Source organism: Dipodomys merriami, unplaced genomic scaffold (assembly GCF_024711535.1).
Source record: "Dipodomys merriami isolate MVZ:Mamm:240054 unplaced genomic scaffold, mDipMer1.0.p SCAF_93, whole genome shotgun sequence".
NCBI lineage: Eukaryota > Metazoa > Chordata > Mammalia > Rodentia > Heteromyidae > Dipodomys > Dipodomys merriami.
The window spans coordinates 1,203,940-1,348,118 of NW_027206546.1; the positions used below are offsets into that span (position 1 = coordinate 1,203,940).

At 38.6% G+C, this 144,179-nt stretch overlaps 1 long non-coding RNA gene, 1 other non-coding gene and 1 pseudogene across 2 annotated transcripts; 2 read left to right on the forward strand and 1 right to left on the reverse strand.

The window, feature by feature from the left end:
* Nucleotides 1-53,391: 53,391 nt before the first annotated feature.
* Nucleotides 53,392-91,633, forward strand: LOC138821684 (uncharacterized). Its single transcript, XR_011370189.1, has 3 exons — nucleotides 53,392-53,673; nucleotides 88,621-88,772; nucleotides 91,467-91,633. It is a non-coding gene; the product is annotated as an uncharacterized lncRNA (long non-coding RNA).
* LOC138821706 (U6 spliceosomal RNA) lies at nucleotides 70,898-70,999 on the reverse strand. The gene has a single exon (XR_011370193.1). It is a non-coding gene; the product is annotated as a U6 spliceosomal RNA (small nuclear RNA).
* Nucleotides 91,634-128,068: 36,435 nt separating the features above from the next.
* Nucleotides 128,069-128,168, forward strand: LOC138821703 (U6 spliceosomal RNA; annotated as a pseudogene).
* Nucleotides 128,169-144,179: the final 16,011 nt, after the last annotated feature.

Sequence of the window (144,179 nt, forward strand, 5' to 3'; positions counted from 1 at the left end):
TACCAAGCAAGAGTAATTTTAAATAATCATTAGAGTTATCATTTTATCACTATCATAAAACAGAATAAAAGATAAGTCCCAATTATTACCTACCTATCATTATACTTAATTCCTAATCATTACCTAAATATCGTAAACAATCTAAATAGTCATGTCTTTAACATAGACATAAATATTCTACACTTTTTACTTAAAAATTTCCAAGGACATATATTCATGTTTCTAAGAAATGATCACAGCAGTTAAAAAATGCTTTTGTGAAATTAATGTGAGACATGTTGTTGCTGTTGTTGTTTACAAGTCCTGGGCATTGTCCCTAAGCTTTTTTTGTGCTCAAGGCCAGCACTGCACAACTTGAAGCACAGGGCTAATTTCTGTTTTTGAATGGTTAATTGGAGAATAAGAATCTAACATGTACTTTTCTGTTTGGGCTAGATGTGAAAACAATTGTTAGATCTCAGCCACCAGAGGAGCTAGAATTATAGGCGTGAGTTACCGGTAATTGGTTTGATGATTTTTTTAAATTTTAATTACGTTTTAAGATGTTTGTTTCACTATAATGCACAGAATTCTATATATAAATTTATATATATATATATATGACGACAAATTCCTTCTAAAAATGTATGACTTTCTACATATAAAATTTATACACACACGTATATATTTCTGAATATATGCACTCCCTCTAAAACTTTTATGCTACTATTTTTACCCTTTTCATTTCAAAGATATAGACTATTTTTCCAAATGTTTCCTAGAGTAAAATGACTAATATTTCAATAGAAAGTAGAATATATTATTTTCAAAGTAATTTTAGATATACACATGATGTAGTAGTAATATTTATAGTATATTACTTGAAAAAATTCTGTTCAAACACTTAAATATTTGTGTGTAATGACAGGGAGAGGGGAAGTTAATTCATACTGGTTAGAAATGGGCAATGCTTCAAAAATCTGTTCAATAATTTGTTATAATCACATAATCAAGCTACCTTTTATGGTTTAGGTTTTTTTCTTTATTCAAAAATTTAACACGGATGCATGCACAGTCGTAATATTAAATTATTAAAATACAAATAATACAAAATCATAGACCAGACTTTCAATAATTAGCACTTATGATGCTAATAATATTTTGTTGAAGATGATGATGACCAGAGTGACCTTGATAATGGCAATGTTATGATTGAAAAAGAAAAATTTTTAGACATCTTTGAATTTAGATTTCCCACATTGAATAGATAATAATAAACAGTGTTGGATTACATACAATAAGAATAACAAGAGGAGAGTTTCAATATCAAGAAATAATAATCAGATAATCAGGTGAGACAGTAAATCCCTAATGTTGTTCTTGCAGTCTCTCTAATGTATACTCACTTTTCTTGGTGGTATTGTTTTCTTATAAATAAAATCATTTATTTTCACATGTTTATTATCCCACATAGATAAAATATAATAAGATGTGTGCTTTGTTATCAAATGATCTTGTTTGTTCTAGTCTTGGGAACTTAGGAGAAAACCTTTCACCACCCACATAGCCTGTAGCTTAGTTATATATCCCTAGAAGGTAACAACACAAGCATCAAGCATGCTTCACTCATTAGGCAGAAATCCTTAGTCAGTTTTAGTTTCTATCCAGTTCACTGAAGAAAATCTATGTATAAATTTATGAAGAACACTTGGCAGCACATAAAGCAATAGGAAAATTTTGATGGACTAAGATTAGTTTTCAACTTAGTGTCATTAGTTCAAGTAACATTCTCATATAGATACTATTCAATAACCAATGTTTTCCAATGATATTTTGAGTATGTTCTTCAATACAAATGTGGACACATGACCCAATTTACATAATAGCACTTACATATCTGTAGTTGCCTTAAAAGGACACAACCCTTAGAGCCAGGAGGTAAACTTTATTTTTATTTCTGCATGAAGCAATTTGTGATTTTATACCAACAAACTGAATTTGACTCTTTCCTTATTTGTAAGCTAATGTGCAAAATGTAAAGACTCCACTTTTCTTTTTAATTGCTCTAGGAGAAAGCAAAGTATTCTTCAATATTTCTGGTAGATTACATCCATTTATAGATGAGAAATATAAGGCCAAAAGTCAATGTAGTGAGTAAATAATGATACTAGAATTTCTGTCTGAGCTCTTCCCTCTGCACACTTACAAGGAACAGTAATTTGTTGATGGAGAGGACCAATATGAAAACACTATGGGGAAAAAACATACTTTGTAAAAAGTTGTTTAAGACTATGTGACCAGTGATGAGTACATGAAACAGACTTGTGTCAGGCGCATAAAAAGGAGTACATAGAAATTATATTAGTGCTGGGAGCCAGTGGCTCATGCCTGTAATCCTATCTACTCGGGAGGCTGAGATCTGAGGATCACGGTTCAAAGCCAGCCCGGGCAGGGCTCGATCTCAGGTCCCAAGATGGACCTAACCCTCTTTTGGCTCACAGGCTGGAGTAATCACCATGACCCATTCATCACTTGGGTTTGCTAGGCCTTGAGTTCAAATCCCAGCACTGTCAAAAGATGAATACTGATGTGAGAAGCCAAGTGATCCTCCTCTTTTCCTGTACTGTGAAAGTCCTGCTTCTCAGCTAGGAATGGTACATGCTATATAGGCAACTCTATAGCCATGGGAACAGGTTGACATCCATGTCAGCACAGTAATACCTGTCACCATATTCAGTAAAATACACAATATCTCCATGAATTAGACACAAATTAAGGAGAAGTGCACCGAATGCAAGATGCTGTCCACACATGTATATCAATACAGATCCTATGTTTAAATTATGAATTTATGCCCATCCTGGCCCTCCCTGGTGCACAATGTCAGGTCCTGGAAACGGTCTAGCTCCTCAGTTGCTCACAGGCCAGTGTCCTCACCTTGGCCTTTTCACCAATTGGGCATGCTAGGTTCTGAGTTCAAATCACAACACTGTCAAAACATGAATCCTGATGTGAGCAGTACATCAGTTCACATGCTTTCCAGTCCTGTGAAAGTCCTGGGTCTCATCTAAGATGGACAAGGCATAGGCAACTCTATAGACATAGGAATAGGTTGTCATGCATGTCAGCACATTTATATCTATCATCATACTCAATAAACTACAAAATGCATCTCTGACTAAGACACAATAAAATAAATAACTAAACTGAAAGCATGATGAATTCAACATATGTATGTAAATAGAGATCCTATGTGTAAAATAGGTGGGCATATGATTTTTGCCAGTGTTAGGCTTCAATTCAGGCACTCGGAGCAGGCCTGAACATGTAGTCTTCAAGGATGATGATCTTCCCCTTCTCCCACAGTGCAACAGAGTTACCAAGACCTGAGTTCTAATCCCAGCTCTGGCAGTAAAATGGGGTGTATTCGGAGTTAGGCTAATTCCTTCATAATTTTTTTTCAACAAAGTCAGAGGTCATGGAATTTCTTACTTTTTTAATTTTTTAATTGAAGCTCATGAATGTCTTGGTGCACAGAAGAGACAAATCTAAAGATCATCCGGAAAATGACTGGAAATATAAGAATAAGAATTGGGAGAATTCATATGACAATGGCAATTATAATTATTACATGAATCCAATCCAGAGGACTGAGGGCCTCCAAGTTATGCTTAAATAATGCTGCCAAAGATTGTAATTTTTTTACATCTAAATGAGCTTTACTAACTTTTGTCTTGTAAAGCCTCCATAACATGAGAGATATCTTTATCTCTCCAAACTCCTCACAAATGATTTTTGGTGGCATTCCAATTAAAAGAAAAGTTATATTTTAGAGCAGTAACAGATATATTTAAAACTAGCATGACATTTAACTGAGAGTAATTTTTTTTTAATTTTGAACTTCCTGACCTAGAGACAGAACCACTTCCTCCAGAGCATTTATTTTCATTTCTAACATTTTATCTATAATTTATTTTTTTGCTAGGGCTAATGAAACATTTTTGCTTAAATCAGTAACAAAATGAACAGTGTTTACTTCATTTACTAAGGCTGCTGTAGAAATCGCTAAAGAGCTAATTATTGTTATTTAAGCACTTATTCCTAAAATCAAGGCCGCAACAAAGCGTTTTGGCTGCAACATAAAATTCAGACTTTTCAGCGTATGTAAAGTGGAATTTTTAAACCAAGGGTCATTTCATAGATCTACACATAACATTACATATGAAGGTCATTTTAAAATTAAAATTACAGAAAAGTTTTATCCAGAGAAGAAGTAAGACAATGAGTAAAAATACAATCCTTACAGCTAATATAATAAGATTTTCCTGGATTAATAATGATTAAATGTAGGGAGCCGAGGCGAGACTCCGCTCACTCCCTTGCAGCTTTGAGGTAACCACCCCAGACGGTGCTTGGTAGGACGCCTGGGCTGTGCGCGTGCGTGAGCCAGGTAGAGTCCCCAGCCAATCCCATGACACCTGGTGACGGTGAAAGGCAGGCGACCAACAATAGAAAGACCCGTGTTCCAATTCCCTATATAAGTGGCCATGTTTCGGGTGCACGCTCTCTCGCGCCCAAGCTCTCCTACAACTAAAAGGCTCTCCAATAAAGCGTGATCTGAGAAGACTCCTGGTGTGGTGGTCGTTCTTTCTCGCTGGTCGAGTAGACGGTCGCTACAAGTGGTGCCGAAACCCGGGAACGAACCAGGGACGGGACCCGCGCGAGAGGCTGAAAACCGGAGCCAGAACTCAACACGCGGAGAGGGGACGTCGGTAAATATCCCCCGGTATGCTGTTCACTGTAGATTTAGATATTTATTGGTTGCTTGCATTGCTTCTTCCTTTGTGGCTTGTCTTTTTGATGGTGCGCACTTGCCTCGAGGAGGGAGGGTTTGATTTAATCCAGGAAGGATGCAAAGTACTAACACGGCATCAGGATAGTCTATCAGAGTCAGCATACAGTAAGGGGGAGGAAAATAGGCCTAAAAGAAAAAGGGAAAAAAGACAAAAGGATCCTAAAGAATTAAAGCAAGAGGGACTGCAGCCCTCACAAAAGGAGAATGGTTTTAGGGAGGAGGGGGTCTCAAGGAGACCCCCATGCCCTTCTTTAAAAGCAACCCGGTTCTCAGCCCTACATGTGGAAGGGCGGGACCAAGAATATAGTAATCTTGTGAGTGACTCAGAGGAAGAAATGTTAGAGGAGGAGGGAGAGCAGCTCGATCCAGCTGATAGTGAAGAGTTAGAAGAGGCTGCGGCGGAGCACGAGGCAGACAGATATGGGGGGTGGCGCCCCCTAGGGGTGGGAGTACCGCAGCAGCCAGGAAGAGGAAACGGAGCTGGCCCTCATCCATCGGCCCCCCCGCCATGCCCGCCAGCAGGAAAGAGTCACTTTATAAAAGGCAGCACCTGGTCGCCGTTAGCGGCCGCTTTTCCAGTTTTTGAAAATCCAGTTACTAATGAAAGAGATTTTGAGCCGGTTTCCTACTCCCAGTTAAAAGATTTAGTTGAGGCAGTCAGGACTTATGGAGTGATGGCCAATTATACCAATGCCTTGCTTCAAAGGCTAACTATTAATGCTATGATTCTGTGGGAGCAAAAACTGTTCAATATTTTCCTGAATTAGTGGCTAAACAGGCAATTTTGGTCTGAAAAAAAAAAAGAGAAAAAAAAGAAAAAAAAAGGCAATTTTGGGTATAAAGTATTGCTTGATGCACTTTGCAAAAATTCCAGATAAATTAATTATTCCATACACCCGTGAACAAGTTGAAATTTTAGCAGCCACAGTGGATATGTGGGCAATTCTTGTTTGCTCATTTCCAAATGTAATTGATAATCATTATCCTAAGCATCCTCTGCTTGCCATAGTTAACAAAAATTTAGTGTATTTTCCTGTTGTCACTTCAAAGGAGCCCTTGGTTGATGCTCTGACCATCTTTACGGATGGATCAAAATCTGGACAATGTGCCTTTTTTGTTCAAGGACACAAACAGCCGGTAGTCTTTAATTTTCGGCCGAATGCCCCACAGGCTGTTGAATGTTTAATTGTGCTTGAAGTTTTTAAAAGATTTGATCAACCTTTTAATTTATTTTCTGATTCATTATATGTTGTAAATGCTGTTGCTTCTCTTGAAGTTGCTGCTTCAGTTAAGCAGGCCAGTACAATTTCTAATGTTTTGTTACAGATTCAATCCCTTATCTTAAACAGAAAACACTCTTTTTATATTGGACATATTTGTTCCCACTCTATGTTGCCGGGCCCGATGGCAAAGTGTAATGCCCTGGTGGACCAGGCAACTTGGGCTGTGGCTCTGGTTGCTGCTGATCCTGTAGAATTGGCAAAAGACTTTCATAGATTGTATCATGTACCTGCTAATACCCTCAGGAAAAGATATAATTTGTCCAGGCATGTGGCAAGAGATATTGTTAAAGCCTGTAAATCTTGTGTTACCTTTCTTCATCCTCCCCATGTGGGGGTAAACCCCAGGGGGTTGAGACCAAACACCCTTTGGCAAATGGATGTTACTCATCTGACGTAATTTGGTAAGTTGAAATATTTACATGTGTCTGTGGACACCTTTTCTGGTGTCATTCATGCCACACCTTTGGCAGGAGAAAAGGTGTCTCACGTCAGAATACACTGCTTAGAAGCTTGGGCAGCTTGGGGAAAGCCCCTTAGACTTAAGACAGATAATGGCCCTGCTTATACTTCCCATGGTTTTTGCGCCTTTTGCGCACAAATGCAGGTTGCCCACACCACCGGATTGCCCTACAATCCTCAAGGACAAGGTATAGTGGAAAGAGCTAATCGAAGCATAAAAGAAATGCTTCAAAAGCAAAAAGGGGGAATTGCTGAGTCCGCGTCCCCCAGGGAAAGACTTTCTCTTGCGCTCTTTACCCTTAATTTTTTAATTCTAAATGACAACGATCAGTCTGCCGCAGATCGGCATATGACAAGAGACTCCATGGATACTAAAGACATGGTTATGTGGAAAGATGTTATTAATAATAAATGGTATGGACCGGATCCGGTAATAACGAGATCCAGGGGAGCTGTTTGTGTTTTTCCACAGAGTCAAGAAGTACCTCACTGGGTGCCAACGAGACTGACCAGGCCGGTGGAGACTGCAGCAGAACCCCCTCTTGAAGATGCAGCTGATCTTCCTGCTGTTAGCAACAGTGCTAAGAGCAATCCCTGTGATAGCTAAACCAATGATGCTGTGGGCTGTTACAATTTACTGACTGGATTGCCTCTGCGGTGTCCTTTTCCAAAGAGTGGGTGGGAGTCGGAATGTTTTTAGCCTGCTGCTTAGGAGGATGCGTGGTCTGCCTATGGTTGGTCTGTCGCCTTCGAGCCCAAACCAGAAGGGACAAGGTTGTTATCTTGCAAGCATTAGCCGCTTTGGAGAGTGGATCCTCACCCCAGATTTGGCTGTCGGCCCTAAGAGGCAGTTAAGCCTTACCGTTCTGCATAGCCTTAGCACCCCGAGGGATCAGGGGATCCCATTGCACCAGGACAGGTATGCAATTTGCAATTTGGGACAGGGTGCAAGGCAAGTGCACTGCACTTGAGGAGATGGTTCTCATCTACTCAAGAAGAGCATGCTGGGTTGCAAGTGGGTTGATGCCCAAGATCCCACCTCTGCAAAAAAGGCATCGGACGGGCCTGGTCATCACTGGGGAAGGCGCCCCTCAGGCGAAGGCCAGTGCAAGGTCCTCTCATTAATGTCTTAGACAGAGGCCCAACCTCTACTCTTACCTGTCACCATAAAACAAAGAAGGGGGAACTGTAGGGAGCCGAGGCGAGACTCTGCCCACTCCCTTGCAGCTTTGAGGTAACCACCCCAGACAGTGCTTGGCGGGACACCTGGGCTGTGCGCGTGCGCGAGCCAGGTAGAGTCCCCAGCCAATCCCATGACACCTGGTGACAGTGAAAGGCAGGCGACCAACAATAGAAAGACTCGTGTTCCAATTCCCTATATAAGTGGCCATGTTTCGGGTGCACGCTCTCTCGCGCCCAAGCTCTCCTACAACTAAAAGGCTCTCCAATAAAGCGTGATCTGAGAAGACTCCTGGTGTGGTGGTCGTTCTTTCTCGCTGGTCGAGTAGACGGTCGCTACAATTAAATTATCTAGTTTTCCAGCTAAAATTCCCATAGGATAACTCACATGCTCTTACCCCAATTGCATTACTCTTAGTTTTTTGGGCTTTTTCAGTAAAATCATGTTTGTTGCTGCAAAAAGTCTGAACAAATCCAGCTGAATGCCAGTTTTATTGTGAAAGGGAGAGTGACTCACCAAAATGGAAGCCACCCACCCTGGAGTGAGCCATCTTTTCAGGGGTTCCCCATGCGTATCAGGAGCATGGCCATTAAACTTTCATGAATTATGTTTTAAGTAGGGGCATAATCATAATCAGGGTCAGCAATGGAAAAAATCAAAAATACTATCTGGTGCCCCATAGGGTTGTAAAAAAGAGGTCTTTTGAAATCCACATTCCCACCATTTTGGTGAGGTAATTAATGCATCCCCAAACTGATTCTTTTCATGATATTTTTGTAGGCAGTTATCTAAATGTATATTCCTCTTGGGAATGAAAAAAGGATTCATTATAAGTATAAAAGCCTAATGTCATCATGCCAATTTCCCACATCAATCTTTTTTTTTTGAACTTTTTATCATTGGATTGACCAAGGGCATCAGTCAATAAAGTTCTATAGTTTATAGGCAAACACCCTGGGAGATTTTCTACTGATATAGTTATGCATATTGGAGTGGTATCTGTCATTCATTAATAATTAATTGTTTGAGAAGTCATATGAGAATTAGAATAGTCCTCCAAACCCCCTAGCAGGTCACTATTGTTTGACATTACTTGTATTATATCTTCATCCCCCCATCACATGGGATGTAGAAGAGAAGTCTTAGGAACATATGCCCAGTATTGTTCTCCTGAAACAGACACTGCCTGCACAGCAATAATTGCAAGCATAGCAAGAAACATATTTTCAACAGTGATAGTGTTTCCTGTAGAAACCACAACCTCCTATGCAGAATGGGTGAGCTTCTTAATTTGTTCCCACGTTGGTGGTAGGGCTTCTTTTGTTGTCTTCGCCTGTTGAGGAGAAAGGTGAAGACTTTTGTGCTTTTGCATCACTTTCTTCATTTGCATCTTCTGTTTTTTTTCCCCCTGGGTTTCTCTTATTTTTGTAGGGGCACACAAGTCGGTTGAGATTCCAGATGGGTGACTCGGCATCCTGTGGAAACACACATGTATACCCTCTTCCCGAGGTGATAAAATTCATCAGGCCCTTTCCAAGTGCCTGTGAGCAAATCTTTCCTTTTAACTTTTGGCTGAACTTTAAATCCAATTTCGCTCCAATGTTTTTGCATAAGTGCAAGATTTTGTTCATTAGTATTAAGGTGATTAATTACAAATAAAGCATGATGGTTTCTCCTAGTTAATAAGTCAGCCATCATATTTCCAAATGAAAGAGGTGGGAAACCACCATCTATTCCCTATAATGTAAGCTGGACCAAACTTAGTCATAACCGTTGTGGGAATCTTTCTGTTCCTTTTATTATCAGAGATCCATTTTTCTAGAACTCTCTATACTTTTGGGATAACTCCTTCTGGTTTAGTTTAATTCATTAATTCTGCCTATTGTAACATATCTGGAAATTTTAAATTTCTATATTTACTATGAGGGAGCAGCAAAACTGCTTTTGAAGTTGCAGGAGTTTCTGGAGGCAACGTCTCATCAGATGATATATTGATTGGGGAATTGTCCACATCTAAACTTTGGTCTTAGTCTTTATTATTTAGAGAAGCCGTCTCTATTGGACTGGAAAGAAACAACATGCTCTGTTCGTGGATCAATAGAAAAATAGCCAAAACAAGAATAAAGGCAACAAATGTACAGCCAAGAAGAATATAGTAAGAATAAAGGTAGAGGCAATAAAGGTGCAGCCAAGTGTATAGGAAGCCTTGAACCAACACCCCCTTCCTGCAGGCATGCTTCCATGAAACTTATGCTTTGCCTGGCATGATCTCTCAGGGAGACTCAGCAGGAGGTGATGTGGCAGATGGGGTCTGCTCTTAATCATGCAATAGGTGTGGGATAATGAAACAAAACATGGTTCTTTTTCATCATTACCCTATCTCCATGATGAAGGGTATCCTTCACTCTATTCAGTTTTGCAGCTGGGGAAAATGAGGCATGGAGAAGCCGAGTGATCTACTCGTGACCCCCAGCACACAGGAAGCTCGGCCTGACTTCTCTGCCATGCTCCCTAGGACAGTGGGTGCTATGCAGTCCACTTCTTATGGTGGGAAGTCCACTGCTTGTCACTCATGGGGTTTGAACTCTGGGTCAGGGCACTGTACCCAAGCTCCTCAGATCAAGGATAGCACTCTACCACATGAGCCAAAGCATCACTTCTGGTTATCTGGTGGTTCTATGAGGATAAGAGTCTCACAGACATTCCTGCCTGGGCCAGCTATGAACCATGATCTTCATATCTCAGCCTCCTGTGTAGTTAGGATTATAGGCCTGAGCCACCGGCACCTGGCATAAGTGTAATTTTGGCCTTCTTTCTCTCTCTGTCTTTCTCTCACACAGGAACTGGTTGAATGGGTGCTGGAGGAGGTGGCCCAGCATCCCTATCTGGCTGGAACCCAAGCTGGCCCTCTTATTCTGGATGTGAGCTGTGGGTCAGGAGGTGTGTCGGTTAGCCTGTTGAACCAGATTCATGAGGTAAGCCCCTCTGTGCCCTGGCTAGACCATGATGGTTGTTCATTATCCATCCCATGAGTCCTTCCCCAAGTCCCTCTGATAGACCATTGAAGGAAATTGGATGAGGAGGCTTTGTCCCCCTGCCCAGCACGATCCAGGGCCTCTAACCCTCACCCTCACCTACCTGGCCAGACCCTGGTATAAAACAATGAAAACATTCAGTGTCTGCTATTCTTTGCTAGGGTGTGTCATTTCGGTTAGGGAAATGGAGTGCAGAGAAATGACCCTAGACCTGAAACCTCCCAGGGGACGTTTGTTCTTGTGACAGAGCCAAGTCATTGCTGTGGATAAGGAGGAAGCCGCCATCAGACTGACCCGGAACAATGCTCAAAGATAGGTAGGCTGTTAAAGTGTTAAACCCACTCATGTCTGCTTCCCACTCCCAACAATGGGGTGTAGTGTGGGTGGCTCAGCCCTGGGCCTAAGGGAATATAAATGGATGGGGGTGGTCAGGGGCTGGTGGATCCTGACCATCATCCTGGCTATTGGGAAGCTGAGGTCTGATGGTTGTGACTCAGAGCCAGCCCGGGCAGGAGAGTCCGTGAGATACTTATCTCCCATGAACCACCTCCCCCTCAAAATCCACACACAGAAAAGCCAGATTTGGTGCTGTGGCTCAAGTGGTAGAGCCTCAGTCTTGAACAAAAGAAGCTCAGAGATAACCTGAATCCAAGCCCTAGGACTAACAAAATAATAATAAAATAAATGAACAGTGTACACCTTTTATCTGACGACCAAGACAGATGGATTCAGTCTTCTCGCTGGTACTTGTAGCCAAAGGTAAGGGGCTTCCCTTGATGTTTCTCAAAACTTCTCTTTCTCTCCTTAATCTGTGCATGTTCCGTTAGAGGACATAATTGGGATCATCTCCCTGGATGTGACCTTAGGTACCCTGCCCCATTCGCCTTCCTTGGGGTGACTATCCTGTATGCACTCCCTGCTGGAAAGATGAGGTACCAGAGAGATGGGGGTAGGTATACCCAACACACTCCCACACACCCACACCCACACACCCACACACGACTAGGCCTATTCAGACTAGCCTTTTCCAAAGACACTTTATCTCCTTGGATTAACTGACCTAGGAGAGGATCTTGATGCCCTGTAACCGATTATTTTAACTTGGGCTTGCTAGTTGAAACAGGAGCAAAAAAAAAAAAAAGCCTTTGGTGCCCGTCACCCGGGGCTAAGGCTCACACCTGTCAGCCTAGCTACTCGGGAGGCTGAGATCTGAGGATCACAGTTTGAAGCCAGCCATAAGCTGGAAAGCCTGTGAGACTCTCCTCTCCATGGAACCAAAAAGCCTGAAATGTAGCTGTGACTCAAGTGATAGAGCACCAGCCTTGAGCCCGAAAAGTCAGAGACAGCTCCCAGATTCTGAGCTCAACTCCACACAAAGAAATGGATCCGTCTTGTTGCCCACAGACTGCCCAAGCTTCGAGGGCCCTATCTCGGAGTGTGGTACAACACCTGTCCCTGGGTGGTGTATCAGTGCCTTCAGAAATCCGGTGGTGGAAGCCAGGCCTTCCCCTTTGTGCATTCTCAACCCACACTGGACGGAAGGCAGGGCGTGATAAGGCCAGAAGCCTGCAGAGCAGAGAGGTTCCAGCTCTGCCAAGGTGATCAGAACGGGATTCTTAGAGGCATCACTTGAAAAGGGGGACTTGCTTAACAAGGAGGAGCTGACAGGAAACACAGAGAGCAAAGTTGCCGCAGATGATGGACTACATAGCAGAGCGTGTTCATTTCCAGCCAGGACTGTTGGTGAGAAACTCGGTAGAGATGTGCAAGACTGTAGAGATGTGCAAGACTGTCTGGAGACAGGCCTGATGGGTCACAGAAGAACAGCTATGTAGGGCTTGGATTGTGTTTTAGAGGTAGACGGCTTGCCTAGCATTCAGGAAACCCCGGGTTCAATTCCTAGGTCCTGCATACACAGAAAATGTCAGAAGTGGCACCGTGGCTCATGTGGAAGTGCTTACGTGGAGCCAAAGAAACTCGGGGATACCACCCAGGCCCCAAGGCCAAGCCCAAGTGCTGTCAACATAAAACAGCTCTCCAAGGGACCTTGGTGACCGGTGGATGGCTATTCCCTGTAGTTCTTAATAGATCATCCATGCTTTGTGTTTCCTCCTTTGACAGAAGGGAGATGGTCACTCCTTCTGCCCTGGACACCCCTGGACCCTTTATCAGCAACCCTCCCAAAGTCTTCCACTGGGACATGGAACAGCTGCCCCCAGAAATTGTCAGGTACTGGTTGGGTAGGGTAGGGGGATACAGGGAAGGCCCCAGAACTCCTAGTGGGTCTGATCTTCCCTGGACGACCAGGCCATCCATAGGAGGCAAATGGGAGCTTAGAGAATGTTAGTGATGTGGAGGGGGCCCTTTAATGCCCATGGTCCCACCCAGATTCTGAGCCTCCCTTTGTTGTCCCTGAGGGAGGTAGAGGGGTGTTTAGGTGGTAGCGTGTAGAGGAAGACTAGCTGGAAATTCTGAAGGATGAGACACCTTAAGCCGTGTGCAGGTGGCTCACACCTGTCATCCCACGCCTGTCATCCTGGCCACTCGGGAGGCTGAGATCCAGAGGACTTCATTTCCCAGACCTGAAAGGAAAGTCCCAGGAAAGCCTCATCTCCAATCTGCAACTGGCAGTGGTACTGTTGTTCAAGTTGTAGACTGGCCTTAAGGAAAATTAGAATTCAAGGACAGTACCCAAGCCCTGAGTTCATGCCCCTCAACCAAAAATCAAAGAAAGGAGGAAGAAAGAAAGACACCCCTTCCTTGCTTGAAAGAGATGTTGAAGTAGTGGGGTTGCTGTGGTTGGGAGACCAGGTGCTGGCCTCACTGTACAGATATTTCTAAGAAATCCCCAGATTTGCCCTAGTGTGAAACCACAGTAGTGTGGGTGGTGTCTTACCAAGAACTCCATAGGTCGTGGCCTGTGGCAGGCAGGGAGTCGGTGAATGGGAGAAGGGGTGGGATGTTAGTGTCAATTATATGCTCTCCATCCATGGAAGAATGGTTTTGGATGCTGGTATCAAAGTCTGAAGTGAAGGGCTGCATGTGGTTTGTGGCCTGATGAGTTGGGTTTCCCCTGGGTCTAAGAAGGTGGCTGAATCCAGGCGAAACTGGTGGCTCACACTGTGTCATCCTAGATACTCAGGAGGCTGAGATCTGATGATCATGGTTCAAAGCCAGCTTGTGAAGGAAAACCTGTGAGACTTTATCTCCAGTGAACCACCAGAAAGCCAGAAGTGGCACTGTGGCTCCAGTGGTGGGGTGCCTACCTTCAGCTGAAGAGCTGAAGGTTTGTGCACAGGCACAGAGTTCAAACTCCATGACAGACAACCAAAAATAAGGTAGATGAGTTTTCTGCATAGTGGTGTGTACTTTTAGGAAATTCAAACCTCTGTTATGAGCCATTCCAGATATGTGATAGGCCATGAGTTTTGACTACAGTTGTTCTGAGGATAGTAGTGCCATCTTCTGGGGGTGGGATGTTCAGAGTCCTCAGGGACTGCTGAGGCATTGGGCTATTTATGTGTGTGTGTATGTGTATGTGTGTGTGTGTGTGTGTTTTCCCTCTTCTTTCTTTGTGCACTTCCTGGGTACCTGTTTGACTCTTTCTGCCTCGGATAGTGCTCCTCCTCCATGCCTAACTTGTCCTTTAGCTCCAATCAAGGTCAACAATGAGTCCTAAATTGGCAGAAGCCTGCATTTCAGCTTTACTTTGGGACTAAAGTCTGGCCTGTCCAAATCTTTGGGCACCTCCAGGGGATTCTGGGCCAGCAGGGCCCACTGGCATAGGGTCTCCCCTGCCTCTGGGGGTCCTTAGTCATGCGATATCCTGATTTTTTCTCAGTTGGGCCTCTGGCTGCACGTCCCTCCCTTCAAGCTGGCAGTGGAGTGGAGGAAAGGGGGTTTCTGGTGGCTCTGGCCAACTTGAACTTGATAGCTGACTGAAGGCTTCCCAAGCAAGGAGGGTCCGGGGCTACATGGGAGATGAGGCCAAAGTGGTTTGGAGTATCCATTGGTGTCTAGGAAATGTCAACGTAACTTGTCGCAGGAAAGTCTATCTTCCTGCCCCAGCTTGGCCTCTCAGGTCCTTCTAGACAATTCTGGATGTTCAGAATACAGAGGCACAGACTTTAGATTCTAAGTCCAGGGAACTGGGGCATGAGAGACTGGTATGGCCAATACCTCAATGTTCTGGGGCATTAGCCTTGACCTGGCTATGCCCCTCTTGTTGAAAGTTCTCTTAATCCAGTGTGGCCACAGGCTGGTCACTTGTGGCAGTGCAATGAAAGTGGCCGGAGTGGAAGTGAACAAAATCTGGATTTATGGCCTGACTGGGGGTGGGGTGGAAGCAAAGGGTGTCTAAAAAAAATCTTAGAGCTGGAACTCAGGGCCTAGGCACTGTCCCTGAGCTTCCTTTGCTCAAAGCTAACACTCTATCACTTGAACCACAGCTCAGCTTTCATCTTTTTTAGTAGTTCACTGGAGAGAAGAGTCTTATATACTTTCCTGCCTGGGCTGGTTTTAAGCTGCCATCCCATGAGCTCAGCATCTTAAGTAGCTAAGATTGCTGGTATGAGCCATTGGGAATTGCTAAAAATGTTGTGTGTGCTTTTTTGTGCATGAGTGTGTTTATGTGTGTGCATGTGTGTGTGTGTGTGTGTGTGTGTGTGTGTGTGTGTATTTGCTTGTGTGTTTGCATGTGTGTGTGTTTGTTGTTTACCGAGGCTTGAACTCAGAGCCTATGTAGTATCATTTAGCTTGTTTGCACAAAGTTTGTGCTCTACCACTTGAACTACAGTACACATCAACTCCGAGCAGCCCCTGACTGTGTCTGGGCCATGGCAGTAAGTTCCATGGAACCTGCTCCTCCATCCGGGCACAGGGCCACAGGACCAAGGGAAAGGACACTATTGATGCTCTTTTGTAGTCGGCCCATGATTGAAGGCCTTCATTGGACCCCAAGCACTGGTGAGCCCTGGAACTCCAGGGATAGTGAATGCTACAAGCACCAGTCAGCCAGCTGTGGATTCCTGAACCCACAAGACTTTCATGAGCCCAACTCAACACCCACCCGAGGAGTGCCGACAGATTTTCACTCTTGTGATACCTATGTGAGTAGGCTTTACCTGCCATGCCATCTTCTGCCCCTCCTGGCCCAGAGACATTGATTTACTGCTCAGACCCACACTGTACCCATGACATTCCATTCTGATGAGCCAGACGATGACCTCCATGTCCCAAGGCTGTACACATCTCTGATAATGTGGCTCGATCTGTAGGCAAAGGCCTCCAAATGGGCTGCTTTTAAGACTTGTAGGATACCAAGACATTGGGAGAAACTCAGGGGCCCACTGGAAAATACTCTGCTTAGAGCCACAAAGTGAGATCCAAGGAGGCCAGTTGTTGGTCATCGGGCTTAAATTGTGGGCCAGGGCGTTGTCACCTAGCTTCAGCTTACCACTTGAGCTAGAGGGCCACTTCCAGTTTTCTGGAGTTTCAGAATCCCCCAGACTATCCTCCTGGGCTGGATTTGAATGGTGATCATCACATGTCAGCCTCCTGAGTAGCTAGGAGGACAAGCATGAGCCACCAGTGCCTGATGATCTGGCCTTTCACAACAGTGGACAAGGAGCTCCTGAAAGCTTTTCTTTATTTTTTTCTGTGCCAGTACTGGCCTTGAACTCAGGGCTGGGCTCTGGTCTCCTAACCTTTTCCCTCAAGGTTGGCACTCTACCACTTGTGTCATAGCACAATTTCTGGCTTTGGGTAGTTCACTGGCAAGGAGAGTTTCTTCCTCTGAGCTGGTTTTGACCCATGATCTCTGAACCCCGTCTCCTGAGTAGCTAGGATTTACAGGGGTTGAGCCACTGTTGGCATTGGGCCAGAAGCTTTTCTTAAGCAAGAGTTCTTCCCTGTGTTTGCCCTTACTCCTCAATGCAAAGATGCCTGAATGTCAGGAGCTGTGAAAAATAGGCTTCTAGCCACAAGAAATGGCTGGAGTCCATGGTGAAAAGTCAGGCTAATCTTCCCGCTGGGCCTCATTCTGGGACCCCATCCTCTTCCCTACCTGTGACTCAAATACAAACCTTGACCCAGACTCAAATGTCCTGCCAGATTTGTCTGAAGCCACAGAACATCCATTCCACCCACACCACCTGCTCGACACCACACCTCAGGACCTTTACCCATGTTGTACCTTCTGCCTGAGGCTCTCTATCCTGTTCCACGCCTTAGAACTCCTGTGGAATTTTGGCACTGGTTATATCACCTCCTGGAGCAAGTCTTTCCTTCCTTTTTTCCCTATAGAGATGGAAATTGTGCAGGCTAACAAATGATCTATCTTGGTGTGTGTGTGTGTGTGTGTGTGTGTGTGTGTGTGTGTGTGTGTGTGTGTGTGTGTGTGTGTGTGTGTCTTTGTCTGTGTCTGTGTCTGTGTTTGTGTCTGTGTGTCTGTGCCAGTCCTGGGGTTTGAATTCATGGCCTGGACACAATCCCTGAGCTTTTGTGCTCAAGGCTAGCACTCTACTCCTTGAATCCCAACTCAATTTGGCTTTTTGGGTGTTTAATTAGACAAAAGTGTTTCATATAGACTTTCCTGCTTGTAATTGTGATCAGAACGCAGAACTCAGCCTCCTGAGTAGCTGAAATTACTGGGGTGAGGCACAATCACCTGCCCTCTACCTCTTTCCTCTTACCTTGCCCGCCTGTGTTCCAGAAGAATATGTCTCACCAGGATCCCTTTTATTTTTTGCCAGTGTTGGGGCATGAACTCAGGCTCTAGGTATTTTCCTTAGCTTCTTTTGCTTAAGGCTAGTCACAGTGCCACTTTTGTTTTTTTCTATTTCTGTGGTACTGAGGAATTGATCCCAGGGCTTCGTGCATAGTAGGTAAGCACTCTACCGCTAAGCCACATTCACAGCCCAAGGCTGACTTGTAACAGGAGTTATGAGGGTGGGATTTATTGGCTTACCATTTGGCATAGAAATCGCTGACTATTTCATAACTTTGCCAAGATTTGGGACCAGTCTATGACTTGGCAATGAGGAATGATGAATATGTGAGAGCTACGAGGCCCCAGAGGCCTAGGCTCACATCCTACAGAGGGATAGAGAATATAGATCCAGAATCTTCGACCACTCCTGGAGGCAGTGGCTGGATGCTAGGTGTCAAAATGGGACACCTCAGCTAGAACATAATGCATCCGTTGCACATACCAGCCCAGGCAAAGCCTTCGGGGCTTCAGTTATTAAATGGCAGAGGGATGCTTTGTTCAAGCTGCCGGCTCAGACTTAGTACACTCTGAGGATTTTTCCCAGCTGGCCCAGTTTGGGGTGGCTGGGCATGGGCAACCTGCTGAATGTCCATCATCTATACATCATCCATCCATACACAGAGACATGGAGTTACTGCTCCCTATTTTTTTTGGGGGGGGGTGCAAATGTGGGGTTTAACTATGAGCCTAGGCCTTGTCCCTTAGCTCCTTTGGTCAAGGGATGCACTCTGCAACTTGAGCTAAAGCGACATTCATTGTGTGTTGTTTTTTTCCTGTGATCTCTTAGAAATAAGAGTGTTGCCGACTTTCCTGCCGTGGCTGAATTCAAATTGGCATTCTCTACATCTCAGCCTCCTGAGGTAGGATTATAGGCAGGAGCCGCTGACACCTGGATTTCTTTTCTTCTTGTTGGTCTTTTTATTTTTTTGGGTCCGGTCGTGGGGCCTGAACTCTGGGCCTGGGCGCTGTCCCTCAGCTCTTCAGCTCAAGGCTAGTGCTCTACCACTTGAGCCACAGCGCCACGTCCGGCTATTTTCTTTTTGCTTATGTGGTGCTGAGGTATTGAACCCAGGGCCTTGAGCATGCAAGGCAAGCGCTCTACCACTGAGCCACCTTCCCAGCCCTTGTTGTTCTTTTTTAAATCGTGACAATCTGAAATCTTCAAGGTGTCATTTCAATGATTTGAATTCGAAGTAAACTACCCAGTCCTGGAGTTCAAATGCTAAGTCTGCTACCCACAAATGGAGGGAGATCCTGACAAACTCATTCCTATTTTTGTGAATGCAAATGGAATGTTATAAAATAAATAATTAAATTTGCAGTTAATTCATGATTCTATTTTAGAATGCCACACAAATATTATTAGATTTATGTCTTCCATTCTAGCACCATGGTATGATTCCCGTAATGAAAAGATATTGACTAATTTTTAATTAATGCTCTTATAAGTATTCTACCATGATACTTCATTAAATAGTGGCATAATGTAATAACTAATTATTGGTAATAATATAAATAATTGAATATCCTCACATTCCCTCTTTTTCTGTATATATATATATATATATATATATATGTATATATACACACATATACATATCTATCAATGTGTATATTGGGCACTACTGTGTCTTGATCAAAGGTCCTCAGAATTTCCTCGCAGCTCAGTTTGCTGGAGGCTGGTGTGCTAAGACTCAGACCCCATTTATGAATTTGGCATTCTAAGCTGTGAGTTAAAATCCCAGTAAGACCATAAATTTATTCATGAAGTAAGAAGCCAATTTGATAGATTTTTTTTCTTTTCTCTAAAAGTCCTGGGTCTCAGTACAATGTATAATTCATATGCAAATATTATCTAGGTGATATGATGTAATAAATGAAGTGTTACATGTATAATGCTAAATAAATAAGGGTAATAAACCTTATATGCATTAAACCCATGTATGTAAATAGATCTCATATATGAATAGTACGCTGAGGCTTTAATTCAGACCCTGGTAACTGGTCTGAATTTCTTGTCTTTAAGGTCAGTGAGCTTCCCCTTCACCCACAATGCTACAGAGTTACCCAGACCCTGAGTTCAAATCCCAGGCCTGCCAGAACAGTGATGCAAATTCCAAGCCAGGGCCTTATTTATTCATTTATTTATTTACTTATTTGCTAAGCATGGAGCTTGAGCTTAAGGTCTTGGCACCTCTGCCACACCAACCCTGGTTTCCTAGGACCCGAGTTCATATCTTGGGGCTGGCAAAAATAATAAGGAAAAGGATAAAACTGAGAAGTTCAAGAAGGTAGTTTTACTTTTTAGACCATCTTGGGTCTAAATGACAAGGCCCAGAAAGTTCACATGACCCTGCATTGCTGATGCTTGGTAGGCTATTAGGTAAGCTATAGCCGAAACCGGCAACTTGGGCCTGGAGGTTGGATCCTGGGACTGCCACTAATGAATGGTGGGATGGTCTAAGAAAGGCATTCTGAAATTACATTCGTACAAACGGAATGCTATAAAAGTAACAATTAAATTAGTAGTTAGTGTATGATTTTCATATTATAAAATTATACACAATTATACTTCATTGACCAATTTCAATTAATACTTTATTATTTATTCAGTCATGATACTTAAAAAAGAAGGAATAATTTAGTTGCTAATAATTGGTAATAATATCATATATGCAATTTCATAAATATACAGACATCTCTCTTGTTTTATACATATACATTTATTTATCTATCGATCTACCAAACTACGCATGTATCTGTTTATACACTTGTCACTCCTGGGGCTCAGTGGTAGAGTGCTCCCCTAGTATGTTCAAAGCCCTAGGTTCGATTCCTCACTACCACATGCACAGAAAAATCTGGAAGTTGAGCAGTCCCTTATATAATCGAGCCCCAACCTTTCAGTGCAATCCCCGTGGCTAACTCTCCCACACACAAAAAAAAAAACATTCCTCTAAACAATTAGATGTGAACTTTATGCAGTTTGTGACATGTTTCTGAAAGAATGGTGATACTGTTGAAAACATCCTAATTCTAATGATAGCTTGTGGGATACAGCTATGTGATGAGTCGTTCATGAGGTGTTGTGTGCTGCGTCCTTCACAAGGTGCATTCTTTTATCTGGTCCTTGTAAGAGCCCCACAACAAAGATGATTGTGCAGATGAGAAAGTTAAGACTCAGATATGTCCCCATGTTAAGGCTAAAATTATGTATGTACTGAACTCTAATGAGTTGTTTCCTGCAGAAAATTGTTTTGGTTTATTTTTCTCTGTTGTAAATGTTGAACTCAGGGCCTAGGCACAGATACTTCCCTGTTAGGCTCATGGCTAGTGCCCTATGAGGTGTAGCCAAGGACCCTAGGCATCTGTAGCTGAGGTCTGTCATCCGGCCTACTCAGGAAGCTCAGATCAGACAATCTTGGTTCAAAACTATCCCAGACACAAAAGGTCCTGAGACTCTTATATCCTTCACACCATTTAGCAACTTGAAGTGGAAGCAGGGCGTCACTGACTCGGGCCTGTCATCCTAGCTACTCAGGAGCCTGAGAGCTGGGGATAATGGTCCAAAGCTAGCCTGGGCAGGAAATTCCTTGAGATGGTTATCTCCAGTGAACCACCAGATAGCCTGAAGGGGCGCTGTAGCTCAAGTGGTAGAGCTTGAGCTCAAGAACTCAGAGACAGCAACCAGGCTCAGACTTCAACTCCTCCAACTTACAAGAAAAGAAAGCAAGAAACCTGAAGTAGAATGCAGGGAATGGGTCTTAGGGGAAGAGTGCTTTGCATATAAGAAACCATGGGTTTGAATCCACAGTATCACATCACTAGAAAAAAAGCCTGAAGTGGCTCTGTGGCTCAAGTGGTAGAGTGTTATCCTTGTACAGGTGAAACTCTGGAACAGTGCTCAGGTCCTGAGTTCAAGCTCCAGGACTGGTGCATGAGCGCATGCATGAGTGTGCACATGTGCACGCACAAATACACACACACACACACACACACACACACACACACACACACACACAGACCAGAAGTGAAGCTGTGACACCAAATGGTAAAGCAAAGACCTTCTGCTCTTAGCTCAGGGTCAGCACTCTGGTCCTGTTTTCAGTCACGAAACCTAGCCACCCAGGGCCTAACTAGGAGAGGTCAAAGGTTTCAAAACCTGATGAGCTTCACCAACCCTACATGACAGGAAGCACTCTGATATTACACATAAGCTTAGATTTAGCAAGCTTCCGGAAACCTAGGGAAATACCATTGCCAATAATGAATCATTTCATTAGGTTCAGCTCTCAGTTGTCTGCCAGAAGGACTCTTGAATATATTGCAGCAGTTTGTTTCAACACTAGGACATAGTCTAACAAAGACAGGATAAGTACAGGGAACTTGGCCTGACCTGAGAGGCAGCACAAATGAGGGCTTCTTGTCAAAAAAGAGCACTGAGGAAAGAGCTTGGGGTACAAAGTGGCCTTTTTTTCCTGGCCTTCAGAGTCTGCCCACACTAATTGCCCCAGATGAATTGTTTCTTACACAGTTTTACAGGAGTGAGGCTTTTTGTCTGCCTGTTCCAACAATGAGGCAGACTTCCTCCAGCAGCCTGGGGTGTGGGGAAATGCTCAGGCTACACTGGGAACAGTGAGGGGGAGCCCCAGAACCAGCACTGACTTGAATGAATTCTCTGTGCACTGTAATAATTCTATTCAAAGCAAATTTCCTATCTGGGTGGCTTTCAACATAGCAACTCTGGATGTTCACCGGTAGAAACACATGCATACATACACAGACACATGTAGTTACTGGCTTTTTTTTGTGGCAGGTCCTGAGGCTTGAACTGTTAGCCTAGACATTTTCCCTGAGCTCTTTTTGCTCAAGGAAGCATTTTATTATGTCTTAAACCATGATTACCCTAGGCTGGGGTGCAGCTTTTACACCCACAGATGATCCAGGGATCCTAGGACCGAATTCAACTCCTGACACTGGCGGCAAAACAAAACAAAACAAAACACATCAAACCAACACAAATGGAGGAGGGAAAAAAAAAAACAGCAAGTTTTACACAACCGTTTTACCTTTGTTTCCTTTCCAATTGACCATCCTGGGTCTCAATGACTCCTCTTGAAAATTGAATGTGACCTAGCATGGCTGAAGGCTGGTGGGCTGTCAGTGAAGACTGAGCCTAACCCACACACCTAGGCCCTGAGTTGGATACTGGGACTGGCACCTAAACACTGCTGAAGATCCTATGTTTCTATGTATAGGAACACTAATAGAATGTTTGAAATGTACTAATTACTAATTAGCTAGTCATTCTAGTATAAGATTGTATGCAATAAATTCAAGTCACTAATTAATTTAGTACTTTATTAAGTCTTCTACTGTGATCAATTAATGAAGGGATAATTTTAGATCAAATAATTGGTAGTAATAGAATATATGAAAATCAGATATAGATATCACTTTATATAGTTATGTACTAGGATCTGCATAAATGTCTATCTGTCTCTGTATACATTTATAGCTGCATATACATATGTAAATACACACACACACACTGCATCTACACATCTATGTGTTTATATTTTGGCCAATCCTAGGGCTTGATCTCAGGTCCTCAAATTTGTCCAACAACTTCACTTGCATCAGACTGGTGTGCTAACATTGACTCATTCATGAAGTGGGCCTTCTAGGCCTGGAGTTCAAATCACAGAACTGCCAAAAACTTAATTTTGGTGGAAGAAGCCAATTGTCCCACTTGTTTTCCGAACTGGTGAAAATCCGGGGTCTCAGGAATGATGTCTAATACACAGGCAAATCTATGTCCTATGTAATAGGATGTAAAAAACGTTATATGCATAATCATACTCACTAATATACACAATAAATAAAACACAAAATGAATATCTACACTAACTACAATATGCAGTAAACATATGAGATGATTATGCAGACAAGAATATTGAGGCTCAGATAACCTGAAATGGCTCTGTGGCTAAAGTGTTAGGGCACAAGACTTGAGCTAAAGAACTCAGGGACAGCACCCAGGGCTCAGACTTCAACTCCTACAACTGACAACAACAAAAACAAAAAGACAGAAACATACTAACAAACCTGAAATAAATGGATGTGAATGTGCCTTAGGTGTAGAGTGCTTTGCATATATGTAATCTTGGGACTGATTACTCAGTACAACATTACAAGAATAAAGCCTGAATTGGCTCTGTGGCTCAAGTGGGAATGGGCTATATTTTTACAAGAGAAATTAAGTACAATGCTCATGTTCTGAGTTCAAGCTCCAGGACTAGTGTATGCGCACACACACACACACACACACACACACACACACACACACACAGACACACACACACATACACAAACACACACACACACACACCAGAGAAAGAGAGAGAGAGAGAGAGAGAGAGAGAGAGAGAGAGAGAGAGAGAGAGAGAGAGAGAGAGAGAGAGAGAGAGCAGAAGTGAAGCTGTAATACAAAATGGTCAAGCAATAGAGTTCTGTTCTGAGCTCATGGCCAGAACCCAGGCCTTGTGTTCACAATCAAAATCTAGCCACTAAGGATCCAACTAGGAGCGGTCAAAGATTTCAAAACCTGATGATCTTCACCAGCCCCATATGACAGGAAGTATTGTGATATCCGACATATGCTTGGATTTCCTAAGCTTCAGGAAACCAAGGAGAGGAATCATAGCCCCATCATCGTCTGCAATGAAACATTTCATTAGGTTCAGCGCCATAATTGTGTTCCAGGAGGACTCCTGATTTACATTTAGTACTGTATCGAACACGGGAACATAGTCTCCCTAAGGCAGAGTAAGTGCAGGAAACTTGGCTTGTCAAGGGAGGTGGCACACATAAAGGCTTCCTGTCAAAACAGATCATTGAGGACAGAGATAGCTTGAGGTACAAAGAAGCCTTTTTCTACTGGCCTTCAGAGCATGCCCACACTCATCCTCACTAATTGGCCTTGATGGAGTTACACAGCTGTACAGGACTGAGGCCTTTGGTCTGCCTGTCCAGACAATGAGAGAGACTTCTTCCAGCAGGCCAGGGGTACAGAGAATCACTTAGGCTACACTAGGACCACTCATGGGATCCCCAGAACATGCACTGTCATGAAAGCTGTCTCTGTGCTATGAAATCACTGAATTGAGAACAAATTTCCTAGCTTGGTGCCATTCATAATAGCTACTCTGGTGTTTCACCAATGGGAATGCATCCATACATACACAAAGACATGGAGGTAAAGGCTCCTTTTGGGGGGCAGGTCCTGGAGTTCAACTATGAGTCTAGGGGTTGTCCCTGATCTCCTTTTGCTCAAGGGTAAGTGCATTAGCCTTGAATCACAGTCCCACTTCTGGGTTTTTCTGTTGTCTCTTAGAAAAAGCATTTCAAGGACTCTCCTAACTGGGCTGGATTCAAACTGAGAATCTCTACATCTCATCCACCTGAGGAGCTGGGATTATAGTCAGCAGACACTGGCACCTGCCTTTCTTTGCTTCTTCATTTTTTAATCTGGACAACCTAATTTCTTCACCGGGTCATTCCAATAGTTTGAATTTATAAGTAAACTACCCAATGTTGTTTATAGCTGCTTTCTCTGAGAAAGATTTTCTCTCCTCATTTTCCCCTCTGGTCACAGTTTAGAAGCCAAAAGTGGGAAATGATTGTCATAGGATTTGGGAGCTAATGCCCACAGTTCATGCTAGCTCTGTCACTTAGCTTTGAGCTGCAGGGAATTTACTGTCTCAGGATGAGAGGACTGAAAGCTGGAGTGATCCTAGTACTGTCTGCATTGCTCCTTTCGCCTATAAAATAATCTAATAGTTATGAGTGTTATGTGTCTCTAACCTTAAGTATCTAGAACACACTAGAAGCATCTTCATGTTTCTGATTTGCTAGTACCTCCCAAGATTTAGACTAAGGTTTTGTGTGGAACGGCTTCTCATCGAATCCGTGAGGAAAGCCGCGTGAAGCTTCCTCAGGAGATCGCCATACAGAGCCAGCCCAAGCAGGAAAGTCTGTGAGACTCTTATATCCAATAAACTACCAGAAAAACAGAAGAGGAGCAGTGGTCCAGAGGGCAGAACTCCAGCTTTGAGAGAGCTGAGCAGGAGATACAGGACAGACCAGGCATGCCTGGGTTGACTTTATATCCAATTAATGACCAGATGGCTGGAAGTGGATCTGTGGCGGAGGTAGAGCCTCAGCCTTGAGAAAAACAACTGAGGAATCCATGGGGCCCTGAGGTTAAGCCCTGGGATGGCCACACAAATTCAAAAAGAGAAGGCCAAGTTATGTACCAGTACCCTACCTACTTATGTGTGTATATTACCTCCCTGAGTGCACACAGATCATATGTATTGCTTTTGTTTTATTTACTGATTTATTTTTCAGATATGCTTGTTGCACATACCACATCATTTTCTTCATTTCTGGTCATGGCTTTTCTGTTCCATGGATCCAGGCCTGTGTCCTTATATGATGCACACTTAAACTCTCAGCAGCCCTTATTTAAATTTTATTATGAGGCCAAGATAGAAACAGTCACAAATCAGGCAGGAGAAGAGAAGATCACGGTTCATAGAAATAACCAGAATTCAGAAAATTAAACTTGGGGACATAAGTTGGTAGCATACTTACATAAAAACTACCATTAAGAAAAAGATGAGGAGGCTGGGAATATGGATTAGTGAGAGAGTGCTTGCCTAGCATGCAAGAAGCCCTGGGTTTGATTCTTCAGTAGCACATACACAGAAAAATCCAGAATTGGTGCTATGGCTCAAGTAGTAGAGTGCTAGAAACAGTGCCCAGGCCTTGGGTTCAACCCATGGACTGACAAAGAGATAGCTAGCTCACTCGGTAGGTAAGTAGGTAGGTAGGTAGGTAGGTAGGTAGGTAGGTAGGTAGGTAGGTAGATAGATGATAGATAGATAGATAGATAGATAGATAGATAGATAGATAGATAGATAGATAGATAGGTAGGTAGGTAGGTAGGTAGATAGACAGAAAGATGATAGGTGAATCTTGTCTTAGACTTCAGGAGGAAAGAAGGGAAAAATTCCCAATCATGAGGCTTCCTGCAGTGCTCTAGGCCACCAGCTTCGCCATCACACACCACAGAACAGGAAGACTGTCTCTCTCCCACTTCTCAGGCAGCAGAAGAGCCAAGAGGGCAGAGCCAGGTTCTAATTCAGGTGCTTGGAGATAGTAGAGAAAGGGCTCTGCCTCTCCTTTGGCTGGGGATTTGCATTAATGATGTGGAGAATGAAGGAAGGAAAATGGACTGGCAGAGGTAGAAGAAGGGCCTTCAAATCTGACTGAGTCAAAAACTTACTCCCTAAGACCAGAGAGTAGGGTTTTTCTACTCTGTTCCTCCCTTCTCCCCATTAAACCGACTCTCCATTATTAACGTAAAGACAGCCTAAGGATCCCTTCACCTGAGGGAAGATTAATTAGTCATTGTTTGAAGAGGCTGAGAAAAGCCTGACCCTGTTGTAACTCTAACAAATGTTTGAAGTTGCCCCCCCCATTGCTGGTTGTGCCTGAATGAATGAACTGGTTTTGCAGCTCACTTTCCTGTTGAGTGTGTACATTCTGCCTGCTAATCCTACAGGACTTGGTCTCTTCACATAGCCCGGTTTTTGCAACTATGTTCTGTCCTTCAAATACAGTGTTACAATGGAGTACTTCCTGATAACATGGCTAGGGCTTGGATCCTGAGAACTTCATTTGAACCCAGCATGGGTCAATAATGTTTCTTTCCTGCTTCTATAGCTTGAGAACTCTAAGAACATTTAGAGTGCAAGTAACCTCTCATCACCCAGGGAAACCCAGGAAGCTCTTGAATATCTGACCTTTCAGAAGTGAAAGTTACAGTGTCATAGATTTTCCTGCCCTGGCTGGCTTCACCCTGTGATCCTGAGACCTCAGTCTCCTGAGCTAGGGTGACGGGCCTGAGCTACTTGTGCAGTGCTGGGTTCAGAACTGCAATGACATTGATAATAGAAGTCAAGTGCTTATCACAAAGGGCTGGGGGAGCAAATTATGCCTTTCAATATTGGACCTTTCAGAACTCTGTAGAACACAAGGTTATAATGTTAGAGTCTGAGAGGCTGGGCATATGGATCTGCTATACTTGAACCTTGAGCCCTGACTCCAACTCTGGTGTACATCAATGTTCATTTTCCCGAAAATATTCTCATAATTAGCAAATGGGAAAAGTACTTTGATTATTGCTCACTCAGGAAAAGTACTTTGATTATCCCTCACTCTTTTTCCAGATGTTTTTCTCAGACTGAAGCCTGGGTGCTGTCCCTACACCCTTCAGCTCAAGGCGAACACTCTACCACTTGAGCCACAGCACAATGTGAGGTCCTTTAGTGATTCATTGGAGATTAGAGTCTAACAGGCTTTCCTTGTGTAGGCTGTCTTTGAACTGTGTCTTCAGATCTCAGTCTCCTGAGAAGCTAGGGTTCCAAGAGTGAGGTAACAGCATCTGGCCCATTGTTTTTGCCAGTCCTGGGGCTTGATCTAAGGGCCTCGGTAGTGTCTCTGAGCTTCTTTTTCTCAATTCTAGCGCTCTACCACTTGAGCCACTCCACAGCTTCTGGGTTTTTCTAAGTATGTGGCACTGAGGATTCAAACCCTGGCATTCATGTATGCTGAGCAAGCTCTATACCACTAAGCCACATTCCCACCCCACTCTTACAATTTTATCCCACATCTTGCTTATCCTCAAAAAAAGGCTTCTGAGTATAAATCATCTAAATAAATTCCTATAGTAAGTTGTCAAAAGATAACTAAGACAAAGCTCATACTTGGGAGAGACTCTAAACATGTGATGACTGTGACTAATGCCTCCATTTAATTATATATCATGTTTCAACACTTAATAAAGTATTGATGAAAAACAAGTCAATAATCTGATTTATTGTGTATAATTTTATAATAGATGCACAAAACACAATAAATATTATGTGTATAATAATACTAAATACAATAAACTATGAAATGAATAAAATAAATACAAAATCAATAATTATAATAATCAATATATAATAAACATGCATGTGTACATATATATCATATGTTACACATGTATAGAAATATTTTTTACATTGCAGGGCCTCAATGCAGGCCCTGGGAACTCTAGCTTGAATTTCTTTTCCTCTAGGATAGTGAGCTTCCCCTTCACCAATGGTGTAACAGAGTTAACCGGACAATGAGCTCAAATCCCTTCAATGGCAGAAATACTGGCCCCAGTTCCAAGACAGTGACTTAATATTTTTAATGGAAGCACTTATGTTTATTCAGTTCCATATTGAACATTTTAAAAAAAAGCAATGTAGAATTTTGTACAGCTATTTAGATATCCTTCCCTTACCCCCAAAGTGCTTCTTTGAGCACTACATTATTTTTTTATGTTTTTATTGTAAAAATGTTGTACAGAGGGGTTACAGTTACATGAACAAAGTAATGAGTACATTTTCTATTGAGCATTGTTGCTTCCTCCTTTGTTCTCCCCCTACCTGTTGGATCTTCATCTGTCCCGCAGAAGATGGACGGGGTCCGAGGAAAGGTAAGTGTGCTGCTAGCTCATTCGCCAGCCTCCCGTAGCCCCAGAGACAGTCAGATGCACCAGGGAGTCAAGTCAAGCAGGAACTCGTTTATCCCCACGCAGCTAGCAATTTTTAAAGCAAAACATCGAGTGGCATGGAAGGGGAGGAAAAGGAACCAACCAATCACTGTAGAGGTCATCCTATCATTCACCTAAACTTTCTATACTTTCCCTTCTGTCTTTGAGCTATTCAAGTACAGATGTCACTTTGCCTGGTTGTGTTACAGTCATATTTTAACATAAACAACTCGGACTCTGCCAACTAAACTGCCTCTCAGCGCCACCTTTGCTGTCCATGTGCCCTACAGAGTCTCCCTTTTTATTTTAATGGCAGACCCACCTCTTTGCTGAGGTTCAGGTCAGGGCACCTCTTATGAGGTTCGCCCAATTGGCACCTCCTCTTTCCGTGGTTCACCTTAAGTATGGAGTAATCTTCAGCACTGAGCTTATCATAATAGACACGGAGAGCCATGCATTGGATCTCTTGGGCTCTATCCTTTTCGATATAACCGCAACCCCCACATCCTGCCCATCTCCCAGTTAATTATCCTTTTTCCCTCCTCAGTAAAGTTAATAAACGTTAGTCTCACCACAGTTAGAAATGTCCAAAGCAGTTCGATTACTACTGGGACATATATAATAGTCAGTATCTTATAAGGTTGACCACTTTAAAGCATGGGAGCAGCCTGGCTATTGGGGGTACCATACATGAGGCACAGTGCATCCTCGTGGGCCCTCACACTCAGGCTGTCCTTGGTAAAGGAGGTCTCAATCTCCAACATCCCAGGATCCTCTAGCCAGGTCAAAGGGACACCAGGTGGAAGGGACAGCTTCTCTTTTGGTGCTGTTGATGATTTCTCCATTGCCAGTGCTGATCACTGCCCAGGTCACGCATTGAGGTTGATGTGGATTCCGTAGGGCCATTGCCAGGACTGGGAGGGTCAGGACAGCTAACAGCTGGAATATCACCATCTGCAATTGTTAGAGAATGCAAGAGCTTCTCAAGGGCTGATTGCCCTTGGGGATGGTTAGTAATTATCCTTTCAGCTATCCCTCTTTTAAACACAAGCATGGACCAGCATAGCTGTTTTACTTTCCTTGTTGGTTAGTTGATCCTTGGGCTTCTTCCTCTATAGAGGAAATGGGTAAAAACTTAAAGTTCCTGGCCAGGATCCAAATGAGGGCTGTCTCCCCTATGTGAAAAACGTATCTGAATCCCCTGCCCATGATAACTAGGGGGTCAGGTCCGCTCCATTGTTGTGTCAGGGGGTCCTTCCACCTGACTTTCACTTGGGGCTTAGGATTTAGTTGTCCCCAGTGCTTCTGAAATCTGGATTCAATTGTCCCTTTGAAAAATTTAAAATGTTAATGGTAAACAAAGCTATCTGTAACTATATATGGGGGTTATCTCCACCTTTTTGTTTTACTAATTGCTCATTAAGACATTGTTGATTTCTTTCTATGATTGCTTGGCCTTGGGGATTATAGGGATTTCCTGTAGTATGAGTAATATGCCATCTGTCAAAGAACTCTGACATTGCTTTATTAACAAAACAAGGTCCATTATCGGTTTTAACTTGTGTTAGTAGACCCAAGGTGCCAACACATTGAAGAAAATGTGCTTCTGAATGTTTAGTTCTTTCTCCTGTATGTGCTGTGGCCCAACATGCTCCTGAATAGGTATCTATAGAAACAAAAATATATTGAAGCTTACCAAAGTCTGGGAAATGAGTCACATCAGTTTGCCAAAGGACATTGGGTTTGAGGCCTCTGGTTGTAGCAGGGGTACTTTTAAGAAGGGCTGGCATGAGCATTATTTACCATAGCTAAGATATGGAACCAGATCAGATGCCCCTCAGTAGATGAAGGAATCAAGAAAATATGGTATATATACACAATGCAATTCTATGCCTCCATCAGAAAGAATGACATTGCCCCATTTGTTAGGAAATGGAAAAACTTGGAAAAAATTATATTAAGTGAAGTAAGCCAAGCCCAAAGAAACATAGGTCCCAAGGTTTCCCTTATTTGCAATATCTAGTATATGTATGCGTCAAGTGGAAAAGGTCAGATAATGTGATGTTAGGAAAATGAATCCTTAGATATGTATTTTAATGTTTTTTTTCTTTCATGCATGTGTTTCTAACGCATTTATAAGATTATCGCTTTGTAGCTTTGTATGTCCCTCCCCCACAGTATAACCCCTGCTTTCACTATATTTTATGTCAGTATAACTTGTAGAGAAGATGGGGATAAACAATTCGTTTAAGGATACAGGTGGACCTGTTTCAAAAATGAGAATTACAAGTTGTCATTCGAAAATGAGCTTTACAAAGTTGGTGGAAGTGGGGAAAGCAGGGAGGATTTGGTGGGGGGAGGGTGGGGTGGAGGCTGGGAAGGGATGTGAAGGGTAAACAAAGGAGGAGGCTGCAATGCTTGATAAGAAATGTACGCATTATCCTGCCCATGTAATTGTAACCCCTCTGTACAGTGTGTTCACAAAAAATAAAAATTAAAAAAATTAAAAAAATTAAAAAAAGAAGGGCTGGCATGTTTTACAGGTATGTCTATCCTTTTGAAGTCCTTTACAGGAATCTGAGGAAATCTATGTTGAAAACCTCTCCAATTATTGTGGGTTAAATCATGTAAACGGGTGGCCTCTTGTAACATTAAACTTGTGGGCCAGTAGCTAACTGGTCAGCCCAATCATTGCCCATGGATAAAAACCCAGGAAGTTTTGAATGCCCTCTCAAATGTTGAATATGAATAGGGGCTCTCCATACATCTAATAGGCCGTTACGGGTGTCCATAAGGGGAAAAATAGGGTTTCCATCCAGTTTAATATGTGCCTGGGGAATATGAGGGAGCAAGTTAATCATATATAAACTATCAGAATACAAATTAAAGGGTTTTTGAATGTCTTGAAGGGCCATAATTACTGCAAACATTTCTTTTTATTCTGCTGACCCTTGACAAGGTTGAAATCTTTGTTGGCTTGGGATCTTTTGTTGCTCCTCAAAGGCTGCATATGCAGAGCCTGTTTTACCTCCATCAGTAAAATCATGTAGGGCGCCAGGAATAGGTGTAGAGAAAATAGAGAAGGCATTATGAGGGGAAGTCGCCATAACATGACTGTCCATTTAGATGACACATAATGGCAGTCAATTTGACCTAGAAATCCTTCCAGGGAGAGAGCAGGTTGAGCATTGGCTCAAGTGAGTACTCAACGTCTGCCATCCGAAAAGAAAAAACAATGGAGTGAGGATCAAGGCCATAATGCCTTTGGGCTTGGGTCTTTCCCTTGACAATAGCATCGTCAAGTTGTTCTGCCTTAGAGTATACCGAGGTGTTCCCCCCAGGGGAGTGTGAAACCACTCTAATGGCTCCCCCCCCCTTTGACTTAAAACTGCAGAAATCAATGTAACACCTGCAAACAACGAGAGTGAAATGGGCTTAAGAATAGAATACCTCTTCAGGGAAAGTTCATCCAAGGCTCTTTAGAACTGTAAAAATATTGCTCGATGGTTGTTTGTAATTGTAATAACTTCTTGGGGTGTCCTGTCTTTTAGTCGGTTGAATAAAGGCACAAGACTATCTTTAGGGATGAGAACCCATGGCAACAGCCAATTGATTTCTCCTAAAAGGCTTTGAAGTTGGGTTAGGGGCAGAGATCTGGAATATCCAGCCAAGGCTTAAGGGGGCTGGCCTGAGTCAAGTAAGTTGGGATCTGAGCTCCTTAACAGGAGATACTTTTTGAAATTTTTTTAGGGTTATTGGAAAACCCTCCTTTTTTAATATGGTGAGAACATGGGCTAGAAGGCCCTCCAGGCGGCCCAGGTCTTGGTGCCTCAGAATTATGTCATTCATGTAGGCATAGGCAAGAGAGGTGTCTGAACACAGCACAGGCCCTAAAAGTGTGGCCAAGTATTGTTAGCAAAAGGCCATGCTGTTGGCCATTCCCTGTGGCAGCACCCTCTATTCAAACTACCGATCAGGATGGGAAAATATTAAGAGAAGGGATGGAGAAGGCAAATTTCTTGCAGTAATCCAGATGCAAGGGTATCAAAAAAAACTATTTTTAATATCAATTACAACCAAGGTATATTCTGAAGCAGGAGTCCAGGGCATACCTCTTAGGGCATTCCTACAAGGTCCATCCTTTCAGTTACCTTACATAGATCTTGGAGCATGAACCAAGCCCCAGATGCCTTTTGGATAACAAATACAAGGACTCACAGAAGGGAGTATGTGCCCAAGTTTTATCTGTTCCTCCACCAAAAGGTGGAGTGCTACAAGTTTAGGTTTGGTCAATGGCCACTGCTCCACCCAAATAGGGCTTCTCGGTTTCCACCTAATGGGAGATATTTGTGGGACAATTGCCTTTAGGATTGGGGGTGCACCCAAGTGGGTCCCTTATGTTCTTCTCTGTACTTATGAAAGTTAAAAAATCCTTTTTCTTAACTCCCTCTAGATCATGTTTAAGCCATTGTGCTTCTTCGCCATCCAGGATATCATCATAGGATGCTCGATGGTCTGTAGTGACCACAGCATCCATGTGTCTTGCCCTAGTAAATTGGCGATGAGGTTTTGTGCCACTAAAGCGCATATCTTTCCCTGCTTTCCATCTAGGCTAGTCCATTTCATAAGGGCAATTGACTCTTTGTTCAATCTGTCCTCAAGTCAATTAGGCAGTAAAACTGCTTTACACCTAGGAAAATACTCATTTTAGGGCGGAGTCGTTCCCCGGGGGATGGTCCAATGGGCCTGTGTCATCCTGACATGAGGCTGCCTGGACCTTACAGCAGAGGGGGTTCCACCTTGAGCTACTCGTGCTGGAGGATGCCCCTCCCCTAGTTTAAAGGCTTCCCATCTAAATCAAATTTGGATTGACAATCCTTTTTCCAATGGTACCTCTTCCTGCACCTGGGGCAGGGTGTAGGGGGTGGTTTGCCCCCCCCCCCCCGGGCCAGTTGGTTGAGGGGCAGGGTGGATTGGTGTGAACAGTCCCGCTTAAAAGGGCCCTCCTGTCTGCATTTAAAACATGTCCCTCTCCCTGATGGCCTTGTGGTTCCTTGGCCCTGGGCTGCCACAGCCTGGGTAATAGGCTCAGACATTGCAGATGTCTGAGCCTGTAAAGGTAAAGATAGTGATTGGGACTGGGGCTGTTGCATTCCACATCCTGCGAGGCCACCACCCATGGGCTCAGGGAACACTCTATCAATCCCACACAGGCTGTGTGGTCTGAATTCATCCCTTCCCAAACCAGTAGCTTTACAAACTGATCTTGGATGTCCCTTGCAGGCGACTTGTGGTGAACACTCGTTGGACTCGGTCTATAAAATCAGGTAGAGGCTCACCCAATTTTTGTCTCACTCCTGCTATGGGGAACTCAGTGAGCCCTTCATCCAATTAGTACCACTAGGCAAGTCCTGCCTACCTCACCTGGTCACGGTATGGGCCTGGTATTGTGGCCTGCTGGATGCTGGTGGAGTACCCTTCCCCTGTCCTGGTTAACATGGCATAAGTAATCGGTATTGTGGGTTGAGCCTCCCAGGTATTCTCCTCCTGCCCTCTGCATTTCTCCTTAAAGAAGGCACACGATGTAATAAACTGAGAACCAGTGAGGACAGCTTTGGCCACATCTAGCCAGTCTTTAGGGACACACTGAAAATAAGCAATGTCCTGTAATAGGGTCTGGGCCCAAGGAGAGTTCGGACCATCCTTTACCACTGGCTTGCAGAGCTGTTTAATATCCTGGGCTTCCCATGGATAACATTCCAAGGTTCTGTTAGCTCCTGGTGCCAGATTGACTGAATACGCTTGGGGAAGTGAATCCTTTGGCCCAGGGTCCAGGTTCCCTGGTGGCCTTTCCTTAACAGGTTAAGACTCAGCATAGGTTATTTCCCTAGCCCTCGGCTTCTCCGTGGAAGGTCTGTAGGGGTCCAAATCTCCCAGGTCCCTCTGTAAGGCTGCATAGGGCACTGTACCTCCCCCCAATTGTGGGAATAGGGTGAGGGCCTAGGACTGTCAGGGGCACCCAAGTCTTCTTTTACTTCCACTAGGCCTAATGTTGTCCCCTCCTTATCCTTCTCTGAGATAGCATTACCCATATTAACGATTTCACTTACCCTTAGAGACCTCTTAACCTCGGCTAGAATATTTTCCTTTCGTGCCCCATGTTGGGTGCCAGATGTTGGGTCTTGGTCCATCCCGTGGAAGACGGACTGGGTCCAAGGAAAGGTAAGTGTGCCACTTGCCCATTCCCCAGCTTCCTCTAGCCCTGGAGACAGTCAGAGGCAGCAGGGAGTAAAGTCAAGCAGGAACTCTTTTATTACCATGCTGTGATTTTTTTTTATCTATCTTCTATTTTCTTCCTCCATGGTATAACCTGTTTTCACTGTATTTGATGTTGGTGACTTGCATCTTGCATATACGTTTTTCTACTGTTGGAGTGGAAAGGAAATAAAATTCTGAAACAAAGACACAGTATGACCCATTGTAACAATGAGACGATCAAGACTCTATGTTGAAAATGAACTTTACAATTTGAGGATGGGAGGGGAGATTTGGGACAGTTGGGTGAAAAGGGATGGCAAGGGAAAAGCAAATGAGGAGGTAACAATGCTTGTTAGATAATGTACTCATTAACTTACTTATGTAACTCTAACCTCTCTGTACATCATTTTCACAATAAAAAACGAAAAAAAAAGTTATCCTGGAGTACATTAACTTCAAATTTCCTAAATGCTCTGTAAATTAAGACCAATTTTAAGTGGGAAGAAGGTTCTCAGAAACATTTTTTGTGAGTGTGTGTGTTGTGCATTATTTCCCAAGTTTACATAAGTTAATAGAAGGAGAAACAATAGGAATAGAAGAAAGAGAAGTTCTATGTTCATGTATAATGGTTCAATGCACCATAGAAGACTCTGCAAATAAGACAACTTTGAAACAATAAAGCCAAGGCCAGTATTTAGATCTATGGGAATGATGTAGAGAAAGCATTATTCCTAAGTGGAACATGAAGGATAAGGCCCCTCTCTTTCTTCTACTAGCTCTAAATATGCTAGCTAATCATGTAAATTTGTAAAAAAAAAAAAAAAAAAAGTAGATTGGAAGAATAATTCTGGTTCCAAGCAAGTTAGATATAAGAGCATGGACTTAACTGGAAAAAAGGCCATGTTGAGAGAGCAGGAATTATACTAGCAATGAACTGGTGGCTAATATCACATTTCTTTTTCTCTTTTTCTTTGTTTTTCTTTTTTCTTTTTTTTTTTTTTTGGGTCCGGTTGTGGGGCCTGAACTCTGGGCCTGGGCACTGTCCCTCTTCTCTTCAGCTCAAAGCTTGTGCTCTACCTCTTGAGCCACAGCACCACTTCCAAATTTCTGGTGCTTCATTGGAGATAAGTGCCTCAGAAACTTTCCTATCCATGCTGGATTTAAACTGCAATCCTCAGTCTCAGCCTCCTGGGTAGCTAGGACTATAAGCATGAGCCACTGGAACCTTGCTTAGGATCATATTTCTAACAGTGTACACTCAGCAAATGTAATGTGTATGTCCATCTATCTTTATATGAACTCGAGTTAAAAATCTGGGCTACAGCTTAGATTTTACACTCACAGAAATGTTTGTAGTTTAAGAGTTGATACTCCTGGAGAAATAAAACCTAATAATGTAAAGGAGACCGGTAAGTTCAGTTTTCATCCAGCCTGGGCATAACAGTCTTTGAGACACTATCTATAATTAACTAGTCAAAAGCTACATTGGAAGAATGGCTCAAGTGATGGAATTCAGCAAGATTGCTGAATAACAGCTTGAGGTTTTTGCATACATAGGTACAAATATGCACATATAAAGGCACATATATGTTCAAACACACATAAGAAACAACTCTCAGAATGTGTAAAAAAGTTAGAAAATAATAGAAAATATTTCCTGAGTAAGACTAGAATCAAGTGATAATTTTTAATATTAGAAAGTCCTTAAGGGAACATTCCCCCCAAAAGCTTGAGAATATTATATAGGTAGGGGTCAGAGATACAAAATCAAGTCATCATTAATAAAGGGATCATATCCATGGAGGAAGGAATCAGAGATCCCTTCAGGTGCATCTGAAAATGTTCATAACCTGTGTCAAATATTAGAATAGCTTTGAACATAGTACATGAACAGTTTGAGCCATCAGTCTAGTGGAAATGTTATTGGAGTCTGTATCTAAATAAACCAACAAAAAATGGTAGGACAATGTGATACAAGCCAGGAATTCTAGCACTCAGAATAAGACAGGAGATTAGAAAGTGGAATTACATAGTAATACATTCCCTGGACTAGGTAGTATAATTTTGTCTCAATAAAACAAACCAAGGATGGAATAAAAAATAAACAAGGAAGGCAAACACAGTTGGAAGTTTGGGCTAATTTTGTCATTATGTTTTAAGAAGTCAAGTTTCCTATTGAAATGTAACTAATATATAATCTTCAGTTGTGTTTTAAATGTTGTCTTCATTACAGAACATTCCTAGATGCTAAAGAACTCATGATTCCCAACCAAAAATTTGAAAAAGTAAGCATCATTCTGTTAGATTCCAAAGAAATGATGAAGGATTACAAAAGTTTAAGCCTGGAGAAATAGGAAAGTTCATTTAATGTAGGACTTTGTATACCTGGCTAAATTAGAATTTAGATTTAAAATAAATATTTTTGTTTGTAATTTACTATTCGATAGGATACTACAAAATTCTTTTCAAGTAGAAGATTTAATTTAGAAATTCACAAATGATTCTGGCATTCTATTTGCCTAGAATATTCTTTCAAACGAGATATAGTTAGAACTTAGTTAATTGACAATTCCAACAGTTCATGTGTAACATGATACTGTGAATAATCTAGACAAAGTTGCCAACAAGTTGATATTAATTTATAAATTTAGAAATCGAGCAATCTTTTGAGATTTTGGTGTAACATAGTATGAAGAGAGTAATTGTGTGACATCTTTTTTCTTCTACCTATACAAAACACAGGAAGAAATTTCCTTAAATATTTACCTCTGTATAAAATGAGAAAATGCAAGGTTTGGCGTTTGAATTTATTTTGTTTTTTTTTTGTTTGTTTGTTTGTTTTGTCCTAGGGCTTGACCTCTGGGTCTGGGCACTGTACCTGAGCCTGTTTTGTTCAAGACTACTGCTCTAACATTTGAACCTAAGTGCCACGTCTGTCTAGATTTTCATGAGCAGTTTAATTGGAGATAAGAATTTAAGGAGCTTTCTTTCTTGGGTGGGCTTTAAACCATAATCTTCAGATCTTAATATTCAGATATTCAGATCTCCTGAATATCTATGATGGATAATATATAATAAAATAAATATAAAATAAAAATAATATTTGCAAGTGTTCTGATCTCAAGAATACCACTGGGGGAAAATGATGCAGCAAAGTTTAGTATAGTGTTCTTTCTTGAAGACGAAGGGCATTATATTAGCAGAAGTGTAGTATTTTTTCACAATAGTGATAAGCCAGTCATGATGTGAATTTAGGAAATTTTAAGATGCACCTTACAAATTGGAAACTGTTGGTCTAGGATGACTTTATGGAATAAAAATTGGGATTGATTGCCATAGAAATAATAGCTTACTCTGATTAACAAATGTTTGCTTTTGAGTAATTAAATATTATAGATACTTCATAGTTTTATCTTCTACCAGAATGTGTCGAGTTTTTCTGTTGACTTTTAAATATGTAACGCCTCATAGGAAACTGCATCTATTGCAGATTTAAATAAAAGGCAAACAGGTACTCTTTTGAATGTCTCTGGTATGGCATGTTCAGAATTTGAAAATGAGTAGATAGTAGTCATAGGCATGTTGAAGACCATACATATTCTGTCCTCTTAACAATTAGTAAGTTTTGAAAGTTAGAATTGAACTGTTTTCTAAGTTAGTATGAGAAAAGATTAAAAAATGTTTTTTTTTCAAAATAATGGCAAGCATATTCTGAAAACATTGTATAGTTTGATAACATTCCAGTTGATGTCCCTCTGATAAAGAAAGGGGTAATTAATTCAAATTAGCAGCCAAAATGTTCATTTTTTAAAAAAGGTAATACACATAGAATAATATTTACTATACCAACACAGTGAAATTATATTTTATGCAGCTCATTTTTAAATTTAATTTTATTGTCAAGGTCATATATAGAAGGGGTCGTAGTAATTGTAAAATAGTGAATACGTAACATGTAGAACTTTTTATACCCTCCCTCATTTTTCTCAGACTTTTCCTTCACCCCAATACTCCTGACAAGTTGTAATGTAAATTTGCAACATGTTGTCTTGTGAGTATTGCTATTGCATTGGTTTGCCCTTTGTCCTTTGTTTCACCATTTTGTTATGCCTTTTCCCTTGCCAAATTAAGATAAATGTATAGGGCTGGGAAGATGGCTCAGTGGTAGAGCGCTTGCCTTGCATGCCTGAGGGCCTGAGTTTGATTCCTCAGCACCATATAAGCAAAAAGAAGAAAGCCGGAAATGGAGCTGTGGCTCAAGTGGTAGAGTGCTAGCCTTGAGCTGAAGAGCTGAGGGTCAGCGCCCAGGCCGAGAGTTCAGGCCCCACGAACGGACCCAAAAAAAGAAAAAAAATAAATGTATATACAATGCACAGGATACTGAAATCAAATACAGCAGGGGATAAACCATAGGGGAAAACACAAAAGAAAAAAGAAATCACATAGTACATTAAAAACAACAACCACAAAGAAAAACCTCTATTTCAATATCCAGGAGTTCATTTTGCTCAGCATCATCTTATATGGTCATATATACATAGCTGTTGAGAAATTCTGTTCATCTGCTAGGACTATCCTAGACATTTCCTACTTATTAAAAAGGAGGAAAACCATGAAATCTGTTTCTTTATTGCTTGTTTATTTTACTTAGTAAGATTTTCCCAAGTCCTAACTACATGTAGAAAACTAAAGCTAGATCCTTATATATCACCCTGCACCAGAATCAACTCCAAATGGATCAAAGACCTTGAACTATACGCAGACACTCTGAAAACATTACAGGATGGAATAGGAGAAACCCTAGGTCTCCTTGGCTCAGGCCGAAATTTTCTGAATAGAGACCCGGAAGCACAACAAATCTAAGAAAGGTTGGACAAATGGGATTGCATAAGGTTGCAGAGCTTCTGCAGGGCAAATGACATAGCTAACAAGATCAATAGAAAGCCCACCGATTGGGAGAAGATCTTTACTAGCCATACAACGGACAAGGGTCTCATATCTAAAATATACTTGGAACTCAAAAAATTAAACCACCCAACAACAAATCCTCAAAGAAACAACTGCCCAATAAATAAGTGGGCAAAAGACTTAAAGAGAAGCTTCTCTGAAGAAGAAAGAAGGATGGCCAATAGACACATGAAGAAATGTTCAAAATCCATAGCCATAAAAGAAATGCAAATCAAAACAACATTGAGATATCACCTCACTCCAGTTAGAACAGCAAAAATCAAGAACTCTAACAACAACAGATGCTGGAGGGGATGTGGACAGAAAGGAACCTTACTTCATTGTTGGTGGGAATGTAAACTTGTTCAACCACTTTGGAAAGCAGTATGGAGGTTCCTCAAAAGACTTCACATAGATCTCCCCTATGATCCAGCAATCCCACTTTTGGGCATTTACCCAAATGTTTACAAACAAGACCACACTGAGGCCAGAACTCTGAATCTGGGTGTTGTCCATCAACTCTTCAGCTCAAGACTATTGCTCTACCACTTGAGGCATAGCACTACTTCCAGCTTTTTTCTGTTTATGTGGTGCTAAAGAATCAAACCCAGTGCCTTCAGCATGCAAGGCAAGCACTCTAATACTGAGCCACCTTCTCACCACTTCTCCTTTTTTTTTTTGCGAGTCCCAAGATTTGAACTCGGGTCCTAGGATCTCAAGATCGGCTATGGGTCCAGAGGCTGCACCCCAGCCTAGGATGATAGAAACTGAGGCAGAGTTGCCATGAGCTGAGTTCAATCCGCAGGCCTGGACAAAAAAAAATTAAGAAGCTGGCTTGGAATTAACACCATTTTTCTGGAAGGCCTGGAATTTGAACTCAGGGCCTGGGCAATTCTGTGTCACCGTGGTGCAGAGGAAGCTCACTGTCATTGAATACAACAATTTCAGCTCAGGTTCCACCCCAGCACCGATAAGTCTCTCTGTATGTATGTATATATATATATATATATATATATATATATATATATATATATATACATATCTATCTATCAATCTATAAGGCACTCCTATGGCTTGATCACAGGTCCTCAGAACTCCTGGCAGCTCAGTTTGCCGGAGGCTGGTGTGCTAAGACTGTGACCCCGTTTATGGATTGGCCATTGAAGGCCTTGGTTTGAAATCCCAGCATGGCCAAAAATTTATTCGTGGATTAAGAAGCCAATTTTGACATATTTTTTCCTTCTCTGAGAAAGTCCTGGGTCTCAGTATGATGCATAATCCATATGCGGATATATCCTATGTGATATGATGTAATTGAAAATGTTATATGTATCTTAATACTAAATAAATAAGGGTAATAAGCATCATATACAGTAAACCCATGTATGTAAATAGATCTCATATATTAATATTCATTTTTCCAGTGCTGGGGCTTCTATTCAGGCCCTGAGAACTGCTCTGAATTTCTTGTCTTCAAGCACGGTGAGCCTTTGCCCATCACCTACAGTGCCACAAAGTTATCCATACCCTGAGTTTAAATACAAGGCCTGCCATGAAAATGGTGCAAATTCCAAACCAGGGCTTTATTGTTGTTATTATTATTATTATCATTATTATTATTATTAGCCGAGCACAGGGATTGCACTCAGGTCTTGGCATTTCTGCAACAGCAGAACCTTGTATCCGAGGACCCGAGTTCAAATCTTGGGGCTGGCAAAAAAAATAAAAATAAAAGGAGAAGCATAAAACTGAGAAGTTCAAGAAGGTGGTTTTACTTTTTTTTCCCTTTGTATTGTGACCATACTGGGTCTAAATGGCAAGTCCCAGAAAGTGTACATGACCTTGCATTGTTGATGTTTGGCAGGCTATTAAGGAAGCCATACCGAAACTGGCAACTTAGTTCTGGAGGTCGAATGCCGGGATTGCCACTAATGAATGGTGGAGATTCTAAGAAACCCATTCCCATATACATCCATACAAATGGAATGTTATAAAAGTAACAATTTCCGGGCGCTGGTGGCTCACGCCTGTAATCCTAGCTACTCAGGAGGCTGAGATCTGAGGATCGCGGTTCAAAGCCAGCCCGGGCAGGAGAGACCGTGAGACTCCTATCTCCAATAAACCACCAGAAAACTGGAAGTGGAGCCGTAGCTCAAGTGGTAGAGCCCTCACCTTGAGCTGAAGAGCTGAGGGACAGCGCCCAGGCCCAGAGTTCAAGCCCCACAATCGACCAAAATAAATAAATAAATAAAAGTAACAATTAAGTTGGTAGTTAGTGTATGATTATAAAATTATACACAACAATTATACTACATTGACTAATTTTCAATTAATCCTTTATTATGTATTCAACCATGATAGCTAAAAAAGCAAGAAATAATTTAATTGCCAATAATCGGTAGTAATATTGTATATGCAATTTCATAGTATACAGACATGTCTCTTGTTTTATGCATCTACATCTATCTATCCATCCATCCATTATCTATCTATCTATCTATCTATCTATCTATCTATCTATCTATCTATCTATCTATCTATCTATCTACCAATCTACACATTTATCTGTTTATACACTTGTCACTACTGGGGCTCAGTGGTAGAGTGCTCGCCTAGTTCATGCAAAGTCCTAGGGTCAATTCCTCACTACTGTTTGCATAGATAAATCTAGAAGTCGTGCTGTTGCTCAAGCACTAACTGAGCATGAAAGCTTAGAGTCTGTGTGTCAAAACTCTAACTCAAGACCCAGAAATGGCACCAAAAAAATAGAATGTTCTGACTGGAACTATATAAGGATATCACTGCAAATACCTCATCACAGAGCAAGTCTGCAGTCTGGTGCAGACAGGTGCTGTCTCACCTGAATTAGCCAGAGGTAACCGTTGCAACCCAGCTGCACAGAAGCAGATGCTGCTGGCTCACTCACCCCTGTCATCCAAGATTCTTAGGGGCTGAGATTTGACACTGGTGAGTTTAAAACCCAGACCTGGCAGGAAGTCTGCGAAACTCTGAGCTGTGGCTCAAAATGGTAGAGCTCTAGCCTTGAGCAAAAGATCTTAGGACTGTAACCAGGCTTTCAATGCAATCCCCGTGGCTGACTCCACCTCCCCCCAAAAAACCCCTCTAAATCATTAGATGTGAGCTTTGTGTGGTTTGTAACGTGTTTCTGAAAGAATGGTGATATTGATGAAAGCACCCTAATTCTAATGACATTGTGTGGGATACAGCTATGTGATGAGTCCTTCATGAGGTTTCGTGTGCTGAGTCCTACTTTCATCTGGTCCTTGTAAGAGCTCCACAAGTCAGATAATTGTGCTATAGAAAAACTTGAGGCTCAGATATGTCCCCACGTCCGGGCCAAAATTATGTTTGTCTCCTGCAGACAATTGTTTGGGTTTATTTTTCTGGGTCATGAATCTTGAACTCAGGGCCTAGCCCCTGACCCTTCCATGTTGGGCTCATAGCTAGCTCTCTACCACGTGGAGCCAAGGATTCCCTTGCAATAGAGTGCTACAGTCTAGGTATCTGTAGCTGAGGTCTGTCATCCTGCCTACCCAGGAAGCTGAGATATGATGATTTCGGTTTCAAACTATCCCAGACACAAAAGATCCCATGAGACTATAATCTCCTTTTCAGCACTTAGAAACTTGAACTGGAAGCTGGGTGCTGTTGACTTGCACCTGTCATCCTAGCTACTCAGGGGCCTGAGAGTTGAGGATCACTGTCCAAAGCCAGGCTGGGCAGGAAATTGCTTGAGAGGCCTCTCTCCAGTGAACTACCAAAAACCTCCAGGGGTGCTGTAGCTCAAGTGGTAGGGCGATTGGCTTTAGCTGAAGAACTCAAGGACAGGACTCAGACCTAGACATAAATTCCTCCAACTTCCAAAAAAAAGAAAGAAAGAAACCTGAAGTGGAGGGCTGGGAATGTGTCTTAGGTGTAGAGTGCTGTATGAATCCCTGGGTTTGCCTGTATGAATTCCTGGGTTTCATTCCTTAGTACCACATACTAGAAAAAGCCTGAAATGACTGTGTGGCTTAAGAGATAGAATGCTATCCTTGTACCGGAGAAACTCAGGTCCAGTGTTCAGGTCCTGAGTTCAAGCTACAGGACAAGTGTGTGCACACACATACATGTGCACACAGACATACACACACACACAAACACACACAGATACACACACACATACACATACACAAACACAGATACCAGAAGTGAAGGTATGACACCAAATGGTAAAACACTGAGCTTCTATTCTTAGCTCATGGTCAGCACCCAGGTCCTGTGTTCAACCCCAAAACCTAGTCTTCCGGGGCCAAACTAGGAGAGGTCAAAGGTTTCAAAACTTGATGAACATTACCAGCCCTAAATGTCAGGGAGCATTGTGATATTACACATGTGCTTAGATTTAGCAAGCTTCCAGCAACCAAGGAAGCCACCGTTGCCAATAATGAATCACTTCATTAAGTTCAGCTCCCTTGTTTCCTGCCAAAAAGAACCTTGAAATAATTGTAGCAGGTTATTTCAACGCTGGAACATAGTATAACAAAGACACGATAAATGCAGGGAACTTGGCCTGACAAGGGAGGTGGCACAAATGAAGGCTTCCTGTCAAAACAGCACTGGGGAGATAGCTTGGGGTATAAAGAGGCCTTTTTCTCCTGGCCTTTATAGCCTGCCCACACTCCTCCTCAATAATTGGCCTGGATGGAGTTGTTTTTTACACAGCTGTACTGGAGTGAGGCCTTTTGTCTGCTTGTTCCAACAATGAGGCAGACTTCCTCTAGCACCCTGGGGTGTGCAGAAAACCTCAGGCTACACTGGGAACAGTTAAGGGAGCCCCAGAACATGCACTGTCTTGAAAGCACGGTCTGTGCTATGAAATCATTCTATTCAAAGCAAATATTCTAGCTGGGTGCCTTTCATCATAGGGACTCTGGCCCTTTACCGATAGAAATACATGCATACATACATGGGGAAACATGGAGTTACTTGTTTTTTATTTTACTTATTTTTTGGCAGGTGCAGAGGTTGTATTATGAGCCTAGGCACTGTCCCTGAGCTCTTTTTGCTCAAGGGTAGTGCTCTTTCCTTGAGCCACAGCCCCACTCATGATGAGTTTTTATTCCTTTGGTCTCTCAGAAATAAGAGAGCTGTGGACTTTCCTGTCCTGGCTGAATTCAAACTGGCATTCTCTACCTCCCAGACTCCTGATGAGCTAAGAATACAGGCAGGAACAAATGACACCTGGCTTTCTTTTCTTCTTGTTCTTTTTTCCTTTGTGAGAAACTGATATCTTCACAGTGTCATTCCAATGGTTTGCATTTTGAAGTAAACTGCCCAGGCCTGGGGTTCCAATGCCAGGACTGCCACCTACAAATGGAGGGAGATCCTGAGAAAGTCTTTCCTATTCATGTGAATGTTTAATGGAATGTTATAAAAGTAACAATTGAATTTGCAGTTAGTTCATGATTGTTTTATAGAAGGCCACACAAAAAGTATTGGATTATGTCTTCCATTTTATCTATTTTGTATAATTCTCCCAAGTAAAGAATATTGACTACTTTTACATTAATGCTTTAATAAATATTTATTTATCTATCTATATCTATATCCATATCTATATCTACACCTATATCTTTATCTATCAGCCACTACTATGGCTTGTTCCCAGGTCCTAAGAACTGGTTGGCAGCTCAGTTTGACAAAGGCTTTTGTACTACAACTGATCCTTTCATGAATTGGACATTGTGGGCTGTGAATTCAAATCCCAGCATGGCCAAAATTTTGTATGTGGAGTCAGAAGTCAATTTTTACACATTTTTTCCTTCTCTATGAAAGTCCTGGGTCTCAGTATGATGTATAAACCATATTCAAATAAATCAATGTTATAAGATGAAATAAATGTTATATATGTGATAATACTGAATAAAATAAAAAATATGGATCATAAATGTCATATGGAGTAAACCCATGTATGTAAATAGATCTCATATATGAATATTATTTTTTTCAGTGCTGGGGCTTGAATTCAGGCCCTGGAAACTGGGCTGAAATTCTTGTCTTCAATGACGGTGAGCTTCCTCTCCCACACAGTGCCACAGTTACCCAGACCCTGAGTTCAAATCCCAGGCCGACCAGAAAAATGGTGCAAATTCCAAGCCAGGGCCTTATTTTTTTTGGCCAGGCCTGGGGCTTGAACTCAGCTCGTGGTAACTCTTCCTCACCTTCAATAATCTTAGGCTGGGTTGCAGCCTCTGGACCCACAGTCTATCCTGAGATCCTAGGATCCAAATTCAAATCTTGGGACTGTTAAAAAAAAAAAAAAAGAAGTGCTGGGAAGGTAGCTCAGTAATAGAGTCCTTGCCTTGCATGCATAAGGCCATGGATTCAATTCCTCAGTATCACATAAGCAGAAACAACCCAGAAGTAGTGCTATGGCTCAAGTGGTAGAGTGATAGCCTTGAACTGAAGAGTTGAGGGACAGCACCGAGACTCAGAGTTCTGACCCCAAAACCAAGAAAAAAAAAAGAAGAAAAGAGAGGGGGAAAAAAAGGAGAAGGTTAAAACTCGGAAGTATCAGAGGCGGTTTTACATTTTTTTTCCTTTGCATGACAAGCAGGGCTCGGAAAGTGTACATGACCTTGCACTGCTGAATTTTGGTGGGCTATCTGGGAAGCCATAGCCCAAAGCAGAAACCTAGGCCTGGGGTGTGAATCCCAGGACTCCCACCTATGAATGGTAGTATATCCTAAGAAATGCATTCTGATATACATCCTTATGAATGGAATGTTGTAAAGTAACAATTACTTTAGTGTATGATTATATTATAAAATTATACACAGTAATTATACTATATTGAATAATTTTCAATTGATACTTTCTTATGTATTCAACCATAATACTTCAATACAGGAAGGAATAATTTATTGATAATTGTTAGTAATATAATATATATAATTAAATAATATACACACTTCTTAGTCTTGTTTCATACATATATACATATATATATACATATATACATACATATATATATACATACATATATATGTATATATGTTACAATCTACATATCTATTTCTACACTTGTCATTCCTGGAGCTCAGTGGTAGAATGCTCGCCTCGATGTATGAAGACCTGTGTTCAATTCCACATTATTACAGACACAGAAAACCCGGAAGTAGTGCTGTCAAGCAGTTGAGCACTGGCTTTGAGCATGAAAGCTTAGGGACTGTGTCTAGGCCCTTACTCAAGCCCCAATACTGGAACCAAAAACAAGGTAGAATGTAGAATGTTCTGCCTGCAATTATAGAAAGCCAGGATTTCAAATACCTCATCACAGAGCAAGCTGGGAGTCTGAAACTGACGGCTGTCATGTAACCTGACTTAGCCAGAGGTCAATAGTTGCAGCACAGCATCATGGAACCAGACACGGCTGGCTCACCCCTAGCTGCTCAGGGGGTGAGATCAGACACTGGAGGTTGAAAACTCAGCCCTGGCAGGAAGTCTCATAGACTCTGAGCTGTGCCTGAAAGTGGTAGAGATCTAGCCTTGAGGAAAAGATCTTAGGACAGTACCTCTAACCTATGAGTGAAATCCCTGAGGCTGATGACTCTCCCCCACAAAACATCCCTCTAAACCATTAGATGTGAACTAGTGCCGTTTGTGATGTGTATCTGAAAGAATGGTGATAGCGATTCTAATGACAGTTTGTGGGATATAGCTATGTGATGAGTCCTTCCTGGGGTGCTGGGTGTTGAGTATTTCTGGGTTGTCCATGGGGTACTGAGTGCTGAGTCCTTCACAGGGTGCTATGTGCTAAGTCCTTCACGAGTTGTATTCTTTCATCTGGTCCTTATAAGAGCTACAAAAGTAAGATGAATGTGCAGATGAGAAAGTTGAGTCTCAGATATGTCCGCAAGGCAGGGCCAAATTTACATATGTACTAAACTCTAGTGATTTGTCTCCTGCAGACAATTGTTTTGATTTAGGTTACTCCATCATGAACCTTGAACTCAGAGCATAGATGCTGACATTCTTCTTGGGCTCATGGCTAATGTTCTACCATGCTGAGTTAAGGACCCACTTGCAGCAAAGTGTCATGGCTTAGATGTCTTTAGCTGAGGTCATCATTCTGCCTGCTCAGGAAGCTGAGGATCTCATTTCAAAACTATCCAAGATCACGGTGCAAAGTCAGCCTTGGCAGGAAATTCCTTGAGATGGTTATATCCAATAAACCACCAGAAAGCCTGAAGGGTCATTGTAGCTCAAGTGGTAGTGTGCTAGACTGAGATGAAGAGCTCAGAGACAGCATCCAGGCCCATACTTCAACTCCTCCAACTTACAGGAAAAGAAAGAAAGAAACCTGAATTGGAGTACTGGGAATGTTTCTTAGGGGTAGACTGCTTTGTGTGTGTGAAACCCTGGGTTTGAATCCTCAGTACCACATCCCTACAAAAAAATCCTGAAGTGGCTGTGTGGTAAGAGTACTGTCCTTATACAGGAGAAACTCAGGTACAGTGGTTAGGTCCATAGTTCAATCACCAGGATGGTGTATGCGCGCGCGCGCGCACACACACACACACACACACACACACACACACACACACACACACACAAACGGAGGCACCGTTGCCAATAATGAATCATTTCATTCTGTTCAGCTCCCTAATTGTCTATGAGAAGGACTGCTGAATTAATGGTAGCAGTTTGTTTCAACACTGAAACATAGTCTAACAAAGACAGGATGAGTGTAGGGAACTTGGTCTGCCATGGCAGGTGGCACAAATGAAAGCTTCCAGTCAAAACAGAGCACAGGGGAGAGAGATTGCTTGGGGTTCAAAGAGGCCTTTTTCTCCTAACCTTAACAGCATGGGCACACACATCCTCACTAATTGGCTTGGATGAATTGTTTGTTACCCAGATGCACAGGAGTGAGGCTTATTGTCTGCCTGTTCCAACAATGAGGCAGATTTCCTCCAGCAGCCTGGGGTATGGAGACCCCCTCAGGTTAACTGGGAACAGTGTGGGGAGCCCCAGAACATGCACTGTCTTGAATGCACACTCTGTGCTAAGTAATCATTCTATTCAAAGCAAATTTCCTAGCTAGGTGCCATTCTTCATAGCAACTCTGGATCTTCACCAATTCAAATACATGCATATATACACAGACACATGGAGTTACTGGCTCTTTTTTGTGGCAGGACCTGAGGCTGGAACTGTGAGTCTAGACATTTTCCCTGATCTCCTTTTGCTCAAGGAAGCATTTTATTGTGTCTTAAACCATGATTACCCTAGGTTGGGATGCAGCTTTTACACCCACCCAGGGATACTAGGACCCGAGTTCAATTCCCAGCACTGGCAAAAATACAGCAAACCAACGAAAATTGATGATGAAAAACCAGGTAATTTTACACAACAGGTTTGCTTTTGTTTACTTAGCACTGTGACACTCCTGGGGCTCAATGACTTGGCTTGAAAATTGTATGTGACCTTGCATGGATGAAGGCTGGGGGGCTGTCAGTGAAGCATCAGTCCAACCCAGATACGTAGGCCCTGAGATCAATCCTCGGCCTGCCACCTACACATGGCTGAAGATCTTAGGAAACTTGTTCCTATCTATAGGAACACTAATAAAATGTTTGAAATGTGCTAACTGAATTAATAATTAGATAGTCATTCCAATATAAGATTGTATGCAATAAATATAGATCATTAATTAATTCTTTATTAAGTATCCTACCATGATTAATTAATGGAGGCATAATTTTAGACCAAATAATTGGTAGTAATAGAATATGTGAAAATAAGATATAGACATCACTCTTTATATAGGGTTATACAGTAGAATCTACATAAATGTCTGTCTCTCTCTGTATACCTTTGTAGATGCATATACATATGTTAGTACACACACACACATGCACACTCACACACACACAAACACACACACACACACACACACACACACACACACACACACACACACTGCAATCTAAACATCTATCTGTTTATATATTGGCCATTCCTTGTCTTGATCTCAGGTCCTCAAATGGGCCCACCAACTTCACTTGCATCAGACTGGTGTGCTAACATTTACCCTTTCATGAAGTGGGCCTGTCAGACCCTGAGTTCAAGGCACAGAACTGGCAAAAACTTAATCTTGTGGGAAAACCCAATTGTCCCACTGTTTTCCTTATCGATGAAAATCCTAGGCCTCAGGAATGATGTAGAATACATAAGCAAATCTATGTCTTATGTAATAGGATGCAAAAAATGTTATATGTGTAATCATACTTACTCAAATGCATAAGAAATAAATAAAACATAAAGCATACACTAATCACAACATACAGTAAACATTTGCATGTAAATATAAATCATGTTTTTAAAATGTATACAAATATTATTTTTGAATTCAGGCCCTAGGAACAGGCCTTTATTGTCTTCCAGGATGGTGATCTTCCCATCCCCCAGTGTGCTCCAGATTTCCCTCGACCCTGAGTTCCAATCCCAGGCCTGGCAGAAAAAAATGGCAAGAATTACAAGCCACGGATCCTCATAATATTTTAAATATTTTTAATGTATGTATGTATGTATGTATGTAAGTATGTATGTATATATGTATGCATGTATGCATGTTTGTATGGTTTTATTTATTTTGTCAAGCAGAGGGCTTGAACTCAGGTAGTGGCAATTCTACCTCAGCTTTGATCACTCTAGGCTGGGATGTAGCCACTGGACCCACAGCTGCTAATGGGATCAGGCCTTTCAGGGAAAACAATGCACAGAAAAAATGTGGCCTTTTTACGTTTTCTTCCTTTGCACGGTAACCCTCCTAGGTCTGAATGACACTGTTGCAAAGGGTACTTCACCTTGCATTGCTGAAGGTTGGCGGACTATTAGGGAAGCCATAGGCCCACGTGGCAACATAGGACCTGACCAACCAATGGCAGAAACTGGTTCCCATCCATAGGAATAACAATGGAATTTTGTCAATTTCACAGTTGAAAGAGTTAATCATGATGCTCCTATAAAATTAAAGAGTGTTTTCAGGAGTCTGATTGATTTTATTTAATATTTATGAAGCATTAAAAGAATGTTATTATTTACAGGAACACAATAATTTCAGGACACTGATTGATTTAATTAATAGTGTAACGATGAAAACAATAACATTAATTACATGGACACATAATACATACCCAAGAATTGGTAGGAATGTAGTCTTATAACAATAACATATAGACATCTCTGGCACTCTATAAAGATATATATTTATTAGTATACTGTCATCTGCATCTCAATCTGTTCATATTTTGTTAACTCCTGGGCTCGATCTCAGGTCCTGGGAACAGCCTGTCAGCTCAGTTTGCCCCAGGAAGGCGTGTTCACACTCAACCATTCATGAATTTGGCCCTGTAGGCCATGAGTTCAGATACCAGCACTCCCAATGAATCGTTGAGTAAGAAGCTGATGCTGACACGTTTTCCTTTTCTGTGAATGTCCTGGTGTCAGATATGAAGTGGAATACATATGCAGGCCTATATCCTATGTAATCAATGTAACCAATGTTCTATGTGTCATAATAATCAGTAAAATAAATGGTCAATACATAAATAAAACAAAAAAATACAATAACTACACTGAATGCAATATGGAGTCAACATATGTATATAAATATAAATATAAGTCATATATTTAAATTGTACATGAATAGGTGGGAATCGATTTCAGGCCTAAAGAACAGACTTGAATTTCTTGACTTCAAGGAGGCCAGATTCCCCTTCCTACACAGTACAACAGTGTTACCCAGACCACGAGTTCAAATCCCAGTCCTGGCAGAAAAATGGCACCTTTATAGTATGTGAGGCCCAATGTGTAACCAATGTTCTATGTGTCATAATAATCAGTAAAATAAATGGTCAATACATAAATAAAACAAAAAAATACAATAACTACACTGAATGCAATATGGAGTCAACGTATGTATATAAATATAAATCAAATATTTAAATTGTACATGAATAGTGGGGATCGATTTCAGGCCTAAGGAACAGACTTGAATTTCTTGACTTCAAGGAGGCCAGATTCCCCTTCCTACACAGTACAACAGTGTTAACCAGACCATGAATTCAAATACTTGTCCTGGCAGAAAAATGGCACCTTTATAGTATGTGAGGCCCAATTCTTAGGTATTTCATTATTCCTCCATTTTATGAATGTGATTGTTTAAATGCTTAATAAAGTATTAAATAAAATCGATTAGTGTCCTATAATTATGTATAATTTTATCCTAGAATCATTCAAGAACTGCCCATTCAATCATGACATACATCCCATCCCATTTGTATTCATATGGATATGAATGAGTGTCTTAGGATCTCCTGCCATTTGGAGGTGGCAGCCCCAGGATTCGAACTTTGGGTTCTAGCTCCCCCCGCTTAAACCCGAGAACAGGGAACTCACTGTTCTGTCCAAGAACATCAGCAAGACCAATGATTAGGCAGGCACCAGTGGCTATCAACATTCCTCCTTGACGTTTACAAGGCTGTGATGGGAGGATCATGGTCAAGATCACCCTGAGGAGGAAAGTCCTTGAGACCCTGTCCAATTTCAGTGCCAACAAAGCCAGAAGCCCTGTACCTCCAGTGGTAGAGGGCCAGCCTTGAGCAAAAGCAGCTCAGAGACTGTGCCCAGATCCTGAGTTCAAGGTTCGGGACTGGCAACAAACAGACATAAATAACAATCTGTGTAGCCATCCAGCTAAAGTGGTCTCCCTCTTGTCCCCAACTGAATGGGACAGAGTTCCCTGGGAAAAAGGCTGGGAGAGCCCCTGTCAACTTGACTCTGCCCATGCTGATTGCATCACAGGATTCTAGCCACACCCCCATTATTTCATGTTTCTTTGTGACCAATGGGATACAAGAATGGTGTCAACGCCCACATTCCATGATGCCTGGTAGCACCTAGATTCCCTCTTTTAGTACACCACTACCAGCAGTTAAGGAAGGTAGAGGTGGCTGAGTGGTGAGCAAGATACTCAAGGTAACTTTAGAGAATAGTAGGAAATTGACATGTCCCACCCTCCTCCCCCACTTCCTGTGGTACTGGATTTCAAATCTCAGCGGGCCTAAGGCCCTGACCTGGTCCCTGCCCCTGGTCCTCTGCTCTGGGTCCATGTGTCTGCCATGCCACAGCCATCCCTGCTTGCTCTACCTGGATCAGCTGCCAAAAGCGTCTCCCAGCAGCACAGGTGAGTGGCCGCCCCAACACCATTCCCAACTCGGGTCAGAAACCCCTCTGAGAGCACAATGACCCCCTGCTTGTTTCCTCTCCCTGGCTCTGAGGAGCCACCTTTCTGTCTTGTGCATTTCTGAGAAACAAACAATATATACTTAGGCTGGGCTGAGCTCAGGCGGTCCTCCTATCTGTGACATGTATGCTCCACCAGTCCTGGTCCTCTGTAGTTGGGATGGTAGACATGTAGAGCCATGCTTAGTCATCAGTTTGGATGGATATCACAAAATCTTAGGCCATGGCAGCCGATTCTTGACCACAGATAAAGCTCTGGGTAGGCCACAACCATTGGAACTCAGTCTCTTCACAGGACAGTTGTGAGGAAACAAGGGATTTATATATAGAGATCTCTGAAACATGGCTAGGCACAGAGGGAGTGGCCTTCAGGTAATGTTCTCGCCAATTCTGTGAGCATATGACAGGAAGATACCTGGAAAGGGTTCAGGTGGCCCCTGTTATGAATGGGGCAACCGGTGTGGGATTATGAAACAAAACATGGCTCTCTTTCATCATTACCCTATCCCCATGAGGAAGGGTATCCTTCACTGTGTTGAGTTTTGCAACTGGGGAAAACAAAGCATGGAGAAGCTGGGTGACCTACTTATGACCTCAAGTTCACAGGAAGCTAGGCCTGACTTCTCTACCACGCTCCCTAGTTAAATGGGTGCTGTTCAGTCCACTTTTTGTAGTGGGAAGTCCACTTCTTGCCAGTCATGGGGCTTGAACTCTAGGTCTGGGTGCTGTTCAGGAGCTCCTCAGCTCAAGACTATCACTCTACCACTTAAGCCCACAGCACCACTTTCAGATTTCTGGTGGATCTTTGGAGATTAGAGTCTCACAGACTTTCCTTCCTGGGCTGTCTATGAACCATGATCCTCATTTCTCAGACTCCTGTGTAGTTGGGATTAGAGTTCTGAGCCACCGGCACAGGGCTTAAGTGTACTTCTCACTTTCTTTCTCCCTCTCTCTCACATGAACTGGTTGAATGTATGCTGGAGGAGGTGGCCCATTGTCTCCATGTGGCTAGACCCCATGGTGGCCCTCTCATTCTGGAGATGGGCTGTGGGTCAGGAGCTGTCTCACTCAGCCTGTTGAAACAGCTCCATGAAATAAGCTCCTCTGTACCCTGGCTAGACCATGACGGTTATTCATTTCCATCCAGCTTTACTGGACTTCTCATATTGAATTGTTTTCTACATCATTTTCTAGCACCTGGCCAAAATTATGATACATAGTTACAGAATCAAAATGTCATGCTTTCTTAAGAAATTCATTTAAGATTCTGGGAATGTGGTTTCATGGTACGGTGATTGCCTAGCATGCATGAAACCCTGGGTTCAATTCCCTAGTACCACATAAACAGAAAAACACTGGAATTGGTGCTGTGCCTGAAGTGGTAGAGTGCTAGCCTTGAGAAAAAAAAACAAGCTCAGCAATAATTCCCTAGCCCTGAGTTTAAGCCCCTGGACTGGCAATAAAAAAAAGTATTCAAATATTTTTTCATTCATGTGACTGTTTCTAATATATTTATAAGATGATTTCTTTGTTGCTTTGTATGTCCCCCACACACACGTTATAACCCCTGCTTTCACTGTATTTAATGTTGGTATAATTTGTGGAGGGGAATGGAAAAAAAACACAAATCGTTTAAATAGGGATACAGGTGGACCCATTGTAATAATGAGAAGTACAAGTCGTTATGTGGAAAAACGAACTTTACAATTTTGGAGGGGGGTGCAGTAGAGATGGGAGGGATGGTAAGGGATAGGAAGGGGAAACAAAGGAGGAGCCAACAATACTTGATAAGAAATGTACTCATTATCTTGCACACATGTAATTGTAACTCCTCTGTACAGTATTTTCACAATTAAAAAAAACCATTTAATTAGCAAATGCAAAATAAAGAAACCATACTTTGAACATATAATTGCTCCTTCCATACTGACACCTGACAATAGTCCCTTATTCATGTACTTTACTTATAATAGCATACTCTGTTGATAAAAAAGTTTTGATCATTAGGTCAAAGCAACTGATGCCAGGATTTTGTGTGGTCACTGCTAATCACAGAGAGAAGGGTAGTCTAAGTGACATTTGGAAATCTTTTTGGTCAATCATGGTACCAAAAACGCAGAGGCTAATTAACAGTTGTGACAGAATAGAAGGAATAACTCGATGGAAGGAATAAATGATAGTAATTAAGGTGTACCAGAAACTGTTCTTGAGAACCATTTTTGGTTATTGAAGAACTAGTTATCAACTAAGCTTATTCCTCATTGCATTTAGCAGTCTAAATGACTTAGGCTAGTTCTTAATATCTGTGTGATAAATGTATCTCCTTCTGTGCTGTCCTTTCCTACTCAATCTCCTTTGCTTTCTAAAAATCTCAGTCTTTCTATTTTTCTCTATGAACATTTCCTGATACTAAATACACCTATACAGATGGCAGAGGATGTTAATGTAAGGGTCTCATGAGTCATTAATGTAACAACATGGAAAAGGAGGACATATTTATTGCTATCTCAATTTTTCTGAAAAGCTGCAATGTCATCATTTGGTTCAAATTTCCATACTTTGTCTACATAGTGTCATTAAGTGCACATAAATGCAAATATGAGCCAGGTGCTGATGGTTCACGCCTGTAATGCTAGCTACTCAGGAGATTGAGACTAGAGGATTGTGGTTGAAAACCAGCCTGGTCAGGAAAGTCAATGAGACCTTTTTCTTCAATTAACCACCAGAATCCCAGAAGTGGTGCTGGAGCTAAAGTGGTAGAGTGCTCAACTTGAGTTGAAGAGCTGAGGAATAATGCCCAGGATCAGAATTCAATCCCCACGACCAACAAAAAAAGTGAAATGTGACTTTAAGTTTCCACAAAAGGAACGACAAGTTCAATAATCTTTCCAAGCAGAAAAAATAATTCCAAAATGATTCAGTGTACCTATTTTTGCTGAATTATTTAAGTTATGGCTTTTTTGCTGGACATAATCTCTTCTTTTAAAAATTGTCAAATATTAGCTTTACAATAAACTTCATCTAATATTTCTTATTTCAAAAGAGAAGTCTATACAGTTGATATCACATAGCTTTCTTACTAGCTTAGTTTAAAGTCAACCCAGGCAGGAGAGTCTGTCAAACTCTTATCTCTAATTCAACACCCGAAATCCAGAAGTGGAGTTTTGGCTCAACAGTAGAGTATTGGCTTTGGGGGCAGGTGGGCAGGAAAGGCAACTGTTCAAGAACAGGGTCCAGCCTCTGGGTTCAAGCCCCACAACCAGCACAAACTAAACAAACAAGCAAACAATAGCAACAGAGATATTTCTTTGGGACCCTCCTTAAAAGAATACTCTTTTAAAAGAAGGGGCTCCTTTTGTTGATCATTCTCACTGGATTCTGCGTTTTGGAATCCTTATTGCTAAGGAGAACTCAGGACCATACTAAGTAATTGATAACTGACTCCTGCAACAAAAGGATCATCACAGGAACGAAATATCCACGCATAAGGCATTTTAAAATTTTCATGTCTTTGTTTCTTTGCAGGAGAACACTTTTAAAACAATGTTATTTCTTTTTGTTCTATGCTGGCCTTCAAATAACACATTATTTCTTTTTGTAATATTCAACTAAAAGTTTACAGAAAAGTTTAATATGAGTAAATAACACACTCGAAAAAGTCAGGGACAGAGTTTCCTTCAAGCCTTGGGATTGTTTTCTTGTACAGTAAAAAGGAAAGCACATATTAACTTGAACTTTGTCATTCCTCTATGTTCCATTCCTCTCCTGGGATCAGTTTCCACATCCAGTAACCGTTACTTCCAGTAACAACCAATGGTGCTGCTTGAGGTATAATGAACAGGATTCATCGTAGGGTACAATTGGATTCAACATACTTGTCAATAAATGTAACACACAACATCAGCAGAAGCAGGGACAAGAACCACATGATCTTTATATGGATTTTGAAATCTTTTAATAAGCTCCAATACTCCTTTATGATTAAAAGGTCTGAGAAGCTAGGAATGCATGCAACTTTCCTCAATATTATACAGATTATGCATATGACAAAGAATGTACCTAACAGTGGACACATGAAGACATTAAAATCTGGAATGAATTCTAGACTAAAACTCTTCTACACAGCTCTTTAAAAACCACTTGACCCACAACTATTTTTCTAATAACACAATTGCTAATACCAGAAAAGTCTTATTAATTTTTCTAGCATCTGTTTCTTGAAGATTTGTGATAAGCTGGGCTTCTCAATAAATTCTAAAGCAGAAATGTTTGTCTTGGAGTCTGTGGATGCTTTAAACCTGTGTTTTAATTCACAATGTTACATTAAATAATTTAAGGGTTTTGTATCATTTCAAACATTTGTGGTGTAAACATGTATTCTGTAAAGTGCCATAGTCTTTTTATGTGTAGTGTATTTAAATATATATTATATAAAATACATGCACAGATTTGTGTGAAAGATGTGCAATAACAAAGGTGTATGTATGTATGTATATATATATATATATATATATATATATATATATATATATATATATATATATATATATAATTTGGAAACTGGACAGGAGTCGAAATGGGGTGTTTCTGTTTTGGCAGTGGAGAATCACACATTTTTTTACCTGCATGGCCTCATCATTAGCGTTAAACAATTTTAATGCTACACAAATCTTATGTGAAGAAATGACTGCTATGAACTCATTTTCTCTTAGGTCTAAAATAAAAGAATCACTCTACGTGAGTGAAGCCAGACCCAGTTAATGCTCATCTTTCATGTGAAATGTGAAGCTCCCATGTTGCCTTTTTCTGTTGGTGTGACAACTAGTAATTAGTACATTCTCACTAAGGAGCTATTTCTTAACATAGACCAGGTTAATGCTACACCACTGTTTAAAGGGCTAATCTCACACCTTCTTAGCCATGAGTCTGGCTTACAATGGAGTTCTCTGTGCAATAACTTTTGGCCACTGGAAATCCCTGGCCTCCAGTTGTGTTTGGATACCAATGATTCCATTGGCCCCAAGAGTTGAAGGGATGACTGGGATTTCGACTGAGACTGTGGTGAAACTCCGCCCAAGGCTGAGGGGGTCAAGAAGTGCTTTGGAAGGACTTGGCACCATTTGAAATTCAGTAGCCATTGGAGCCAAATATAAAATTGTATTTACAACTGACAGACTCAATTTGAGCCTTCAAATTTGTGGTTATTCTATTGTAAAGTAATATGTTGTTTATCTATCATTTATTAGATTTTTATGTATATGTATTTTCACAATGTGCTCCTCAGTTTGATTTAAACCAGATTTTGCAAACTCAAAAAATAATAAAATAAAATCTGGAATGAAACAAGGATGTCCACTCTCTCTACTACTCTTCCATATAGTAGTGGACATTCTAGCAAGAGCTATAGGCAAGAGAAAAACATAACGGGGATCCAAATAAGGAAGAAGTAAAATGATCCCTTTGTACAGATGAAATGATCCTGTATTTAGAGACCATATACCTACCTTCCTCAAGTTAGTAAAGGTGTTGCTAACCTTTAGCAATGTAGCAAGGGTATAAAACCCACAAGAATCAGTAGTCTTTCTTTGTTACCAACAATGGGAACATCCAGGTTGAAATCCAAAAAACAATCTCATATGTATTAGCCTCAAAATCAACTCAAATCTAAACAAAACAAAACAACAACAACAACAAAACTAGGAATTAATTTAACCAAAAATGTAAGGACCTCTACTGTGAAAATTTAAAAACTTAAAAAGGGAAATTGAAGGACATTCAAGGAAATGAAAAATCTTTCAATGCTTTCACAAATAACATTGTGAAAACTGCACTACTGCCCCCAAACAATTGACAATGCACTACCCATCAAAATCCCAACAATATTCTTCAATGCAGTAGAGAAAGCAATCCAAATTTAATATGAAATTAGAGAATTACAGATGAAAAATTAGGCTTAAAAATGAACTCATGGGCCTACAGTCATCTTACACACACACACACACACACACACACACACACACACACACACACACACACACACACACACACACACACACACACACACACACACTGGAATTCTATTCACCCATTAGAAAGGATGACTTTTCACCAGTTTTAAGGAAAATGAAAGGCTTGGGAAAATTATGGTAAGAGAAAGGAATGCAGATGCAGAAAAATAGAGGTTTCATTGATTCATTCATTTATAGTAGCTAGAAGGTGCCTACAAATCTACAAGTAAACAAGACAGATTCTACCCCTTCCCAGTTAGAATGGCCATTATCAAGAAAACTAATAATAGCAAATGCTGTCGTGGGTGTAACCAATTGGGAACCTCCCTGGGCTGGCTTTGAACCATGATCCTCAGATCTCAACCTCCTGAGTAGTAAGGATTACAAGCGTGAGCCACCAGCACCCGTCTCCAATTGGGAATTCTATTACACTGTTGGTGGGAAGTTAAACTTCTTCCACTCCTCTGGAATACAGTATGGAGTTTCCTCAAAAGACTAAACATAGTTCTCTCTTATGACTCCGTAATTCCCCTCATGGGCAGTAATCCAATAAATAAACAAGCTCACATTAACGCTACAAACATAACCATGTTCAGGGCCCGGGCCCAGAGTTCAAGGACTGGAAAAAATGTTACCATTGCTGGTATTTGATCCCGAAAATATGAACTTTTTGACATAAGATAACAAACCATTCTATTTGCAGTAGCTAGGACAGGATTTAAATGTTGTGGGTGATAAAATGGCTTCTTTGTTGAATGTTAGGAAAAGATGTAGGCAGTCCAACAAAAGGGAGATTTTTTTTGGTCTTGGTCGAGGGGCTTTAAGTCTGGGCTTGTGTACTGTCTCTGAGCTCTTCAACTCAATTGGACATAAGAGTCTCAGGGATTTTCCTGCCAGGCTGGCTTTGAAAAGCAGTCCTCAGTTCTCAGCTTCCTAAGTAGCTAGGATTACAGCTGTGAGCCTCTGGCACCAGGCTAAAAATGGGGGATTTTTAAAAAAGAAAATCCCCCTCTTCATCTATGTCTAAAGCTCAGATATCACTATTAGAACACTTCACCCTCAACTCATTTCATCAGACATTTTTAAATTTTCTCTTTTCCTTCATGTGGGAATACTGCAGTAAATATCAACTCAGCTGTGGGAATGGATCAATTGTATGGTATTTGCTAGCACATAAATCAGAAACTGTTACATCAAAACAAATGAAACCCTCATTTGGAATATTTTTTCTCTTTTTATTACAAATCTGTGCTTGATTCCTTCCTAATGTGATATTGGACCTCGTAATTGAGTGATGATGTTTTCTTTCTCTTCAGCAATTGGCCTTCTCCTACATGTGGTCAAATGTTTAAGAATACAAAGATTTCCATTAATAATTCATTAAGCTGACCTCTAAGAGAATGCACATATCTGGAATTTGGTCTGCTGTCTTGTTCTTATATGCACAGGCTTTCTAAGATTTATTTACTGTACAAGGAATTGTATTTTCCAATCTTCATGTGACCAATATTAGTCTCTCTGATCAGTCTTTTGACCCTCTCTCTGAAGTCTTATTTCAGTCTGCCTCATTAAAATATATTAGTTATCAGATAAATGACTCTCAGCTTCCGTATTTTGTCTGACTTCATGTAGGCTGTGATAGTTGCCCTGAGTTGCTGTTCCTACTGGAGTTTTGTTTTGTTTTGTTTTTAGAGGCCTAGGATTACTATTCATGGTAGTAGCTTCTCTGGACCCCTTTGATCCCCAGACCTAGAGTCAATGGGATTTTTTCCTAAAGATACAAAGAATAGCTGAATAAATTCCTATTTTAATTGTCTCAAAATGAGGCAATCCGGCATCCTTGCAAAGCCATGGATAATCCAATGTAACCACTTAAAAAATGGTCTATCAAGATGGCTTTTCAAGGTTGACTGTGAAAAATGTTCATTTTCAAGTCACCAACATAAAACAGATCACATTCCTTGGAGCAGACTTTTGGAAGGAAGGTACCCCATCCTTCCTTCTCTTATGATAGACCAAACCATATATTCTACAGTTGTGGTCAGCCTTGAGCACATTTTCCTTATAATATTCTGTAGGGTAAAAGAGGACCAACTATCAAAATAAAGGTGAAAATACTTATCTACTACACACTGATTTATCTTTTTTATATCTGTTGTTATTTTCATTACTTCAAACATATGGATAATTTAAACTTGGGATTAAACAAGTGGCAAAATATTGATAGAATAAACATTCAGTTTACCTTCATATATCCAATATAATACACTTAACCCTTTATGGAAAATTAAATCCAACTATAGAAACAATGGCAGGGATATAAAATAATCCTCAACTCAGAAATTCAGTCTCTCTATAAATATTTATTTGGTAGAAAACAATAAAATTTAATTAATGAATGTGACTTTTAACTATCATCAGAAACACTCCTCATATACATAATTGTTTATAATTTTATAGATGTCACCTTGGCAAGAATTTAACATGCATGTAGAAATCAAAGTTCCACAATTTAAGCTAGATGAGAGGAGCCAAACTCTGATGTACTGTGTGGTGTGAATATTAACACAGTGCTGAACCCTTCCACCTAATACGATGTCATGTGCAATAATTTATTATTTCATGTTAAGATGAGAGCGAAGTGTAGAAAACACTTTGAATTATTACATTAATTCACAGAAATGAAACAATAATGATGTTATTCGTTTAAATTCTAATGCTTCTCAATTTTACAATTCATGCTATATATTATTAAACATAGTTTCACTTTCTTTTCTATAGCTACTGAAATTAAAATTATATATTAAACATTCAATATTAAGAAATCAATTAGAAGTAACCTAATTTTAAAATGATATACTATTAAACTGTGATTTGAAGTATAGTTCCAACAAGTTATGAGGTTAAGAAAACATTACTAGAATTATTAGTAATATTTTATAACTTACCAGCTTGTTATTTGTTTACTAATTGTGTCATTTTTTATTCTTGGTCCAAGTCATTTCTTCACCTTAATTGTTTAGTTTTCTATTTTATCTCTATTGGTTTACTGATTGTACATTTTGTTTTCCCTTTTTAGTAACTGACATGAGGCTGAAAATCTGCATGGTAGTTTATTACTTCCTAAGTTAAAGTCAAATTACTGCTGTCCATAGCTGTTTTACTCTTCTTTGTATAGTACAGTATTTCCCCACTCACATCTCCTGTATTGCTGCTTGCTATCATGTATTTTATGTTTTATATTTAAATTTTATTGTCAAGTTAATGTACAGAGGGGTTATAGTTACATAAGTAAGTTAATGAATTCATTTCTTTTATAACTTGTTATCCGTTCCCCCATTTTTCTCCCTCTTCCATCCCAATGCCCCCCCCAAGATTATTTCCAACGTATTGTCTTGTGAGTATCACTGTTGCATAAGTTCCCCCTTTTGTCATTTGTCTCACCATTTTGCTTTTTCCCTTTCCCTTAACTAGTTCGGATCAACATAGTTACAATATCCAGGGTATCAAAATCAAATACAGTTACTCCAGATGATAAACGATAGGTGTGGAAAACACAAAAGGATAAAAAGAAATCACATATTACATTTAGAACAACAAGAAATAAAATATCTTGGAGATCATTTCCCTTGGAATCACAATACACCCTCATATGTACATAGCTATTGAGCTATTCTTCTCATCTACTACGATTATCCTTGATGTACACAATAATGCTCCCCTATTACACAGTAATTCCGCTTCTTGGCATTTACCCAAGTGATCACAAACCAGATCACACTAAAGCTACCAGAACAATTATGTTTATCACAGTATTATTTATCATAGCTAGGATAAGGAATCAACCCAGATGCTCCTCAGTAGATCAATGGATCAAGAGAATGTCACACACACACACACACACACACACACACACACACACACACACACACACACACACACACACACACACACACACACACATGGAATACTATGCTTCCATCAGAAAGAATGATACCACCTCATTTGTAGTGATATGGAAGATCTTGGGAAAAAATCATATTAAGTTCTGTAAGCCAGACTTAAAGAAACCTAGGTCCTATGGTTTCCCTTATTTGGAATTAATAGTTTACATCTAGGATAATCTCATGTATTTAAATTTGACATTTTGTTCTATGTTGAGCATACAACATTATTGCTACCTTGTTTGTTATTTCTGCAAACAGGCAGGTATATTTAAAGAATTACGTTCATGTCATCCATTACTGAAGGAAGAACATCTAAAAGAGCAGCCCCTACTAGGAAGAACAACTACTCATTTAGCTTCATTCCTATCTTAGGCCAGTGTTGTCCTCTGTATCCTCATGTTGTACATTAAAATTGTATACTTGGTCATCCTGTATATTTACTATCTTCTACATTGTGACCTAAATGCCCCAGCAATTCCAGTTTGCTTTACTTTAAATAAAAATTTCTCTCATAATTATTGAGGTTGGTGTGTGTGTGTGTGTGTGTGTGTGTAGTTTTATAAATATCAGAAGACAACATTTTTCTTCATTTAGAATACATCTTTCAGGTCATTGTAAGTTATGCCTAATTGGAGAAATCTCTTGCTATTTTAAAGATGAAACAGAAAAATATATTTGTGCATGCACCACAGTTGCCTTATTAGTCTGTTGTTGAACACTTAACTGCTATTTATATCTGGGTGGCTGTTGTGAACAATGTGAATAACAAATAACTACAGATATATTTTCGAGTTACCCAGAGAGAAATAATCAAATGATTGTTGTGTCAGATGGTATTTCAACTTTGCATTTCTTTAGAAAACTGCAAATTACTTTCTAAAATGAGAATACTAACCTGTATTTTGACCAAGAGTGTAGAAAATTTCCTTTTCTCACACTCTCACCAACATTATTACATTTTGAGTTTTTTAAGGGCAGGTTTTTACAATGTGCAGAACCCCAGACTGGCCTTAGACCCAAATCCTCTTACTCCAAACTGCTAAATGCTTGGAATTGCAAGCCTTTTCACTATACCTGGTTCCTTTGATTTTTTTGATAAGAGTTATTATAGTTATGAAGTAGTATCCTAGTAATTTTCAATTGCATTTCTATAATGACTTCTGTTCACAAAGCATTAACCTAGCATAGAAGTGGTATTAAACACAACTTTGTAAACAAACTGGTGCTTTTCAGGACTTTTTGGAAAATGTGTCTATTATGAACTTTTGTCCATTTTTAATCATTTCTTGTTAATCTCATCTTTAATCTCTCTATACAAAATCAATACTTAATTCAATATAGTAGAAAGAAAAAAATTAAGCAACTCCTAACATTTTTTAATTTTCAATAATATTATATTGTTTAAATCATTTTTTGTTTACACTTAAGACTATATAAATAAATTTAGACCTTTTACAAGGCTATATGTATTTTATTTATTTTTCGTTCCTGGCTCTTTCCATGCCTGCGTGTCTAATTTTTCTAGGTTTCTTTCAGTCTCATGTAGTTCAGATTTCAAACTGAAGTATAAATGGAAAGAAGCACATAAACAATAGAGTTCCTCTCATCTGATGATGCCTCTACAAGAATGATGAAAGAGTTCAATCTTCTAAGGACCTTTGATTGGCTATCAAATAGAGAATTCATTCCTCTCGGTCTTCCCTATTTTTGCAATTTAACTTAAATGATGTAAAACACAATATACTACTCAGAGACTTTTACGTTTTCATCAGTTTTGCACATTTTCATATGGACTTCACCTCAGTCTACAACATTCCGTCATTATTCTGCCCCTGATGTTTTTATACTGTCAAGACATAATAAAACCAGTTTGATTTACAGCATGAGAAGTTATCCACCTGGCTGACTTTGAAGCAGAGCATGGTCAATAGAGAACATGCCTTCTGGTTTCTCATTACATGTAATGGCTTTTGTAATACTGATTGCATACTATTTAGTATTTAAAAAAAAACGGCTGGCTAGTTTGTGACCATTTGTTTAAATACCCCAAAGTGGTATTGTTGGATCATAGAGGAGCTCTACGTGGAGTCTTTGGAGGAAACTCCATACTACTTTCCAAAGCTGTTGAACAAGTTTACACTCCCAACAATAATGCATTAAGGTTCCATTCTGTCCAAATCCCCACCAACATCTGTTGTTTTTAGAGTTCATGATTATAGCCATTCTAACTTGGGTGATATGGTATCTCAATGTTGTTTTGATTTGCATTTCTTTTATGGCTAGAGAGGTTGAGCATTTCTTCATGTGTCTATTGGCCATACTTTTATCCTCTTAAGAAAATTTTCTCTTTAAGTCTTTAGCTCACTTATTTATTGGGCATTGTTTCTTTGAGGATTTGTCATTGGGGAATTTAATTTTTTTGGGTTCCAGGTATATTTTAGATATGAGACCCTTGTCCATTACCAGGACAACTATGTTTATTGAAGCATTATTTATCATGGCTAAAATATGAAACAAACCCAGATGTCCCTCACTAGATGAAAGGATTAAGAAAATGTGATGTATATATATACATATATATGATATATATGATATATATATGTGATAGATATATGATATATATGATATATATGTATGATATATATATGATATATATGTATGATATATATGATATATATATGATATATATGATATATATATATATATATATACACAATGGAATTCTATGCCTCCATCAGAAAGAATGACATTGCCCCATTTGTTAGGAAATGGAAAGACCTAGAAAAAATTATAATAAGTGAATTAAGTCAGGCCCCAAAAAACATAGGTAATAGGTCCCATGGTTCTCTTATTTGCAAAAACTAGTATATGTCTGAGACAAGCAGAAAATGTCAGATAAGTTGATGTTAGCTGAAATGAACCCCAAGATAAGGATTCAATTGTTTTTTTTTCTTTATTGCAATTGTTTCAAATATTTATAAGATGATTTCTTTGTTGATTTGTATGTCCATCCCCCATGGTATAACCCATGCTTTCACTGTATTTGTTGTTGGTATAACTTGTGGAGGGGAAGGGAAAAAACAAATCATTTAAATAGGGATGCAGGTGGACTCATTGTAATAATGAGATGTACAAGTCCTTACGTCGAAAAATAAACTTTACATCTTTGGTGGGGGGGAGAGATTGTGGGATGGGGAGTGTGGGGGGAGATGGGAAGCGATGGGAACAAGAAGCAAAGAAGGAGGCAACAATGATTGATAAGAAATATACTCATTATCTTGCCCCTGTAGTTGTAATTGTTATTCCTAGAAGTTTATGTTAAGTATTTCACAAGTTTTTTTCTCTTAATTCTTAAGAAAGCATTTGCTATAATTCTAATATTAGTACCATTTTAGTGTTAGAAAATATTGTAATTAAAGACACTAAATGCATGGCCCAAAGACACACAGTGGGGAAGGAAATGATTCAAAATTTCAAAAAGTAAGCTATAAAAAAGTAGATAAAATCCTCTACATTCCCTTACTCTCTCAACTCAATATTCATGCTGTCCAAGAAATAATAGCATAGCAATTATTGCCCACGGTAATTGTTTTCTGTCACATTTTGTCTTCAACACAGTGTTGGTGATATTGGGTTTTCATGCTCAGAGCTGAGCTCATAAATTGAGGTCTAAAGAGAGACAAATTTCTTCTGTTCCACAGTTCCAGTATATATTTTAAAAAAGTACTAAAGGGCTGGGAAGGTGGCTCAGTGGTAGAGCGCTTGCCTTGCATGTATGAGGCCCTGGGTTCGATTCCTCAGCACCACATAAGCAAGAAAGATAAAAAGGCGGAAGTGGCACTGTGACTCACGTGGTAGAGCACTAGCGTTGAGCTGAAGAGCTAAGGGACAGTGCCCAGGCCCAGAGTTCAGGCCCCACGACTGGACCCCCCAAAAAAATAAAAAAAAAAAAGGTACTAAAACTAGCCGGTAGCTGGTGGCTCCCACCTATAATCCTGGCTACAGAGGAAGCTGAGATCTGAGGAATGCGCTTCAAAGCAAGCCCAGGCTGGAAAGACTGTGAGACTCTTATCTCCAATAAACTACTAGGAAAACAGAAGTGGCACTGTTGCTCAAGGGGTAGAGCACTCACCTTCAGCTGAAAGATGCAGGGAGAGCGCCCAAGCCCAGAGTTCATGCCGAATGACCAATTAAAAAAAAAAGATTAAAACGTTTAAATACCATCACTTACTGTCTTTTAAGAATCCAAAAATGAAATAAATTCACATATAATCACTCCAAAATGCTTTAAAAGCGGGAGATGATAAACAAGCCTCCATGAAGTAAATTTTCGTCTACTTTTTAAATTATTCTGAAAACCTTGTGCTGGTTGGTCACACCTGTAATCCTGTCTACTCGGGTATCTGCTCAGGAACCTGAGATCTGTGGATAACCGTTGGAAGCCAATCAGGACAAAAAAATATTCGTGAGATTATTTAAAAAAAATTACAATGGGATTCTATGCCTCCATCAGAAAGAATGACATTGCCCCATTTGTTAGGAAATGGAAAGGCTTGGAAAAAATTATATTAAGTGAAGTAAGCCAAGCCCAAAGAAACATAGGTCCCATGGTTTCCCTTATTTGCAATATCTAGTATATGTATGAGTCAAGCAGAAAAGGTCAGATAATGTGATGTTAGGAAAATGAACCCTTACATATGTATTTAAATGTTTTTTTCTTTCATGAAATTTTTTCTAACGCATTTATAAAATTATTTCTTTGTTGCTTTGTATATCCCTCCCCCACAGTATAACCCCTGCTTTCACTATATTTGATGTCGGTATAATTTGTGGAGTAGAAGGGGAACAACAAGTCGTTTAAGGATACAGGTGGACACGTTGCAACAATGAGAAGTACAAGTTGTCATGTCGAAAACGAACTTTACAACTTTGGTGTGGGGGGGAGGCTGGGGTAGGGGGTGTGGGGGGAGCCTGGGAAGGAATGTGAAGGGTAAACAAAGGAGGAGGCTACAATGCTTGATAAGAAATGTACTCATTATCTTGCCCATGTAATTGTAACCCCTCTGTACAGTATGTTCACAATAAAAAAAATAATAAAAATATTAAAAAAATTAATGAACTAGCAAAGAGCCAAGAATGGAGATGTAGCTTATATAGTAGCTCATCCATCTAGAGAGGAATGGCCTAGCGGGACCTTGATGCACTGAATTCGAACTCTGAGAACGAAAATGAGCAGGCACGCACACACACATACACAAACACATTTATTCAAAATATCTGCATATCAGTGCTTTTCATTAATTTCTTTGTTAACGATATTATATGGGTAAAATAGGAGAAATATTCTCTTCCATCCCATAACATTTTTATATTTTTATTGTAAAAGTACTGTACAGAGTGGTTACAGTTACATGAAAAAGTAATAGTTCATTTCCTATCAAGCATTGTTACCTCCTCCTTTGTTTTCCCCCGCCATCCCTTCCCACCCACCTCCACAAGTACAGTCCCGTCCCCCACCCTCCTAAATTGTAAAGTTCGTTTTTCAACATACTATCTTGTGCGTCACATTATTGCAATGGGTCATACTGTATCCTTATTTAACCATTTTGTTTTTTCCCTTTCCATCCCCAAATTAGAGAAGTGTATATACAAGATGGAGGTGCACCAACATCAGATACAGTGAAAACAGGGGTTTAACTGTGGGGGATGCACATATAAAAATCACATTGTACATTATAAATATATTAGAAACCACAGGAAGAATTAAAAAACCACTAGTGTCCTTATCATGGGGTTCATTTACCTTAACATCATCTTATCTAGTCATATGCACATGCTTTTTCCTTTTTTTTTAATTGTAAAAATACCATACAGAGGAGTTACAATTACATGGAAAATGTAATGAGTACATTTCTTATCAAGCATTGTTGCCTACTCCTTTTTTTCACCTTACCATACCTTCTTTGCTTATCCCAGATATGCATTATTTATTGCAAATAAGGGATACCACAGGACCTATGTTTCTTTTTTTTTTATTGTGAAAATGCCATACAGAGGGGTTACAATTACATGCGTGAGTTATTGAGTACACTTTTTTTATTGTGAGAATACTGACAGAGGAGTTACAATTACATGGGCAAGATAACGAGTACATGTCTTATCAAGCATTGTTGCCTCCCCTTTGTTTCCCCTTCCCATCCCTTCCCACACTCCCCCACTTTCCCCACCCTGTCCTCCTCCCCCCAAAGTTGTAAAGTTCATTTTTTGACATAATAACTTGTACATCTCATTGTTGCAATGGGTCCACTTGCTCCTCCTTTGTTTCCTCTTCCCATCCCTGCCCATCTCCCACCCCCCACACCCAGCAACCCCTCCCCCATCCCAACCCCCCCCCCACTGTCCACATCCCTCAGCACCCGGCCAAAATCATTTTTTGAAATAACGACTTGTTCATCTCATTGTTGCAATGGGTCCACCTGCATCCCTTTTTAAACGACTTGTGTTTCCCTTCCACTGCACAAAGTATACCAACATCAAATACAGTGAAAACAGGGGCTTTAGCTTGCAGGAGGAACATACAAAGCAACAAAGAATTCATCTTATAAATATCTTAGAAACAATTGCAAGAAATGAAAACCATTTGTATCCTTATCTTGGGGTTCATTTTGCCTAACATCAATTTATATGATGTTTTCAGCTTGTAGCAGACACATACTAGTTATTGCAATTAAGGCAACCATGGGACCTATCTTTGTTTGGGTCTGGCTTACTTCACTTCTTTGGGCCTGGCTTAATTCACTTAATAAAATTTTTTCCATGTCTTTCCATTTCCTAACAAACTGGGTGATGTCATTTTTTCTGATGGAGGCATAGAATTCCAGTACACACATACACACACACACACACACACACACACACACATTTTCTTGATCCATTCGTTTACTGTGGGGCCTTGGGTTTGGTTCAGTATCTTAGCTTTGGTAAATAATGCTGCAATGAACATAGTTTTGCTGGTAGTTTTAGTATGGTCTTGTTTGTGATCATTTGGGTGAATGCCCAAAATGGGATTGCTGGGACTTAGGGGCGCTCTATTGTAGTCTTTTGAGGAACCGCCATACTACTTTCCAAAGTCTTCGAACAAGTTTAAACTCCCAACAACAATGCATTAAGGTTCCCTTGTGTCCACATCCCCTCCAGCATCTGTTCTTTTAAAAATCTAGAATGCTTCACGAAATTGAGTGTCATCCTCAGTCAGGGGCTATTCTTCTCTTTATTGCTCCAATGTTAGTGTATGTGCTACTGAATTGAGCACAGAACATTTTTTATACATAAAGTGTAATTGATTTTCTTAACCTAGACAATTCCACAAAAATTAAATTCAAAAGAATTGTTGTGAAATTTTAGAACCATGTATTTCTTACATAAGAACACATTTAAGAATAAAGTCAAGTTTGACATGTCAAAAACAAAATAATACCAAATATTTGTTGTTCAACAGATGTGTAGGAGGAGGAATTCAATTATTCTGTACAAGGAACCTGCCATAATGAACACTATAGAAAGTGTTAAGGTTTGTTAAAAGTTTTAATGTTTTAAATATGTTTAATTTTGGGAATTTGCTCATATATACAAAAATTAAGACTATTTAGCAGGTTGTAAAACTTTTTCATAAAGCATTTAATATTCATGGTACATACTACTAAATATGTACATTTCAGAGTTTATAGAAGCTTTACTAATGAGAAGTTGCAAAGTGTTTGTGTAAAGAAGCAGATTTAAGACATTAACTGCACAGTTTCTGTTAAAATTTAAAGGCTTCTTTACTTTATATGTTAGTGAGGAACAAATGATGGTATAAACCATATACAAATGATGAGATGAACCATAAATAATAATCTTAATAATAATAATAATAATAATAATATTTAAAGGCTACTCATAGCCTACAAAATTCTTGTTGAACATCATAGACTTAGGCAGTTTTAAATGTACAGAATTATGAGAAAATAATAAATCAAATATGTAGTACATTACAAATACTGGAAACAGTGGTAATTGTTTTTTTTATTTTATTAATCATTAATATTTATGTATTGGTTTTCCTTATTTGTAGCATTGTTTTCCTTGTTGTAATATAAAACAACTTTTTGTAAGTCATCATTAGGAAGTACTTTGAGAATGTTATTGGGATGGCCACACTTTTTATAGGTATATGTGAATTTACAAAGAGCAAAATTAATAAGAACAAATTTTATCAATTAGAATCTGAATCAGGAGTGTTGATAAATGTCCACACCTAAAATCTTAGCCCTAGACTGAAGCACTAGTGTTACAATGTTAAGCACACAAAAGTGAGAGACTGTGTTTTGTTTTGTTTTTATTTTGTTTTTGTTGGTTTTGGGGCTTGAACTCTGGGTCCTGGGTGCTGTCTCTCAGCTCTTCAGCTCAAGGCTAGTGGTACTACTCGAGTCACAGAACCTCTTCCATCTTTTTCTGCTTATGTGGTGCTGAGGAATCAAACCCAGGACCTCATGCATGCAAGGCAAGCACTGTACACTGAACCACCTTCCCAGCACCTGAGAGACAACATTTACTTTCTGTTTTGTGTTATATAATGAAATAAAGAATATCTTTTTATATTTTTGAATGGTCATACTTCTAAATTTATATTAAATTCAGCCACTTTATACTTTTCAAAGTCATGTAATATCTCTGAGAGTTTGCTTCTGTAAAGATTGTTTTTGCATTGATAATTTATTCTGAGTCATTTTTATTTTTTATAAAAATCACTTTATATTTTATGTTTTTTTGTGTTTTTTTAAGTGTGAAAATACCAGACAGAGGGGTTACAATTAAATGGGCAAGGTAATGAGTACTTTTCTTATCAAGCATTGTTGCATACTCCTTTGTTTCTACTAACTATCCCTTCCCATCTCACCCATTTCCCCCTCCCCTTTCCCCCAACCAAAGTTGTAAAATTTGTTTTTCGACATAATATCTTGTATATCTCATTGTTGCAATGGGTCCACCTGTATCCCTATTTAAAAAAAATTTCCCCTTTCCCTCCACAAATTATACCAACATCAAATACAGTGAAAACAGGGGTTATACCATGTGGGAGGGACATAAAAAGTAACAAAGAAGTCATCTTATAAATATGTTAGAAATAATTACAGCAAAGAAAAAAATTTGAATTCTTATCTTGGGGTTCACTTCACCTAACATCAACTTATCTAACAATTTCTGCATGTCTCAGACATACACTAGTAATTGCTAATAAGGGAAACCATGGGACCTATGTTTCTTTGGGCCTGGCTTACTTCACTTAATATAATTTTTTCCAAGTTTTCCATTTCCTAACAAATGGGGCAATATCATTCTTTCAGATAGAGACATAGAATTCCATTTTGTATATATACAACATTTTCTTGATCCATTCATCTACTGAGGGACATCTGCGTTGGTTCCATATCTTAGCTATGGTAATGCTGCAATAAATATATCTGTGTGGTAGCTTTAGTATGGTCTTGTTTATGTTCATTTGGGTAAATGCCCAAAAGTGGGATTGGTGGGTCATAGGGGAGCCCTATGTGGAGTCTTTGGAGGAACATATACTATTTTCCAAAGTGGTTGAAAAAGATTACACTCTCACTAACAATGAAGTAAGGTTCCCTTCTGTCCACATTCCCTCCAGCATCTGTTGTTATTAGAGTTCTTGATTAAAGCCATTGTAACTTGGGTGAGGTGATATCTCAGTGTTGATTGATTTGCATTTCTTTTATGGCTAGGGAGGTTGAGCATTTCTGCATATCTTTATTGGTCACCCTCCTTTCCTCTTCAGAGAAGTTTCTATTTATGGCTTTAGCCCACTTATTTATTGGGCAGTATTTTCTTTGAGTATTTGTTGTTGGGGGATTTAATTTTTTGATTTCCAGGTCTGTTTTAGATATGAAACCCTTGTCAGTTGTATGGCTAGTGAAGATCTTCTCCGATTCCGTGGGCTTTCTATTGATCCTGCTAGCTATGTCCTTTGCCATGCAGAAGCTCTGCAATTACATACAATCCCATTCGTCCAACCTTTCTTTCAATTGTTGTGCTTTTGCATTTCTTTTCAGAAAATTTCAGCCTTTGTCAAGGAGACCTAGGGTTTCTCCTATTCCATCCTGTAATGTTTTCAAAATATCTGCTTTGACCCCGAGGTCTTTGATCCATTTGGACTTGATTCTGGTACAGGGTGATATATAAGGATCTGGCCTTAATTTTCTACAAGTGATTAACCAATTTTGCCAGTACCATTTACTGAACAGCCTTTCTTTGATTTTATCTTTTTAGATGCTTTATCGAATATTAGATGATTATGGTTCATTTCTGGGTTTTCAATTCTATTCCATTGTTCCTGAGATCTTTTCTTATGCCAGTACAAAACTGTTTTAATTACTATGGCTTTGTAGTAGAGTTTGAAATTTGCTATTGATATTGCTCCAACACTGTTCTTTCTGTTAAGGATCGCTTTTTTCAATTGGGGGTCTTTTGTTGTCCCATATGAATTTTTGGATTGCCTCTTCTATTTCCTTGAAGAATGCGGTTGGAATATTGATAGGTATGACATTGAACTTGTAGATAGCCTTGGAAAATATTGCCATTTTCACAAGGTTCATCCTTCCTATCGAGGAACATGGGAGGTTTTTGCCACTTTCTAAGTTCTGTTTTGATTTCCTTTATCAGATTTTTAAAGTTTTCATCATATAAGTCCTTCACTTCTTTGGTTAAGTTAAATCTTAGGAATTTTATTTTTTGTGGGGCTATTACAAATGGAAAAGCTTTCCTGATTTGAGCCACACTTTTCTCATTGTTGGCGTACAGAAAAGACATTAATTTTTCAGGGTTAATTTTATACCCTGCTATTTTTCCAGGTTTGAATCAGCTTGAGTAATTTGGGAGTAGTGTCCGTGGGATTCTTTAAGTACAAGATCATGTCATCTGCAAAGAGAGAGAATTTTACTTCTTCTTTCTCTATTTGGATCCCTTTTATGTTGGCATATTGTCTTATTTCTGTAGCTAGGCATTCTAATACTATATTGAAGAGAAGTTGAGAGAGTGGACATCCTTGTCTCATTCCCGAGTTAAGAGGAAATGGCTTTAGTTTTACACCATTAATTATAATGCTGGTTGTAGGTTTTCCATATACAGTTTTTATTGTATTGAGGAAAGTTCCATGGATTCCTAATTTTTCCAGAACCTTCATCATAAAGGGGTGTTGGATCTGGTCCAATGCTTTTTCTGCATCTGTTGAGATAACCATGTGGTTTTAATCCTTGCTCTTGTTGATGTGATAAATTATATTAATTGATTTGTGTATATTGAAACAGGTTTGCATCCCTGAAATAAATCCTGTATATTGGTGTATGATTTTTTGGGTGAATTGTTGAAGTCGATTGGCCAAAATTTTGTTGAGAAGTTTTGCATCAATGTTCATCAAAGAAATGGGTCTATACTTCTCTTTCTTTGATGAGTCCGTGCCTGGTTTCGGGATGATGGTTATGATGGCTTCATAGAATGTGTTCGGTAGTGAACTTTCTCTTTCAATTTCATTGAAGAGTTGGAGTAGTATTGGTGTGAGCTCTATTTTGAAGCTCTTGTACAATTCCACTGTAAATCCATCAGATTCTGGGATTTTCTTACATGGGAGGTCTCTTTTTGCTGTGTCTATTTCAATGCTTGATGTGGGCCCCTTAATATGCTTTAACTCATCTTGGTTTAGTATTTTCATGTTGATAATTGCTAGCAAAAGGTCCATTTCTGCCAAGTTTTCAAACTTATTAGCATAAAGATTTGAAAATATTCCCTTATAATGTTCAGAATCTTGGTTGTTTCTGTGGTGATGTTTCCATTCTCACATCTGAGTTTATTTATTTGGGTGTGTTCCTTCTTTTTATGATAAGATTTGCTAAGGGTTTGTCAATTTTTTTAATTTTTTCGAAGAACCAACTCTTTTTTTGTTGATTCATTCTGTTTTTTTTTTTTTTTTATTTCTTATTCGTTTAACTCGGATTTAATGTTAATTATTTCTTTCCATCTATTGAATTGGGGTTTATCTTGGTGCTCTTTGTCAAGGTGGTTCAGATGTCTCATTAAGTGGTTGGTTTCAGATCTCTCTAATTTCTTGGTGTAGGAACTCAGAGCTATAAACTTGCCACTGAGTCCTGCCTTTGCAGTGTCCCCAAGGAGCTGGTAATTTGTGTGTTCATTTTTGTGGAATATCATGGACATTTGAATTTCTTTTCTAATCTCTTCTATGACCCCCTGGTTATTAAACAGTGTGTCGTCCAGCCTCCATGTGTTAGAAGACTTTTTTGGTGTTGAGTTCTAATTTTATTCCCTTGTGTTCTGAGAGGATGCAAGGTGTAACTTCAATGTTTCTGAATTTGGACATGTTTGTTTTGTGACCTAAAATGTGATCTCTTTTGGAAAATGATCCATGAACTGCAGAGTAAAACGAGTTTTCGGTTGCTACTGGGTGAAATATTCAGTAGATGTCTGTTAAATCTCTTTGCTCTATGCAGTTGTTTAAATCTGTGGTTGCCCTGTTGATTTTTTTTTGCTGATTTGATCTATATAGTGGGGATAGTGGTGTGTTAAGATCCTCAACAATTAATGTTGTTGGATCTATGTGAGATCTAAGGGAAAATAGTGTCTCTTGGATAAATTTTGGTGCTCTATTGTTTGGCAATTCCATATTTAGAATTGTAATATCCTCCTGAAGTAGAGAACCCATAAGTCATATGTAGCGACCTTCTTTATCTCTTTAATTTTAATTCGAGGCATATTTTATCTGATATTATTATTGCAACTCCTTCCTGTTTATGGCAGCCGTTTGCTTCGTAGATTTTATTCCATCCTTTCATTAACAAAATGTGTTTGCTTTTATAGGTAAAGTGTGCCTCCTGAAAGCAGGAGATAGAATTATCTTGCTTTTTAATCCAACTAGACAGTCTATTTCTCTAAATTGGAGCTTTAAGTCTGTTAATGTTGAGAGGTAGGACTGAGAGGTGTTTGGTAGCTCCTGCCATGCTATCCACCTCCTTGGGGGCTGTGGAAACTTGGTTTTTCATATGGTTCTTGGATTCTCATTTTGGGTGTGGTTTCTTAGCCATTATTGTGGTGTTGTTGGTTTTCTGTGTGTAGGTCATCTTTAAGTATTTTTTATAGGGCTGGTTTGGTGGAGCTATATTTTTCAGTTTTTCTTTGCTATGGAAGGTTTTTATTTTACCTTCAGTTATGAAGGAGAGTTTAGTTGGGTACATTATTCTTGGTTGAAAATTGTTTGTCTTCAGGGCATGGCATACAGCCTACCAGGCTCTTCTTGCTTTACTTATCTATGCTGAAAAATATGAGGTGATTCTAATTGGTTTTCCTTTATAGATGATTGATCTTTTCTCCTTGACATTTTTAAGAACTTATTCTTGATCTAAATTGGTCCTGTGTGGATTATAATGTGACAATGTGAAGTGCTGTTCTGGTCTGGTCTATTTGGGGTTCTACAAGCATCTTGTATCTGAATAGGCCTATCTTTTTGTGTGTTTGGGAAGTTCTCTGCTAGGATCCTGTTAAAAAAATTTACTCGACAATTAACTTCTGTCTCTACGGGCTCCTCTACACCATTTGTCCTCAGAGTAGGCCTTCTCATTGTGTATTCCAAATGTTGAATAGATCTATCATATTTCTTGGATTTGTCTTGGATAGTTGTATGTTCTTTCTTTATAATACCTAGGCTGTCTTCAATCTCCAAGATTCGATCTTCTGCATGCTCTAACCTACTGTTGTCTTTTTACTTGGTTTATTTATTTTCCTTCTAATTGGTCGGCCTTGATGGCTTCAAATTCTTTGTGTAGCCTTGTTTTAGATCTTCTATGAACTTCTTTACTTCCTTAATTTGGTGTTCTCAAATCACTTAGTTGATTGGTTATGGATTACTTGGACTCCCATTCATGCTGTCGGGGCTCCATTCAGCATTCCCTGTGTGGTCGCCCTGAATTCTTTCAGCTGTCTGTTTATGGATTCCATGAATGCCTCTATTGATCTTTGTCTATTCTCATCCCGATGTCACAATTCCTGTGTTATGCTTTGATTATCTTCCTCACGTTCATGCAATTCCTGTAATTCACTTTGACTGTTCTCAGTCTGCTCACGCAATTCCTGTGTCTCTCTTCATCTGTTCTCTGCCTGCTCACACAATTCCTTTCTTTCTCTTTGACTGTTCTCAGCCTGCTCACGCAATTCCTTTATTTCTCTTTGACAGTTCTCAACCTGTTCACACAATTACTGTATCAGTCTTTGAATAGTTTCCTCACAGTCACGAAATTCCTGTACTAATGTTTGGTTTGCCTCTTCTGTCTCTCCCTATCACGTTCAAACTGAGTCCTTTGAAAGCTTTCATTCTTTTCATTCACCACGTTTACCAGTAGTGTTTGTAGTGCTTTGCAGGAACTCTCCTCCGGATTATTCATTAACTGTTCTGTCACTGGATTATCATGAATGGGAGTTGAGATACCCAGACTTGCCATTTTTCTCGTGTTTTCCGGCTTGTTCTGCACACTTGATATGAAAGTGACACCAATTTTTTTGCTAAAACACTATTTTAAGGCAAGCATCAACCAAAGTCCTGTAGTTGCAAAGTCAAAATGGCTGCAGATAGAACCTAGTGTAACAGATACAATCTATTCAACATCAAAAAAACTATGCATTAATGGGCTAAGAAGAGCAAAGATGAATTTTTCAAATCAGAAATTATTATGTTCAGGGAGAAATGTGTGGAAAAATAGGATTAGAAAAATGTGGAGAAGTTAAAGTAAATTTAACCAAGTCCTAATCTCAGAAAGGGAAAGGGATTGGACAGAATGATTGGAGAGAAATTAAAAAGAAGATAATCAAAAATCGAAAAACAAAAATTTAAATTTAAAAAGTGAAACATTTAAAAATTATGTAACTTTAAAGAAGTGATATTGAGAGAAGAAAAGGATAGGATGACAGGAGGGGATGATAGAAAGGAGACATGAAAAACTAAAAAATAAAAATTCTTAAAATATTTACTTGAAAATTATATGGTATAAAGATATAATACTGCTATTAAACAGTTAAGCCTAAAAGTTTGTGAATTAAGTAATACATTTCTGGATTAATTATGTACACAATGGGGGATAAGTTCTAATAAACGATAAAGGGTATTTATCTGGGGATGAGGCAAAACAGCAATTAAGTCACTCAAAAAAAAGAAAGACAAAAAAATGAAAAGAATCAAAAAAAGTTAAAACAATTTAAAAAGGACCAAAATGTCAATAGCAATTTTTTTTAAAAAGCACACACACACACACACACACACACACGCGCGCGCACACACACACACACACACACACACACACACACACACCTAAAATAAAAATTAGGAGAAGAAGAAAAAAACGATTAATAGAAAACAATTTAAAATTTAAAAAAATGGTACCAAAAAGAGTTGTTTAATTTTCGGGGGTGTGTGAGGAATGGGAAGATCCTGTATCTCCCCTGTGTCTGTAACCAGTCTCTTCGTGGAGTCTCTGGTCTGCTTATGGTGTTTGGTTTTCTTGTGGCCTGATTGATTTCTTACATCAGTTTGTTTGAGCAGTCAATAAAATGCTCTGCTTTATCCAGGATTTTGTGATCCTCCTTCAGTCTGGTTCAGTGGGAGGGAGATCTGCTTTGAGTATCACGAAAGAGAAAGATGGCTGTTTCCTCTAGTTTGGAGATGCTGTGATGAGGCTATGTTCGGGGTAGGGTTGAGGTGTTTCAGCAAACAGTAGCTTTTCCCTGAGGGGCTAGCTCCTGAGACACTCCCAGACCCCAGCCTGCAGCCATTCTCAAGGTTTATGTTTATTGAATTTCAATTGATTGTCTAGGCTGCTGTAGGTAGGGGCAGCCTCTGGTTCTGTTAACCCAGTGAAGATAGTCACTCCTCTGGGGGGCAGAACTTTCTCTGCTTGGGCTAGGTGACTTTCTCCTGGGTGGATCTGAGCCTGGAAGGTCAGGTCAGATACCTGTGACCTGCTAAATGACTCTTTTGTTTTCTTCCAAGGCCTGACTTGGAGCTAGTTGCTCAGCCTGGCCTTTCTCAGTATCAAAGATGATGTCTGGTGGGAGGGGGAGGGGCAGCCTTCCCTCCTCTGCTCCATGAGGAGTGAGAATGTCAGGATTCTACTCAGGCAGGAGTCTTTGTTCCTGGTTATCTCTGGTCTGTGATCTGCAGGATGAATTTATCTGCTCCTTTTCAGTTCTTGTTGGTGTTGAGTAGAATCCGCTCACCCACTGCATATGGCGCCTTTGTCCTGGACACTCTGTTGTAGATATGGTGGCTATGGGTGCCACAGATGCTGCCACAACCGTGGCTACTGGCAAGTGCTCAGATCTTTCTTCTTGCCTGGATCTTCCCTCTCTAGTCAAACTCTGTGTACAGTGTTGGCACACTTGGTGTGATTGTCTAGGCTAGTACTGTTCACTGGAACACTAAAACTGCTTTGTATGTGAGAGCTTGTTTAGCCTCCAGGTTCTCCTCTACCATCTTCCTCCGACCTCCATGAAACGCTTTATATTTTATGTTGATTGGTTATTATGCAACAAATACCTTCAAATGTACATGTAGTGTCAAAAGATAGGCATATGAATATTCTCATACAGCTCTTATTTATCTGGATAATTGTCAACCTTTCCATTTTTCTTTCTTCCTTTACCCGAACCCCACATATCCCTTCCAGTCTCCTACTTATATTCTCACTTATTTATATTGAGTTATATGACTGTATTAGTCCACCATTTCTATCTCCATTCTTATGCCCTACTTCCTTTATGCGAAAATCTCCCTTTTAAGACTGATTTCAACTTCATGGGACTTTGTTAAGTATCTCTGCCATTGGTATGTGGCTTTGGGCTTGCCCTATCCTCTCTTCCATGTTTGACCAACATAAATGAGGATATTTCTACATTTTTCTAATCTCTGAATGTCTCAGTAAGGTCATTAATCTGGGTATCCTTTTCATTTTTTAAATTTCAAATATAATATAAGCTTTGTTTGAATAGTCATTTTCTAAAAATGAGTGATATTCCTGAACACAAATATTTTGGTACCAAATTGAGACTGTAGTAACCTTGATGATAATAGCAACCAATCTATTTTAAGTAGACTGAGATGAAACTAAAGTATTTTCATTATATTTATTTCTTAGTGATCATTTTTTAATGAATAAATGAGACATTTCCATCCAGTTTAGGTTAAGAGCGTTAAGTAATGGACTAGATGGTAAGTAAATCCGAAAATGTTTTAGGCTACAGGGGTTCAGGAAAATGTAGGATCAATGGATACTACAGTATTTTTCTGATAATAGAATTTGAGGGCAAGTTATTTTATAATGGTTCATGTTAGGGAACAAGATAACTTCAGAGGAAGAGTCAGAAAATTTGTGGGAATCAAGGCAATCTGAAACTCATTTCCAGGGTGCAAACTGATTAAAACTAAACTATTTTTCTTAAACATTAGAATTGGACTATCATTAGGGTGAAAGTTAGGTTTCAGTTGCAGCTGTGGTTAGTGTTAGCATTAGGGCAATGATAAGTTTAGTGTAAAACTGAAACTATCTTTGAATAACAAGTCATGTTAGAATTAGGATGAATGTGAAATATGAACCTGCTAATTATATTAAGATTAGGATATGGTTAGTGTGAGGGTTAGCCTCAATATTCCAGTTAAGGTTAGGGTTACAAAAATGGCAAGATAATGAGTAAAACTACAAACTATTTTTAGAGAGATTAGTTGAATCAAAGTTAGGATGAATAAATCTAATGTATTTGTATGGCTTTTAGAATCCAAAGGCTATTAGTACTATGGTTAGGGTTACTGTTCTAGTTCAGGTTAGACTTAGGGTTAGGGAAGGGTAAGCTTTAAGGTAAAACAGAGTTTTCTGCTAACATTTTCAAGTAAAATAAGTGTGAAATTTAACAAAAACTACAGAGTTTTCCTAATTTTCCTGTTCAGGGTTCAATAGGGTTAAATTTAGAGTTAGGTTTCTAGTAAGGTTTAGATATATAGTTAGGGTTAGGAAGTAGAGTATCATTTAAGTAAACCTGCAACTTCTTTTTAGAGATATAGGAGTTCAGTAAAAGTTAAGATCAGTGGAAACTATGATAGTTTTCATGAGTTGAAGATTTGAGGTTAATATTCATAATAGGGAACGATTTCAGAGTCCAGTTTAGGGAATCTGTAAGATTTGGTGCAAAGTGCAAATAAAGCATTTCAAAGACCATGAATATCTCTTAGGATATATTTTCCATTAATTTTAGGATTGGGTTACTATTATCATCAAGGTTACTCTCGGGGTTCTGACCAGGATTAGAGTTAGGATTATGGAAATGGAAGGTTGAGAACTTGAGTGACTTACTTCCTTTGTGTATGTTTATGCACTTTTCTAAGGCTAGAAGTCAAGGCTTGGGTTCTATCCCTGAGCATTATGCTGTAGGCTAGCATTCTACCACTTGAGCCATGATTCCACTTCCATCTTTCTTTGGAAGTGAATTGGAGATGAGAGTCTCACAGATTTTCCTATCCAAGCTGACATTGAACTGAGATTCCCAAATCTCTGCCTTATTATTAAAGGTAGGATTAAACTAATGAGCTACAAGTGCCATGGAAAGTGCCTGACTTTTATTAATTGTTTTTACTTTTGTTCAAGATCAACATTGAATTCAATATCTGAAAGCATTGCTCACTAGGTAACAAGTTGCCACTTGAGCTATATCTCCAAAAATGATTATCTTAAATAGCTGGAAATCATTAAATTTTCTTTAGATGATATGTATCATTAGTGTTGTTCTAAAAATTATACTAACCAAAACAGATTTATAGACCCTAGAGGTAATCTGAGCAGATTCTTATGGTTGGCTTCTAATTGCATAATATTTTAGGGACATGATTTTTTAATTATTATTTTAAGTAGCAAAGGTATTATTAAACAAGGCAGTTTCTGCATACAATATACGTTGATCAATGCCAACCCTTTCAACATTCACATCCTTCCTCTATGCACCTCTTCCTTCACTCTTAATTTTGTAGGATATTTACTTGATTACTCTGTGCACTTCCCCCATTTTCTCCTGGTCATTCTTGTACCTTTTCCCCCTTCACCTCTGTTTTGACTAGCCACTTACATATGATCCAGCAACTCTACTCCTAGGCATTTACTTGAAAGATTACAAACCAGGATATAGTAAATATTTCAGCACAACCATGCTTACTGAATCAGCCCAGATACCCCTCAAGAGAGAAATGATTCAAGAAAATGTAATACACACACACACACACACACACACACACACACACACACACACACACACATACACACACACACACACAGAGGAAATCCTACTTACCCATCAGAAAGAGTATTGTACTATTTGTATCTTTCATTTCTCCTTTCTTCTGCCTGGTATCCCATTGTTGTCATACTGTCCCTGTACTGCAGTAAGTGACACATGCAAACTGATGTAAAAGATTGTCAGTGCTATCCGCTAGCCATAGATTCCTAAATATGAGTTCTATGCTCATTCTCTTTGTTTATTCATGCCTTTGAGTAGTGATTGCACAGTTTCATTTGTACCATTTGCTACACAGAAAAGAGATGAACCACGTGTATGTATATATACATATATGCACATACATGTATATACATACATACATGGGTATTTGTACACATATGGGTATATATTAAATACTTGAATATATTTTATATTTTTGAGAATTATGGAGCTAAGAAAAATCACATGCATTTTAATTCTTAGTCAATTATTTCAAAGCCTAAATAACTTTGTCTCCTTTGAATACATAATTTTAAAGAGAATATCACCATCTCTAATCTTTCAGTGGCCTTGAAATTAGATGTTCAAATGAGAAAAAGTTATTTAGGCTTTTTGGTGGAAGAGAGGAGTATTACTAGGGTTCTATTCAGATGTTCTCTGCTTTCTAGATAGGACTTTATTTTTATAGCAACAAGCAGCTCAATTACTTTTGGCATACTTCTAGTTCATTTTATTGACTTGAAGTTTTGAACTTTTTGCCAGGGTCTGATCTTAGATTGACTGAATGATCTTAGATTGCTTCTTATGTCTCCCACACAATTAGCTAGGATTGCAGATGTGAACCACTATGGCCAGCTCATTTGTTGAGATGGATGACTTGGCAGTTTTTTCTCTGGCCTGGCCTCATTTCTGCTTCCTGATCAGCTGGGTTTACAGATGTAGGCAACTATACTAGGTGTACATGACACCTTTTTTTCAAAGAGGTTTTTATTTAAAAACAAAATATAGAGGGGTTATAGTTACATGAGCAAGGTAATGAGTAATTTTCTATTAAGCCTTGCTACCTCCTCCTTTGTTTTCCCCTACCCTTCCTTCCTTCCCACCTGCACAATTACTCCTCCACTCCCACCTTCCCCTCTTCCCTGCCTAAATTGCAAAGTTCCTTTTTCAACATAGTGCATTGTGTATCTCATTGCTACAATGGGTCAGCCTGTATCCCTATTTAAACAATTTGTTTTTTCCCTTCCCCTCCCAAAGCTAGAGAATTGTGTATACAAGATACAGGGCACTGACACCGAATACAGAGAAAACAGGGGTTATACCATGGTGGAGGAACATACAATGAAACAAAAAAATCAGATGTTATATTATAAATCCCTATCTTGTAGTTCAATTTGCTTAAGAATATCTTATCTGGTCATATGTACATACTTTTTGAACTTTTATTCTTGTCGCAGATATATACTACTTATTGCAAATAAGGGAAACCATAGGACCTATGATTTTTTGGGTCTGACTTATTTCAGTTAATATAATTTTTTCCAAGACTCCACTTAGAGCTCACCCAGCAATCTCACTTTTGGGCATTTACCAAATGATCAAAAATTAGAACATACTAAGCTACCAGCACAACTATATATATTGCAGAATTATTTACAATAGCTAAGATATCAAATGGACTCAGACGCACCTCAGTGGATGAATGGATATATACTTATATACATATGTATGGAATATATACATATATACCTATGTGTGTATATATACATATATATGTGCCACACTTTCTTGTATATATATGCATATACATATATACGTACACATATATATGTGTATGTATATATCTGTATGTATATACATACATATGTATGTATACATATATATATATACATATATATATATATATATATATGATACTATTCCTGCCTCAGAAAGAATTACATCATCCCATTTGTTAGGAATTGGAAAGATGTGAAAAAAATATAGTAAGTGAAATAAGCCAGGCCAAAATATCCATAGGTCCCATGGTTTTCCTTACTTGAAGTAACTAATACAGGGTACCATATAATCATATAAGATGCTGTTAAGTGAAATGAACCCCAAGATAGGGACATAAATGATTTTTATTCCACAAGCTTCTTATCTGTATATAATCCCCCACATAAATTTGGAAGGGAGTTGTGGTTCAAGTATAGAGCACCACCAGTTAGGGAAAAAGCTTAAGTGAGAAGGTAAGGTTTAACCACAATATCAGAGTTTAAACCACAATATCTGCACTCAAATAAGTTTATTTCTTTCTTTGAGGTTTTTATTAAATTGCTCAGAAAATAGCAACGTTATATTTATGTTTAACAGTACTATTAAAATCATGTTATATTTATTGATGGTATTCTTTATTTTCCTAAATTTTACTTACTCATTAATAATATCCAGTAATGAAAAGAGATGAATACTGTTTCTCAAGTTTTTATGACAGTTGAATATATGAATGAAAGATGCATACAAGGAGTTTGTACTGAAAATAGGTATTTGAAAGCTCTTCACATAAATAAATGATAGTTGAAGAAGCTGTGGGCATGTATGAAATAAACTAAAGAAATCGCAAGGAAAGATAAGGTATGATTCGGAAACCACACAATTTTGGAAGAAAAAAAAAGGAAAATATGTAGCTTCTGGTAAGAACTTTGTAACCCACCTATACATTTGATTCCTTATTTCTAGTGGAAGGCATTTCAGTTAACTTTATTTTACAAAGTTAAACATGATTGACATTTAATATTAACTGGCCTCTGTCTCAGGTAAGCTATTATTCTAACCAGGCGCCAGGAACTCATGCCTATATTCCTAGCTACACAGAGGGCAGAGATCTCTAGATCCTAGTTCAAAGCCAATTTGGAGAGGGAAGCTGGTGAGTCGTTTCTGTTCAATTAACCACAAGAAAACTGGAAGTGGCACTGTGGCTCAAAGTGGCAGCACTAGCCTTGAGTAATAAACCTCAGAGACAGACCCCAGGCCCTGAGTTCAAGCTCTCTGAAATTATTCTTACCAGGATTACTCTAACTTGTTTAGAAGAATGTTTTAAACTTAGGGATTTTTTATTTCATGTTGTCAGCATTGATTTTTAAGATGTGTAGAGAAAAATTATTTATAGTCAGAACTGATTTGTATTGTTTTGTATTACACATTGCCTCTACACCCAGAGATCAGCAGGAAAGTAGATGGCCAAATCCTGACTGTTGGTAATGTATATGGATATGTGTTTATTTTAGCAAAGGAAAAAATTATGAATTGGTAGCCCTTATACATAACACCTTAATAGTAATTACATAATTACTATTATTACTAGTATTTTTTTTGTCGGTTGTGGGACTTGAACACTAGGCCTGGGCATTGTCCCTCAGTTCTTCAGCTCAAGACTTGCAAAAGTGCCAGTTCACATTTTCTCACCCTTAAGTTGGAGATAAGGGTCTCACAGACTTTCCCACCAGTGCTAGCTTTGAAAAGAGACCTTCAAGCTCAGCCTCCTTAGTAGCTAGGATTACAGGTGTGAGCCACTAGCACCTGGCAGTACAATTATTTTGAAAAAGAAAAAAACCCACGATTGTATTCTTAAAAATTCACAATATGGCAAGTGTATCTGTAACATAAGTTGTATCAAGGAACCATCGGCAGCAATCATTTTCGGATCTCACTATGTCCTGTCCAATTCCAGATAATATTTCATTAATTTATTTTCCTTTTTCCTAACAAAGTTTATTATGAATGTACAACAGCACAATTTTCTATTGAGTATAAAGAATTCATTAGCCCTGGTGCTTGAAATCAGGGCCTAGGCACTCTCTCTGAGCATTTTTTGCTCAAGGCTAGCACATTACCAATTGACCCACAACACCACTTCCAGTTTTTCTGTTTATGTCATACTGAGGAATCAAATCAAGTGCTTCATGCATGCTACCCTAGCACTCTACTACATTCCCAGTCATTGAGTCTTTTGTTGTTGTTGTTTTAAGATAGCATTTTACTATGTGTCCTTCTGTTGGCCTAAAATTTAGACTGGTCCCAAGCCTACTCCTAAATCAGCCTCCCAAATTCAGAGATTACAGACATTGACCATCATATTCAGTCCACGATTCTTTGTGATACTCTTTTCAGATATAGAAAGTTATTCTGTCTTCCTTGGATTGGATGGTTTTTGCTGTTAATCACTGTTAATCACATTTCTTGTCCTGGTATGTTGCCGCTTCTAGATCATTAGAAATATTTCAGGTTCTGATCTTGAAAATGAACCTTGTCATCCAACAACATCACATTTTTGTGAAAAGCACTAGCAGGCCTAATGAGCATAGCAGCCAGCTGGAGCTCAGCTATCTGATGGCCTTAGGGTCCAACAATGCAATCATTAATGTGCACCGGATGAAAACTATCAGAGGTAATTTTGATTTATTCCATACAATTCTCAACTACTTGCCATTCTCAGTTATGTATGCTTTAAATTCTGTTAAACATTAATTACTATTTCATCATTCTCACAAGTAACATATATGTCTTACTTTAAAATGTATTCAAACATGCAAAAAGTTATCATAGTGCTGTCCACCAGTGGCTCATGTTTTAAAACCTAGCTACTTTAGAGGTCAAAAACTGAGGATCCTGGTTTAAAACAGCCCATGCAGAAAATTGTGAGATATTTCTCCCATTAAGAAACCAAAATCCAGGGCTGGGAAGGTGGCTCAGTGGTAGAGTGCTTGCCTTGCAAGCATGAGGCCCTGGGTTCGATTCCTCAGCACCACATAAACAGAAAAAGCCGGAAGTGGTGTTGTGGGCTCAAGCGGTCGAGTGCTCTCCTTGAGCTGAAGAGCTGAGGGACAGCGCCTAGGCCCAGAGTTCAGGTCCACAACCGGCAAAAAAAAAAAAAAAAAAAAAAAAATCCAGAAGTGGAGATGTGGCTCAAGTAATAGAGTGTCAGTTTTGAGCAAAAAGACTAAGCAAGAATAATATGTCTACTTCTGACTCTATTATTTACTTATGGAAAACTCACACACATTCACACACACACACACACACAAACACACACACAATTTACAAAATATACACATTCTTCTAGACTCTCCTTCTTGAGAAATACTCAATGCCATTAACTTAATGCATGTTTTTTCCAAATTATTTTGGTAGGGATTAAACTACACTTGTATTTTGATACTGCACTTTTTGTACTTTTTGTTTTGCAATTTTTTTGGTACTTATGTAAGAAAACAGTGTTTTGTGAAGACTAATCAGAAATAAGCATGTCAGTAAATAGGTAGGTGGCAGGTAGACTGAAACTTGCATATAATACCACTTGAAATTTTATTTCTCCAAGTTTAAATATATATACATATGTATGTGTTTAAAACTTCTGCCAAAATTTTATTTCCATTAACAATGATCTATTTGTTCCATTATATAAATTTAATGTATTGTATGTTTCATAGTAGATTAATATTTATAGAATTTCTTTTCTTTGGAGACAAGATTCTGCAGTTTAGACCAGGCTTTCTTCAACTCCTAATTCTCATGTTTCAGGTTCCTGACTATTGACTGTAACAGTACTTGTGATGGAATCTACAGTCAAACTGTTAGACCTGGAAAGGATAGATTGGGAAGCCATCTCAAACAGCAATCAAAAAGCTGAGAACGGTGCTCTGGGAAGGTCAAACAGTCAAGGGAAGACAAGGGTATGAGTTATTACCTCAAGAGTATTTAAGTTAGAGCTGTTGGACACTAAAAGATTAAGACTTGGAGACAAGATGGATGTCTGTGCTATGGTTGTAATGACTATTGCTCCCTTCGGCTCTCTAACAAAAAGGGATTTATCATTATGTATACAAACAATACCTCAAGTTAATAGTTGTAACCACAAGCTAGATTGATGCCTTAGTTTGTGGACATACCTGTACGCACTGACCACCTCCCACCCCTGTAGTAGACTGAATATAAAGCATGTTAAGCAGGATTTTGGGATCCAGAAGCTGGCAATGAGGCTGTGGGTCCTCTGGTGTCTTCTTTCCTATCACTTCCTGTGATTTCTCAGATTTTTGGCCAGGTATCCCATCATCTTTGCTGTTCCATGGTTGTTGTTAGTTACAGTATTGATATTCTGATCACCTCAAAACAAACTATGGAAAAACACCTCCTTGAACAAGATTCAGAAGTGTATAGGAGCACCTCGAAAGATAGCAAACATCAGCAGTCATCCTGTGATTTTCTAGCAAGAAAGTACAATTCAGAAGTATCTTTATTTTTAATAATATAAAGAGATGGATAATTGTCTTTTTGTATATTTTGTACTTGATATTGCATAAATTTTCAGAAAAATATATACATTGTGAAATAATGTTAATTTTTTCATAGGTTACAAAACCACGTCACTGGAGTAATGACCCTAATGTCTTATCTCAGTTGACTGAATCAGATTTAGATGAGTGTGAATTCCCTAATTATGAACATTTCTCCATGAAACTCAACAACATAGAACGAAGTGTGAGGGTCAGGCCATTCCATACCTCTAAGGATTTTACATATGTTAGCGTAATATACACCCACACTGCTCAGCACTAATGGCACATTGTTGTGTCATAATTGTCTTTATATCAGAATTATGCTAGAGCTTAAAGTAGAATGATGGGCTGAACATTTTCAAAGCAAGAATGATGATCACCCCCTGCTATTATTCTCAGTGGAGAATCCTTCCTATACATTTTACTGACTTAGCTTCTACTCTATGCTTTACCATTATCAGGGAGGGTCACACTGTATCGAGCTACAATACTGCGGCAACCTTAGCTGCCTTTGAATTTTACCTCCAATCTTGATCCCAAGGTCAACTCTGCAACGCTAATCACATAGTTAGTGGTCAACCGAACTTTTCAAGCCTGGTTAAAATTTCAGCTATCATTGCTCATTGCCTGGGTTAAAGATCTCACTACTTTAGATTTGTTGTTTATCTTCTTGTATTTCCAACACTGCCTTTGAAGTTGGTTTTTGAAGTAGAGCTTTTAGTTTACATTTGATTTATGGAGGTGTTAGTGATGCCAGTTGAACCGCATATATTATAATGTAAGTAATTTGATGTTTTGATATATGAATTTAATTTTGGCAGTTGAGGAAGTGAATACACATCATTCACAAAAGTTTATTTATGTATATTGGTATTGCTTTATTGTGAGCTTCCTAAAAGCCAGTCATGAGAGAACATGTCCCTAATCCCATCATTTCTGTCACTGAGACAAGGCTTGAAATGTCCAGACCACTTGACCCTTCATAGTGAGAACCTTTCTACAAAGAAGGGGAGAGAATAGTAAACAGGATGCTATTAAGGACTTGAATTAAAGAAAAAAGCAGAGTTGGAGAGAAAAAACAGAAATAATTACATGTATTCAGTGATAACAACCATGAGAATGAACATTACAGAACTAAGCCCTGGGATAGCCAAATATGTAAAACATGACAAATGAAGAAAAACAGTAATAAATATGTAATGCAGACTTATATGGATAGGTATTTTTAATGTTTAAGGGCTACGAAGTGAGTATGTGATGACCTAAAATTTAAGAAATTTGTAAGGTCAATTATCCCTGGGCCAAACATAGCTAATAGTTTAAGTAAAACACGGCCACAATATTGTGTCTTGATTTACCAAAGTAAAAACCGGTCAATATTTGGAAAGTTATTTTTTGGACATGTGGTTGGTGTGACAATTACTGACATTTGTTCAAGTGTCAGTAGGAGGGTACAGTTTTAGCACAATGATAGAAATCTTTCAGGGATCTGGTAAATTTTCCCTCTGTCTTCAATTTCCTTTTTTTCAGAGAACTAAAATATCATTACTGGAAGCCAGTCCCAAATTGTGCCTTTTCCAAGTTATCAGATATTCAGTCCATCACATGCCCAAATAATAGAGAATGGGAACAGGTCTACATTGGGCACTCACAGTAGATAGGTCTCTGGACTTTCTCAGGAAGAGCTTTCTGCCATTGTGGGATGGATAGGGGTGGATAATATACAAAACAGACATCATAGCTTCAAAGTATTGTGCTAAGTTGACACCTGAGATATAGGATTTTTTAACTGCATAGTATTGGTTTTCATGAATCAGTTAATCAGATTCTTTACACAATATGATGTTACTAGACTGCGGAAAGCATGTTTATAGCATTTACTTTGTATAACATATTTTGAAATTTGGTATAAATCGTTCATCTTTTTTTTTTTATATGGATTACTCCTAGTTATCAATAGTGAGGAAATGCCCTGGAACTTTGTAACTTGAAGTCTTATGTTGCCATGTATCATATCCTATTTTCCTTTTACAGAGTTGGTAAAAAAAATATATGTAATTTATTTTTTATTTTATTTCTTATCTATTACAGAATTTGAACTCAGAGCCTGGGCACTGCTTCTGAGGACTTTTGCTCAAGGTTAGCTCTCTACAACTTCGAGGCACAGAATCAATTTTAGTTTTCAATGATTAATTTGTGATAAGTGTCCCGCGGGGACTTTTCTCAACCTGGCTTTGAACTGTGATCCTCATATTCCAGCCTCCACATTAGCAAATGTTACAGGCATGAGCTACCTCCACCCGGTTATACTTAATTTAAACTATAGTTTCGGAAGTGTTTCATCCTACATTGAATATTTTTTTCTTACGAGCTTTCTAATAAATATATAATCTTTTCAATTTTGAAAAGTACTGTGTACCTCCCACTTATTTGTGGCATTTCTGAAATCCAAGTTTCTCTGTGTGTCAGGGTGGATACTTAAGCCTGTAATAAGTATGTTGAACACATATCATCTGGCTACTTACAGAACAAAGGATGTGAAGCTAGAGTAGCCAGATAAAGAACTTCCAGGACAATTCAATGGCAACTCATGTACTCTCTCTGTAGGTGAATAGCAGCATAGAAAAGAAATTCCTATATTTGAAAGTGATTGAGTGTGTGTGCACATAGGTGCTCACTTATTTATCTGTTATTATAGTTTCAGATATATTCACTAGTATAAAACAATATTTTATATATACATATACATATACACACACACACACACACACACACACACACACACATATATATATATATATATATATATATATGCAATAACAGTTTCCAAAATCCAGGGAACCACCTCCATGGGCATTGCTTCCCTAGGTTGCTCTTTGGGTAATAAGAATGAAACTTGGAATTGTCCTGTGGTAGAGAAATTACTCAGAGATTCAAGCATTTTTCTTTTAATATGTTGCTTATTCCTAACTCTAAAATTAGGAAGTCTGTTAATATATATGTTATATTATAGTATATTTAATATATTATATATAATGTATAATATATTGTTTATTATGAAATATGTTTCATATAATACCTGAGGATATTATATATTTATGAAGAAAAATACAACAAATGTATCAGTCCATACTTTCCTAGCCATGATTAGCTTCAGTACAGTTAGGCACATTACATCTCAACAGGAAAATTCTACTGAAGTTCTGATCACCTTGAGCTAGATAAGAATTCCTGTAAAAGAAGCCTCTCCTCAATTATGAGAAAAGATATGTTTGGAAGTTTAGTTTAGTTTTTTTGTTTTGTTTTGTTTTGTTTTTATGGCCATTCATGGGGCCTGAACTCTGGGCCTGTGCGCTGTCCCTCACCTCTTAAGCTCAAGGTTAGTGTTCTACCACTTGAGCCATAGCTCCACCTCTGGCTTTTTCAGCTTATGTGGTGCTGAGAAATAGAACCCAAGGTCTCATGCATGCCAGGCAAGCATTCTACCACTGAGCCACCAACCCGGCCGACATTTGCAAGTTTTTGAGAAGAGGAATTTGGCATTTGCTTTGCATCCTTGATTAGTCATGAATAGATATCATTTTGCTCCAAATTTTGTCTCCTTGTAGGTTCCATAAAAAGTTACACATCAGCCTCATTCCATCACACATCTTTAAGTCCTTTTTTATTTATTTTTATCATTATTGTTTTGTTGTTGTTGCATTTCTGATCCTGAAGCTTGAACTCATGGCCTATGTAGTGTCCCAGAGCTCAATGCTAGTGCTCTACCACTTGAGCCATGTACCACTTCTGGCTTTTTCTGTCTGGACATGCTTTGAATCATAATACTCAGATCTCAGCCTCCAGGGTAGCTAGGATCACAGGTGTGAGCCACCAGTGCCAAGCAAGTTCCTCTGTTTTAGATATTATTCTAAAAGCCTCCTATCCAATGTCACTCCTAAGATAGTAAATTGACCTATGCCAATAGTTCCTTCACACTCTCATCTCTTGTTATGGCTATGGTGTATCTTTTGCAAATTATATTGAATCTACTTCACTGTTCTCTTCCTAATCCATGATTCTAGATTTGTTAGTAATAATTACTTAAATTTATTGGCTATAAACCCTAAATCTCTCAATTATTAATTTCTTTAATTCTTTGAATATGATTATTTTTCAATACAAATATGAGCTTATACACACCTTCTTGAATTTACCCCTTGGCATGAGCAGTGCCTGGGCCTATTCTACCTCAAATGAAAGAGGTTGGCAAAAGAATAGCCTACGGTATTCCTGCCTAAGAGTCAGGACAAGTAGTTGAGTGCCTAAAAGAAGCAATTTCCTGGCATAGGAAGGGGTGGGAGAGACAACAGCCTAGAGAGCAACTTGACAGTCACAACATTTAACAACTTCTCCTTTGGGGAAACTGATCTCTTGCAAAGTGACAGTGAGATAACTCACCTAGTGAATTTTCATATATGAAGGAAGTTGTCATGTCTCACTACACAACTCACTTGTAGTCAAAGAGAGGGTCATTCTTTTGTGTCCTCCTTAGGCCCAGTCTCATTTTTATCTCCATCTTAGACTTTGCCCAGACTCTATTCCTACCAGACGGTCCCTGGTGAGGAGGAATGTATGATCTCTTGGCTTTTGATTAGCCCTATGGGAACTGAGGCCACTTTTAATTTTGATCCTGTTCATTTTGAAAAGGCTGTGGTGGGTGGTGAGAAAGCTCATTCTCTGAATTTTTCCCTATTACCAAATCTCTTCAGAGAAAGTCAAGGAATGACAGATTCTGCCTGAGGGAGTGAGTTTCTCCATTTCCAAAGAAGTCAATTAATATCTGATTATGAGGCCCACATGGTGATCCTTCCCCAGATCCTCCGAACAGGAGTGGATGTTACCTCAGACACCAGGCCATCCTCATATTTCTTCAGCTCTTTCTCATGCAACTAAAGGCCACAGGAGTTGAGTTGACAATGAAGAAAAAATGAGAGTAGCAGAATCATTGGCATGGGGAGGAATTAGAAACTCTGGGTGAAAAAAGGGCTCAGAAAATCTAGGATCACACATCATTTAGGAATCACATCACAAGATTAGGTAATAAAAGTAATAAATTGCTACCTAAATTAGTAACTCCACTGCTCTCAATACATTACAAGTGTTCTCTCAAAAGGTAGCTGTCCTATTTTAATGAGGAAAAAGAAGAACATTCTTTCCTCACAAAGTTCTACTCAGTGTCTTCTTCCATAAACCAGGTTGTTCTTACCCTATACTTGTCGGTTACTTTCCTTTGCTGGATTCAATCAATGACACTTGAAAGTGTGTCATCTTCAGACATGTAATTACATTTTGTTTTAATCCATTTGTTATAAAATAAAACAAATTTTTGGGAAAATATGTCTATGCTATATTTTCTTCCATGCCATAGTTATTTGATGTTATTAAGTATTATTTTAATAGTTTCATTTTTAAAACTTAGGAAAATGTTTTGTTACTGTTAGCACTAATTAGTTGTACCTTTTTTGGTATTTTTCCATATCTGTATATTTGTTATTAAGCTTCTAACATTGTATTTTCCCCCTACTGTTGCCTTCTTAAAATTGCCTCAGATTATAAACTCTATATGATGATCTGTATGTGTTCATTGACATATTTAAATTTTTATCTAATATGCACATTTTATATGATATTTTCATCCTATTGTAACTGCTCTGAAATCCATAAGGAAGTCCTTCATTAAAGAAAAAACACAATACCACAAAACTCAGTGAAATTAGGATTAGGTATCTATCCAAAAATATTTAGCAATGATATAGTAGAAACATCCACTTCTCTTATATACCAAAACATGTTTATAGCTATGAAAGGTGCATTTTCTTTATTCTCTCTTAATGGAACATCCAGGTTGATTACACAGTTTGGTTGCTATGAATATTGCTGCCATGAACATGTTTGTTCATATTGATTTATATTCTTTCAGTATGGATCCAATTTGCAATAATGGTCTTCAAGATATGTGTCTTTTTTGTATCAAGTAAACTTCCATCAGGATCTCCATATGGGTTGCACTAGTTTACAATGCCACACCACCAATCACAGTTCCTGATATATTTCAACCTCTCCAGGAGTTTGTTTATTTGCGTGGTGATAGCTATTCTGGTGTGTAAGATGGGATCGTAGTGACTTTCCTTTTTATTTTCCTATGTATTTCCTATGTGGATAAGAATCTCAAACATTTCATTTATTTACTAAACACATTGGTAGTTCATTATTGATCAATGTCTTTCTTTTTCTTTTGGTATTTGATCAATTTTTAAGTTTTATAATATTTGATTTTTCCCATTCCAAATACTCACTTTAGTAAAAAGATTTTTTTCATTACAGTGGTGTATTGCTTGGATATTTTGATTTTGTGAAGGCTAAGAGAATTTGATATTGTCCTCTCAGTCAAATTATAAGTATGTAAAAATGAAGTGAACCTGATTAAATGAAGTTCTTTCTGCACATTTTCTCCGGTACAGATTTCTCTGATTTAAGAAATGTATATTTTATGTCATACTGGATGCCTAACTAAGTCTGTGTGTGTGGATGATTCAGTAAGAATTGCAGAATTCGCCACATAGATTTTGGATCAAAGGGTTACAGCTGGTAACAGGGCAATGATTCAGAACACAGCTGAGGCTGAAGCTGTGATCCCTCCTACCTGTGTTCAGCCCCCAATCTCTTGTAATACACCGCTCACATCCCATGCAGCGGTTTCTTTTTCAATCCGAAATGTTTCTGGAGCTTCATGTTATTCTTGCTTCCTAGTATGCCAACATGAGGGGAGTGAAAGCAAGCAAGGCAGATGTGGCAGAGGAATTTATTTTTTAAAATTGTGTAAATACCATACAGAGGGGTTACAATTATATGGGCAAGGTAATGAGTACATATCTTATCAAGCATTGTGGCAGCCTCCTTTGATTCCCCTTCCCATCCCTTCCCAACTTCCCGCCCCCACCCAGCGGTCCCTCCTCAGACCCCCATCCCGCCAAAGTTGTAAAGTTCGTTTTTCAACATAACGTCTTGCACATCTCATTGCTGCAATGGATCCACCTGTATCCCAATTTAAATAATTTGTTTTTTTTCACTTCTCCTGCACAAAGTATGCCAACATCAAGTGCAGTGAACACAGTGGGCATACCGTGGTGGAGGGACATACAAAGCAACAAAGAAATCATCTTATAAATATGACAGAAACAATCACAAGAAAGAAAAAAATTTGAGTTCTTATCTTGGGGTTCATTTCGCCTAACATCAACTTATCTGACAGTTTCTGCTTGTCTCAGACATGTACTAATTATTGAAAATAAGAGAAACCATGGGACCTATGCTTCTTTGGGCCTGGCTTACTTCGTTTAAAATTTTTTTTGGTCGGTTTTGGGGTTTGAACTCTGGGCCTGGGCACTGCCCCTCAACTCTTCAGCTCAAGGCTAGCACTATCCCACTTGAGCCACAATGTCACTTCCAGCTTTTACAGTGTCGCTTCCAGCTTATATGAGGCTGAGGAATCGAACCTAGGGCCTCATGCATGCAAAGCAAGCACTCTAACACTGTGCCACCTTCTCAGACCTGGCAGAGGGTTTTTATCTGAAGATCCATCACACTTGGGACCTTTTGGCTGAAAACTCCAGAAAGACAAAAGTGAAGAAACACTTAAGAGAAAATGTAAAACAGAAAGCCACAACGTTTAAACCTAAAACCAGTTTCTAGGATAAGGAGACTCAAGAACTGGTGTCACCTGGGAGAAAGAGGAAATATTCAGGAAAAATGAGAAGGAAATATTCAGGAAGAATGGGAGGGAATAGAGAGAAAGTGACCTAGACTACCTAGAGCTGGGACCTCAATGTGAGCTTAATTTTAATATGGGAAACCAGACCCAAGGATGCAATACCTTACAATTTTGATTACTCTCTCTCATGCTACAAAGCCTATTCCAGATCTACTTCCACTCAGCATGGTGTCCATTCTGGGAGCCAGACTGATTGCTGGAGGTTCCCAGGGGATGGAAAGAGTGAAAACCAAAGGGCTAAAGCTCAGAAAAGACACATGCCATCACTTCTCACATGTCATTTGTCAAAGTAAGTTCTACAACCAAGCCTGGTATCAATGGGGATGGGAGTAGATATTGAGAGCATTATAATAATATCTACTATTATATCATATAATAATCTAACATCTATCATTTCATCAAAGGGAGAGAGATAGCATTTCTCCCTTTTTAGGAGTATGGGACAGGGCATTTTATAGAATGTTCTTCAATTGGGGGCTCTCTGCCGCGGACCGGCTCTGTCGGGATGATGGAGGATACCAAGGGGAGGAACCTGGAATAGGGGGGGGAGATGGCAAACAGACAAACACACATTAGGAGTGGATGCTGAGTGTGATTTAATGCAGAGGATAACAAACTTTTATAGCAAAAGTCTCCTTAAGAAAGGGCAAATGGTTACACAATCTTGCTGCAGGGTTTCATTTTTGGGTGGTCACCAGCTGGTCGCCTGAAAAGGCAAAAGGTTACACAATTTTGCTGCAGGACTTCATTCTTGGTTGGTCACCAGCTGGTCACCTGAAAGACACTTGTTTCTGGCTTATCTCTAAGAAATATAATGGGTTTCGATGTTTGTCACCATCTAACCATTACCTTATTTCTATAGAGGCCTTAATTGTCCCATAAGATCTTTCCTGTTCCTTCTTTAATAGTGAGGTTACTGAGGCCTAGATCTAGCAAGTCTCTTAGTAAATGAAAGAGAGTAACAGGAAGTTCTTTCTCCTAAGTAGTTATCTCAGCAATTGCCATACATTCTTTCCATTCTAGCCGCGCCTACACCTTCTTGTAAATCTCTTACAGACAATTCCTCCTGCTGAAGTGACTTCATGAAACCCCCAATACTTTTATATTTACTTATGACTTGTCTACTCGCCTCCTTAAGAGGGGTTTCAGGGTAGCACTTAACTCTGGTGACTTAGTCATATTTTTAAGACACTCATCAGATGTTGGAGTCTTCAACACTCTTAAGAAAGAGCTTTGAATAAAGGAACGTTGAGCATGAGTAAGTACAATGAGCAGCAGAACAGTAAAAGATTAATAGGCACTCTTATACAGTGAAGAAAAGAAAAGAAAAGCAGAAACACATCTTTCCCATGGGTTTGCCAGCTTTTCCAGGAGTAGGCCTCTTTGAAGCCCTATTCTCTGAGGTAGACTTCGGTGAAGTCCCAATACTCAGAGATAGGTCACTGTAAAGCCCCATTCTCTGAGGTCAACTTCAGTGAAGTCCCAATACGCAGAGATGGGTCTCTGAAGCCCCATTCTCAGGTCTGAAAGCTGGTTTTCCATGCTAAGCAGACTCCACTGGAGTAGGCGTGGCAGCTCTCTGAATCTTTTCTCCCATGATTGTGGCTATGAAGTTTCGGAAAGGAGAATTAAAATGGAAAAGTGAGTTCTCAAGCTGGGTACTGATGGCTGACACATATATTCCGAGCCTGAGATGTGAGGATTATGATTTGAAGTCAGTCTGGGCGGGAAAATCCATGAGACTCATCTCCAATTAAACAAAAAGAGCCAGAATTGGATTTGTGGCTCAAATGCTAGAGCATTAGCTATGAGGGTGGGGGTGGGGGGACAGAATCTTGGTCCTGAATTTAAACCCAGGATTGGGGGAAGAGAGGAAATGTGTTCTCAGTGCATGAAATCAAGGGTGTATGGTCAACATCACTATTGATGTTGACTTTGGGGTAGAGTTGATCAGTTTTATTCTGGAAATGATTTGTTCCACTCTTCTCTGTCCTGTATTCTTTAAAAGAAATAGCTTTGAACAATCTATACCTAAGATGTGTGGATTGCACTGAAGCACTGGTTTCATTTTTTTCTACTTATAAAATGATACACAAGTAGTGTACTAAGGAGTTTTAATTTAATATGTCGGTTTGTGAGTACATCTTGATCGATGTCATCAATTTGATCATTCTTCTCTTCACTTTTTTGATCTTGTCTTCTCTATCGCACCTCCTCCATTTACATGGTCACATTTTCACACATGTACATTGAATATTATGACTGGATTCTCCCACTGAACCAGTTTGGCAAAGAAATTTCTTCATTGTACAGGTAAAGAAGATGAAGAGGACTACAAGCCCAAGACAGCATAGCTATTACTTTGCATCGAGATTATTTGACATACAAAATCTTCACCAAAAGAAGCATTATAAAAAAGAACATGGCCAGGAACTAGAAGCATCTTTCTTTGTGTGTGTGCTGGTTTTGGGGCCTGAGTGCTGTCCCTGAGCTGCTTTGCTAAAGGTTAGTACTCTCCCACTTGAGCCACACTACCACTTCTAGCTTTATGTTAGTCAATTGGAGGTAGGAATCTCATGGACTTTCTATCTTGGGCTCATTTTAAACGACAATCTTCAGACCTCAGTCTCCTGAGTAGCTATGATTGCTGGTGTGAGCCACTGGCAGCTAGCAAAACATCTATTAGTTGTCCCAATTAAACATGTGGAGCAATGGGTCATTTGATACTGGTGAAACTCAGATAATGATTCCTCTACTTGTTCCTTTCTGGTGTTATTACTAGTGTGATAATGCTTGCTCAGCTTTATATCACTGTGCAATCATTGCTCCATTTTGTTCAGTAAACAGCTTTTCAGCACAGGAGAACTGAGAGAAGAGAATATGGGATGAAAATTTTATCTGTACTTCTTGTGGCCTGGCAAAAGCTTCTCAGAAAGTTTGCAAGCAGAAATAAGAGTCCACTTGGTTCCTGGGTCGTCTCTGGTCTGTGAAATGCATGATGAAAATGTCTGCTCCTTGTCGGTTCTTGCTGGTGTTGAGTAGAATCCGCTCGCCTGCTGCTTCTGGCTCCTTCGTCCTGGACTCTCTGTGTTTCAGGTATGGTGCCTGCAATCGCTGCTGCCACCGCTGCCGCTGCTGCAGCGGCAGCTGGCAAGAGCTCAGATGTGTCTCCTTGCCTGGATTTTCCCTCTCTGGCCTGACTGTCTGTCCTGTGATGGCATACTTGGTTTGATCTCTGGCTTAGGACTGTTCACTGGAACTCTAAAACTTCTTTCTATGCGAGAGTTTGTTTAGACTCCAGCTTCTCCTCTGCCATCTTCCCGGAACCCCTATGTGTTTGAATAAAAATGGATGACATCCTTGCCTGATTTCAGAGCAACTGGGAATACTTTCATTCTAATGCAGTACTCTTTATCAGATCAAGAAAGTTCCCATATAATAATTTTGACAAATTTTTACCATTCTGCTAGTTTGAAAAGATAAGATTTATTTTAGAGTTACAGCAGGGAATTCCCCTGTGACCAGTCTCCTCTACAGGCATGGAACCCCTCATGCAAACTGCTGATCATAATGGAAGAAAATTTTTGTTTGTTAGGAATATCAAATTTTTGACCTATGTACTCAGGATGTTTTCCCAGGAAACAAATCCACACATAGAAATTAGATCATCACAGCTGTTTGAATTGGCATTAGCAATATATATTTGTATTATTGATGTGCCATATCGCTATATAAAACAGTTTGTCACATAATAGTTTGTGAAAGAACAAACAAATGAATAACCTAGAATCTGGTATGGCAGTAACCTCTAGATGATTTTCTCATATTTTCAGACTTTTCATAAACGTAAATAATAGAAGCCAAATCCTAGCTACTCTGAAAATAGAAACGTGGATAGTCAAAGTTCAAGGTCAAACTGGAAAACATACAAGCGACCTCCATCTCAATCAATAAAATCTGGATGTGCCAACGTGTGGATGTCATCCTACCTATTACTGGACATACAACTAGGAAGTTCAGTATCTAGGTAGCCTAGGAATAAAAAAATGCAAGATTCTATATCAAAAACAATCAAAGCAAAAATTACTGGATGTGGCATGATTCAAGTGGTAAGGTGCCTGCCTGGCAAATGCAAGGCTCTGAATTTGAACCCAAGTACTTACCAAAAAATATTAAAAGTAAACATGAATTAATTCTCTAAATAATGTATCTGTAAATATTGTATATTCATATAGGCTTGATAAAATTATATTGTGGTTAATATGTCACAAAATAAAGTAACTGAAGTCTCCATAAGGTACTTGTGAAATATAAATGTCGTATTTGTGATGTATAATAGAAATACTTAAATAAATTGGAAAAAGATTTGAAGGGAATTATGTGTGTTCTTACAACATCATAAAGATCCATACTAACCTCAATATAATTTAATGATATCTAGAAAACAGAAGTCAATATTGAATGTTTACATTAAAACCAAGTTTGCTCCCAAACTTTAGATGAAATATACCTTGCTAATTAGGAGGCAGAGATTTAGAAGACTGATATAATGGACAGTTTTGACAAAAAAATTAGTAAAAAAAAAACTACAAAAACAAAGAAAGCTAGATATAATGTAATTTTCCTGTTATCTCACGATGTGGAAGCCATAGGTAAGAGATCATTGCTCAACGGAGGCTTTGCCTGAAAAATAATCTAAAGTTGTTAGAGCCTTAGCAATTTCAAACACCAGTAGTGCCAAAGGAAAAAGAAAAAATGAAAACAGAAAATGAAAGGAATGGATAAAAAGAAAATATTTTCTCTTCATTCTTGGTTTCATTGCAATGGATACACGAATTGACAGTACTTTGTTTACAGTTTCAGGATTCAGGCCTCTCTAATATAAAAGCATTTATTTCAAGTAAATATTTTATTATTACTATTTATTAACTTATTATTGGACGTATAGGTTTGGAGATTGAAATCATGGCTTTGTATATATTAGTCTCGTTCTACAACTTAGCTGTACCCAAGCTCTCTTGTATAGTTTTGAAAATTGTTTATGAATTCTTCAATAGTTAAATATTATACTTTTCATCTTATATTTTCTCTCCCATCTTTTCCCCTATGTATTTTATTTTATGTGTTGAAAACTCAATTTTATCTTCTAAGCTTAGAAATTTGCTTTTGAGTTTACAGAGAAGTCAGTTATTTGTGACATCTTTTAAAATTATATATAGATATAAGTATTTCATATATATGATTGATTCTTAGAGTTCATTGCAATAAGCAACATTTATCTGTTCATATGCAAATAGCTATTGAGCCATTGTGATCCTCTCCTAAGAATAGCTTCCATTGTTCTTGCCATGTGAATGCTTAGAGTGCTGTTAATCATATCCAAGTTTAATTATTTGTCTTTTACTATCTATTGGATTAACTTGTAGATTTATGGGCATATCTAGTTATTAGAAATGAGGAAAACCATGGAGCATATATTTAATTGGATCTGGTTTATTTCCCTTAATAGCATTCCCCCCCCCCAGTCTTTCCATTTCTTCAGAATGGGGTAATACCATTCTTTCCCATGGAAGCACAAAATTCCATCAATGCAACAGAATTCAAGATCCAGAAATGAATCCATTCCTATAGGCTCATAATCTTTAATAAGGAAGCCAGAAACACAGGATGGAAGAAAAACAGCCTCTTCAAAAAATTGGTTTAACTGGCTCTACACAGAAAACTGAAATTAGATCATTTTATATCCTCCTGCACCAGAATCAATTCCAAATGGATTGAAGAGCTCAATGTAAGTCCAGATGCCTTAAGAATCTTACAGGAAGAGTTAGGGGAAACATGAGGGCTCCTTGGAATAGGTCAAAATTTCCAAAGTAAGTCTGGATAAATGGGATTACATCAAACCAAATCAATCATTTGTCAGACTCAAAAGCAATGAAAAAAAGAGATAGTGTAGCACAGATTTATTAGGGAGCAAACCTACAGATAAGAGCCTCAGCCAATGGTAAACCCTTTCTCCCTTTTCTAACTAGGTTATTTATAGTGCGTTTACATGAATATAAGTGTTTTCTGATGGGGATTAATCAGAAAACAACTAATGGTAAGACAGAGATAGTATGTGAAATGAGTTGTAGCTGGAGAAAGGGAGGCATTAAGGCAGGAGTGTCTAGTTCAAAGACTTGGCTTGGTGCCAGCTAAGTAAGGCATAGCTGCACAAGGGAAGAGGGGTAAAACAGGAGTGGTTGTAAACAAAAGCAATTGTCTGAAGCCTCAAAATAAGGACCTCAGTCTGTGTGGACCAAACAGTCTCTAACAATAAGTTTTATTTAAATTAACAAGCATGATTTTAAATTTTGCAGAGTGGGATGGTACATAGTCACAGGCAATTTCTCCTATGTCAGGTAATCCAGTCTACTCTTTCACATGTTACCCAGTAGCCAGGTTTCAACGCAAATGACTACAATGAGATTGTACAAATGAGGCTGTGAATTTTCCCTCTCATGAATCAAAATTCTGTCAAATGATTTCTGTCTTCCAAATGTTTACACATTTCTCAGGATCTTTTTTTACTATTTTGTCTTCATTATTTAATCGTAGTATATTTTGTTGTTGTTGTGTGTATATGTCATTTTTAGGGCTTGACTAGATGTTTAATGGTCTCCCTTGTATGTTTTGCTCATGGCTGATGACACTCTATCCTTGAGTCACATGCTCACCTTATGTTTCTTGCTGGATAATTGGAGATAAGTTTTCACATTTTATCTGTTTGGAATGACACTGAACTAAAATATTCAGGTCTCAGCCTCCTGAGTTCTAGGATTATACACATGAATGGCTAACACCAATCTTTGCTTTACTGTTATTTTAATTATGTGGTAGTGGAAAGTGGAAGTATACTTGTGTTAAGTGTGCAATTTTCAAATACAAGTTTGAATCAACTTGATATAATATAACTGTTATTAATTTTAAAGTTAAATCAATGAGTGTCACACATTCCCACAGAAATATAATTGAAAATAAAAGGCATAATTGTTTTCTTAAACAATCAATGAAACCATAAATTACTTTCACTTTACAAATCATGTTTTATTTAACTTAAATTAGCAGACTTCCTTGAGTAAAAGTAAATATATTAATTGTATACCACAAGAAACAAAGTTATTATAGTTAAGAATAAATATTTCATCACACCCAGAAGATACGTTTTATTATATTCTCACTAAAAAGAAACGTTACATGCAGAAATTAATGGATATGATGGAGCTTATCATTACACAATATATAAATAAATGGGATTACCACTCAATACTTTAGAAATATGTAAAAAGTAATTATGTATCTAGGAGCCAGTAGCTCATGCTTGTAACCCTAGCTACTAATGAGGCTGAAAGCTTAGAATCATGGTTCAAAGCCAGCCTAGGCAGGAAAGTCGACGACCTTCTTATCTCCAATGAGCCACCAAAAAACTGACAGTGGCTCAAGAGGTAGAGCACTAGTCTTGAGCTAAAGAGCTGAGGAACAGTTCCAGGCCCAGATTTCAAGTCCCACAACTGAATAAAAATAAACAATTAAAATAAATATTTTGACATAAATGTTAAAATATCTATTCTAAAAATTTTAAATCCTCATAGACATACTAGTTTATATAAATATAGAGAAGTTTTTTTTCTGGATTTAGTTGTCATTGAATTTTGTAAATCACATATTTGTCACTCAATTCATATTTGTATGTTTATATACTTATATACCGTAAGTATAATTAAATGATATGTGATAAGCAATACTGTTTTAGAAATTTCACTTGGCTTTTTAACCCTTCTACCCTAAAATCGATATACCCTCCAACCTTATCAGAAATTTCATGTCATTGGAGCAAAAAAGCATAAGGTATAATCATTGTTTGGAACAACTGTAACATTTTACATGAATTTCACTTAGTTTAAGATCCAAAACATTCATGTCATCTTAACCATGCCAATAATAGCAAAATGTCTTCTGAGCTTTGCAGTCTCTTAAGAGATGAAAATCTTTAATTATACATCTAGTTTTTTTCTGCCTAACATCTTATATCTTAGGAAGATCTTTTTGGGTAACCCTCTGTTCCTGACTAGAAGACCACAACAAAGGCAATATGGAAAATACTTGAAAACAATTAAAAAAGCAATCACAAATACTCCTCTAATCACCAGTTTCAATGAGAATATACATTAAAGTAACACGTTTTTGTTGCATTTAAAGAGCAATAATGAAACTTTAATTAGCAATGAAGAAGATAACAGAAAACAGTGTTTGAAAACATCTTGACTTTGAACAATTCAATATAAGCATAATGGATTTATCTTGTTTTTCTATGGAGTTGCCAAAATAATAGAGAGCAACACCCAAAGGCAGGAAAACACCTAAGCCAAAGCAGTAAACATTTGTTTATAAAATAATCGTGAGGGTGTGACTCTTCCAAAGTCAGGCTTGCAAAGAGGAAAGTGTATTTGCTTTGGAGTGAACAATAAAAAATATAAAAATCTTTTATTAAGGTTTTACATATCTTGACTAGAACTTCTCATGTTGGAGAAGAGGAAAGGTATGAAAAATTTCAAGATTGTTTGACTATTCCCGAAGATCATTCTTATTTATTAGCTATAGCCTGGGTTACACTTAGTATCATGCTTGTTTAAATTTAGAAGCATTATTTGTTTCTGGGTTATAAGCCGCAAAGCCTTGAGTATTAATAAAGGTCATTTCCTAAGAGGTGAAAGTTGCTGTGTAAACAAACCTAAAATATCAAAGACAGCATAGTGGAAACTATTTTCTAGCTATATGACAATCTGTGGTGTAGATTTTGTTTCGCATTGTTCCAGGGAACTCATTTTTGTTATCTTCTTTTTCACCATCTAGTGTTCCTATAATATTCTATACCATCCTCTGATGACTATAACTTTACTGGATTCTCTAATTTCTCTGTTTCTGTTTTACCTTTTTTTAATTACTTTAGAAACTCTAACTCAACATGACATAAATTATCTTTATAATATTAGCAAACAGATTTCATTTCCATATTCTTACCCTAGCCTTCAACATAATTTTGGTACTTAGTGATCCCCAAATGTGAAAATAAAGACAGGGAGCTTCTTATTTAGATATTATTTAGAATTTCAAGGCTTCATTAATTCCAGGCCCTTAGTAGTATGTACATCATACATGTGTACTAAGCTGGCGGCAACTTTTTCTTATTCTCAGAAACTAGGAAACATGGTGTCCCTGTAGTTTCATTAGGAAAAGGCTATAGTTGAATTAATTTACTAAACCAAATCTGCTGTAAAGTATTTCTGCAAGTTATTTGGCTTAAATAATCCGTATTTACCATTTTACAGTTCTAAAGGACAGAAATCTAAAAGAAGTCTCACTAGATTAAAATAGAGACACCCACAGAGCTAAAATATTTTTCAAATGATTATAGTGGAAAAGACATTTATCTCCTGTTCTGCCTCCCAAAAATTCAGAATCTGGGTTGTTATTTTTTCCTTTATCTTCTAATGTAGCATCTTTATATCTTTTTGATGGTTCTTACCTAATCATGTCCCTTTTGAACTACACCTGGGAATTTTAACTACCTTTGAGTATACTTCCCCCATATGATAATTATTCAAATTTGTTCTCCTTGGGTAATGAGAGGTTATTATTTTACAAACATATATATAATGCAAATCTACAATTGAAGGATTAGGTATGTGGGAAAGACAGATATTCTGTGAAGGTATTTTGCTATGTACAATGAGTGTGTAGCATTCTTTCTATTATAACCTGTTATCCTTTCATTAACTTGAACAAGATATTTCTTCAATGAAATATAACTAGAAAATATTTATTCCCTGAAAGCAATTAATCCTGATTAAAACATTGTCATGTACTAGAAATCATAAATGCTTGAAGCAGTTCTGGCACTATCACATTTTATATATTCTGCATACATTCTTCTCTTTTCAAGAGCATTTGATTGTTATTATTTTGGAATTATGGTTAATATTTATTTGACTGCTATTTTTAAAGAATGCATCACCCAATACTGGTTCTCTTATTCTAACTTTTTTGGGTCTAATCTATTTTTGAAAGAAATGCAGCCATTTGAGTTACATGAACTGCTTATTGAAGTTGAATCAGCATGGAGAGGAAAGGAAGAAAATTGATGACTTTGTGAGTATATTACATTAAAAATATATCTACAAGCTATTTATCTTAAAAACTACTATTTTTCATTATATAAGATTCTGATATAATTTAGTCTCTCAACTCACACATTGTTAATGCAGTCTTATTTCATGCTTGCCAAAAACAAACACAAAATTACTATTTATTTTTAAATTATCATTTATTTTATAAAATATATTTTTAAAAATTATTCGAGGGAAATGGTTTATTAGATATTTAGAGTCATGTTCAGACTCTAAGGTGAAAGCCAGAGAAGGGAAAAAAATCCTGATTTTATTCTCCCTTGAGCCAATCTGATTTACTTCATTTGTTTCTGAAAGAATGAAATTCTTGATTTGAAGCCTTTTGCTTGATATCCACAATGTGTCATTCTTCCATTATTAATAGAATATGTAGAAAGGAAGAGAATTCACACTAGAAATAGGAGAAGAGGGAAAGAGAAGAAGAAATCTAGATATTTTATTCTTCCTCATCAAAATCACAAGGTCCGGATAATGATAATGGATATTAGACACAGTGCTCTAGAGTGATTAAACCCATCTATAGAAAAGATAACCCTACAAGTGATCACATGGAAAATGCTTATTTATAAAATATTGTAATAATTTCCTACAGAAAATGTTATCTATTTGTTAAGTTCTTGGTTAGGATTTGTTTAATTCTGGTGTGCTATAGTCAACTATCATAATGGTGTACAAGGATGGTAAGAAATTAACATCTTAATATCACCTTCTAATATTAGCTTAATTCTGCCTGTCTTATATGTATGTGGCTGTATTTGAGTTTTGCTTCAATTTCACATGCTATATTCTTCCAGTATATAAACTGAAGGAAGACTCCCTCTGAAATATGCTATTTTTATGGCTAAGGGAAAACAAGTCAGCTTTTAGACACAGACAATGAGATAGAAATCTTCCCCTAGAAATAATCTTTCTCCACTTCTGGTTCACTTTTGTAAGCTGAAATAACTCATATAACCCATTTTGACATTGCAGGTAGAAGTAAATCTCACCTACAGAAGCTGATGCAACAAATAGAGTAATATACCAAGGTATGCAACACTTGAGATAAAGAGAAAAAAAAGAGAACTATAATATAATCAATCATACTTGTGCTCACATGTCTCTGCAGGAAGGAAGGTATTATATACCTTTGTTTCTAAAACTACTGAGATTTTCAAATCACGTCTTTTATGCTTGGATGTTACAGGCATTAGAGAACATTTTGATACTGAGACAGCATAAAATCTCGAAGAAAGCTGGATTAATCATTTCAATACTACCTTTTGTTCTCCAAGAAAATAAACCATTTTAAAAACAATACTTTATAATTTCTTACCTAGTATCTTTTATTTTCCAGAAATGGATTTTGTTAATATATGTGACTATCCAACAGAATAAATGTCTTCATTTATATGCATCTTGTGCAGACAGCAAGTCAATTAGCTGTAAGTGTGAGTTCATCAGTAGCACTTTTTCAAACTGCAAAACTTCGTTTAAATAGAGATACAGGTGGACCCATTGCAACAATGAGATGTACAAGACGTTATGTCGAAAAATGAACTTTACAACTTTGGTGGGGGAGGGTAGCGGGGAGCATTGAGTGGGGAGACATGGGAAGGGATGGGAAGGGGAATCAAAAGAGGAGGCTACTACGCTTGCTAAGAAATGTACTCATTATTTTGCCCATGTAATTGTAACCCCTCTGTACAGTATTTTCACAATAAAATAATATAAAGAAGAAAAATAAATAAATAAAACTGCAAAAAATTTGGACAAGGAGATAATACATATATTTTTTTCCATCATCAACTACCAAACCCTCCTTCTTCCTTCCTAAGAAACACACAAAATTAATAAAAAGTCATAGATATTTGGCTATTGATCTTGAAAATGAAAGCAAAATGTTATGGATGTCTGAGATGATAGTTAATAGTGTTTTACATAGTAATGTCACATGCAACCACCCTATGAATCGTGCAAGTCTTAACACTCTTTCCTTAGTGATGTAATAGGAATGTCAGCTTTACTGGATGTAGTATTGTTTTCCACTTCCTTTCCTACCACCTGACCTAAATTATAATACATATTATGGGTGTGTTCTCTTTTTTTCTGATAAGATTTGCTAAGTGTCTGTCAATCACTTTGATTTTTCAAAGAATCAACTCTTTGTTGTGTTGATTCTTTCTGTTTTTTTTTTATTCTAATTCATTTAATTCTGATTTAATTTTAATCATTTGTTTTAGTCTACTGCATTGGGGTTTATTTTACTGCTCTTTTGCAAGGAGGCCCAGATGTCTCATTAAATTTTTGGTTTCAGATCTCTCCAATTTGTTGATGTAAGAACTGAGAGCTATAAACTTGCCTCTGAGTACTGCCATGGCTGTTTCACAGAGGAGCTGGTAGTTTGTATGCTCATTTTTGTTGAATAACATGAACACTTGAATTTCCTTTCTAATCTCTTCCATGAACCAATCGTGATTCAGCAGTGTGTTGTTCCGGGTCCTTGCGTTGTTACAGGATCCTCTTTGGTGGTTTTCAGTGTTGAGTTCTAATTTTATTCCCTTGTGTTCTGAGAGAAAGCAAGGTATAAATTCAATGTATCTGAATTTGGACAAGTTTGCTTTGTGGACTAAAATGTGGTCTATTTTGGAAAATGTTCCATGTGCTGCTGAGAAAACCATGTATTCTGATGCTGCTGGTTGAAATATTCGGTAGGTGTCTGTTAAATCTAATTTACCTATGCAGTTGTTTAGATCCGCAATTTCTCTTTTCAGTTTTTGCCGAGTTGATCTATCTAGTGGGGAAAGTGGTATGCTAACGTCCCCAACAATTAATGTCCTTGGATCTATTTGGGATTTGAGGGAAAGTAGTGTTGCTTGGATAAATTTGGGTGCTCCGTTGTTTGGCGAAAAGATATTTAGAATTGTAATATCCTCCAGAAGTAGATATCCTTTAATTAGTGTGTAGTGACCTTCTTTATCTCTTCTCACTAGTTTTAGTTTGAAGTGTATTTTATCTGATATTAGTATTGCAACTCCCACTTGATAATGGGGGCTGTTTGCTTGGTAGATTTTGTTCCAGACTTTCATATTGAAAATATTTTTGTTTTTATGAGCAAGACGTGAATCCTGAAGGCAGAAGATGGAAGGATCTTGCTTTTTAATTGAACTAGACAGTCTATGTAGCTTAATTGGAGAGTTAAGTTCATCAATGTTGAGAGAGAGGACTGAGAGGTATTAGGGAGTTCCTGCCATTTTATCCACCTTCTTGGGGGCTGAGGCAACTGAGTTCTTCCTATGCTGCTTGGATTCTCAGTTTGGGTTTAGTTTCTTGGCCTTTATTGCGGTCTTGTTGGTTTTCTATGTGTAGGACATCTTTAAGAATCTTTTGTAGGGCTGGTTTGGTGGAGATAAATTGTTTAAATTTTTCATTGCTATGGAAGGACTTTCTTTGACCTTGGGTTATGAATGAGAGTTTAGCTGGGTAAAGTATTCTTGGTTGATATTTGTTTGTCATTAGGGCATGGCATATATCGTTCCAAGGTCTTCCTGCTTGAATTATCTCTGCTGAGAAATCTGAGGTGATTCTAATTGGTTTCCCTTTATAAGTGATTGATATTTTCTCCTTGATAGCTTTAAGGATCTTTTCCTTGGTCTGAATTGATCCTGCGAGGATTATACTGTGAGAGTGGGATGTCCTGTTTTGGCCATGTCTATTTGTATTTCTAAAAGCTTCTTGTATCTTAATAGGCCTATCTTTTTGCATGTTTGGGAAGTTCTCTGCTAGGATCCTGTTAAACAAATTTCCTAGACCATTAACTTCTGTTTCTAGGTGCTCCTCTACACCCATTATCCTCAGATTAGGCTTTCTGATGGTTTCTTCCATGTGTTGAATAGATCTATCGTATTTCCTGGATTTTTCTTGAATGGTTGTATGTTCTTTCTCTATAATATCTAGGCTGTCTTCAATCCCTGAGATTGGACCTACTATCAAGTCTTTCTACTTTGTTATTTATTTCTTTTCCTTCTAGTTGGTTGGCTTTGATGGCTTCCAATTCTTTGTTGGAGCTTTGTTTTAGATCTTGTATGAACTTCTTTACTTCCTTAATTTAATGTTCAGTGTTTATTCTCAAGTCACTTAGTTGATTGGTTATGGTTTCCTTGGACTCCCATTACTTCTGTTGGGTTTCAGTCAGCGTTCCCTTTGTGGACTTCCTGACTTCTTTCAGCTCTCTGTTTATAGATTCCATGGATGCCTTTAGTGATCTTTGTGTATTCTCATGCTGCTCTCTCAATTCCTGTATCACTATTTGATTAGCTTCCTTATGTTCACTCAATTCCTGTAGTTCTCTTTGAGTGTTCTCAGCCTCCTAACACCATTCCTGACTTTCTCTTTGTCTCTTCTACTCCAACTCCCGCAATTCCTGTCTATCTCTTTGACTGATCTCAGCCTGCTCACACCATTCTTTTATTTCTCTTTGAGTGTTCTCAAGCTGCTCATACAATTCCTGTGTCAATCTTTGAGTAGCTTCCTCAGGCTCATGATATTCCTGTATTGACCTTTCGTTTGTCTTCTCTCTCTTCCTATCATGCTCACACGAAGTCTTTGCAGGTTTTCAATCTTTTCATTTATCATGTTTACCAGTAGTGTTTGCAGAGTTTTTTGGGAACTCTCCTCTGGATTATTCATTTTCTGTTCTGTCCCCTGATTACCATGAGTGGGAGTTGAGATACCCGGATTTACCATTTTTCTTGTGTTTTTCAGGTTTGTTCTGCCCATTTGGGATGAATGAAACACCAGTTTTGTGCTAGAACACTATCTTTAGGCAAGCATCAACCAAAATCTGTAGTTGCAAAGTAAAAAGTCTGCAGATACAATCTAGTTCAACAGATATATATATTCAACATCAAACAAGTATGTATTAGTGTGCTGCGAACTGCAAAGAAGAATTTGGCAAAGCAGACATTATTAGGTTAAGGGAGAAATGTGGATAAAAATAGGAATAGAGGGATGTGGAAATGTAGAGGGAGAGTTAACTTGACTAAATACTAATATCTAAGTGGGAAATAGGTTGGATAGAATGATAGTAGAGAGAGAGAAAAAAGAAAGAAAAAAAGGGCAAGAAAAAATAGAAACAAAAATTAAAAATTAAAAGTGAAACACATAAATTATGCAAATTAACAAAGTAATATTCAGAGAAGAACGAGGATAGGATAAGAGAAGTGAAGGGATAGAATGAGATGTGAAAAACTTAAAAATAAAAATGCTTAAAATATCATATAGGTACATAGAAGTGATACTGCTATTAAGGAATTTAAGTCTAAGAGTTTTTGAACTGAGTAATAAATTTCTGGATTAAGTGTGTACAAAATGGGGGATAATGTTTAATAATCGACTACGGGTATATCTGAGGATGAGCAGAACAGCAATTAAGTCACACAAAGATGAACGAAAGAGAGGAAAAGTGAAAAGAATGAGAAACAAAGAAAGAAAGGAAGAAAGAAAGGAAGAAAGAAAGAAAGAAAGAAAGAAAGGGATCAAAAGTCTGTAGAGCTAAACAAAAACATGAATAAAAAGAAAAAAAAGAAAAAATCATACACACACACACACATATACCCTTAAAATAAAAAGTATAAGAGCAAGAAAAAAAGAGTTAATAAAAAATATTTTTTAAAGATAAAAATTAAAAAGTTTTAAAAAATTATAAAATGTACAAAAAAAAAGAATTCTTTGGTATTTTTTGGTGGGGATGGGTAGATCCTGTATCTCCCTTGTGTCTGTAACTGTCTCTAGTTGGAGTCTCGGGTCTGCTTGTGGTGTTTGATTTTCCTGTGGCTTGGTTGGTCTCTTAAGTCAGTTTGTTTGAGCAGGCAGAAAAATGCTCTGCTTTACCCAGAATTTTGTCATCCTCCTCCCAGGCTAGTTCAATGAGAAGGAGATCTGCTTTGAGTTTCACAAAAGAGGGAGATGGCTGTTTCTTCTAGTTTGGAGATGCTGTGATGAGGCTAGTTTCTGGTAGGGTGGAGGCCTTTTAGCAAACAGTAGCTTTTCCCTGGGGGGCTAGCTTCTGAGACACTGACAGAGCCCAGCCTGGAGCCATTCTCAGGGTTTATGTTTACTGAATGTCAATTGATTGTCAAGGCTACTATAGGGAGGTGCAGCCTCTGGCTCTGTTTACCCAGAGAAGAAAGCCACTCCTGGGGCTGGTGGAGCTTTCTCAGCTGTGCTGGGTCACTTTCAGCTGGGTGTAGCTGAGCCTGGAATGTCATAATAGGTTCCTGTGACCTGGTAAATGACTCTTGTATTCTTTCAAGGCCTGAGTTGGAGCTAGCTGCTCAGCCAGGCCTTTGTCAGTATCAAAGATGGAGATCTCTGGTATTGGGGAGGGGAGGGATGTTCTTAACTCCTCTGCTCCCTGAGAAGGAGTGAGGATGTCAGGCTTCTACTCATGCCAGATTCTTGGTTCTTGGGACGTCTCTGCAATCTGCAGGATGAAGATGTCTGTTCCTTGTCAGTTCTTCCTGGTGTTGAGTAGAATCAACTCTCCTGCTGCATCTGGAGTCGTTGCCCTGGACTCTCTGTGTTGCAGGTATGGTGGCTATGGCCGCCACAGCGGTGGCTGCTGACAAGTGCACAGATCTGTTTCCTTGCTGGATTTTCTCTCTCTGGCCTAACTCTGTGGACTGTGATGGCACACTTGGTGTGATTCTCTGGCTTAGGACGGTTCACTGGAGCACTAAAACTGCTTTCTATGTGAGAGCTTGTTTAGCCTCCAGCTTCTCCTCTGCCATCTTCCTGGAACTCCTGTATGTATTTTTATTTTGTCAAGCACTGAGCTTGAACTCAGGTAGTGGCAGTTCTGCCTCAGGTTTGATCACTCTAGGTTGGGGTGCAGCCACTGGACCCATAGCCGAACCTGGGTTCCTGGGTCCCAATGGCTGACAGGAAAAAAAATTTAATGCAAAACAGAAAAAACACTGGCAATTTGCAGATGGCTGCCAATTTTACATTTTTTTTTTTGCTAGGTGACCATACTGGGTCTGAATGACACAGTTGAAAAATGTTGGTAACCTGGCATTGCTGAAAGCTGGCAGGCTACCAAGGAAGCCATAGGCCAACACAGCAACATAGGCCCTGTGTTTGAATCCCAGTCCTGACCCCTAAGAGATCTAAGAGTCTCGTTCCTAATCATAGGAATACCGATGGAAGATTATGAATAGCAAGGTTGAATTAGTTATTTCTGAATACTATTATACAATTAGAGTGATTTTAGGAGGCCAATTGATTTTAATGAATGCTTTTTGACATATTCAAAAATACTATTAATTACATGTATGCTATAGTTTCAGGACAGTGGTTGATTTAATTAATAATTCATTAAGGCTGAAAACAATAATATTAATTACATGGAGGCATAATAAACACCCAAGAATTGTCAGGAATATAGCCTATATAGCTGAATAATGTGTAGACATCTCCGGCACTCTATAATGATCTATATTTATTTGTGTACTACAATCTGCATATCAATGTGTTCTTATTTTGTCAACTCTTAGGGCTCAATCTCAGGTGCTAGAAATGCTAGTCAGCTTAATATGCTCCAGGCTGGCATGCTGACACTTACCCATTAATGAACTGGGCTTTGTAGACTGTGAGTTCAGATGTGAGAAGCCGAGCGTGAAACATGTTTTCTTTTTCTTTGAAAGTGCTCAGTGACAGGTAGGATGTATAATTCAGATGCAAATCTATATGCTATGTAATAGGATGTAATAAATGTAAAAAATGTCATAGGTGGAAAAATTGTCATTACAATAAATGAAAAAAGATTGAATTAGTAGGGAATCATTCTAAGATAAAATTAAACACAAAAATTATAGGACGTGGATTAAGTTTAATATTTTATTAAGCATTAACAGAATAAACATTTCATGGAAACACGAATACCTAATAATTGGTAGTAACACACGATGCATAATTTAATAATATATAGGAATATGTCTCATTCTATAAAATACATAATTATAGTAGGAATGAACGTACATATGTGGTAAACAATAACAGGATATTGAGTAATTTTAATTAATGCTTTATTAATTGTTAACTGGGACACATCATTAAATGGAAACATAATTTAATACCTAATAATTGGTAGTAATACTATCTATGATTTAATAATATCCAGACATCTCTCTTTTTGTGTATATAATATTTGTATACAACAATCTCTATCTATTTATATCTCATTCACTCCTGGGGCTCAGTGGTTGAATGTTCACCAAGGAAGCATGAAGCACTGGGTTTGATTCCTCAGTGCACATAAACAAAAAACCCAGAAGTTCTGCTGTCTTTCATTCAATTGTGTGCTAGCCTTGAGCATAAACGCTTAGGAACAGGGTCAAAGTGCATACTCAAGCCCCAGGTCTGCCGCCAAAAAAAAAGTAGAATGTTTTAACTGGAACTATAGAAGGGTAAGAAGGACAGGACTTCAAATACCTCATCACAGGGCAATCTAGGAGTCTGGGGCTGACAGCTTCCACCTAACCTGACTTAGCCAGATGTAAACTGCTGCAACCCAGATCCATGGGCTATCCCCATCATCCTGGTTACCCTGGCTTATCCCCATAACCTGGGTGCTCAGGGCCTTTAAAACTTGGCAGGAAGTTTGCTAGAAACTTTGAAATATGGCTTGAAGTGGTAGAGCTCTAGTCTTGATCAAATGTTATTAGAATAGTATACTCATGTTTTGAGTTCAAGCACCATGGCTAACCCCCCCCCAAAAAAAAACACCACACTAAACCATTAGATGTGAACTTGAGTGGTTTGTGAACTGTTCCTCAAAGAATGGTGATACTGATAAAAGCACCCTAATTCTAATGAAAGCTTGTGGAATAGAGCTAGGTGCTGAGTCCTTCACAGGGTGCAGTTTGCTGCATCCTGCATTGGGTGCTGTGTGCTGAGTCTTTCAAAGGATGCTGTGTGCTGAGTCATGCAAAGAGTACAATGTGCTGTGTCCTTCACGGGGTGCATTCTTTCTTCGGGTCCTTATAAGATCTCCACAACTGAGATGATTATGCAGACAAGAATTTTGAGGCTCATTTATGTCCCCATGGCAGGGACAAAGATGTATTACTGAAGACTAGTAAGTTGTCTCCTGCAGACAATTGTTTTGTTTTGTTTTTTCTCAGTCATGAACCTTGAACTCATGGTCTAGGTGCTGGCCCTTACCTCTTGGGCTTATGACTAGCGCTCTACCATGTGGAGACATGGATCCCCTTATAGCAGAGGCCACAGCCTTGGGGTCTATAGCTAAGGTTTGTCATCCTGCCTTCTCAGAAAGCTGAGATATGAGGATCTGGGTTCCAAACTATGCCAGACACAAAAGCCTATTATCTCCAATTATCTCCATGAGCTTATTATTTCCAATTCACCACTAAGAAACCCGAAGTGGAATCTGGGTGCTTGTTGCTCATGTCTGTCATCCTAGCTACCCAGGAGGATAAGATCTGAGGATCATGGTTCAAAGCTAGCCTGGGCAGGAAAGTCCTTGAGACACTTAGCTCCGATGGACCCCCCAAAAAGCTGAAGTGGTGTTTGGCTCAAGTGGTAGAGCACAAGACTTGAGGAGAAGAGTTCAAGGACAGTACCCAGGCCCAGATTTCAACTCCTACAACAATAAAGAAAAGACAGAAACAAACTAACAAACCTGAAGTAGAGGGCTGGGAATATGTAGAGTGTAGATTGCTTTGCATATATGAAACCCTGGGTTTGATTTCTCAGGACCATATCACTAAAAAGAAGCCTGAAGTGTCTCTGTTGCTCAAGTGGGAGAGGGGTATTCTTGTACAAGAGAAAATAGGTACAGTGCTCAGGACCTGAGTTCAACCTCCTGTGCACACGTGGGCTCACACACACACACACACACACACACACACACACACACACACACACACACACACACACACACACTCACAGACTAGAAGTGATGCTGTTAGACAAAATGGTAAAGCACTGGGCTTCTACACTGAGCTCATGGTCAGCACCCCAGCCCTGCTTTCAATCCCCAAAGCTAGCCAGCCAGGGCCCAACTTGGAGAGGTCAAATGTTTCAAAACCTGAAGAGCTTCAACAGCCCTAGATGACAGGAAGCTTTTTGATATGAGATATGTGCTTGGATTTCCCAAGCTTCCAGAAACCTAGGAGAGACATCATAGGCCAATCATCATCCTCAATGAAACATTTCATGAGTTTCAGTGCCCTAGTTGTCTGCTAGAAGGACTGCTGAATTATATTGAGCACTGTATTTGAACACAGGAATATAGTCTCACAATGGCAGGATAAGTGCACAGGACTTGGCCTGCCATGGGAGGTGGCACAAATGGCTTCCTGTCAAACCAGAGCACTGGGGAAAGAAATAGATTGGGCTAAAACTAGACCTTTATCCTGACCTTTAGATCCCACTCACACTCATTCTCACAATCTGACACAGATGGAGTTGTTTGTTACATAGCTGTCTGCCTGTCCAGACAATGAGGGAGACTTCTTCCAGCAGGCCTGGGATGCAGAGAAACCCTCAGGCTATACTGGGAACAGTGAGGGGAGCCGCAGAACATGCACTCTCATGAAATCAGTCTCTGTTATGAAATCATTTTATTGGATACAAATTTTCTAGCTTGGTGCCATTCATCGTAACTACTCTGGAGCTTCACCTATAGGAATACAAACATACATATACAAAGATATGGAGGTACAGGTTATTTTTGAGGGGGCAGGTTCTGGTGTTGAACTATGAGCCTAGGCATTGTTCCTGAGATCCTTTTGCTAAAGGGTAGTGCATTAACCTTGAGTCAAAACCCCACTTCTGGGTTTTTCTGTGATCTCTTAGAAATAACATTGTCATAGACTTTCCTACGCTGGCTGGATTCAAACTCAGATTCTCTACATCTCAGACTCCTGAGGAGCTCAGATTACAATGAGAAGCCACTGGCACCTTCTTTCTTTTCTTCTTCACTTTTTAATCTGGAAACCTGACTTCTTCACAGAGTCATACCAGTGTTATGAATTTATAAGTTAACTACCCAATGTCATTTATAGCTGCTTTCTCTAAGAAGGATTTTCCTTCCTCATCTTACCATCTGTTCATATGTTTGAAACCAAAAGTGAGAAATGAGTGTCACAGAATTTCTGTGCAAATGTCCACAGGACATGCCAGCTCTGTCAGTTAGCATTGAGCTACAGCATTTTACTGTCTCAAGATGGGAGGACCAAAAGCTAGAGCGATCCTTATATTGTCTGCATTGCTTCTTTTGCCTATAAAATGATCTAATAATTAGGAGTGTTGTGTGTCTCCAACCTTAAGTATCTGGAATATACTAGAAGCATCTTCATGCATTACTTTTCTAGTGTCTCTCGAGATTTAGACTACAGGTTTGTGTGGAGGTGCTCCTTGGTCAATCCCTGAGGAAAGCCGCTTGAAACCTTTTTGAGCGATCACCCTTCAAAGTCAGCCTGAGCAGGAAGTCTGTGAGACTCTTATGTCCAATAAACCACCAGAAAACCAGAAGTGGAGCAGTGGACCAGAAGATAGAGATGGAGCTTTGAGAGAGAAAGTCGAGCAGAAGAAACAGGCTAGACCAGCCTGGAAAGCCTGGGAGGCACTTATGTCTGATTAACGACCAGATGGCTGGAAGTGGAGCTGTGGCAGTGGTAAAGCCTCAGCCTTGGGAAAAAACAGCTGAGGAATGCATCAGGCCCTGAGTTTAAGCCATGGGATAGCCTCAAAAACGTTTTCAAAAAGAGAAGGCCACGTTTATGAATCAGTGCCCTACTTACTTATGTGTGTATATTACCTCCCTGAGTTCAAACACACTGTATGCAATGATGCTTCTCTTATTTATTTATTTATTTTTCAGATATGATCCTTGCGCCTACTGCATCATCCTCTTCATGTCAGACCCATTGCTTTCTCTTCCAGGGTTCCAGGCCTGTGTCCTTATATGGTGCACATTGAAGATCTCAGCAGTCTTTGTTTACATTTTATTATGAGGAGAATGCAGAAACAGTCACAAATCAGGCAGGGGTACAGAAGATAGGGTTTCTTAGAAGTAACCAGTCTTCAGAAAATTAAACTTGAGGAAGTAAAATGGTAGCATACTTATGTAAAAACTACCATTAAGAAAAATATGATGGGGCTGGGAGTGTGGATTAGTGAGAGAGTATTTGCCTAGCATGCAAGAAGCCCTGGGTACGATTCTTCAGTAGCACATACACAGAAAAGCCCAGAATTGGTGTTGTGGGTCAAGTAGTAGAGTGCTACAGACAGTGCCCAGGTCTTAAGTTCAACCCAAGACCTGGCAAAGAGATACCTAGGTAGGTAGGTAGATAGAAAGAAAGAAAGAAAGAAAGAAAGAAAGAAAGAAAGAAAGAAAGAAAGAAAGAAAGAAAGAAAGAAAGAAAGAAAGAAAGAAAGAAAGAAAGAAAGAAAGAAAGAAAGATAGATAGATAGATGGGCTGGGAAGGTGGCTCAGTGGTAGAGCGCTTGCCTTGAGCTGAAGAGCTGAGGGACAGCGCCCAGGCCCAGAGTTCAGGCCCCACGATCGGACCAAAAAAAAAAAAAAAGAAAGAAAGAAAGAAAGATAGAAAGAAAGAAAGATGATAGTTTAAACTTTGGACGTCAGGAGGAAAGAAGGGAACACTTCCCAGTCAGGAGGCCTTTTGCATTGTGCCTTCACATAACCACAGAGCAGGAAGACTGTCTCTTTCCCACTTCTCAGGCAACCAAGGGCCCCAGAGTCAAGAGGGCAGAGCTAGGATCTAAATCATGTGCTTGGAGACAAAATAGAAACAGTCCTTCCTCTAGTTAGTCTGGGGATTTGCATTAATTATGTGGAGAATGAAGGAGAATGGACTGACAGAGGTAGAAGGGTCTTCAAATCTGATAGATGGAGAGTCAAAAACCCACTCCCTAAGACCAGAGAGCAGGGTTTTTCTACTCTGTTCCTCCCCTCTCCCCCAATAAACTGGCTCTCTATTGGTAACCTAAAGGTAGCCTGAGGCTCCCTTCACGTGAGGGAGGAAGGTTAATTAGTCATTGTTTGAAGAGGCCTAGTAAAGCCTGACCCTGGTGTAACTTTAACAAATGTTACAGATTTTCCCCATTGTTGGTTGTGCCTGGAAAAAATGAAGTGGTTTTGCAGCTCACTTCCCTGTTGAGTGTGTACGTTCTGCCTCCTAATCCTGTAGGCCTGGTCTCTGCACCTAGCCTGGATTTTGAAACTGTTTTCTGTCCTTCAATTACAGAGTTACACTGGAGTTCTTCCTCCTAGCAGAGCTAGGGCTTGGATCCTGAGAACTTCATCTGAATCCAGGATAGGTCAATAATGGTTCTTTCCTTCTTCTATAGCTCAAGTACTATAAGAACATTTAATGTGCAAGTAAATTCTCATCACCAAGGGAGACTCACGAAGCTCTTGAATATCTGACCTTTCAGAAGTGGAAGTCATTTTGTCATAGATTTCCTGCCCTGGCTGGCTTCACCCTGTGATCCTGAGACCTCAGCCACCTGAGCTAGGGTGACTTGTGTTCTGCTAGGTTCAGAATTGTAATGACATTGACAATACAAGTCAACTGCTTATGACAAAGGGCTTGTGGAGCATATTAAGCCTTTTAACCTTGGACCTTTAAGAACCCTGTAGGACACAATACTACAATGCTACACTCTGAGAGGATGGGCATATGTATGTGCTACACTTGAACCTTGAGCTCTGAGACCAATTCTGGTGTACATCAGTGTTCATCTTCCAAAGAATGTTCTCATAATTAGCAAATAGGAAAAGTATTTTATTAACCCTCACTCTTTTTCCAGTTGTGTGTCTCGAACTCTAGCCTGGGCACTGACCCTGAGCCCTTCAGCTCGTGGTGAACACTCTAGCACTTAATCCAAAATGCCAGATGGGTTCTTTTGGTGGTTCACTGGAGATAAGAATCTAACAGGCTTTCCTTTGGACTGTGGTCTTCAGCTCTCAGCCTCTCGAGAAGCTATGATTCCACTTATGAGCCACTGGCATCTGGCCTATGGTTTTAGACAGTCCTGGGCTTGATTTTAGGGGCTGGGTCCTCTCACTGAGCTTCTTTTTCTCAAGGCTAGCCACTTGAGCTACTCCATAGCTGGTGGCTTTTTCTGAGTATGTGGCACTGAGGATTCAAACCCTGGCATTCATGCATGCTGAGCAAGCACTTTACCACTAAGCCACATTTCTAGCCCCACCCTCACAATTTTATACCTCACTTGCCTATCCTCAAGAAAAGGCTTCTGAGTATAAATCATCTAAAGAAAACCCGATAGGAAGTTTCCAAAGATAAATAAGACAAAGCTCATACTTTTGAGAGACTCTAATCATGTGAAGACTGACAAATGCTTCCATTTACTTATGTATTATGTTTCAACACTAAATAAAATATTAATGAAAATGAGTCAATGTCCTAAATTATTGGGTATAATTTTATAATAGATGTGCAAAATGTAATAAATATTATGCGTATAAAAATACTAAATACAGTAATCAATAAATAAATGAATCAAAAGAAAATAAAATACAAAATCATTCTTTTTCTGTGGGGGTCCGGTTGTGTGGCTTGAACTCTGGGCCTGGGTGCTATTCCTGAGCTCTTCAGCTAAAGGCTAGCACTCTACCACTTGAGCCACAGCGCCACTTCCGGATTTTTTCTTCTTGCTTATGTGGTGCTGAGGAATTGAACCGAGGAATTCAGGCATGCAAGGCAGGTGTTCTTCCACTGATCCACCTGAATCATAATATGAAATTAACATACATATGTAAGTATATATATATCATATATTACACATGTATAGAGATATTTTTTCCATTTCAGGGCCTTCATTTAGGCCCTGGGAATGCTAGCCTGAATTTCTTTCCTCATGGACAGTGAGCTTCGCCTTCACCCATGATGCAAAATAGTTACATGGACGGTGAGCTCAAATCCTAGCAATGGCAGAAATACTGGACCCAGTTCCAAGACACTGACATAATTTTTTAATGGAAGCAGTTATGTTTATTCAGTTCCATACTGAACATTTTAAAAAGAGTAGAATTTTGTACAGCTATTCACTCAGAGATCCTTCTCTTACCTCCAAAATGCTTCTCTGAGAACTACATTGTTTGTCTTTGTTCGTTTTTTATTGTAAAAATATTTTACAGGAGCAAGGTAATGAGTAAATTTCATATTGAGCATTGTTACCTCCTCCTTTGTTTTCCCCCTACCATACCTTCCCTCCCATCTCCACAACTACCTCCCCCTGCTTAGGTCAGTGACTTAAGTTTCATTTTTGGTTGGCACAAGGTTTGAACTCAAGTAGTAGCAAATCTTCCCTCACATTGCTACAGATTTACCAAGACCCTGAGTTCAAATCCCAGGCTAGGAAAGAAAACTAGCAGAAATTCCAAACTAGGTAGCTTTATTTTTTTAATTTAGTTAAACAATTATATTTTCTGTATTCTTTTTCTTTTTTTTCTTTTGGCCAACCATGGGGATTGAACTCAGGTCATGGAAACTCTGCTTCAGCTTAGATCTCTCTTGGCTTGGGTGCAGCCTCCAGAACCATAGCTGATCCTAAGATCCTAGGCCCAGTGGACTTTCTAGAAAAAAAACTGGAAAGCAGAAAAAGTGGCAACCTTCAGGGGGCTGGGGTTTTATTATTTTTTTCTTTGCACAGTGACCATCCTGGGTTTGAATGACATGGCTGCAAAGTAGATATGACCTGCCATTGCTGATGGCTTGTGGGCTATCAGTGAAGCCATAGGACAACCTTTGAACATAGGCCCTGGGTTCAAATCCCAGTCCTGACACCAATGGCAGGAGATCACAAGAGACTCATTCCTATGCATGGGAATATCCATTGAAAGAGTACTTCATGCATCCGTCTAGTCAAAAATTGGATGCAATAGTCCTAGAATGCTGATTGATCTTAATGTATAGTTTATTAAGCATTAAAAGAATAATATTCCTTCAATGGTGGTATAATAAATACCTAAGAGTTGGTAGGAACGTAGTATGTGTCATTCAATCATATATAGACGGCTCTGGCACTCTTTAACAATATATATTTCTTTGTATATCACCGTCTGCCTATCCATGTAGCGCTGTTTTGGCCAAAACTGGGGGTCACTCTCAGTGCGTGGGAACCACTTGACAGCTTCATTGGCTATAGGCTCCCATGCTAAAACTCACCCATTCATGAATTGGGCCTGCTAGGCCCTGAGATCAGATCCTAGCACTGCCAGGCATGATGGAGAACACATACATCTAAAATCTAGATTCCATATGATAGGATGTAAACAATGTAATAAATGGTATAAGTGTCATCAGAGTCAATAAAATAAGTGGTAAATAAATTAATAAAACAAGAAATAAAATGAATAAACACACCAAACACAATATGGACTGAACATCTGAACGGAAGTATAAATCCTATCGTTAAGATGTATATAAGGAGTAACTTTTCCAGGACTGAGGCTTGAATTCAGTCCCCCTAGGAGGAGGGAATGGCGGGAGATCCTGAGATACTTGTTTCTGGACCTAGGAAGAGTCATGGCATGCGATCGATCTCATACTTGAATGAGTAGTTTGTGCATAATGCGAGTAGGAAATGATACGCAAGACTCATGGGGTATAGATTATTTGTAAAGAAGAGTTAATGAAGCATGACAATAATCATCAAAGACATGAAATTAATGCATCAGAAAATACCCAAATATAGGTACACACAGATTGGATTCCATCACAAGTCACCATCAATCCTACTCTATACAAATATGTACTTATTTGCATTCTACCTTCTACTTATGAATGGATGACTATTGTGCTCCCCACTCTCCCCCCAGGGGGGCTCAGATTCAGGTACTGGGAACGCCTAGCTCCTTTGTCGCTCACAGGCTGTTGTGCTCATATGGACCCATTCACCAATTGGGCCTGCTAGACCCCGAGTTCAGATCCCAGCCCTTCCAAAAGATTCATCTTGATGTAAGACGCCAATGGTTGCATATGTTTTCTTTCCTGTGCAAGTCTTGGGTCTCAGCTAGGATGGAGAATGCATGGGCCACCCTGTGGTCATGGGAATAAGTTGTTATCCATGTCAGCCCAGTTATACCTGTCATCATATACATGAGAAAATACACAATAATCCATGAATAGCATACAAAATAAACACAATAAGTACACTCAATGCACGATGCAGACCGCACACGGATGTGAATATACACCCATGTTTCAATCATGCATTGAGCACTATTTTGGCCTCCCTGTGGCTCGATCTCAGTTCCTGGGAAGAACCCATCTCCTTAGTGGCTCAAAGTCTGGTGTGATCACGTGGACCTATTGTGCAGTTGGGCCTCCTAGGCCCTGAGTTCGAAGCCCAGCAATGCCAAAAATTCACCCTGATGTGAGAAGCCAGTCATTGCACCTGTTTTCCTGTGCTGTGCAAATTCTGAGTCTCGGCCAGCATGGAGAATATATAGGCAACTGATGTCAGCTTATATTTCCATAATTCATTCATCTGCAATAACAATTTGCAAGACTGGAGATGTGAAGCACTTAGACATGATTTTATTCTTGTTCATTTGGAAGATTAATCTTTAGTCAAAAGGAACGTTTAAAAATGGCCTAGAATTTATTCCTACCAGTTTTTATAAATGGCTTTGTACAATGGTATGTGATTATTTATTTTACATAGGATAATTTTTTCTACTACCTATAAGTTTTGGAAAAAAGAAGAAAACTAAAATTTACTACTTAGAGGAATGTGATAGAAATCGAAGACAGATTTTAGGTTTGTCAAATCTCTCATCAGTACCCATATTCAAGACTTAAAGTCGTATTTCTTACTATGTTAGACAGATAGGGAAAATATATGATAAGGCAACACATGATAAGGCAACTATTAGTGACTTTAAAATGTACCTTCTTATGTGATGAAATTTACTTTATTAGCTAATATTTGGGTTTGAATTATGGGAGGCTGATCTATTTAACACATTTCTGGAAGGCACCTACTGAACAACACATATGTTGGGGGGTAGTATTTCTGCACTTTAATGAATGGTTGAACTTGCTTGGTATTAGTGCTGGGTACGTAAATCAACTGTATTGTAACTTGCTCCCTACACTTGAAAACCTTGTAATGTCACTATCATCTACTTGTCAAGTGTTATTTTGGTGAATATGATTTTTAAAAGTTTATTTGAAAAGGAATATACTTTCAGGAGTTTAAATGTAGGTTACATTGGTTTGAGAATGACATTTTTATACTACAGAATCAAGTTTTACTGAAGTACCAGTGTTTTGAAGCACTAAGGGTCTTCTCAATTAATGTTTTTCTAAATTATATTTGACCTCTAAATCAAGTTTTCCTAGTCTTGGTAGACCAATTATGATCTATCATTCAAGAAACTATTTTTTTGGCTGCACTGAAATCTTTCATTCATCATTAGGAGAAAGGTATTAAAAATAACCTTGTTCATTTGTGATTTTGTTCACTCATATGGGTTGGTCATCTGTAAATTGGAAGTTTGAATTACAGTACTTTCTCTCAGATTTTGTGATCTCATCTTTCATTTTAAGTTGCCTTGCATTTCACAATTGATTACTGCTAGTACTTGTAAGCAATTGGGGCCCTGAAATATTATAGGAAATGAGAAATTGAGATGAGTCTTTATTTTCTGTTGGCATGTTGCATGGGCCTATGTGAGAAGTCATGCCCTTGTTATCTGATGATGCAGATAACTGGGACCTGTTATCCTAGGACACGTGGGTCCTGCAGAAGAATAATAGCTTTTAGACATCATATCAGCAAAATTTGGGTATAATCAGTAGGAATGCTTCAGAAATATGGAGAAAAACACTTTGGGACCAGCAAGTTAAAACAATATACAGAGAATCAGAATAAAATCCCTTAAAGATTAGCAGAAAACAATACTGTTAATTTACATTTGTATTCAGAAGACCACGAACAATTAGAAGATATCACAAGCTAATACTGAAATATTGCATTGATACTTTTTATATTCTAATATATATTCTAATCCTAATTATTTATATTCCAATCTATTTATGGGAATAAATGTCAATATATTTGTCAAATTATCAATTCTAGTAAGATTCACTGTATGAAATTTAAAATCAGCACATATAAATATAAAATATATAAGTACATATAATATAAAAATTGTTTTGCATTGTTGTGTTGTGTTTAGGGAATCAAAGGCAACTCTGTTTTAAAGTATTATTCCATTTTCTCTACCTCAGTTTTTGGTAGAGTTAGACTTAAAGCTTTACCATTTGTAGATATGCAGCCTAAAAGCGAGAGGAAACACTGTGATTAAAACATTACAAATTTAAGGCCTAATATCGAGGAGAAACATATGGACTTCTCCAGGAGCTATTGCAATATTTAGTGATAGAATGTCAGTAGTGTAAGTTCCTGCTTGGTTGGATGATAGACAGGTCAGGACAGTAGGTAATCATGCATATGAACAATTCTTTCACTTTCCTGGCTTTAGCTACTTTTGAAATGATATGTATAATAAACAATTATGTTTTGATAAAATACCTTCCATTCTGAACAATTCTGTCTGAACTGTTCATCTCTCTATGATCCCTTGTAACTAAGATTATTTTTGTTCCAGTAAGACAATCCATGCTGTCAGGGTAAGATATTCTGGTTGGTCTGTTCCTACATGGAAGAAAGGTAAAGGTTCAGTGTCAACGTCTACTCCATTGGGGTCCCTGGGTAAGGGTCACAAAATCACCAGGACACAGGGGATGCAGAGTGCAAACAGCAATTGTCATTGCATGCTGTGCTTTATTGTTAGTGGGTATTTAAAAACTAGCAAGCATACTTTTTGCCAAGATTTGGTCAGAAAACATTTACACAAAAAATTTCCACAGATACATTTTTACTTAACCTATAAGAGAACGTCTAGGTATATTATTATCTAAACTATTTTAGAGCAAGCTCAAACCACTTCTCCAATCTCAGGAAAATGCATGACCAGCTGTTCATCTATGCTTAAGCAAGCAGAAGAGCCACTTCCTCAGCTCCCAGGAGTCTGTGACATGTTTTGAGGTAGGAAGAGGGAACATTTTCCCTCTGTATCCTGGCGTTTCAAGAGCTTTCCTAATCCCAAACACAGTCCTCAGATAATCCCGAGGCTGGAGCCTGCATCATTCTGCCACCTCAACATAGACCCTGAGTCTTCACAGTTCAGGTAGACATTTGTCCCAGCAAGACCTCATTTGGGAAATTTTAAGCTGCAGAAAGTTAGAAGTAGCTCTTAAGCAAGGCTTACTTTGAATCCATTAGCTCCACAAAGCTAACTCAGTTGATAAATAAGTACTTGAAAAGCCACCACCTTTGGACTTAGCTGTAAAGACTTCAAAGTATGATCAAATTTAAAATGAAAATGACAAAATAGTCATTGACAAAAAAATTGTAAATGTGAGCAATCAACCAAACTATATAAGTTTTTTCCACTGTACACAGAAATTTAGAGAAATAACATCAATAGCATTTTTAGGAACAATAAGGGTTCCTTGTTACAAATAGGCAACCATGGATATATGCCTGTATAAAGATTGTATCATTACGTACTTAAATTTTGAGGATACTGCATGCTTCAGGAGCAGGTCTACCCAAACTACAACAATACAGAGATTAACATGGCACTTGCACAAGGATGATATGAAAATTTGTGAAGTATTCCATATTTTTCATTCTTCTGATGCAAGAAATGAAAAACAGTTATTAAAAAGTTGATTACAAAAACACAAGTGTAACAATATATGTAATTCATAGAATTAAAGGTTAGTTTGACATCAGTGTATTAAATTTTCACCTTAGAAAGGCCTTTACATAGCATAACCTTTACAAAACTTGAAATTAGATAATATTGCTATTTTATCCCAAAGAAATAAAATAATATAAGAAACTATGAAAAAAAGGAGTCTTAAAATTCTTCTATATGGAATGCAATCTGAAAGGTCACATTTATTAATGAATCTATACATTATATAACAATGTAGAATTCAAAGTATTATATCTAGGAGAGAATGAAATAGATTATGGACATTACACAAACATAGATATACTTTTTTCAGAAAAGCACCCGGAACATCTTTAGTTTCTATACTATTCATTTCAACAGATAAGTTAAAATTATTTCTGATTTAAAGAATCGCAAACTCTGCAGAGATCATTACAGATATATACAAACAACTCTTGAATACATTTTGATATCAAAATCATGCAATTCACTTGGAAGAATACCATGGAATACATAAATTTTATAGTAAGATATTGCTGTTGCTTTGTATTGTGCAAAAAATTTGTAGGGACACAAAAGATGGACTGGCATTTTTGAAATTTAAGAAACTTAACCAAACCATTACGACTTAGGAGAACAATTTGTACAGCCTTTGACAACTTCAAAAGGTAGTGATACATACTTACCCTTTTGGCAATATCAAATGCAGGTTCTTCAAAGTTGTTCTTCAGACCTGGTTTGATATAATGGTTAAACAGAAGGAGATACAGAGTATCTTTGCTATTTCTATTTCCAGCAGCAAGATGCAAGGAGGTCAATAGGCCTTTAGTTTGGGGATTGGTATCTGCATCATGATGAAGTAATAAAGAAGCCATTCTGGTATTATTCCACATATAAGTACTGTGCAGGGGTGTCCAGCCATTCAGAGTTATTGCATGAATATCTGCCTTGAGCTACCAACTCATGGACAATGTCTAAGTGTCCACTCTAGGCTTCCCGATGAAGAGGGGTATACTCATCCTCATCCCTAGTATTCATCTGGGTGGCCTTTTTGGAAAGTAGTGTTCACACCACAGTAAGCCAATAAATTTCGGCATCCCAAAGAAGAAATTTGCTTGGATCCTACTCCATTGTTTTCTTGCAATTGATACAATTCCTCATTTTTTCATCTTGTTCCTTGTCTTCATCAGAATTGCCTAACCAGAGATTTTGAGTACCAGTGGGAATGAGGTGTCCATATATTTCCCCAATAGTTCACATTGGTTGAACTGGTCAGAAAAAAACTGGTGAATTTTCTGCATGTGCTTTTTCACCATGATTTATTTTCTCTTTTTCCATTTTTACTATGCTAAATTATTCTAACTGGAGAGTAGTGAATTATATTGAGCAGAGGAAAGATTTTCCTCAGTATTCAAAGGTACAGACTGATAATCAGGACCAGTGGTGTCTTCCTGTGCAGCTTATTCTAGGAATGAGAAAATAGGAAACAATGCCTTCTATGTAAATGATTTGGGAAATACCATGTTATAGTGTAAGAGAACTCACTATTCAACATATGGGATTTAAGAGCTTTCTAGTAGCTTTCTAATGTTGATATCAAACATTAGAAAAAATGTATAATGCAGTAGTAAAATAGAAGTCCTTTGTATGACTACCTAAATTCTTTTTTTTTTTTTAAGACACTTGTTTTCATCTAAAAATAGGCCTATCTATTGTCTTCAGGTAATTTTGATGATTGAAGATGCTTAATGAGAAGTCAAAATGTATTACTAGTCCTTTGCTATCAATTAAATTTCTCTTTTTCTTCTTGGAGAATATAATGATCAAAGCAATAGTTCAGAATCAGCAAGCAATAATTCAGAATCATGCTTCAAGTGCAAGTGAATCACCATTAAGTAATCCTCGATTCCATTTTCCACACAGTTTTGTTACAGATACAATCTGCCTGCCTTCTCTAGCTGCTTTCCTAGCCTGGATCTATTCCTTCATTTTACAGGAAAAGTGTGATTAAACTGATTTCAGTCAGATCTGTTAGTAGAATTATCAAATATTGAGATTCTTTTTTTTTAAATTAGTTGTGGGGCCTGACCTGTAGACCTGGGCACTGTCCTTGAGCTCTTCAAATCAAGGCAAGCACTCTACCACTTGAGCCACAGCATAATTTCTGGATTTTTCTGTTCATGTGGTGCTGTTTTGGGAAATGGCAGAACAGTAAGTGAAATGATGCAACCAAAAATATAAAAGCAAAATAAATCAGGATAATTATGGAGCAATCATATTGTCTATGAGAACCATAAAACAGAGAGAGGAAAAGAGATACAGATGTGCAATGACCTAGCTAGCCACAAAATCCATGCTTCTACTCAATTTACAGAGCAAACAAGTTTTTTTTTTATTTTTAAAAAAAGATGGAAATAGAATTTATGTATTTACTTGAAATTAGTAAATACATTGTTAGTTGCCAACATAAAGAGACATAACTTTGACCAAATTACAGATAAAATTTTTTTTTTTCTTTTGGTCGGTCGTGGGGCTTGAACTCTGGGCTTGGGCGCTGTCCCTCAGCTCTTCAGCTCAAGGCGAGTGCTCTACCACTTGAGCTACAGCGCCACTTCCTGTTTCCTGGTGGTTTATTGGAGATAGGAGTCTCACGGTCCCTCCTGCCCGGGCTGACTTTGAACTGAGATCCTCAGATCTCAGCCTCCTGAGTAGCTAGGATTACAGGCTTGAGCCACCAGCCCCCGGCCAGATAAGAACCTTAATCCTTGGGCTGGGAAGGTGGCTCAGTGTAGAGTGCTTGCCTTGCAGCTTACTACAGTGGAGACACTACTTTCCAAAAAGGCCACTCATATGAATACTAGGTATGAGGATAAGTATAATCCTCTTCATCGGTAAGCCTAGAGTGGACACTTAGACATTGTCCATGAGTTGGTATCTCAAGGTAGATATTTATCCAATAAATGTGAATGGCTGGACACACCTGCACAGTGCTTATATGTGGAACATATTGCAACAGCACACACACACACACACACACACACACACACACACACACACACACACACACACACACACACACACACAAACACACAAATCATCAGATTTCTTCTTAAGTATTTTTTGTGTATGGTCTTAAGAAGAAATTTACATTACTAACCTGAATTTCTGACAGAACAATATAATCACTGTACATCTTGCTTCTATATTCTCAATATTAAATTGCTATCTAAGTATGTGCAATAGATAAGTATAAGAAAAAGTAGGAGCCACACTGGTGGCCAATGTCTTTATTCCTAGCTAATCAGAAAGACAAAATCTGATGATTGTGGTTTGAAACCAGACAAAAAAAATAGTCCATTAGATTCTGGTTTGAAAGTAACCAGCAAAAGCTAGAAATGGAGCTGTCTTACAAGCAGTAAAATGCTAGCCTTGAGAAAACTAAAACAAAATAAATAACAAATTCTGAGACAGAGCCAGGCCTTGAGTTCAAGCTCTAGTATTAGCACCAAACTAATGAATGAATGAATGAACTAAAAATAAATTAAATGTTCACATGTGGAGAGACAGGGAAAATGTAACCACCGTGGTGAGTGGATTATGTATTATTTTGTAAAAAGGCAAATTATCATTTTTCCTAATCACTAATATTCTTTTGGACATACATGGTTTTTTTAATTGTGAAAATACTGTACAGAGGAGTTACAATTACATGGGCAAGATAGTGAGTACATTTCTTATCAAGCATTCTAGCCTCCTCCATTGTTTCCCCTTCCTATCCCTTTCCATCCTCCCCACCCAATCCTCCCCGCCTTCCCTTCTCCCCTCTCCTCCCACCCCATGCAAAAGGGTTGAAAAGTTCGTTTTCGACATAACGACTTGTACATTTCACTGTTGCAATGGGTCTACCTGTATGGACATAATTTGTATCAGTAATACATGAGTGTCTTCGAGTAGTTCGAATGCTATTAGAACTTAAGTCTACTTAGAATTAACATATACATCTATGACAGTTAGTGAGGACAAATAGGCCTGTATTATATTCAGATATTCTGAGCTTTCTACTGGTGCATTTTGTTTTCCTTTCTCATAGGATACCTAGTGAAATATCATAATAATTTGGTCCTCATATCCCTTAGGTTCTTTTCTTTTCTTTTCTTTTCTTTATTTTTTTTATTTTTTTTGTGAACATACTGTACAGAGGGCTTACAATTACATGGACAAGATAATGAGTACATTTCTTATCAAGCATTGCAGATTCCTCCTTTCTTTGCCCTTCACATCCCTTCCCAACCACCCCCCGTCCCCCCCCACAATCCTCCGCCCCTCCTCCTCCCTTCCCCCCCCCCTGCACCAAAGTTGTAAAGTTCATTTTCGACATGACAACATGTACTTCTCATTGTTGCAACGGGTCCAACTGTATCCTTAAATGACTTGTTTTCCCCCCTGTCCTCAACAACTTGTACCAACATCAAATATAGTGAAAGCAGGGGTTATACTGTGGGGGAGGGACATACAAAGCAGCAAAGAAATAATCTTATAAATGCGTTGGAAACAAATGCATGAAAGAAAAAAAAAACATTAAAATACATATCTAAGGGTTCATTTTCCTAACATCACATTATCTGACCTTTTCGGCTTGACTCATACATATACTAGATATCGTTAATAAGGGAAACCATGGGACCTATGTTTCTTTGGGCTTGGCTTACTTCACTTAATATAAAATTTTCCAAGTCTTTCCATTTCCTAACAAATGGGGCAATGTCATTTTTTCTGATGGAGGCATAGAATTCCATTGTGTATATATACCACATTTTCTTGATCCATTCATCTACTGAGGGGCATCTGGGTTGGATCCATATCTTAGCTATGGTAAATAATGCTGCAATAAACATGGTTGTGCTGGTAGCTTTAGTATGGTCTTCTTTGTAAACATTTGGGTAAAAACCCAAAAGTGGGATTGCTGGGTCATAGGGGAGCTCCATATGCAGTCTTTTGAAGAACCTCCATACTGCTTTCCAAAGTGGTTGAACAAGTTCACACTCACACCAACAATTCAGTAAGGTTCCCTTCTGTCCATATCCCTTCCAGCATCTGTTGTTGTTAGAGTTCTTGATTTTTGCCATCTAACTGGGGTGAGATGGTATCTCAATGTTGTTTTCATTTGCATTTCTTTTATGTCTAGGGAGATTGAGCATTTCTTCATGTGTCTATTGGCCATCCTTCTTTGTTCTTCAGAGAAGTTTCTCTTTATGTCTTTAGCCCACTTATTTATTGGACAGTTGTTTCTTTGAGGATTTGTTGTTGGGTGATTAAATTCTTTAAGTTCCAAGTATATTTTAGATATGAGACCCTTGTCCATTGTATGGCTATTGAAAATCTTCTCCCAATCTGTGGGCTTTCTATTGATCTTGCTTGCTATGTCCTTTGCCATGCAGAAGCTCTGAAACTTCATGCAATCCCATTTGTCCAACCTTTCTGTGATTTGTTGTGTTTCTGGGTCTCTATAAAGAAAATATCGGCCTGAGCAAGGAGACCTAAGGATTCTCCTACTCCATCCTGTAATGTTTTCAGATTGTCTGGTTTGACACCGAGGTCTTTGATCCATTTGGAATTGATTCTTGTGCCAGGTGATATATAAGGATCTAGCTTTAGTTTTCTATAAGTAGTTAACCAATTTTTCCAGCACCATTTACTGAAGAGGCTGTCTTTCTTCCATTCTATTATTTTAGCTCCCTTATCAAAGATTAGTTGGCTCTAGGTCTGTAGGTTCATTTCTGGGTTTTCAATTCTATTTCATTGATACTGAGGTCTGTTCTTATGCCTGTACCAAGCTGTTTTGTTTACTATGGCTTTATAGTAGAGTTTGAAATTTGGTATTGATATTCCTCCAGTAGTGTTCTTTCCGTTGAGGATCGTTTTTGCCATTGGGGGTCTTTTTTTGTTCCATATGAAATTTTAGAATGCCTCTTCTATTTCCTTGAAGAATGAAGTTGGAATTTTGATAGGTATTGCGTTGAATTTGTAGATAGCCTTGGGAAGTATTGCCATTTTCATGATGTTAATCTTTCCAATCCAGGTGCATGAAATGTTTTGCCATTTTCTAAGGTCTGTTTTTATTTCCTTTTTCAAGATTTTAAAGTCTTCATCGTAAATGTCCTTCACTCCTTTGTCTAAATTAATTCCTAGGTATTTTATTTTTTGTGGCGTTATTACAAATGGAGTTACTTTCATAATTTCAGCCACACATTTCTCATTGTTGGCATACAGAAAAGCCATTGATTTAGGGGGCTTAGTTTTATTCCAGGCTACTTTGCCAAAGTTTTGAATCAGCTTGAGTAATTTGGGAGTGCAGTCGATGGGATTCTTTAAATACAAGATCATGTCATCTGCAAAGAAGTAGAGTTTTATTTCTTCTTTCCCTATTTGGATCCCCTTTATGTTTGGATCTTGTCTTATTGCTGTAGCTAGGCATTCTAATACTAGATTGAAGAAACGTGGAGAGAGTGGACATCCTTGTCTTGTTCCAGAGTTAAGAGGAAATGACTTTAGTTTTTCACCATTAAGTATAATGCTGGCGGTAGGTTTGTCATATACAGCCTTTATTGTATTGAGGAATGTTCCATGGATTCCTAATTTTTCCAAAACCTTCATCATAAACTGGTGTTGGATCTTGTTGAAGGCTTTTTCTGCATCTATTGAGATAATCATGTGGTTCCTATCCTTGCTCCTGTTGATATGATGAATTATATTAATTGATTTGCATATATTGAACCAGCTTTGCATTCCTGAAATGAATCCTGTATGATATGGGTGTAGGATTTTTTGGATGAATTGTTGAAGTGGATTGGCCAAAATTGTGTTGAGAAGTTTTGCATCAATGTTCATCAAAGAAATGGGTCTATAGTTTTCTTTTTAATGAGTCCCTGCCTGGTTTTGGGATGAGGATTATGATGGCTGCATAGAATGTGTTCGGTAGTGAACTTTCTCTTTCAATTTCATTGAAGAGTTGGAGGAGTATTGGTGTGAGCTCTGCTTTGAAGGCCTTGGAGAATTCCGCTGTAAAACCATCTGGTCCTGGACTTTTCTTACCTGGGAGGTCTCTTATTGCTGTTTCTATTTCAATGCTTGATATGGGTCTGTTAAGATGGTTTAATTCATCTTAGTTTAGTTTTGGCATGTCAATATTCGCTAGGAAAAGGTCCATTTCTGTCAAGTTCTCAAACTTCTTAGTGTAACGTTTTGAGAAATATACCCTTATAATGTTCTGAATCTTGGTTGTTTCCGTGGTGATGTTTCCATTCTCATTTCTGAGTTTCTTTATTTGGGTGTGTTCTCTTCTTTTTCTGATAAGATTTGCTAAGGGTCTGTCAATTTTGTTAAGTTTTTCGAAGAACCAACTCTTTGTTTTGTTGATTCTTTCTATAATTTTTTTTTGGATTCTAATTTATTTAATTCTGATTAAATTTGAATTATTTCTTTCCGTCTACTGGATTGGGGTTTATCTTGCTGCTCTTTTCAAGGAGGTTTAGATATGTCATTATATTGTTGGTTTCAGATCTCCCCAATTTGTTGATGTAGGAGTTAAGAGGTATAAACTTGCCTCTGAGTACTGCCTTTGCTGTGTCCCAAAGGAGCTGGTAATTTGTGTTCTCAGTTTTTTTGAATAGCATGAACATTTGAATTTCCTTTCTAATATCTTCCATGACCCACTGGTGATTCAGCAGTGTGTTCTTCATCCTTCATGTGTTACTGGCCTTTCTTTGGTGGCTTTTGGTGTTGAGTTCTAGTTTTATTCCCTTGTGGTCAGAGAGAATGCAAGGTATAGCTTCAAAGTTTTTGAATTTGGACAAGTTTGCTTTGTGGCCTAAAATGTGGTCTATTTTAGAAAATGTTCCTTGTGCTGCTGAGAAAAACGTGTATTTTGATGCTGCTGGGTGAAATATTCTGTAGATGTCCGTTAAATGTTGTTGATCTCTGCAGCTGTTTAGATCTGTGGTTTCTCTGTTTAGTTTTTGCCGAGTTGATCTATCTAGTGGGGAGAGTGGTGTTTTAAAATCCCCAGCTATTAATGTCTTTGGATCTATGTGGGATTTGAGGGAAAGTAGTGTTTGTTGGATAAATTTGGGTGCTACATGATTTGTTGAACAGATATTTAAAATTGTAATATCCTCCTGCAGGAGAGAACCCTTAATTAGTATGTAGCGAACTTCTTTATCTCTTGTCACAAATTTTAATTTGAAGTCTATTTTATCTGATATTAGGATTACAACTCCTGTCTTTTTATGGGGGCCATTTGCTTGGTAGATTTTGTTCCAGACTTTAACATTGAAAATGTGTTTGTTTTTATGGGCAAGATGTGACTCCTGAAGGAAGCAGATAGAGGGAACTTTTTTTTTTTAATCCACCTAGGCAGTCTATGTCGCTTAATTGGAGAGTTAAGTCCGTTAATGTTGATAAAAAGGACTGAGAGGTATTTGGGACTTCCTGCCATGTTATCCACCTTCTCGGGGACTGCGAAAACTGGGTTCTTTCTATGGTTCTTGGATTCTCAGTTTGGGTGCAGTTTCTTGGCCTTTATTGTGGTCTTGTTGGTTTTCTATGTGTACGACATCTTTAAGAATCTTTTGCAGGGCTAGTTTGGTGGAGATATATTGTTTCAATTTTTCTTTCCTATGGAAGGTTTTTATTTGGCCTTCAGTTATGAAGGAGAGTTTAGCTGGGCACAGTATTCTTGGCTGATAGTTGGGTTTTTTTAGGGCATGGGATACATCATTCCAGGCTCTTCTTGCTTTGATTGTCTCTGCTGAGAAATCTGAGGTGATTCTATTTGGTTTTCCTTTATAGGTGATTAATCTTTTCTCCTTCACAGCTTTAAGGATCTTTTCTTTGTCTGAGTTGATCCTGTGTGGATTATAATGTGATGGTGGGATGTCCTATTCTTTTCTGGTCTATTTGGAATTCTAAAAGCTTCTAGTATCTGAATAGGCCTGTCTTTTTGCATGTTTGGGAAGTTCTCTGTTAGGATCCTGTTAAACAAATTTCCTTGACCATTAACTTCCGTTTCTACGTGCTCCTCTACACCCATTATCCTTAGCCTTATCACTAATATTTTATTTGAACTTTATTGTATAATAAACCCTGAATTTCCCTTGTATGTAAATGTGTGTGTACATGTGTGCAAATATGTGTGTATGTGTGTGTGTGTGTGTGTGTGTGTGTGTGTGTGTGAGGTTGCAATGTTGCTTGCCAATGAGAACAGAGAGAGGCTGAAAAGAACTGCTTTGCAATGTTGTTATTTATCAGTGTTCCGTACTGTCATTTCAGTGAAACCACCCTTCTGTACATTTTATTCCTCAAATAATAACATCATCATTATTAAAGCATTTACAACATTAAGTTAGATAAAAGAGATCACTTTCAAGCTCTTTGTATATGTTAGGCAAGAAGATACACATATATTTAAGTAGTAAGTTATTGCTGTAAGATGACTGTCAGTAAAAAATATGTATTTGATCTCTTAAATTGGCTATACTTTTAAGATATACTCATGGAGTGAGTTTGACTGACTTGACCAAACAGGTATTACACTCTGGTTATTCCTGTGAAATTCAAGGTGCATAAACTCTTTCCGGATTTCGGTTGAAAATAACTTTATAAGATAGTATCTATTCACACTAAGAATAAATCTCGTATTTTTTAGGTTTGAATATCCGATCATATTGACTGAAAAACAGCATTGTGGATATGTTTGTTATATATACATTGCAAAAACAAATAAACAAAAAAAGCATGTGTCACCTCCAGATTGTGGATGCATTTTAAGTTGTATTTTACATACAAAGGTTTCTTCATTAATAGTTCTTTTGTGGGAGTAACTATCACAAATTTAACAAATAAGACTTTTTTAAGATCTTTTCCAATATAAATAACATCCAAGAGTGACTCTTGCAATTTCTGAAAACCCTTTGAATACTTTAGTGTTATTTCAGTTCATTGACTATACAGCTAAAGACATTTCTGAAATAAACATTGTTAAAATCAGAAAATGTAAGTAGGTATATAGGCTTTTTATGCATAATTTTATCAAAAGACAGTTTTTAGGAAACTAAAATATATAGAATAAAAGAATGGAAGTGAATTGCGTGAGCTAATTTTTAGTATAACTTTGTTTCCTATTAGCACAGTCCTTTGAATGTACATGATGAATTTAAATTATGCCCTTTGTGAAACTATGCTTCAGTTATTTTTAGAATGTTTGTAGTTATAATAGTGGATTTGTAGTATAAATAAATGTCTTTGGAAATTATTAGGATTAATCTTGTGTTTTGTTTCCTACTCCCAAAAAAAGAGTTATTTTCAAGTCTTAACAGTTTACAATTGAATCTTCAGTATCATAAGAAATTTTGAACAAATATAGTAGTATTGATGTCTTTTTTTTAGGGGGGGGGGAGTCTGGTAGTGGGGCCTGAACTCTGGGCCTGGGCGCTGTCCTTCAGCTCTTCAGCTCAAGGATAGCGTTCTTCCACTTGAGCCACAGCGCCATTTGCGGCTTTTTTCTTTTTTTTTTTAATGTGGTGCTGAGGAATCAAATCCAGGGCTTCACACATGCAAGGCAAGCACTCTATCCCTGAGCCACCTTCCCAGCCCTTTATGTCTTTTTAAACCAATTGTATCCACAAGTTGGAGAGGCTTTAATTCATTAATAATAGGTCAGACTGCATTTTTGGGTACATAAAAGGTAAAATATTTATCTAGGGTCAAAGGTGATTTTTATATCTTATTTTAATAGCATTTTAAAGTAGTACCTTTCTCTCAAAATGTTGTGTATAAAAAGCAATCCAAATACTTCTAATGGTAAACAACTTAGTTGAGCTACAATTTGGAAATGATTGGTCCATAAGACCTGTAGTCTGTTTCCATCAGGAATTATGGAGGTCATTCTTTCAGTAAGACAGTGTTAAACAGAGATAGTGTCCCCAGGCAGTTCAGTGTTTAGAGAAGGGTTAAAATATGATTTCTACTATTTTGAGCTAGAAATCAAGAATGTTATACATTAGCAGTTCTTTTCACCAGGGAGTTATGCATTGATTATGAACTTTGAGTATTCATATTACAGTTCCCTATTTTCTAACAAAGATAAAGTGAAATATTATGAGTGTACACAATAATTCTGGGAAATTTTCCTAGAATTTGTAGACTAAGTGTTGGTATTTTAGTCATAAAATAGAATGAAGTTAATTGATACAGTGGGAGATGAACCTCAGGCTAAGACTTACCATGTGTGCAATGTTGTACTAGTAATTCCAAATCTGAAGACTTCATCATCTGAGAATTAAAAATGTAAGGAGCTCCACTTTATGCAATTATTGTGAGGATTAAATTAGATACCATTGGTATAGTACTTGGAAAAACAATCAATGATCATTTGGCATATTCTACCTGTTACTTTATCATGTGGTTAATTCTAACATTTTTACTGTGATTTTTATTGTGTCTCTTTATGATGTGCAATGTGATGTATTGATATTCATTGCATTGATCATTTTTCTGTCACTAAAAGGAAAATACCTGCAAAGAAAATTTCTGAGGAGGAAACTATTATATTGACTCATGGTTTAAGAGAACACAGTTTAAGATCAGATGGCTCTATTGTTTTTAATTATATTTTTATTATCATAACTAGTTGTACAAGGGAATTTACATTCAATAAATAATGCTTTTAAGTATAATGAATCCTTATATAACTTTTCCCTGCCTTTCTAAACCTCACTACACTTTAATTTTTTCCATTTTCATACTATCTGCATTGAATATCATGTCTTCAATTTCTTCCTCCATACCTCTTTTTATTCTTTCCCTTTGACTTCCCCTCACATCTTCAAAGTGATAGTTTCCGGTATTTATTTTGTTGGATTAAAAGTTCAATTTTATAAAAAAATTACATCTTTTAAATACTCCTCTACAAATAGCATGATTTGGTTAATATTGCTGTGTAAAATTGTATGAAGTTCTAGCTTCCAAATATGAGACAGAACATGGGTCCTTTGTGTGTCTGGCTTTGACTTCGTTTATTTAACATATTTTTAGACCTATCCATTTCTTTGCAAATAATGTAACAGTCTTCATAATGGATAAGTATATTCCACTTATGTATATATGACACACTTTTGCCAACCATCCCTTCACCAAAGGGCATCTGGGCTGTTTCCATAACTTGGCTACAGTGAAGAGTGCAAAGTGAACATGGTTGTGAAAGTGATTTTACTGTCCTTTTGGAAGAATTCATCACTATCTTTCTGGGAGCAATCCTCTAGCCAGTTTTCCAGAATAAGCACATCCGTCCCTTCATCTCCATCACAACGTATTGCAAGTCCTCAAAAACACACTACCGCATACAGCTTTCAATAAGCTAAAACCACACTGTGCCCATATTCTTTCAATACATTTTTAATAATTACATATAATTTAGTGAGAACCTTCTATGGACTTTCCTAATGGGGGAATGTGGGACATAACAACAGAGTAAAAGTAAGAAATATGTAATTTAATTAGTTATCATATTTAAAATGTTTTTCAGCTCTAACTAATAGCCTCACTTACTATTATTTTAATCATTATTTGATTACTTCATCTAGCCCCTAAATTATAACAGGTTAGTTAAATACAAAGGCAAAAATTGTGGTTTGATTTTGACACTCATGTGTGAGGATGCACAATATGGGCAAAGAGATGGATTGGAATTAATAGCAATTATCCATTTTGTTAAAGTAGAGATGGTTTTCCCAAACTGATTCTCACAATTCATATTCCATTCAACAAAAAGAAAACGTGTAACAATTACCTTTGTTTTGCTCCTTATTAACTTTTGTTTCCATTGTATTTTTAATGAAGGATGATTTCATAAATCTACTGTAGATGCAAAAATATTTTAATATATTTCTAACTGTATGCATTGATCTATACATACACACATATATTACACAGGTTACAATCATAATTTATAACTTCTGTAACTATACAATTTACTAAATTATTAAAAACATCGACGGCTCATGCCTGGAATCAGGATTACTCAGGAGGCGGAGATCTGAAGATCTTGGTTTGAAGCCATCCTGGGCAGAAAAGTCCATGAGCCTCTTATCTCCAAACAACCAACAGAAAATCAGAATTGGAACTGTGGCTCCAAGTATTAGAATGGTAGCGTTGAGAGAAAAAGCTCATGGACAACACCCAGGCTCTTAGTTCAAGAACTACAATCTATCCCCAAAAATCTATTTAGTTTACACCTGTGTAAGTAGAGTATTTCCATCACCCAAATGTACATCCATGCTCATTTGCAAAGTAACTCTGTTTTGTCTGAAGTACGACTAAACATTATAACTAAAGGAGCATTGGAACGTGGGTTCATTCTATCTCTCTAATGGATTTTTCTCCACTCAAATACTCAAGTGTTACAATTGTTGTAATTATTTAAAATCATAGCTTTTTTCTTTCATACTCCTAATATTAGAATTTGAATTGAGTGTTTTGTCCCCTTAAATGTGTGTTCTTACCACTTTGTCATGCCCCCAGCCCTAAGTTGTCCTGATTATTTTTCCGCTAGAAACTGGCTTCCTACTTGTGTATAAACTTGGCCTCAGTCCACTTGATGTTATTCTTCCTGGAATTTAGAACAACAGGTGCATGGCATTGTGTACAGAACTTTCTGTTTAGTCTGGGCTTTTGCCACTATCCTCACAACATTGCACTCCCATGTAGTCACGAATTTCATAAAGTTGTCATAGCTGATTTTTTTAAATCTTTCATTTCCTGCAGGTTCTTCAGACTGAATTAATTTATGTTTTCTTGGGTTGTTTCATTAGAATCTATGTGTTGAGATGTTCCTCACTTTTCCTTTTGTTTCTTTCCCTCAAGTTCTTACCTAAAGTGCTGAGAAACCAATTCTTCTTTCTCAAGATAGGGTGAACATTATTTATTCCAAAGCAATTTCCGTATCTATGAATGGTATACACATGCTAAGCGCTGAGAAAGGTGTTTTTATTTTCACGGCAGTCTTTGGCATACACAGACAGATCATGAAATATATGAAGAAAATAAAACTACAGATGAATGCCAGGAGAAGAATAAGCTATTATTAATTGTTTCACAGACGTTTCTCTTCTAGTGAAAGAAATATATTACTTGATGCAGGATTTTCACAAAATCATATTGCTAGGAGGAACCTAAACAATCATCTAATACTATAAACTTGAGAGTGATGAATTGACTTCCTGAATATTTTACTTTTGAGTCAAATAAAAGCAGGCTTCCAAAAAGAGAGTAGATTTTAGAGAAACATGATGAATTTTATGTAAATATGTCCTTAGCTGATTTTGTTAATTTGTGAACTAATACAGGGAAATAAAGTACAGCAAGATAAAAAAATAAAAACTTCACATTGAAATACTCATTTGTGTTTGTGTATATGTACATGCATGTGCGAGTACACCCATGCACATGTGCATGTGCTCATACATGCATTCATCATTCTTGAGGCTTGATAGTGCCAGGGAAACGATTCCTCAGATTCTGTGCCCAAGGATAGTGGTCTACCATTTCAGCCTCTGCTACAATTCTGTTTTTTTTTTCTTTTGAGATAATCGCTTGTATTTTCATGATTGAACTGTGGTCTTCAGATCTCAGACTCCCGAGTCGCTAGCTCTGCTTATTCAGCCTCTGAGTAGGTAGTTAAAATTCTGGCTGTCCTCTATGCTTCACTGCTCTTTTATACTTTTCCTGAGGTATTCACAAGCCTAAGTCATATATATGTCTAGTTGCTTTAAAATATTCTTACTGCTTGGCAACAGGGGATCCCATGTGTACTCTTAACTATTTTGGAGGCTTGAGAACAGAATGCAAACCACAAGTTTAGTGGACTTACTTCTCAATCTATAGCTGGGTGAATTGGATCATTTCTACCAACCTGCACTATCTAGAGACTAAAATTGGAAGGACTGTGGATCCAGGTCAGTCAAGGTAGCAAGCTAGACAAGTTGCTGTGCAACTCTGATGCCATTGATGATGGGAAGGCTAAAAGGACAGATGAGATGCATGTTCTTGTGGAAAGGGAACCCCGGCCTACAAGAAAAATATACCCCAAGTTGATATCCCCATATTTTCCCACAACCAAAATAAGTATATACATTAACATCCAAAAACTTAATACAATCTGTTCTTTGCTCTAATATCAGCTTTATCTGATTATCATATGATGTGACAGAATAATTTCATTAAACTTATGATAATTTAAAAAGACCTAGAAAATTCCTTCTCACATATTAAGTGCAGATGAATGGGAAATTGCCTCATTTCTTACATATTTGACTACCACTATAAATTCATCTTATGCTTATTATTAATAGTAATATATTCTGATTTATTACTTTACTTTGTAACAGTTTTTAAACTTTTTGATTTTCTGCTGAGGTTCAAGTATTTAAATAATATCATCAAAGTATATTCCTTCAGTATTTAGGGAAGTTTGTGACAAAAATTTTAACCAATGGCTTCTAAGAATTCTTAATTGGTATATATATTTTTTGGTTTATTTTTAATTTCAATTTAAATTTATTGTAATGGTAAGGTACACAGGGGTTAAAGTTACATAAATGTAATGAATACATTTCTTAGGGAAGGAACATTGTTTTATCTTCCATTGATATTTTTGTACACGCAAAACAAGAACTACTGATGCTTTTGCTGTTGCTATTGATCAATGGGTACTTTTGCTTACTTTGTTCATGCATTTTTTATTATAAAATTGATATACAGCGCTTTTCCACTTAATTAAGTCAACTAAAGAGTACACTTCATTTTCTTTTCTTTTTTTGGGGAAGGGGGTTCGGTTGTGGAGCCTGAACTCTGGGCCTGGCCCCCATCCCTCAGCTCTTCAGCTCAAGGCTAGTGTTCTACCACTT